This window comes from Genypterus blacodes, unplaced genomic scaffold (genome assembly GCF_046128005.1).
Source record: "Genypterus blacodes isolate CSIRO-AG114 ecotype Tasmania unplaced genomic scaffold, CSIRO-AGI_Gbla_v1 ptg000054l_1, whole genome shotgun sequence".
NCBI classification, from domain to species: domain Eukaryota; kingdom Metazoa; phylum Chordata; class Actinopteri; order Ophidiiformes; family Ophidiidae; genus Genypterus; species Genypterus blacodes.
In genome coordinates, this window is record NW_027466866.1 from 1,583,034 (window position 1) to 1,726,898 (window position 143,865).

Genomic DNA, 143,865 nt, shown 5'->3' on the forward strand with positions numbered 1-143,865 from the left:
ATCAGTGGAGGTGAGGAAGGACCGCTATACACTGTGTACACATAAATAAGAAATATGTTTGATTTCTTATGGATGGAAATCAATGGTATCATTCTTCAGAATTGGTGCTGAGTGGGATCACTTGGCTTGGCACAAAGGGATGAATATCAAAAATAAGTACTTTCTGAAATTGTACAAAGGATGCTTCAGCTGGTTGTATGTTCTACATGTTTACAGGGTCAGGAACACTGAACCTGATCTGCTGCCCAGAAAATTGTGGACAACAACAACAACAACCATACCTGGATAAAAAGAGGGGTGCTGGGGTGGCTGTGGCTTTGAAAAAATAAATTGATAACCTAAAATCAGCAAGAGACTAGACCATGATGGCAGGAAAGCAGCAGCTCTCAGAGAGAAGGTGAACCATGACTGAGCACGGAACACAACCTAGACTGTTTTTAAAAGTGAAAAATCACTTCATTGCAGAAAACATTTTCCAAGAATGTCAGGAGCAACCATAACACAACGTGAATGTACACATATGCCTGATGGATATTTGATTAGGAGGCCTGGAGAACACAAACTGTATTTTAAGTTTTCTGTGACATGATACCTTCAGTAAGGTGCCATGGGACATTTACGCATGTGATTAGCTGAGGAGAGCACATAGAGGAAAATTACTGAACCAGTGGCCAAGGCCATGTAATGAATATGGGCTGACAGATGGAAGCACGATGAATTTTTCATTTTTTCTCAACTTTTCCCTGAGATGCACTGCACAGAAAAACTGAATTAAAGGAGCAGTTGGTGAGGTTTTCATAAACACACAACACAAGTTCTATTCAGGACAAATGTTCTGTTCTGTGCTCAGGATAAGTACCCTTTAACAATGGCAGTAGTAATAGATGTCATGTTTGTAGGCATAATGAAGCACAAATATGAACGAGTGAAGGAATTATTCCGTTAGCACTGGTTCAGGCAGTGTGTTAGCCCTGATGTAGATGTCTTATGAATATTCCGGTGACATGCAGCAGAATATTTTGTACAGGATTCACAGACTGAGCTGGTAAAATAATATGCAAATAAAGTCAACAGCATACTGACACCATATGTGAGTGTTAAACATATCTGATGGTATGAGTTGCAAAGTCATGTTGAGTGGCATACACAGTGACGTTATGTTGTTGTATTTTATGTTATGACGTTATTTTTCTGTTGTGACGTGTGTGCCTGCGCGCACTATTTATACTGCGTGCATGCGCAAATAAACGTTCTTGAGTTCCCAGATGGTGTCGGTCTGTATTTGTTCTCCCGTGAATATTCACCACAAGAGGGTGTGAGCTAACTGCTTTGTTGACTGCTATAACGATAGACTGCTGCGAAGATGTCTAACGCTACAGTGAGAAATTTCACAAGTTACCTCAACAGAAAGTTTGTGATGAATAAAGCAAGTTACATAGGGGGGTGTCTATAGTCCTTGAATATATATGAATATATAATTATTAGAAGAAACTATATTGGGTCAAATCACATGCGAACACGTCACCATGGAGACAGGTCAATCTCAAATTTGTCTTGCATGCCCCTCTCACACAAAGACAGGCATTACAGAGGGGTCAGCGCGGGGCAGCCATGATACAATGCCCCTGGAGCAGTTTTGGGGGTTTGGTGCCTTGCTCAAGGGCACCACAGCAGTGCCCTGGAGGCAAACTGGCAACGCACCAGCCAGTTCACTATCTTGGTCCAAACGGGACTCAAACAGGCGACCCAAACCGGTTCCCTATGAAGTGAGCTACTGCCGCACCCTTGTATACAACCAACCACAAATGCAAACACCCTCAGGCACTTGTCTTTCAATGGGAATATGACATGAGCTCTTCATTTGCTATGAGACCTTTAGTACATTTTCTCTCCTGTACATCTCGTAGTTAACAAGATGACTCATTACACAGAAGAGATGATGTGACACTGTGATAATCCAAATATAAGATGATGTTAAAAAGCCTTTATGAATCCCTGTGTTCTCTGAATTCCATATTCCATACAAGACAGAGATCTGAAGTGAACTGCAGTCAGGTCAGTCAGTCGGCATGTCTCAGTCGAATCATGTGTCGAGCTCTTGCTGAATACGATTCAATATATATGATGGGTTATTATTAAAATGAGAAATGTGGCATTGGGCAACACTGAGATTACTAAAGTATGGTCAATTTTTTGTCATATTGTGTGCTAATAGTTGTGTTCTTCCAGTTGTGTGGCTTATATGTATGTTTGTCTAAAGGGGTACCTCAAAGATCTGTGTATGGACTGCTCTGCTGTGGCGCTATATCAAGACCTGCAGGTGCGTTAGGTACTGGTTAGGACTCCAGGTGGACCAAAAATCTCAGTGGTAGGGATCATACCAAGTGTTGCTAACTATTCACACTGCAGTGACTGTTGAAGGAAAAGCGATAGAGGAGGTGTGGTTTCAGAATGCTCCTCAGAACTGGACAGACTGGAAGTGAGCGATGTGTTATGAGTCACCTGGATTTATAGAACATTTCAAGACAGCCAGAACAACACCCACCAATCAGCCTACTGGACTGAAGAAATCATTTTATTACGTAGCACATCAGCAGGTAGGCCAGTGATTCATATTGGCAATTACCCACAAAGTTAACCAAGAGAACAGGAGTGGATTCAAACATTTTAATTCAGTATCTGTTTCTCGACTTGTTGCCAGCTGAGAAAGAGAGAGAGAGAGAGAGAGAGAGAGAGAGAGAGGGTTTGTCTGATGTCTCCTGCCTCAGCATAAACGGTTTGTATTCTAATAAGGAGTCCATGTTGATTGTAACTAAAATTCGCCCAGACTTGTGAAACGGGACAATGATTTAACTGTTAGGATCATGAAGGATGCTGTAATATTTTCATTTTCTCTTTTAACCTAAATACCTCATGCAGTATTGTTTCATTGTTTTCTGATGCTATGTTCTTTTCCTGCAGCACAGATGAATAAGACAAGTGCCAAACTCATTCTCAGCCACTCTCAGGTGTCTGAGATGGTCATGAAGCTCTACAAACTGACGCCGTCAGTAATTCGCGATCTACCCAGCTATGATGACCAGAACTTCCACTTATCAGTCACTGAGGGTGGTGACTACATCCTGAAGATCATAAATATAGAAGACAGTAAGAATCCTGCTCTGATTCAGGTGCAGACACACGCAATGACCATCCTTCACCAGAATGGACTTCCTGTCCAAACAGTCCTGCCCACCACCACAGGACAACTCATGAGCCTTGAAGACATTGGTAGGAGCCTGATTAAACAATTATGTTAAGGTTTGAGGGGTGAAAAGACTTGATTCAGTTAAATGGCGAAATTTTATAAAGTTGAAAGAAACTGATCAAATAGGCCAGTGCAGCAGTGCTTTATTGATTGAGTTTTTCCCGCAAACATACAGAGTGAGAACAGCCTCCATGGTCAAGAAACGTACTATATGAGTGTAGGCTACACTACACACACACACACACACACACACACACACAGACACACACACACACACACATGCACACGCACACACGCACACGCGCACACGTGAGAACAGACACACACACACGCACACAGACAGACACACACACACACACACACACACACACACACACACACACACACACTAACTTGACAGGCAAAGACATGTCTCTAATAGAGAACTAAAAAAAAAATCATCAATAAAAAATATACAAGTTAAATGAACTACATGACTAAGTCACTAACTAGTTAATCTACATAGGAATATATAAAGAGTTATTTAGTGACGATGAACTGCAAGGGAACAGAAACACCTGGGGGGAGAGGATGAATACATTGGAATTATACAATAACAAATTCAGATTTTTTTAAAAGTGCATTTAGGAGATTTTCTTAATAGAATTTTAATACAAAGATACATTTCTAGAAAAAAATATATGGATCAAAATGATCACAACAGTTTGTTTTTGCATTTAATTGCCTGTTTTCTTCATTGTAGAATCTTTTCCTATGGTCGTTCAAATGGTGTTGACTTAAATCATCTTTCTTTTTCCTTTTTTCCTCCATTTTCTGCTTCTGCCTACCTTCCTAACAACATTGTTTGGACCAGATGGAACACCCTGAACTCAGCGTGCTGCAGAGAGATGAATTCAAGTGGAGTATGTCGAATGTTCCCATGCTAGAAGAGTACATCTACTTAATGGATGGAGACCCTATCCAGGAGGTTATGAAGTCTGTCATTCAAGGGTACAAAACCTCTGTGGTCCCTGCACGCGCTAGTTTTCACTACAAGTTCTCCTACATTCTGTTACTTGAAGGCACAAAAGCATTCAGTTCGGTTGTCCACCAGCAAAAGGCAGCAAAGGCTAAGCTAAGCATGTTTGTTATTATTCCACAATGGTCTGGTTTCTATCCATATTTGTGAATCCCTTTTTTCTTAGGCATTAATCATGGGGACCTCAACGACCTCAATGTGCTTGTACAACCTGATGAGAATGATGGCTACAAAATTTCTGGCATCCTTGACTTTGGGGGCATGAGCAGTGGACACTGTGTCTATGATTTAGCCATCACTATCATGTACCTGATGATTGAACACCCTAAGCCCATAGAGGTGGGTGGACCTGTCCTAGCAGGCTGGGAGAGTGTCCTTCCGCTGAACAAGGCAGAGAGACACACCCTTTATCTGCTGGTGCTCTCACGCTTCTGCCAGTCATTGGTTTATGCACGGTACAGTGTCTTACTGCAGCCAGAAAATGAAGAGTATCTGATGATAACATCCAAGAGAGGCTTCTACATACTCCGTCACCTGTGGGAGCTGGGACAGACGCAGGTAGAGAGGGTGTGGTTTCAGAGTGCTGATCAATACTGTGACAGAAAGTGAGCGGTGTGTAATGATTTACCTAGAATCACAACACATTCTAGCCAGAACCACACCCACCATTAGCCAATCCACCAGGTGGCCAATCAGAAGTTGTCCAGTCTTTATGTCTTTGAGTACTGCTCAATACCGTGACAGGAGGTGAGCATTGTGTTATAAGTTACCTCGAACTATGCAATTAAATAAATGAATTGCAAAAATGAAAACCCTATGACATCATTGCAATTCCAATCTACTTGTTCTCTACCTCAGGGTCTATGTATAAAGTTTCACAACAATAGTAGTGATAATACAACCTTCCTTCCTTCTCTCTTTCTCTCTCCCTCCTCTTTCACCGCTTTCTATATAAAAAATGATCTCTGAAATACCCTACAACTGTATGTGCAATGTCATGTACAATGTTTGCTTCAATAAAAACAAATTGCAAAATAAATAAATAAATGAATTGAGTTGATGTTTTAATATTATAAATAATCTTTATGAGAAAATGAGGAGTATCTGACGATAACATCCAAGAGAGGCATTCACATACTCCGTCACCTGTGGGAGCTGGGACGGACGCAGGTAGAGAGGGTGTGGTTTCACAGTGCTTCTCAATACTGTGACAGGAAGTGAGCAATGTGTTATGATTTTCATTGCCTGGAGACATTCAATTAAGTATTCTAAAATGAATTCAGAGGATGTTCTAAATATAACAAATCAAGTCAGTAAATTTATATGAGACACAAACAGGAAAAAAAAAGATTTGTATCATGGTATTAGTTTACTAATTTGAGGGATTAATGAATTTACATCAACACGCAATAAATAATGAGAGCAAAAAACACAAAAAGAAAAGAATCAACAAAATATCGTGCAATATTAAATCTGTCCTGCAATCCAAAATACCTGGTGAAGAATAAAGAAGGTTGAGGACCTGTTTTTAATTTTGTTATTAAGAGTGTGGATTTAAAAAGAATAATCTACAATCGATGGGTCTAACAGTGACCGCTCACACTTGTCCCATATGTATTCATCTTAAATTACGTAATGTATTTGATCATACATTTTAATATAAGTCTTACACAAAATACTGAAAGATAAACCCACAACCATATAAGCCACGCTATTTATTTATGCCGTGGCAAGGAGTAATGTTTCTCGTTCCCACGCACTATTAACTCGTAATTGCACGTTATTTCTTTCAACACAAGATGTGACCTCTCAAAAATTATGAAAAAGAGCTGAAGGGAATTCCATATTTATTTTGGATAACTGAAAACATCGAACACCGGAAGTTGCATTGTGGCAACTTGAGCGTTGATGTGAACTTTCTGCCGGACTTCCGCAGTGATTTTACTACTTTGTCCGTCTGCAGGTCCGTCTGACGGAGCTTATTACTGTGTACCGCTTGTCCAAATGTAACCAAACAAACAGAGAGGAGCGTAATATCATTCCTGTGTGAGAAAAAGTATGCGTAGATCAGGGTTTCCTGTGTTACTCAGTGATGCTTGCAGCTTGTTATGTCGTAGCAGCTGCTCACAATGTCACTGCGGCTGATTTAACTGTAAAGATCATGCTTGGATGCTATGATATATATTTTTCTCTTTAACCCTAAATACCTCATGCAGTATTGTTTCCTGATGCTATGTTCTTGTCCTGCAGCACAGATGAATAAGACAAGTGCCAAACCCAATCTCAGCCACTCGCAGGTGTCTGAGATGGTCATGAAGCTCTACAAGCTAACGCCGTCAGTGATTCGCCATCTGCCCAGCTATGATGACCAGAACTTCCACTTATCAGTCACTGAGGGTGGTGACTACATCCTGAAGATCATAAATATAGAAGACAGTAAGAATCCTGCTCTGATTCAGGTGCAGACACAGCACATGGCCATCCTTCACCAGCATGGGTTTCCTGTCCAAACAGTCCTGCCCACCACCACAGGACAACTCATGAGCCTTGAAGACATTGGTAGGAGGCTAATTGAACAGTCATGTTCAGGTTTGAGGGGTGAAAAGACTGATTCAGTTGAAATGGCTAATTTAATGGTGGAAAGAAACTGATCAAATAGGCCAGTGCAGCATTGCTTTATTGATGCAGAATTACTTTAAAGGAATTTTTTCCCGCAAATATACAGAGTGAGAACAGCCTACATGGTCAAGAAACGTACCACATGAGTGTAGACTAAACTATATATACACACGCACGCACACACACACACACACACACACACACACACACACACACACACACCGGTACAGTGAAACTGCGAATGGCTCATTAAATCAGTTCGAACACACACACACACACACACACACACACACACACACACACACACACACACACACACAGACAGACACAGACACAGACAGACACACACACACACACACACACACACACACGCACGCACACACACACACACACACACACACAGACATAAGCTTTACAGAAACAGGTATATAAGAGGAGGATGTGCAGGCAAAGACAGGCAAAGACAGGCAAAGACATGTCTCTAATGTGAATTATGCCTCTACTGTTTGCAGACTGTGGGTTTGGCTGTCAGAAGTACCTGGTGCGGCTGTTGACTTATTTACCTGGAATCACCATTTCCAAGGTCCCCTGCTCACCACAGTTACTTTATGAAACTGGCAAGACAGCAGCCAAGATGGTCAAAGTCCTTCAAGAGGTAAAAGAGTCAAATCACAGAACTAAATGACTAAGTCACTTACTAGTTAATCTACAGAGTAATATATAAAGAGTTGTTTAGTGACGATGAACTGCAAGAAAACAGAAACCAAAGCAAACAGCGGGACACCTGGGGGGAGAGGATGAATACATTGGAATTATACAATAACATATTCAGATTTTTTTAAAGTGCATTTAAGAGATTTTCTTATTTTTTTTTATATATACTTTTAATACAAAGATACATTTCTAGAAAAAAATATATGGATCAAAATGATCACAACAGTTTGTTTTCGCCTTTAATTGCCTGTTTTCTTCATTGTAGAATCTTTTCCTATGGTCGTTCAAATGGTGTTGACTGTAATAATCTTTCTTTTTCCTTTTTTCCTCCATTTTCTGTTACTGCCTTCTCTTCCTAACAACATTGTCTTGACCAGATGGAACACCCTGAACTCAGCGTGCTGCAGAGAGATGAATTCAAGTGGAGTATGTCGAATGTTCCCATGCTAGAAGAGTACATCTACTTAATGGATGGAGACCCTATCCAGGAGGTTGTGAAGTCTGTCATTCAAGGGTACAAAACCTCTGTGGTCCCTGCACGCACCAGTTTCCGCAAGAGTGAGTGTGATGTTTCCACATTACAAGTTCTCCTACATACTGTTACTTGAAGGCACAAAAGCATTCAGTTCGGTTGTTCACCAGAAAAAGGCAGCAAAGGCTAAGTTGAGCATGTATGCTCTTATTCCACAATGGTCTGGTTTCTATTAATACATGTGAATCCTTTTTGTCTTAGGCATTAATCATGGGGACCTCAACGACCTCAATGTGCTTGTACAACCTGATGAGAATGATGGCTACACCATTTCTGGCATCCTTGACTTTGCGGAAATGAGCAGTGGGCACTGTATCTATGATTTAGCCATCATTATCATGTACCTGATGATTGAACACCCTAAACCCATAGAGGTGGGTGGACCTGTCCTAGCAGGCTGGGAGAGTGTCCTTCCGCTGAACAAGGCAGAGAGACACGCCCTTTATCTGCTGGTGCTCTCACGCTTCTGCCAGTCATTGGTTTATGCACGGTACAGTGTCTTACTGCAGCCAGAAAATGAAGAGTATCTGATGATAACATCCAAGAGAGGCTTCTACATACTCCGTCACCTGTGGGAGCTGGGACAGACGCAGGTAGAGAGGGTGTGGTTTCAGAGTGCTGATCAATACTGTGACAGAAAGTGAGCGGTGTGTAATGATTTACCTAGAATCACAACACATTCTAGCCAGAACCACACCCACCATTAGCCAATCCACCAGGTGGCCAATCAGAAGTTGTCCAGTCTTTATGTCTTTGAGTACTGCTCAATACCGTGACAGGAGGTGAGCATTGTGTTATAAGTTACCTCGAACTATGCAATTAAATAAATGAATTGCAAAAATGAAAACCCTATGACATCATTGCAATTCCAATCTACTTGTTCTCTACCTCAGGGTCTATGTATAAAGTTTCACAACAATAGTAGTGATAATACAACCTTCCTTCCTTCTCTCTTTCTCTCTCCCTCCTCTTTCACCGCTTTCTATATAAAAAATGATCTCTGAAATACCCTACAACTGTATGTGCAATGTCATGTACAATGTTTGCTTCAATAAAAACAAATTGCAAAATAAATAAATAAATGAATTGAGTTGATGTTTTAATATTATAAATAATCTTTATGAGAAAATGAGGAGTATCTGACGATAACATCCAAGAGAGGCATTCACATACTCCGTCACCTGTGGGAGCTGGGACGGACGCAGGTAGAGAGGGTGTGGTGTCACAGTGCTTCTCAATACTGTGACAGGAAGTGAGCAATGTGTTATGATTTTCATTGCCTGGAGACATTCAATTAAGTATTCTAAAATGAATTCAGAGGATGTTCTAAATATAACAAATCAAGTCAGTAAATTTATATGAGACATAAACAGGAAAAAAAAAGATTTGTATCATGGTATTAGTTTACTAATTTGAGGGATTAATGAATTTACATCAACACGCAATAAATAATGAGAGCAAAAAACACAAAAAGAAAAGAATCAACAAAATATCGTGCAATATTAAATCTGTCCTGCAATCCAAAATACCTGGTGAAGAATAAAGAAGGTTGAGGACCTGTTTTTAATTTTGTTATTAAGAGTGTGGATTTAAAAAGAATAATCTACAATCGATGGGTCTAACAGTGACCGCTCACACTTGTCCCATATGTATTCATCTTAAATTACGTAATGTATTTGATCATACATTTTAATATAAGTCTTACACAAAATACTGAAAGATAAACCCACAACCATATAAGCCACGCTATTTATTTATGCCGTGGCAAGGAGTAATGTTTCTCGTTCCCACGCACTATTAACTCGTAATTGCACGTTATTTCTTTCAACACAAGATGTGACCTCTCAAAAATTATGAAAAAGAGCTGAAGGGAATTCTATATTTATTTTGGATAACTGAAAACATCGAACACCGGAAGTTGCATTGTGGCAACTTGAGCGTTGATGTGAACTTTCTGCCGGACTTCCGCAGTGATTTTACTACTTTGTCCGTCTGCAGGTAAGACATCGATTCAAATTTCAATGCCGTTTATTACAGCCAAACATTTTCCCAAGAGCGATGCGTGGACATTCACAGATTCGGGCCACTCATGTATCAACTGACGGAGCTTATTACTGTGTACCGCTTGTCCAAATGTAACCAAACAAACAGAGAGGAGCGTAATATCATTCCTGTGTGAGAAAAAGTATGCGTAGATCAGGGTTTCCTGTGTTACTCAGTGATGCTTGCAGCTTGTTGTGTCGTAGCAGCTGCTCACAATGTCACTGCGGCTGATTTAACTGTAAAGATCATGCTTGGATGCTATGATATATATTTTTCTCTTTAACCCTAAATACCTCATGCAGTATTGTTTCCTGATGCTATGTTCTTGTCCTGCAGCACAGATGAATAAGACAAGTGCCAAACCCAATCTCAGCCACTCGCAGGTGTCTGAGATGGTCATGAAGCTCTACAAGCTAACGCCGTCAGTGATTCGCCATCTGCCCAGCTATGATGACCAGAACTTCCACTTATCAGTCACTGAGGGTGGTGACTACATCCTGAAGATCATAAATATAGAAGACAGTAAGAATCCTGCTCTGATTCAGGTGCAGACACAGCACATGGCCATCCTTCACCAGCATGGGTTTCCTGTCCAAACAGTCCTGCCCACCACCACAGGACAACTCATGAGCCTTGAAGACATTGGTAGGAGGCTAATTGAACAGTCATGTTCAGGTTTGAGGGGTGAAAAGACTGATTCAGTTGAAATGGCTAATTTAATGGTGGAAAGAAACTGATCAAATAGGCCAGTGCAGCATTGCTTTATTGATGCAGAATTACTTTAAAGGAATTTTTTCCCGCAAATATACAGAGTGAGAACAGCCTACATGGTCAAGAAACGTACCACATGAGTGTAGACTAAACTATATATACACACGCACGCACACACACACACACACACACCGGTACAGTGAAACTGCGAATGGCTCATTAAATCAGTTCGAACACACACACACACACACACACACACACACACACAGACACAGACACAGACACAGACACAGACAGACACACACACACACACACACACACACACACACACACACACACACACACACAGACATAAGCTTTACAGAAACAGGTATATAAGAGGAGGATGTGCAGGCAAAGACAGGCAAAGACAGGCAAAGACATGTCTCTAATGTGAATTATGCCTCTACTGTTTGCAGACTGTGGGTTTGGCTGTCAGAAGTACCTGGTGCGGCTGTTGACTTATTTACCTGGAATCACCATTTCCAAGGTCCCCTGCTCACCACAGTTACTTTATGAAACTGGCAAGACAGCAGCCAAGATGGTCAAAGTCCTTCAAGAGGTAAAAGAGTCAAATCACAGAACTAAATGACTAAGTCACTTACTAGTTAATCTACAGAGGAATATATAAAGAGTTGTTTAGTGACGATGAACTGCAAGAAAACAGAAACCAAAGCAAACAGCGGGACACCTGGGGGGAGAGGATGAATACATTGGAATTATACAATAACATATTCAGATTTTTTTAAAGTGCATTTAAGAGATTTTCTTATTTTTTTTTATATATACTTTTAATACAAAGATACATTTCTAGAAAAAAATATATGGATCAAAATGATCACAACAGTTTGTTTTCGCCTTTAATTGCCTGTTTTCTTCATTGTAGAATCTTTTCCTATGGTCGTTCAAATGGTGTTGACTGTAATAATCTTTCTTTTTCCTTTTTTCCTCCATTTTCTGTTACTGCCTTCTCTTCCTAACAACATTGTCTTGACCAGATGGAACACCCTGAACTCAGCGTGCTGCAGAGAGATGAATTCAAGTGGAGTATGTCGAATGTTCCCATGCTAGAAGAGTACATCTACTTAATGGATGGAGACCCTATCCAGGAGGTTGTGAAGTCTGTCATTCAAGGGTACAAAACCTCTGTGGTCCCTGCACGCACCAGTTTCCGCAAGAGTGAGTGTGATGTTTCCACATTACAAGTTCTCCTACATACTGTTACTTGAAGGCACAAAAGCATTCAGTTCGGTTGTTCACCAGAAAAAGGCAGCAAAGGCTAAGTTGAGCATGTATGCTCTTATTCCACAATGGTCTGGTTTCTATTAATACATGTGAATCCTTTTTGTCTTAGGCATTAATCATGGGGACCTCAACGACCTCAATGTGCTTGTACAACCTGATGAGAATGATGGCTACACCATTTCTGGCATCCTTGACTTTGCGGAAATGAGCAGTGGGCACTGTATCTATGATTTAGCCATCATTATCATGTACCTGATGATTGAACACCCTAAACCCATAGAGGTGGGTGGACCTGTCCTAGCAGGCTGGGAGAGTGTCCTTCCGCTGAACAAGGCAGAGAGACACGCCCTTTATCTGCTGGTGCTCTCACGCTTCTGCCAGTCATTGGTTTATGCACGGTACAGTGTCTTACTGCAGCCAGAAAATGAAGAGTATCTGATGATAACATCCAAGAGAGGCTTCTACATACTCCGTCACCTGTGGGAGCTGGGACAGACGCAGGTAGAGAGGGTGTGGTTTCAGAGTGCTGATCAATACTGTGACAGAAAGTGAGCGGTGTGTAATGATTTACCTAGAATCACAACACATTCTAGCCAGAACCACACCCACCATTAGCCAATCCACCAGGTGGCCAATCAGAAGTTGTCCAGTCTTTATGTCTTTGAGTACTGCTCAATACCGTGACAGGAGGTGAGCATTGTGTTATAAGTTACCTCGAACTATGCAATTAAATAAATGAATTGCAAAAATGAAAACCCTATGACATCATTGCAATTCCAATCTACTTGTTCTCTACCTCAGGGTCTATGTATAAAGTTTCACAACAATAGTAGTGATAATACAACCTTCCTTCCTTCTCTCTTTCTCTCTCCCTCCTCTTTCACCGCTTTCTATATAAAAAATGATCTCTGAAATACCCTACAACTGTATGTGCAATGTCATGTACAATGTTTGCTTCAATAAAAACAAATTGCAAAATAAATAAATAAATGAATTGAGTTGATGTTTTAATATTATAAATAATCTTTATGAGAAAATGAGGAGTATCTGACGATAACATCCAAGAGAGGCATTCACATACTCCGTCACCTGTGGGAGCTGGGACGGACGCAGGTAGAGAGGGTGTGGTTTCACAGTGCTTCTCAATACTGTGACAGGAAGTGAGCAATGTGTTATGATTTTCATTGCCTGGAGACATTCAATTAAGTATTCTAAAATGAATTCAGAGGATGTTCTAAATATAACAAATCAAGTCAGTAAATTTATATGAGACACAAACAGGAAAAAAAAAGATTTGTATCATGGTATTAGTTTACTAATTTGAGGGATTAATGAATTTACATCAACACGCAATAAATAATGAGAGCAAAAAACACAAAAAGAAAAGAATCAACAAAATATCGTGCAATATTAAATCTGTCCTGCAATCCAAAATACCTGGTGAAGAATAAAGAAGGTTGAGGACCTGTTTTTAATTTTGTTATTAAGAGTGTGGATTTAAAAAGAATAATCTACAATCGATGGGTCTAACAGTGACCGCTCACACTTGTCCCATATGTATTCATCTTAAATTACGTAATGTATTTGATCATACATTTTAATATAAGTCTTACACAAAATACTGAAAGATAAACCCACAACCATATAAGCCACGCTATTTATTTATGCCGTGGCAAGGAGTAATGTTTCTCGTTCCCACGCACTATTAACTCGTAATTGCACGTTATTTCTTTCAACACAAGATGTGACCTCTCAAAAATTATGAAAAAGAGCTGAAGGGAATTCCATATTTATTTTGGATAACTGAAAACATCGAACACCGGAAGTTGCATTGTGGCAACTTGAGCGTTGATGTGAACTTTCTGCCGGACTTCCGCAGTGATTTTACTACTTTGTCCGTCTGCAGGTAAGACATCGATTCAAATTTCAATGCCGTTTATTACAGCCAAACATTTTCCCAAGAGCGATGCGTGGACATTCACAGATTCGGGCCACTCATGTATCAACTGACGGAGCTTATTACTGTGTACCGCTTGTCCAAATGTAACCAAACAAACAGAGAGGAGCGTAATATCATTCCTGTGTGAGAAAAAGTATGCGTAGATCAGGGTTTCCTGTGTTACTCAGTGATGCTTGCAGCTTGTTGTGTCGTAGCAGCTGCTCACAATGTCACTGCGGCTGATTTAACTGTAAAGATCATGCTTGGATGCTATGATATATATTTTTCTCTTTAACCCTAAATACCTCATGCAGTATTGTTTCCTGATGCTATGTTCTTGTCCTGCAGCACAGATGAATAAGACAAGTGCCAAACCCAATCTCAGCCACTCTCAGGTGTCTGAGATGGTCATGAAGCTCTACAAGCTAACGCCGTCAGTGATTCGCCATCTGCCCAGCTATGATGACCAGAACTTCCACTTATCAGTCACTGAGGGTGGTGACTACATCCTGAAGATCATAAATATAGAAGACAGTAAGAATCCTGCTCTGATTCAGGTGCAGACACACGCCATGGCCATCCTTCACCAGCATGGGTTTCCTGTCCAAACAGTCCTGCCCACCACCACAGGACAACTCATGAGCCTTGAAGACATTGGTAGGAGGCTAATTGAACAGTCATGTTCAGGTTTGAGGGGTGAAAAGACTGATTCAGTTGAAATGGCTAATTTTATGGTGGAAAGAAACTGATCAAATAGGCCAGTGCAGCATTGCTTTATTGATGCAGAATTACTTTAAAGGAATTTTTTCCCGCAAATATACAGAGTGAGAACAGCCTACATGGTCAAGAAACGTACCACATGAGTGTAGACTAAACTATATATATACACACACACACACACACACACACACACACACACACACACCGGTACAGTGAAACTGCGAATGGCTCATTAAATCAGTTCGACACACACACACACACACACACACACACACACACACACACACACACACACACACAGACAGACACAGACACAGACACAGACACAGACACAGACAGACACACACACACACACACACACACACACACACACACACACACACACACACACACACACAGACATAAGCTTTACAGAAACAGGTATATAAGAGGAGGATGTGCAGGCAAAGACAGGCAAAGACAGGCAAAGACATGTCTCTAATGTGAATTATGCCTCTACTGTTTGCAGACTGTGGGTTTGGCTGTCAGAAGTACCTGGTGCGGCTGTTGACTTATTTACCTGGAATCACCATTTCCAAGGTCCCCTGCTCACCACAGTTACTTTATGAAACTGGCAAGACAGCAGCCAAGATGGTCAAAGTCCTTCAAGAGGTAAAAGAGTCAAATCACAGAACTAAATGACTAAGTCACTAACTAGTTAATCTACAGAGGAATATATAAAGAGTTGTTTAGTGACGATGAACTGCAAGAAAACAGAAACCAAAGCAAACAGCGGGACACCTGGGGGGAGAGGATGAATACATTGGAATTATACAATAACATATTCATATTTTTTTAAAGTGCATTTAAGAGATTTTCTTAATTTTTTTAATATATACTTTTAATACAAAGATACATTTCTAGAAAAAAATATATGGATCAAAATGATCACAACAGTTTGTTTTTGCATTTAATTGCCTGTTTTCTTCATTGTAGAATCTTTTCCTATGGTCGTTCAGATGGTGTTGACTTTAATAATCTTTCTTTTTCCTTTTTTCCTCCATTTTCTGTTACTGCCTTCCCTTCCTAACAACATTGTCTTGACCAGATGGAACACCCTGAACTCAGCGTGCTGCAGAGAGATGAATTCAAGTGGAGTATGTCCAATGTTCCCATGCTAGAAGAGTACATCTACTTAATGGATGGAGACCCTATCCAGGAGGTTGTGAAGTCTGTCATTCAAGGGTACAAAACCTCTGTGGTCCCTGCACGCGCTAGTTTCCGCAAGAGTGAGTGTGATGTTTCCACATTACAAGTTCTCCTACATACTGTTACTTGAAGGCACAAAAGCATTCAGTTCGGTTGTTCACCAGAAAAAGGCAGCAAAGGCTAAGTTGAGCATGTATGCTCTTATTCCACAATGGTCTGGTTTCTATTAATACATGTGAATCCTTTTTGTCTTAGGCATTAATCATGGGGACCTCAACGACCTCAATGTGCTTGTACAACCTGATGAGAATGATGGCTACACCATTTCTGGCATCCTTGACTTTGGGGACATGAGCAGTGGGCACTGTATCTATGATTTAGCCATCATTACCATGTACCTGATGATTGAACACCCTAAACCCATAGAGGTGGGTGGACCTGTCCTAGCAGGCTGGGAGAGTGTCCTTCCGCTGAACAAGGCAGAGAGACACGCCCTTTATCTGCTTGTGCTCTCACGCTTCTGCCAGTCATCGGTTTATGCACGGTACAGTGTCTTACTTCAGCCAGAAAATGAGGAGTATCTGACGATAACATCCAAGAGAGGCATTCACATACTCCGTCACCTGTGGGAGCTGGGACAGACGCAGGTAGAGAGGGTGTGGTTTCACAGTGCTGCTGAATACTATGACAGGAAGTGATGATTGGTGTGTTATGATTTTCATTACCTGGAGACATTCAATAAAGTATTCTAAAATGAATTCAGAGGATGTTCTAAATATAACAAATTAAGTCAGTAAATTTAAATGAGACATAAACAGAAAAAAACACATTTGTATCATGGTATTAATTTACTAATATGAGGGATTAATGAAAGAATTTACATCAACACGCAAGAATTAATGACAGCAGAAACAAAAAAGAAAAGGATCAGCAACATTTTGTGCAATATTGAATTTGTCCTGCAATTCAAAATACCTGGTGAAGAATAAAGAAGGTTGAGAATGGAGAACTAAGGCATTTTTAGTTCATCAGCTCTCAAAAATGGACCTGTTTTTAATTTTTTAATCAAGAATGTGGATTTAAAAAGAAACATCTAGAACCGATGGGTCTAACAGTGACTGCTCACACTTGTCCTAAATGTTTTCATCCTAAATTATGTAATGTATTTGATCATAAATTTTAGTATTAGGCTTACACAAAATACTGAAAGATAAACCCACAACCATATAAGCCATGCTATTTATTTATGCCATGGCCAGGTTGTTCCCAAGCACTATTAACTCGTAGTTGCACATCATTTCTTTAAACACAAGATGTGACCTCTCAATAATGATGAAAAAGAGCTGAAGTGAATTCTACATTTATTTTGAAAAACTATAAACATTGGACACCGGAAGTTGCGTTTTGGCAACTTGAGCCTGGATGTAAACTTTCTGCTGGACTTAAGCAGTGATTTTATTAAGTTGAGCAAGACTCATGTCAGTTACAATGTGTGGTCATTGCGGTTGAATGATTTTCAATAGCGCAAATCATCATCTTATACATGGTTGCCAGAGGACTTTGTCCCTGTCACTCACAGTCTTGATCTGTTAAACAATATCAACAGGACACACTAACTGAGTAAATCACAAGTTATCAATATCAGCAGGAAACATCTTGGTGCACACTGTCTGAGTCAATCATAAGATTGTCTCTAGTCAGACTACTTGTTTCCTCCTGTACTGGATTTCACATTATCCCATAGTATAACTTTTTTCTAGCATTTCCCTCCTGTTTATACTACATGGGATATTGTCACAAAATATAATCTTACTTCCAGAAAGGTAAATCATTTCATATATATACATAGTTTTTTGACAACAGTTTTTGTACACAGAGGCGGACAGAGTACACAGCTTCATTATTTAAGTAAAAGTACAGATACGGCTTGTTAAATTTGACTCCAATACAAGTAAAAGTACTACAGTCAGATGTTTACTTAAGTAAAAGTACTGAAGTACTTGTTTTTAAAAGTACTTAAGTATCAAGAGTACATTTTCTAAATATTGTATTATTACTGCCACAGTGCTTACCTTTACCTATAGAAACCTTCTGGATGGAGTTTTTATGGAATCTTTAATGTTAATACCTTGAAGAATGTTCAAATTTTGAAAATAAAATTGTGCTTGAATGAATGGGTTTATGTGCAAGAAGAAAAAAGAAAATGCAGCTAATTTGTGTGTATGTGTGACAACACGCGTGCACGCACATACACACACACAGTATTCCTAAGCCTATGTGTGACAAGTTGATAATAACTAATGAAGACAAATATAACCCATCAACAGTGGTGGTAGTCTCAGCCTCTGATAAGTTTGACAATCTTTTTTTTATCGGTGTTCGTATGTCCAGAACACTTCGGTTTTGCCCCAGGCTATTATATTTCGACTGCCAACGATACCGAGGGCTTCATGCCTCCATGCACGAGAAACAGTGAAAAACTACGTTTGGACATACATAAATTTTTACAGGGTCGTATTCGCACGGGACTAGTATTATCTGAGGTAGTTTTTCCGAGCCGTTTTTTCCGAAGCTAAAAGTCCCCGACATTCTCCGGATTGCTGATAGGCTGTCCTTGCCAGTGGCACCTGTACAATCCAATCACGTTCGAGAAGGGAACAACAAAATACTGAATCCACAGGGTTTCCCCGCTTTTTTATTTTTTTTAGAAAAAGTAACGAGTACTTATGGTTATGGATAGAAATGTAGCAGAGTAAAAAGTACGATATTTGCCTTTCAAATGTAGTGGAGTAAAAGTCATAAGTACTCCCCCAACATGATACTCGAGTAAAGTACAGATCCCTAAAAAGTGTACTTAAGTACAGTACTCAAGTCAATATACTCCGTTACTGTCCGCCTCTGTTTGTACATCATCTGTTTCACCAATCAGGTCATTGTTGTTTAACTCTTCTTAAGATTTTCTTCAAACAAGTCATTGTCCGATTTCACTCAATGGTGTTGTCTCAACACCCACTCTAGGCATCATTCACGATGACCTCGTCTAGATCAGTGATTCTTAACCATGGGGCCGCCAAAAAAAATCTGTTTTGCACCTGTGGGCCGTGAGAGCCACGAGACTCAGTTGTTGCAGCGTCAAACAGGCTTTTAGAAATTATTTGGGGATTTTAGAAAAGAAAGTGCACTTGAAGGGAAAAATCAACAAAAAAGAGGTGTGGAGATTCACAGACAAACGACAAGATCAGGGCCGATCAGCTGTTCATTCATTCATTCATTCAACCCTGTGACGTCATACACGCGAGGTAGCGGGACCGCGGCAGGTGTCTCACCAGGCGAAAAGAAATGGACACACTTTAAAAAAAACACCGCGCTCGACGCCGCGAGGAACACTGGGATGATGTGCGAAATTGTCACGTCTATGAACACTGGAGAGGCAGCCGGTAAGAAGCCAGACTTTGGATCCGTGTTCTAAAGAAATGTGACGCTGCGCCTGGACTGTTGTGCCGTGGCACAACAGTTTAATTAATTAAATTAATTAATTAATTAGGCTGGCCACAACTAAGACCAAAGCCCGAAACAGACTCAGATCAACACTGGAGGCAACTGGAGTTTGCCTTTTCTCCATTCCACCTAGACTAGATCTAATCATGTCTGAGTTGTGTAAGAAGTAAAAAAATTGAGTTGTAACTGTTATTTTTCATTTGTCACTGTTATGAAGAGCAAGTTCTGGCTCTGCCATGCACCTTTTAAATTAATTTTCAGATTAGAAGGCTGAATTTTCATTTGCACTTTACTTTTACTTATACAGTTTATTTATTTAAGAAAAAAACATTATTTTCAATGTATTTATTTTATCAACCCCATAATTTGATCACATGTCCAGTTTTTTTCATCAGTTTTTATGAGTCCCTCCTTTTTGTTGTTCGGCATGTTGTTGTATGTGCTGGTTTATGTTTGAAAAATAGATAAATATCTTTGTGATAAGCACATGGTTCATGTCATTTGACAAGGTTTAGGCCTGTTAAACTATTAGTAGATTACATAAAGTTATTGAATACAAATCAAATCAAGAGTAAGATAATCAATTCAGTGTTAATATTTGAATGGGCCCCGGGCCCCTCTGTACTGGAAAGGTTGGGCCCCGAGGTAAAAAAGGTCTAGATCATCTTCATCCTGGATCTGCTGATACATGGTTTTCGTCATGGCAGTGTCTATGCGTTTCTGTAGAAGGCCCCGTATGCACGGAATGCAGCAACATCCACAGGTTGCCAGAACAGCGATGCCAACAAAGATGGAGATTAGAATGGAAGTGATGAGTCCGCTCAATTTCCCAAACCATCGTTCCATCATCTGGCTGAAGGGGTTGCTGATTCCTGAATTCTCTGCGAGCTCCCCCAAGTGTGATGTCAATCCCTGCAGGGCCTCGGTGATACTGCCATCTATGATTTGTGAGGGATTAAGGTGCAACAGAAAGTTCCAAACATTTTGCACCTGCCTCCTTCTTTGGCTAATAACATATCCAGTGCCATTCCATTTTGCCAGGCCATTAGTGATGTCGGGGCAAACTGCTCGGAGATGCCCTTGACGGTATAATTGTCGAACCTCTATTGGTTAAAGCCAAATAGTTCCCCTGATCGTTGATGATGTTTAAAGTTGTTACACAACAACCATCTGGGAAATTGTGTAGGTTTTGGTCTCTTGTCTTGCAGGTGTAATTTCCTTTGTAGGCTGTCACTGACGACGGGATGCCTCTTCTCTTTGCTGAGGGAAACAATACTGAAAGGGATTTACATTGTTCTGTCAATTTCTTGGGCTTTGATTAGGAATTGGGTTCCTTGTAAAGTCTCTTATGGCCCTATGTAGGAGTCCAATCATTGGTGTTATGGTCGTTATATTATTATTGTCCGTCCTTTCTTCTAACAGCTGGGTTTCATACCAAATTAAAGGTCCCACTATTAGAAGGATTATTATCGTGAGAAGACACATACTGCCTCTGATCCCGCACAACCCTGGCAGTCTGATGGGATGCCAAGGTCTGTGTCTTTCCATTTCCTTTCCCTAGGTTGTTTTCACACCCTAATTTCCTGTCCAGCCGTTGGTTTCTTCACTGGGTTTGAGACAAGTTCCCACTATGAGGGAGACCCCCCTTTGTTGCCAGCCTCTACCTCCAGGAAAAGCGGTGTGTCTAATCTTTCCCTAGTTCTGGTACTATTTTACAGTGAAATAGGTGTATACCAGGAAATCCTTTCCGCCATTTTGACTGCTGTCGGTGTGGTGAGCAGTTCCTGATAGTGGCCTTCCCACAAGAATTGACCAATTCTTCTTTTTAATAGTCACCAGGTCTCACTGTATCTGCTTGCTCCAATACTGGTCCATCTGGAGAATTAGCACAAGACTCCTCTCCGGTTGTTAGCATGTTTCTCATATATTCCGCTAATGTTTAGTACATATTGTGCAGGCTAAACCACTTTTTTTTTTTTGAGTAATTAGTAAAGCCATATGCTGTAAACACCTTTGATATTGTTGATACCATCCCTCCTGTTGGGACATGACTTAGTCCATGGCTCAATACTGCATCATATCTGAAAAGGTCGTAGGGCAATATTGGCTTTCCCTCTGGTCACCTGTAGATGTCATCTTTTTGTTGTTGTGCCCCTTTGTTCATCCATTTTTGTTTCTCTAAGGTAGGTAACACCTTTTGCATGTCCCTAACGATATCCTGATCTATGTGAGTTGAGGCCTTCTCTTGTGCCATCACCTCATGTTTGGTAGCCACCCCCTTAGCCGCTACATCTGCTCTCGCATTTCCCTGTGAGACTGGCTCATCCTTGCCTGTATGTGCGGCACACTTACATATTGCTACTTTCTTAGGTAATTGCACTGCCTGTAACAAAATAAAAATTAAGTCTTTATGGTTAATGTCTTTCCCTGTTGATGTCACCATGCCCCTATCTTTCCACTGTTGCGCAAAAAGATGGATGACAGTCTTTCCTTTAGCTAGCTTACATGCTTCTGTTAAAGCCACTAATTCAGCTGCTTGCATTGAGTAATGTTTTGGTAATGGTCTAGATAGCAGAGTTTCAGTTTGAGTAACAACTGCAAAACCATTGCATTTGTTCCAACAAGATTTTTTCTGCTAGACCCATCCACAAACATTGTGATGTCAGCTCTAGCCTATGGAGTATCTGTTAGATCTGACCTCGGTAGCACTTTTTCAGAAATGTCCTTCAGACCATCATGTGGTTGCCCATCCATAGCAACTGGAACTGCACGATTAAGTGTGCTGCATCTTTCAAGTGTTGGATGCGGTTGTGAAAGTAACACTGTCATGCAGGAGAGATGTCTGGAGGGTGAAAGATAAGATCTTTTGTTTTGTAGCAAAATAACTGAGGCTGCATGCGGCACCTTTAGTGTCAGAGAATGAAAGAGCACTATCGTTGCTGATGCCTGTACTGCCATTGAAGCTGCCACCAGAGATCGCAAGCTACAGAATCTAACCTGGTAGAATAATATGCTAACGGTTTGTCTTTCAGGCCATGTTTTTGGGTTAACATTGACGCCATAAAGCCTTCTTTGCAGTCCACAGTTTGTGTGGTCCTATGCCTTGGACCACACAAATTTGTGACATTCAGTGCGCCCGCATACCTCTGTCAGACAAGACCGTTCCAATGTTCAACAATTATACATATCTCGACCCAATAAGTTGCAGGGACACACTTTTGATAATACAAGTTGGCATTTGCCAGAGACATCCGTCTTTGGAGTCATTTGAAGACTTCTCTGTGTATCCGCCCATTTGCTGTATTTACATAGATATGTGCCGTGGATGCCCTGACATGCCCTTATCATGCTGTAACAGAGCACTGCTAGCATTATTGGGAGTTCCCCCCTTATCACACAAACCAATCTGGCTCTTTCAATTTCTGCTCCACTCCACTTGCAGCCAGCACACAATCCCTGCACTCCTGCTCTCAGCTGGGTGAGTCCATTTTTATAATTTTTCCTCGTTCTGGGAAAAACGTACAGCACACTTTCTCATCTGCTTTAAACTTCACTGTTTCATTTCCCAGGACTCAGTTTTAAGTCAGGAAGGATGTTTGCATCCGCCTCGTAGGACCAAGTTGTCAGGGGAATGCTTTTCTTCAGGCACAGAGACTTCAGAACACTTGGGTTGAGAATTTATTGCTGCAGCAAGAGTCAAGTCAGTTACAATGTGTGGTCATTGCAGTGTGGGTTGACTGATTTTCAATAGCTCAAATCATCATCTTATACATGTTTGCCAGAGGACTTTGTCCCTGTCACTCACAGTCTTGATCAATTTAACAATATTAACAGGACACACTACCTGAGTGAATCAAAAATGATCAATATCAGCAGGAAACATCTTGGTGCACACTGTCTGAGTCAATCATAAGATTGTCTCTAGTCAGACTGCTTGTTTCCTCCTGTACTGGACTTCAGCATGCTCTTATCCCATATTATAACCCAATGAACATTTTTCTAACGGACAGCGATTCAAATTTCAATGCCGTTTATTACAGCCACACATTTTCCCAACAGCGATGTGTGGACATACACAGATTCAGGCGACTTATTTATTAACTAACGGAGCTTATTACTGTGTACCGCTTGTCCAAATGTAAACAAATCAACAAACAGAGAAGAGCGTAATGAAATTTCTGTGTGAAGGATTGGCAATGACCCGTCAAGCTAAACATGAAAACAGGAGCGTAGACAGAAACCGATCTATGCATTTTAATTCAGTAACTGTTTCACGACTGGTTGCGAGATGTGCAGGAAAATCTCCACCCAACTGCGGAAGAAAAGAGATAAAGAGAGAGAGAGAGTGAGAGAGAGAGAGAGAGAGAGAGAGAGAGAGAGAGAGAGAGAGAGAGAGAGAGAATGAGAGAAATAGAGAAATGTCTGAATTGTTCACTGGATATACAGTTTATATTCTTGTTAGGAATGCATTATTGTTGAGTGTAACATTTGCTGAATACTGAAATTCAGCATTGGCCCAGACTTGTGTAATGTGAAATTTGTGTGGCAGGGTTTCCTGTGTTACACAGAGAGGCTTGCAGCTTGTTGTGTCAGAGCAGCGGCTCACAATGTCACTGTGGCTGATTTAACTGAAAGGATCATGCAGGATGTTGTGATATTTTCTTTTCTTTTTTACCCTAAATGCCTTCTTTTCCTGCAGCAAAGATGAGTAAGTCAAGTGCCAAACCCAATCTCAGCCACTCTCAGGTGTCTGAGATGGTCATGAGGCTCTACAAACTGACGGCGTCAGTAATTCGCGATCTGCCCAGCTATGATGACCAGAACTTCCACTTAACAGTCACTGAGGGTGGTGACTACATCCTGAAGATCATGAATACAGAAGTCAGTAAGAATCTTGCTCTGATTCAGGTGCAGACACACACCATGACCATCCTTCACCAGCATGGGTTTCCTGTCCAAACAGTCCTGCCCACCACCACAGGACAACTCATGAGCCTTGAAGACATTGGTAGGAGCCTGATTAAACAGTCATGCTAAGGTTTGAGGGGTGAACAGACTGATTCAGTTAAAATGGCTAATTTGAATAAAGTTGAAAGAAACTGATCAAATAGGCCAGTGCATTGCTTTATCAATTACTTTAAAGGCAGTTTTCCCTCCAACACACAGAGCGAGAACAGCCTCCATGGTCAAGAAAATTGCCACATGACGTGTCACTCACTCACACACACGCACGCACCCACGCACGCACTTCACATAAACAGGTATATCAGAGGAGGATGTGCAGGCAAAGACATGTCTCTAATGTAATAATGTCTCTACTGTTTGCAGACTGTGGGTTTGGCTGTCAGAAGTACCTGGTGCGGCTGTTGACTTATTTACCTGGAATCACCATTTCCAAGGTCCCTTACTCACCACAGTTACTTTATGAAACTGGCAAGACAGCAGCCAAGATGGTCAAAGTCCTTCAAGAGGTAAAAGAGTCAAATCACAGAGGAACATTCGCAGTTTTATGAATATATTATAAATTCAGCAAATTAATGTTGCTGCCCTTAGAATAGTCTACAGAATATCAATAATATGCAAGTTGAATGAACTCAATGACTAAGTCACTAACTAGTGTATCTACATAGGAATATACAAAGAGTTATTGAGTGACGATGAACTGCAAGAGAACAGAAACCAAAGCAAACAGCAGGACACCTGGGGGGAGAGGATGAATACATTGGAATTAAACAATAACATTTTCAGATTTTTTTTAAAGTGCATTTAGGAGATTTTCTTAATAGAATTCTAATACAAAGATACATTTCTAGACAAAAATATATGGATGAAAATGATCACAGCAGTTTGTTTTTGCATTTAATAGCCTGTTTTCTTCATTGTAGAATCTGTTCTTATGGTTGTAAAACCCGGAAGTCCCGCCCTTTGGTCCAACGACAGAGCCAATGGGAACGGGCAAAGGCCGGTAGAATGTTTCCATTTTTGGCAACTTGAAAATATTGTTATTGTTTTGTAGTTGAAATGATCTCGTTTATCTGACTCCATAAGATAAAATATTAGTTTGCTATTGATAATTTAGTCTCAAATCGGTTGATTCTGTACATAGATACGCCAATTGTCTGTTACGAATAAGAAGTTTTGGTTTCGGATCATTCTATCAGTGCGGGAATTCGGGATGCATTTAGTATTGATTCTACGCTCTTATTTACTTTAGGATGATGTTATTTGTTCGAACCGAGAATACTTCCATCTCTAAAGATTTGCTTACTGGCCAGGTTACTAATTCCCTAATGCGTTCCGGTGAAGTTTTGGGTTGCGAGGAGCTGAATAGCAGAATATCCTTCTAAATTTGTCGACGGGCTTCGTCCCCGTTACGTCGGACACAAGTGTGTCTAGTAAGTGATATTCGTCATACCCTTGAACTAGCTCAGAGGCTTCAACTAAACGTGGTCAATAAGCCTTATGTTGTACTTGCCACGGACGCGTGTTTTCTAAGGTATTCTTTTCCTTTGAACTCAGAGACGTAATTCCACAGTTGTCTTCAAAACGTGTTTTAAAAACATATTCTTATTAATCCAGAGGCTGTTCATGCGTATTTTGGTGAGTTCTATTTCTCAGATCCCTTTCTCACCAAGTCGGAGGCGTGGTGCGCGTAAAGTTCTCCAAACATAATTTAGCTGAATGTTTCCTACTCAGTAACCTCTTTTCGCCCTATTGAGTAAAGCAAGCCGAAAAGTCTCTACCAGTTGAAATAACGCGGACACGCAAGTATCTCTGAAAAGCCGAAGTCATAACACAAACGGTAAAACCGAGATAAATCAAAGTTGAACAATCATCAATTTATTTAACATTGAAACGTTTTGAAAGTCTCCGAATGAAAGAAATATCACTAGTCATTAACAGTTGAATTCCCAGCACAAAGTATATCAGAATCTAAATATACCTTTTGTCTATGTTAAAAAGCAATGAGCAGTTAACGCAATATTACTACACTGGACAACCTTTAACGGACGAACCCAGAATTATCTAACGAACGGCTGTACATGGGACGCACAGCACATGCGGGTCTCCGGCTAACGGATCAACCTTAAAATGTTCAACGCGCGGCTGTACGTGGGACGCACAGCACATGCGGGAACCCCCTCTACGGGAAAGAACCTTGAATGTTTAACGCACGGCTGTACGTGGGACGCACAGCACATGCGGGTCTCCGGCTAATGGATCAACCTTAGAATGTCTAACGCATGGCCGTACGTAGGATGCACAGCACATGCGGGTCTCCGGCTAACGGATCAACCTTAAAATGTTTAACGCACGGCTGTACGTGGGACGCACAGCACATGCGGGTCTCCGGCTAACGGATCAACCTTAGAATGTCTAACGCATGGCCGTACGTAGGACGCACAGCACATGCGGGTCTTCCTCTACAGCAGGGGTATTCAACTAAAATTTGAAGAGGTCCAGTTAGAGAAAATCTTCTCAGGCAAAGGTCCGGAACATGATAATGTCTAACTTGCGTTATGATTTTGATATATACAGAAGTAGCCTAGTAGTTGTATCAACGTCTGTAATCAACAATGGACTGTCAAATCAAGGAAAGTACAAGTTGAAAACATTTCAACAAAATTTATTGTTAACATTGAACTGACTTTAAATGTAAATATAAGAAGGGCTGCATTTAAAAATTAAATAGAGAAAATAAATAAAATAGCTAAAATAAAGTGCTTAATTTCAGAAAAAAATTAAAAGTAGCAGCAGCTTGACTTGCATCTCAACGTAACAGTCTCAACCAATTTTACAACGGATAGAAACACGAATCTCAAAACATCTTAAAAATTTTACAGTTCATCTTTCTTCCTTCCACTTCCCCATTTTCTGTTGTTCAGTGGGAGAATTGGACTCTAGCTTGTCCTGCCAAGATTTTAAATCTGGGCTTGATTGGTGTCAGGGCCATTCTCATGCACATGTGCAGGTGCTCATTGGTGAGCCTGGAACGATATTTAGTTTTAATAATGTTCATTGTTGAGAAAGCTGCCTCACAGCTGTATGTGGAGCCAAACATGGTCAAGATGAACAGTGCTACTTTCCTCAGCCCTGGGAAAGCTGTATCAGAGACCATTTGGAGCCAGAAAGTGGCAGGGTCAGTTTTTCCAAACTGCTCTTTCAGGGTCACATCTGCTTGGAGATCAATCAGTACCTTCCGGAAAAGCCAACATTTGCCCACTTGAAGTGCTGTGTGACTTCTTTTGAGAACCCTCTGACATCGGTGATGAGATATGGGTTCTGAATGAACATGGTGAGCTGCTGTCCAAAGCTGAAGCTGTCAAAACGTTTGCTGAAGTTTTCAATCAGCTTATCAACAAAGTCAACAAAAGAAGACACATCTCTCTGTCCCTGGACCTGTTCCTGCACTGCTGGGAAGTGTGCACAGTCTCCCTGTAGGTCTTCTTTGAACACCTCAAGTTTCATCTGAAAGGAGCGGACAGCTGTCATCAGTTCACAAATTGAATTGTCCTTGCCTTGTAGCTTCAAATTCAGTTCATTCAGGTGTGAAGTGATATCTACCAAAAAGGCCACATTATCCATCTTTTTTTCACAATTTAAAAAGAGAGAAAGGTGTGTTGCTTTCTGACTTCTCAGCTTTGCCAAGAAAGCCGCTAATTCCCTTCTAATGGACCAAAATCGCTCCAAAACCCTGCCTTTGCTGAGCCATCTCACATTGTTGTGAAGCAAAAGATCATCAGCGTTTGCATCAACTTCTCTGAGGAATTCCCTGAGCATGCGATGCTGACAAGAAGAGGATGCCCTGAGAAAATTTATCATTTTCATCATTGTGTTTATCACCTCAGCATGCTCATCTGGCAGGGTGGAGCATAGGACAGATTGATGAATTATGCAATGGTAAGAGATTAGCTCAGGATTGTCCTCTTTCATTTTGCCACAGCTCCTTTCTCCCTCCCCATCATGGCAAGGGCTCCATCTGTGGTTATTGAAGCCACTTGGTTTGGCTCTATTCCTCGCTTTGTTAACATCTCCTTAATGGCCAGGTCTTCTCCTCTTGTACTGGTCTGAAGGGAACTTACACCTAACAGGTCTTCACAGAACTCTTTCTTGTCTTTGTTGAAGAATCTTGCATAAACTAACAGCTGAGCATTGTCAGACACATCAGTGGACTCATCTACAGCCAAGCCTACACAAGGCGTCTTATGAATGGCTTCATCCAGCTGGGCTAGCACATCCTGGGCTAATATTTCACTTTTCTTTGTGGCTGATGATGCTGACATAGGTATTTGCTTAATTTTGTCACAAAGCTCTTCTTTTTGTTTACCCTCAAGTAATGTTTCTGCTACTGCACTCATTGACAACACCTCCATCTGTAAAGGGCTTTTTTTGTTGACCTAAAATCCAAGAAAGTCTGAAGGAACATTCATGAGCACGTTGTTGGGCAGTGAATGAATGGGTTAAGATCCTGGTGGACTGATCTTATTGGGCTCTGAGACTGCTAATTTTCTGGGACCTCAGTTCAGACTTGGTTGGGTATGATTGTTCAAAAGCTTTGTGCTTTGTCTCATAATGGCGTTTCACATTGCCACTTTTAATAAGTGCCACGGTCTCTGAGCATATGAAACACATTGGTTTTGTGCTCGCGACGGGAAGAATAAACATGTATACTTCGGTCCATTCCATGTTGAAAGCTCTGTTTTCGCCGTCAACTTTTCTCTTCTTAGAAAGCGCCATTGTTATTGTACCTCTTCTGACTCCCACTCACTTGCCTGTCTGTCTTTTCTCGCTGTAACGTTACTTTTCTCGCCTGTCACTCGCCTTTCACCTCTTTCCTCTGTCTGCACTGAGAGTCGCAATGTTTATCTTTTTGAATGTACAGATCTGATCGGTTGAGTAGCATCACGTGGGTGGCTTAACTCGTACGCGATTGGTTTGTAAATTTCCTGGTCCACGATTGGCCGAGTGCATCAGGTGGGTGGCTTAACTTGCACGCGATTGGTTAGTAAATTTCCTGGTCCGTCTATTCCAGTGCCGTTAACTAAAGTCTAGAAAAGCTGTGCCGCTTAAAATAGAAGCGCCCCGTCAAAATTAAAAATAATTTAATAATTTGTTGACTATAGGTCCGGGTCCGTATGGGATAGCGTCTGGGTCCGGATCCGGACCGCGGTCCGCCTGTAAGTGACCCAGGCTCTACAGGGAAGAACCTAGATTTGTCTGCTTCTCTGCCTTAAGGAGCTATGTGTCCTGTCCTGAGTGCTGCTGTCTGCAAATATGTTACAAAACAACTATACAATACAATCTGCATTTCTATAGTAGTCACACATGTAAAATGAAGAGACCTCAGACAGGTCGTCACCAATTGATGGGGGTGTGTGTGGTGTGTGAGTGACGCAGTCTATGTGTAGTGAGTGAGTGAGTGAGTGAGTGCGTGTGTGTGTGTGTGTGTGTGCGTGAGACAGACAGAGCCCTTGATGGGCGAAGTGTTAACCGTCTTTGTCTCGAAGTTCAGGTAGTTATTCTCCACTTCTAGTCATATGTATGTTTCTTGGGCCTTCCCTGGTGAGTCTACTGAGTGTTGTTTATTTGGCTCAGACGATTTGGAGCCAGTATCTTGAGTGTGAATGTAACCTTATGTTGACCATACAATTCTTATATTTACAATAAATAGATTATATTTTATATCTTACATGGTGGTTCATATAGTGTTGACTTTAGTCATCTTCTTTTTCCTATTTTCCTCCATTTTCTGTTATTGCCTTCCCTTCTTAACAACATTGTCTTGACCAGATGGAACACCCTGAACTCAGCGTGCTGCAGAGAGATGAATACAAGTGGGGGTTGTCGAATGTTCCCATGCTAGAAGAGTTCATCTACTTAATGGATGGAGACCCTATCCAGGAGGTTGTGAAGTCTGTCATTCAAGGGTACAAAACCTCTGTGGTCCCTGCACGCACCAGTTTCCGCAATAGTGAGTGGGACGTTTCCACACTACAAGTTCTCCTACACACTGTAAGTTGAAGGCACAAAAACATTCAGAACTGTTGTCCACCAGCAAAAGGCAGCAAAGGCTGAGTTGAGCATGTTTGTTATTATTCCACAATGGTCTGGTTTCTATTAATACATGTGAATCCCTTTTTTCCTAGGCATTAATCATGGGGACCTCAATGACCTCAATGTGCTTGTACAACCTGATGAGAATGATGGCTACACCATTTCTGGCATTCTTGACTTTGGGGACATGAGCAGTGGACACTGCATCTATGATTTAGCTATCACTATCATGCACCTCATGATTGAACACCCTAAACCCATAGAGGTGGGTGGACCTGTCCTAGCAGGCTGGGAGAGTGTCCTCCCTCTCAAAGAGGCAGAGAGACACGCCCTTTATCTGCTGGTGCTCTCACGCTTCTGCCAGGCATTGGTTTATACACGGTACAGTGTCTTACTGCATCCAGAAAATGAAGAGTATCTGATGATAACATCCAAGAGAGGCTTCCACATACTCCGTCACCTGTGGGAGCTGGGACAGACGCAGGTAGAGAGGGTGTGGTTTCACAGTGCTGCTCAATACTGTGACAGGAAGTGATGATTGGTGTGTTATGATTTTCATTACCTGGAGACCTTCAATAAAGTATTCTAAAATGAATTCAGAGGATGTTCTAAATATAACAAATCAAGTCAGTAAATTCATATGAGACATAAACAGGAAAAAAACATTTGTATCATGGTATTAGTTTACTAATTTGAGGGATTAATGATAGAATTTACATCAACAAGCAAGAATTAATGACAGTAGAAAACAAAAAAAGAAAAGGATCAGCAACATTTTGTGCAATATTGAATTTGTCCTGCAATTCAAAATACCTGGTGAAGAATAAAGAAGGTTGAGAATGGAGAACTAAGGCATTTTTAGTTCATCAGCTCTCAAAATTGGACCTGTTTTTAATTTTTAATTAAGAATGTGGATTTAAAAAGAATAATCTACAACCGATGGGTCTAACAGTGACCGCTCACACTTGTCCCATATGTATTCATCTTAAATTACGTAATGTATTTGATCTTACATATTAATTTTAGATTTACACAAAATACTGAACGATAAACCCACAACCATATAAGCCACGCTATTTATTTATGCCGTGGCCAGGACTTGTGTTTCCCGTTCCCACGCACTATTAACTCTTAGTTGCACGTCATTTCTTTAAACACAAGATTTGACCTCTCAATAATGATGAAACAGAGAAGCGAAATCTACATTTATTTTGAAAAACTAAAAACATCGGACACCGGAAGTTGCGTTCTGGCAACTTGAGCCTGGACGTGAACTTTCTGCTGGACTTCAGCAGTGATTTTACTACGTTGTTCGTCTGCAGGTAGGACAGCGATTCAAATGTCAGTGCCGTTTATTACAGCCAAACATTTTCCCAACAGCGATGCGTGGACATTCACGGATTCGGGACACTTATTTATCAACTAACGGAGCTTATTACTGTGTTCCGCTTGTCCAAATGTAAACAAAGAAACAGAGAGGAGCGCAATATTTATTTCCTACTGCAGGATTGGCAATTAGACACCAAGCTAACCATGAAAACAGGAGTGTAGACAGAAACGGATCTATGCATTTTAATTCAGTAACTGTTTCCCGACTGGTTGCCAGATGTGCAGGAAAATCTCCACCCAGCTGCCGAAGAACAGAGAGAGAGAGAAATGTCTGAGTTGTTCCCTGCCTCAGGATAAACAGTTTGTATTCTTGTTAGGAATGCATGATTGCTGAGTGTAAAATTTGCTGAATGCTAAAATTCAACATTCGCCCAGACTAGTGTCATGTGACAATTTTGGGCTAAAGAAAGAGAGAGAGAGAGTATGTGTAAGGCAGGATTTCCTGTGTTACTGGAAAGAGGTTTGCAGCTTGTTGTGTCGTAGCAGCCGCTCACAAAGAAAGGAGCATGCAAGATGCTGTGATATATATATTTTTTTCTTTTACCCTAAATGCCTTTTCCTGCAGCACAGATGAGTAAGTCAAGTGCCAAACCCGATCTCAGCCACTCTCAGGTGTCTGAGATGGTCATGAGGCTCTACAAGCTGACACTGTCAGTAATTCGCGATTTGCCCAGCTACGATGACCAGAACTTCCACTTATCAGTCACTGAGGGTGGTGACTACATCCTGAAGATCATGAATACAGAAGACAGTAAGAATCCTGCTCTGATTCAGGTGCAGACACACACCATGACCATCCTTCACCAGCATGGACTTCCTGCCCAAACAGTCCTGCCCACCACCACAGGACAACTCATGAGCCTTGAAGACATTGGTAGGAACCTGATCAAACATTGCTTATTTGCATAAAGTTAAAGGAAACTGATCAAGTAGGCCAGCACATACTTTACTGATGCACGATGACTTTGAAGGCAGTTTTCCCTCCAACACAAAGAGTGACAACAGCCTCTTGGGTCAAGGCCAGAAGGTGTGGAAAACTTACCACATGACATGTGATGTGGGTTAATTATCCTTTGATTTATTGCTGCTTATCAGTTCCAGGTTGTGTTGGAATGCAGATAACACGAAAGCAAGAAGTAGCCTCACGCACGCACGCACGCACGCACGCACGCACGCACGCACGCACGCACGCACGCACGCACGCACGCACGCACGCACGCACGCACGCACGCACGCACGCACGCACGCACGCACGCACGCACGCACGCACGCACGCACGCACACAGGCTTTACATATACAGGTATATAAGAGGAGGATGTGCAGGCAAAGACATGTCTCTAATGTAATAATGTCTCTACTGTTTGCAGACTGTGGGTTTGGCTGTCAGAAGTACGTGGTGCGGCTGTTGACTTATTTACCTGGAATCACCATTTCCAAGGTCCCTTACTCACCACAGTTACTTTATGAAACTGGCAAGACAGCAGCCAAGATGGTCAAAGTCCTTCAAGAGGTAAAAGAGTCAAATCACAGAGCGACATTTTACAATACTTAAAATTAAGATACATTTGTAGACGAATTGAATTGAATGTTTTTTACTTTTAATTGCCTGTTTTCATCATTTTAAAGGATATGTTCTTTGTTTATATGTTGTTGACTTATCATCTTCTTTTCGTTTGTTGAATGTTCCCATGCTAGAAGAGTACATCTACGTAATGGATGGAGACCCTATCCATGAGGTTGTGAAGTCTGTCATTCAAGGGTACAAAACCTCTGTGGTCCCTGCACGCACCAGTTTCCGCAAGAGTGAGTGTGATGTTTCTACACTACTATTCTTCCTCCATACCTTCATGTTGAGTTTTGATACTTCCAGGCACAAAAGCATTCAGAACTGTTGTCCACCAGGAATGGGCAGCAAAGGCTAGACTGAGCATGTATGCTCTTATTCCACAATGGTCTGGTTTCTATTAATACATGTGAATCCCTTTTTTTCTTAGGTATTAATCATGGGGACCTCAACAACCTCAATGTGCTTGTACAACCTGATGAGAATGATGGCTACAAAATTTCTGGCATCCTTGACTTTGGGGACATGAGCAGTGGGCACTGTGTCTATGATTTAGCCATCACTATCATGTACCTGATGATTGAACACCCTAAACCCATAGAAGTGGGTGGACCTGTCCTAGCAGGCTGGGAGAGTGTCCTTCCGCTGAACAAGGCAGAGAGACACGCCCTTTATCTGCTGGTGCTCTCACGCTTCTGCCAATCATTGGTTTATGCACGGTACAGTGTCTTACTGCATCCAGAAAATGAAGAGTATCTGATGATAACATCCAAGAGAGGCTTCCACATACTCCGTCACCTGTGGGAGCTGGGACAGACGCAGGTAGAGAGGGTGTGGTTTCAGAGTGCGGATCAATACTGTGTCAGGAAGTGAGCAATATGTTATGAGTTACGTCGAATCATAAAACAATGGACGGCCAATCAGAAGCCGTCCAAGTCTTAATGGACATTTGGCGCTTCCTGTTGTGGCTCTCTCTCATTGCTTTGCTGTGGCTACTCTGTTGTGAGTTTGATGAGTGTTGCTCAGTTTGATGTACATTATTCAGTCAGTCTGCCACCTTTCTGTTTGTGTGGGTCGGGAATTGCAGCAGTTAAGAGGCCCTATTCATTTCCTACATGTGGCAAATGATTGTTGTCTAGACTCTAGAGTCTAGACAGACCAATCCAGGAGTGATTCTAGCATATGTATTTCTTCTGCACCTTACACCTTTTGCAGACATTTTCCTAATCAAGAATAAAGAAAATCAGGATTCCAAAATATTTTTGGGAAGAGCTGATGATATGGGCCAAATTATTTCAAGAAGACTAAGAACAGTCATGTCATTTGTTCTCCCTTCTATTTTGGGCTACACACACACATCTTCCAAACCTCTCTACCAATATGCAAATCTTCAATGGCTCTTTTCCTCTCTAACATCTTAAGTTTGAAAATGAATCCAACTCTGAAGTTTCTAGCAAATGTGGGTTAACGTGGAATATATCATTACTTTAGAGATATAAAAGTCAAAGTAATTGTTTATAGTAAAACTGCTTTTATTTATTGTGTCTGCATTCATGTCAATTTATTTCCTTCATTTGATTGTTTTAATATTTAAATAGGTGAATGGTGATACGAGATATGCAAGTTTTGATCATACAGCGTTTCCTAACTGTCAAAATTTAAATAACAAACATTTACAAAGGACTTAAATAGTCAGGCACCAAAAAACAGTTTCTCTCACTTACCCTGGGGTGAAAGCAAAAGAAACAGCCAAGACTTTCCTCTGAGCTAAGGATCTGTTCTCGGTTCATGTTCTTTCTCAGTTTTAGTTTTCAAGAGAGAGAGAGAGCGAGAGAGAGACCACCAGCTGTTCCGTGATCCGGCTTTAAGGACCACATCGCTTCAGCAATACAGGTTTTGAGATTAACTAATGAGTTGGTGTCACTCAGCTCTGATTAATAAGAAATTCTGACGGTTTGATTATGTCAGAACCGCATTCAGGTATTTTTAATTCTTTTCCATCATTCACGCTTACTAATATAACATTTTTACCTGCCTTAAATTCCATGTCACTTCATACGTTGATGTAACGACACCATTTCATTTTGCATTCATTCAGTTGCTAGTCTACTTGCCTTGTCATAAACATTCATTTATTAGTAATGGTTTGTATGTGTACATTTAAGGGTCAATGTGACACTACTGATATGAGATAATTCTTAAATTTTAATTAATTTAAATTTGAAATATTTGACCCTAAATGCCTTGTGCAGTGTTGTTTCTTTGTTTTCTGATGTTATGTGCTTTTCCTGCAGCACAGATGAATAAGACAAGTGCCAAACCTGATCTCAGCCACTCTCAGGTGTCTGAGATGGTCATGAGGCTCTACAAGCTGACACTGTCAGTAATTCGCGATTTGCCCAGCTACGATGACCAGAACTTCCACTTAACAGTCACTGAGGGTGGTGACTACATCCTGAAGATCATGAATACAGAAGACAGTAAGAATCCTGCTCTGATTCAGGTGCAGACTCACGCCATGACCATCCTTCACCAGCATGGGTTTCCTGTCCAAACAGTCCTGCCCACCACCACAGGACAACTCATGAGCCTTGAAGACATTGGTAGGAGCCTGATTAAACAGTCATGTTAAGGTTTGAGGGGTGAAAAGACTTGATTCAGTTAAATGGCTAATTTTAACATTAATAAAGTTGAAAGAAACCAGTGGCTTTTCTTTTTTTTAAGCCAGTGGATTGCTTTATTGATGCAGAATTATTACCCCTCATACACACACAGCGAGAACAGCCTACTTGGCCAAGAAACTAACCACATAATGTGTCCCACGCACGCACGCACGCACGCACGCACGTACGCACGCACGTACGCACGCACGCACGCACGCACGCACGCACGCACGCACGCACAGGCTTTACATAAATAGGTAAATAAGAGGAGGATGTGCAGGCAAAGAACATGTCTCTCATGTGAATAATGTCTCTACTGTTTGCAGAATGTGGGTTTGGCTGTCAGAAGTACCTGGTGCGGCTGTTGACTTATTTACCTGGAATCACCATTTCCAAGGTCCCTTACTCACCACAGTTACTCTATGAAACTGGCAAGACAGCAGCCAAGATAGTCAAAGTCCTTCAAGAGGTAAAAGAGTCAAATCACAGAGGAACATCTGCAGTTTTATGAATATATCATAAATTCAGCAAATTCATTTTGCTGCCCTTAGAATAGTCTACAGAATATCAATCATATGCAAGTCAAATGAACTAAATAACTAGTGTATCTACATAGGAATATACAAAGAATTATTTAGTGATGATGAACTGCAAGAGAACAGAAACCAAAGCAAACAGCAGGACACCTGGGAGGAGAGGATGAATACATTGGAATTATACAATAACATTTTTAAAAGGGCATTTAGGAGATTTTCTAAATAGAAAATTAATACAAAGATACATTTCTAGACATTGAAATGTATGGATGAAAATGATCACAGCAGTTACCTTTGTTTTTGCATTTAATTGCCTGTTTCATCATTGAAGAATCTGTTCTTATGGTGGTTCATATGGTGTTGACTTAAATCATCTTCTTTTTCTTTTTTCCTAACAACATTGTTTAGTCCAGTTGGAACACCCTGAACTCAGCCTGCTGCAGAGAGATGAATTCAAGTGGAGTTTGTTGAATGTTCCCATGCTAGAAGAGTACATCTATGTAATGAATGGAGACCCTATCCAGGAGGTTGTGAAGTCTGTCATTCAAGGGTACAAAACCTCTGTGGTCCCTGCACGCGCTAGTTTTCGCAAGAGTGAGTGTGATGTTTCCACACTACAAGTTCTCCTACATACTGTTACTTGAGGGCAAAAAAGCATTCAGAACTGTTGTCCACCAGCAAAGGGCAGCAAAGGCTAAGTTGAGCATGTTTGTTATTATTCCACAATGGTCTGGTTTATATTAATACATGTAAATCCCTTTTTCTTAGGCATTAATCATGGGGACCTCAATGACCTCAATGTGCTTGTCCAACCTGATGAGAACGATGGCTACAAAATTTCTGGCATCCTTGACTTTGGGGACATGAGCAGTGGACACTGTGTCTATGATTTAGCTATCACTATCATGTACCTGATGATTGAACACCCTAAGCCCATAGAAGTGGGTGGACCTGTCCTAGCAGGCTGGGAGAGTGTCCTTCCGCTGAACAAGGCAGAGAGACACGCCCTTTATCTGCTGGTGCTCTCACGCTTCTGCCAGTCATCGGTTTATGCAAGGTACAGTGTCTTACTGCAGTCAGAAAATGAAGAGTATCTGATGATAACATCTAAGAGAGGCATTCAAATTCTCCGTCACCTGTGGGAGCTGGGACATACGCAGGTAGAGAGGGTGTGGTTTCAGAGGGCTGATCAATACTGTGACAGGAAGTGAGCGATGTGTAATGATTTACCTAGAATCACAACATGTTCTAGCCCGAACCACACCCACCATCACCCAATCCAACTGGTGGCCATCAGAAGTTGTCCAGTCTTAATGTCTTTGAGTGCTGCTCAATACAGGAAGTGAGCAATGTGTTATAAGTGACCTGGAACTATGCAATTAAATAAAGGAATTAAGTTGATGGTTTTAACATTACAAATAATCTTTATATAAAAGACATCAAAAGGGAAAAATATAATCCTTCATTTCAAGAATAAAACCACCTCCATATTACACACATGATTGGTCTCGACCTCAAAGGGTGATCTGCAGATCAACCCGCACTAGTCTTAGATGTCTTAGATGTCTTGTTGTTGTTGTCTTGTCTTATTTCTGAGAGCAAATCTTTTGCTGGCTGTGCTGATGAAAAGAGAGGGATTTGAACACCTGATGGAGACATCCTCTCACATATAAGAGTTTGAAACGTATTAGGCTGAAAGCCTCAATATGGTGGAGAGGTATAGAAATGGATCTGCAGAAATCTGAATCTCATCATATTAAGAAGAGGAGCAACTTCAAACTTTAATCAACTAATTAATGCGACCTGACAATAAAAATAAAAATAAAAAACACAATTCTCCCCATATCTTTTCTTCTAATATCATACACACCTGCACACACACGCGCGAGAAGGCACCATCTGCCCTCTGCTGCTCATAATGTGTACATTCAGCGATGCAGAAAAGGTCACAGTGTGCATTTTGGATGTGTGACTTGTGTTCCTGTTTGTAAGTCACAGCACTGCCCCCCTTGGGATGTTTCATGGCATACCATGTTTTCTCCATTGCAATCTTCACTGATCAACTCTTTCTACATTTCTATGTAGATACACCAGTTTGTGTTACAAGGACTTGCTTCTAGAAAATGATCCAATAGTCAATTATTACAATTCTGTAACACCAAGACTACTCCAGTTAGCAAATGTAGGTTAACATGGAATATATCATTACTTTAGACATATAAAAGTCAAAGTCATTGTTTATAGTAATACTGCTTTTGTTAAACGTGTCTGCATTCATGTTCATTTATTTCCTTCATCTGATTGTTTAAATATTTAAATAGGTGAATGGTGATATGTAGATATGCAAGTTTTGATCATACAGCGTTTCCTAACTGTCATCATTTAAATAACAAACATTTACAAAGGAATTGAATAGTCAGGCACCAAAGAGCAGTTTCTCACTTACCCTGGGGTGAAAGCAAATAAAACAGCCAAGACTTTCCTCTGAGCTAAGGATTTCTGTTCTCTTAGTTTCTCAGTTTTAGTCTTCAAGAGAGAGAGAGAGTGAGAGAGAGACCACCAGCTGTGCTGTGATCTGGCTTTAAGGACCACATCGCTTCAAAAATGCAGGTTTTGAGATTAACTGATGAGTTGGTGTCACTTAGCTCTGATTGATAAGAAATTCTGACGGTTTGATGTCAGAACCGCATTCAGGTATTTTTATTTTTATTAATTCCTTTCCATCATTCACGGTTACTAATATAACATTTTTACCTGCCTTAAATTCCATGTCACTTCATGCGTTGATGTTACTATACCATTTCATTTTGCTTCATTCAGTTGCTAGTCTACTTACCTAGTCATAAACATTGTTTTATTAGTAATGGTCTGTATGTGTACATTTAAGGGTCAATGTGACAGTTTGAAATTTTAATTCATTCAAATTTGAAATATTTGACCCTAAATGCCTTGTGCAGTGTTGTTTGTTTTCTGATGCTATGTGATTTTCCTGCAGCACAGATGAATAAGACAAGTGCCAAACCCAATCTCAGCCACTCTCAGGTGTCTGAGATGGTCATGAGGCTCTACAAGCTGACACTGTCAGTAATTCGCGATTTGCCCAGCTATGATGACCAGAACTTCCACTTAACAGTCACTGAGGGTGGTGACTACATCTTGAAGATCATGAATACAGAAGACAGTAAGAATCCTGCTCTGATTCAGGTGCAGACTCACGCCATGACCATCCTTCACCAGCATGGGTTTCCTGTCCAAACAGTCCTGCCCACCACCACAGGACAACTCATGAGCCTTGAAGACATTGGTAGGAGCCTGATTAAACAGTCATGCTAAGGTTTGAGGGGTGAACAGACTGGTTCGGTTAAAATGGCTAATTTTAACTTTAATAAAGTTGAAAGAAACTGATCAAATAGGCCAGTGGATTGCTTTATTGATGCAGAATTACTTTAAAGGCAGTTTTCCCTCCAACACACAGACTGAGAACAGCCTACTTGGCCAACAAACCACATGAACATGTGTCACTCACGCACGCATGCACGCTTTACATAAACAGGTATATCAGAGGAGGATGTGCAGGCAAAGACATGTCTCTAATGTAATAATGTCTCTACTGTTTGCAGACTGTGGGTTTGGCTGCTTTATGAGAAAATGAATGAACAGTGTCTTACTGCATCCAGAAAATGAAGAGTATCTGACGATAACATCCAAGAGAGGCATTCACATACTCCGTCACCTGTGGGAGCTGGGACGGACGCAGGTAGAGAGGGTGTGGTTTCACAGTGCTTCTCAATACTGTGACAGGAAGTGAGCAATGTGTTATGATTTTCATTACCTGGAGACATTCAATTAAGTATTCTAAAATGAATTCAGAGGATGTTCTAAATATAACAAATCAAGTCAGTAAATTTATATGAGACATAAACAGGAAAAAAACATTTGTATCATGGTATTAGTTTACTAATTTGAGGGATTAATGAATTTACATCAACACGCAATAAATAATGAGAGCAGAAAACACAAAAAGAAAAGAATCAACAAAATATCGTGCAATATTAAATCTGTCCTGCAATCCAAAATACCTGGTGAAGAATAAAGAAGGTTGAGGACCTGTTTTTATTTTGTTATTAAGAGTGTGGATTTAAAAAGAATAATCTACAACCGATTGGTCTAACAGTGACCGCTCACACTTGTCCCATATGTATTCATCTTAAATTACGTAATGTATTTGATCATACATTTTAATATTAGGCTTACACAAAATACTGAAAGATAAACCCACAACCATATAAGCCACGCTATTTATTTATGCCGTGGCAAGGAGTAATGTTTCTCGTTCCAACGCACTATTAACTCGTAAAAGCACGTTATTTCTTTCAACACAAGATGTGACCTCTCAAAAATTATGAAAAAGAGCTGAAGGGAATTCTATATTTATTTTGAATAACTAAAAACATCGAACACAGGAAGTTGCATTCTGGCAACTTGAGCGTTGATGTGAACTTTCTGCCGGACTTCAGCAGTGATTTTACTACTTTGTCCGTCTGCAGGTAGGACATCGATTCAAATTTCAATGCCGTTTATTACAGCCACACATTTTCCCAACAGCGATGCGTGGACATACACAGATTCAGGCGACTTATTTATTAACTAACGGAGCTTATTACTGTGTACCGCTTGTCCAAATGTAAACAAACAAACAAACAGAGAAGAGCGTAATGACATTTCTGTGTGAAGGATTGGCAATGACCCGTCAAGCTAAACATGAAAACAGGAGCGTAGACAGAAACGGATCCATGCATTTTACTTCAGTAACTGTTTCACGACTGGTTGCGAGATGTGCAGGAAAATCTCCACCCAACTGCTGAAGAAAAGAGAGAGAGAGAGAGAGAGAGAGAGAGAGAGAGAAAGAGAGAAAAAGAGAGAAAGAGAGAAAAAGAGAAATGTCTGAATTGTTCACTGGATATACAGTTTATATTCTTGTTAGGAATGCATTATTGTTGAGTGTAACATTTGCTGAATACTGAAATTCAGCATTGGCCCAGACTTGTGTAATGTGAAATTTGTGTGGCAGGGTTTCCTGTGTTACACAGAGAGGCTTGCAGCTTGTTGTGTCAGAGCAGCGGCTCACAATGTCACTGTGGCTGATTTAACTGAAAGGATCATGCAGGATGTTGTGATATTTTCTTTTCTTTTTTACCCTAAATGCCTTCTTTTCCTGCAGCAAAGATGAGTAAGTCAAGTGCCAAACCCAATCTCAGCCACTCTCAGGTGTCTGAGATGGTCATGAGGCTCTACAAACTGACGGCGTCAGTAATTCGCGATCTGCCCAGCTATGATGACCAGAACTTCCACTTAACAGTCACTGAGGGTGGTGACTACATCCTGAAGATCATGAATACAGAAGTCAGTAAGAATCTTGCTCTGATTCAGGTGCAGACACACACCATGACCATCCTTCACCAGCATGGGTTTCCTGTCCAAACAGTCCTGCCCACCACCACAGGACAACTCATGAGCCTTGAAGACATTGGTAGGAGCCTGATTAAACAGTCATGCTAAGGTTTGAGGGGTGAACAGACTGATTCAGTTAAAATGGCTAATTTGAATAAAGTTGAAAGAAACTGATCAAATAGGCCAGTGCATTGCTTTATCAATTACTTTAAAGGCAGTTTTCCCTCCAACACACAGAGCGAGAACAGCCTCCATGGTCAAGAAAATTGCCACATGACGTGTCACTCACTCACACACGCACGCACGCACGCACGCACGCACTTCACATAAACAGGTATATCAGAGGAGGATGTGCAGGCAAAGACATGTCTCTAATGTAATAATGTCTCTACTGTTTGCAGACTGTGGGTTTGGCTGTCAGAAGTACCTGGTGCGGCTGTTGACTTATTTACCTGGAATCACCATTTCCAAGGTCCCTTACTCACCACAGTTACTTTATGAAACTGGCAAGACAGCAGCCAAGATGGTCAAAGTCCTTCAAGAGGTAAAAGAGTCAAATCACAGAGGAACATTCGCAGTTTTATGAATATATTATAAATTCAGCAAATTAATGTTGCTGCCCTTAGAATAGTCTACAGAATATCAATAATATGCAAGTTGAATGAACTCAATGACTAAGTCACTAACTAGTGTATCTACATAGGAATATACAAAGAGTTATTGAGTGACGATGAACTGCAAGAGAACAGAAACCAAAGCAAACAGCAGGACACCTGGGGGGAGAGGATGAATACATTGGAATTATACAATAACATTTTCAGATTTTTTTTAAAGTGCATTTAGGAGATTTTCTTAATAGAATTCTAATACAAAGATACATTTCTAGACAAAAATATATGGATGAAAATGATCACAGCAGTTTGTTTTTGCATTTAATAGCCTGTTTTCTTCATTGTAGAATCTGTTCTTATGGTTGTAAAACCCGGAAGTCCCGCCCTTTGGTCCAACGACAGAGCCAATGGGAACGGGCAAAGGCCGGTAGAATGTTTCCATTTTTGGCAACTTGAAAATATTGTTATTGTTTTGTAGTTGAAATGATCTCGTTTATCTGACTCCATAAGATAAAATATTAGTTTGCTATTGATAATTTAGTCTCAAATCGGTTGATTCTGTACATAGATACGCCAATTGTCTGTTACGAATAAGAAGTTTTGGTTTCGGATCATTCTATCAGTGCGGGAATTCGGGATGCATTTAGTATTGATTCTACGCTCTTATTTACTTTAGGATGATGTTATTTGTTCGAACCGAGAATACTTCCATCTCTAAAGATTTGCTTACTGGCCAGGTTACTAATTCCCTAATGCGTTCCGGTGAAGTTTTGGGTTGCGAGGAGCTGAATAGCAGAATATCCTTCTAAATTTGTCGACGGGCTTCGTCCCCGTTACGTCGGACACAAGTGTGTCTAGTAAGTGATATTCGTCATACCCTTGAACTAGCTCAGAGGCTTCAACTAAACGTGGTCAATAAGCCTTATGTTGTACTTGCCACGGACGCGTGTTTTCTAAGGTATTCTTTTCCTTTGAACTCAGAGACGTAATTCCACAGTTGTCTTCAAAACGTGTTTTAAAAACATATTCTTATTAATCCAGAGGCTGTTCATGCGTATTTTGGTGAGTTCTATTTCTCAGATCCCTTTCTCACCAAGTCGGAGGCGTGGTGCGCGTAAAGTTCTCCAAACATAATTTAGCTGAATGTTTCCTACTCAGTAACCTCTTTTCGCCCTATTGAGTAAAGCAAGCCGAAAAGTCTCTACCAGTTGAAATAACGCGGACACGCAAGTATCTCTGAAAAGCCGAAGTCATAACACAAACGGTAAAACCGAGATAAATCAAAGTTGAACAATCATCAATTTATTTAACATTGAAACGTTTTGAAAGTCTCCGAATGAAAGAAATATCACTAGTCATTAACAGTTGAATTCCCAGCACAAAGTATATCAGAATCTAAATATACCTTTTGTCTATGTTAAAAAGCAATGAGCAGTTAACGCAATATTACTACACTGGACAACCTTTAACGGACGAACCCAGAATTATCTAACGAACGGCTGTACATGGGACGCACAGCACATGCGGGTCTCCGGCTAACGGATCAACCTTAAAATGTTCAACGCGCGGCTGTACGTGGGACGCACAGCACATGCGGGAACCCCCTCTACGGGAAAGAACCTTGAATGTTTAACGCACGGCTGTACGTGGGACGCACAGCACATGCGGGTCTCCGGCTAATGGATCAACCTTAGAATGTCTAACGCATGGCCGTACGTAGGATGCACAGCACATGCGGGTCTCCGGCTAACGGATCAACCTTAAAATGTTTAACGCACGGCTGTACGTGGGACGCACAGCACATGCGGGTCTCCGGCTAACGGATCAACCTTAGAATGTCTAACGCATGGCCGTACGTAGGACGCACAGCACATGCGGGTCTTCCTCTACAGCAGGGGTATTCAACTAAAATTTGAAGAGGTCCAGTTAGAGAAAATCTTCTCAGGCAAAGGTCCGGAACATGATAATGTCTAACTTGCGTTATGATTTTGATATATACAGAAGTAGCCTAGTAGTTGTATCAACGTCTGTAATCAACAATGGACTGTCAAATCAAGGAAAGTACAAGTTGAAAACATTTCAACAAAATTTATTGTTAACATTGAACTGACTTTAAATGTAAATATAAGAAGGGCTGCATTTAAAAATTAAATAGAGAAAATAAATAAAATAGCTAAAATAAAGTGCTTAATTTCAGAAAAAAATTAAAAGTAGCAGCAGCTTGACTTGCATCTCAACGTAACAGTCTCAACCAATTTTACAACGGATAGAAACACGAATCTCAAAACATCTTAAAAATTTTACAGTTCATCTTTCTTCCTTCCACTTCCCCATTTTCTGTTGTTCAGTGGGAGAATTGGACTCTAGCTTGTCCTGCCAAGATTTTAAATCTGGGCTTGATTGGTGTCAGGGCCATTCTCATGCACATGTGCAGGTGCTCATTGGTGAGCCTGGAACGATATTTAGTTTTAATAATGTTCATTGTTGAGAAAGCTGCCTCACAGCTGTATGTGGAGCCAAACATGGTCAAGATGAACAGTGCTACTTTCCTCAGCCCTGGGAAAGCTGTATCAGAGACCATTTGGAGCCAGAAAGTGGCAGGGTCAGTTTTTCCAAACTGCTCTTTCAGGGTCACATCTGCTTGGAGATCAATCAGTACCTTCCGGAAAAGCCAACATTTGCCCACTTGAAGTGCTGTGTGACTTCTTTTGAGAACCCTCTGACATCGGTGATGAGATATGGGTTCTGAATGAACATGGTGAGCTGCTGTCCAAAGCTGAAGCTGTCAAAACGTTTGCTGAAGTTTTCAATCAGCTTATCAACAAAGTCAACAAAAGAAGACACATCTCTCTGTCCCTGGACCTGTTCCTGCACTGCTGGGAAGTGTGCACAGTCTCCCTGTAGGTCTTCTTTGAACACCTCAAGTTTCATCTGAAAGGAGCGGACAGCTGTCATCAGTTCACAAATTGAATTGTCCTTGCCTTGTAGCTTCAAATTCAGTTCATTCAGGTGTGAAGTGATATCTACCAAAAAGGCCACATTATCCATCTTTTTTTCACAATTTAAAAAGAGAGAAAGGTGTGTTGCTTTCTGACTTCTCAGCTTTGCCAAGAAAGCCGCTAATTCCCTTCTAATGGACCAAAATCGCTCCAAAACCCTGCCTTTGCTGAGCCATCTCACATTGTTGTGAAGCAAAAGATCATCAGCGTTTGCATCAACTTCTCTGAGGAATTCCCTGAGCATGCGATGCTGACAAGAAGAGGATGCCCTGAGAAAATTTATCATTTTCATCATTGTGTTCATCACCTCAGCATGCTCATCTGGCAGGGTGGAGCATAGGACAGATTGATGAATTATGCAATGGTAAGAGATTAGCTCAGGATTGTCCTCTTTCATTTTGCCACAGCTCCTTTCTCCCTCCCCATCATGGCAAGGGCTCCATCTGTGGTTATTGAAGCCACTTGGTTTGGCTCTATTCCTCGCTTTGTTAACATCTCCTTAATGGCCAGGTCTTCTCCTCTTGTACTGGTCTGAAGGGAACTTACACCTAACAGGTCTTCACAGAACTCTTTCTTGTCTTTGTTGAAGAATCTTGCATAAACTAACAGCTGAGCATTGTCAGACACATCAGTGGACTCATCTACAGCCAAGCCTACACAAGGCGTCTTATGAATGGCTTCATCCAGCTGGGCTAGCACATCCTGGGCTAATATTTCACTTTTCTTTGTGGCTGATGATGCTGACATAGGTATTTGCTTAATTTTGTCACAAAGCTCTTCTTTTTGTTTACCCTCAAGTAATGTTTCTGCTACTGCACTCATTGACAACACCTCCATCTGTAAAGGGCTTTTTGTGTTGACCTAAAATCCAAGAAAGTCTGAAGGAACATTCATGAGCACGTTGTTGGGCAGTGAATGAATGGGTTAAGATCCTGGTGGACTGATCTTATTGGGCTCTGAGACTGCTAATTTTCTGGGACCTCAGTTCAGACTTGGTTGGGTATGATTGTTCAAAAGCTTTGTGCTTTGTCTCATAATGGCGTTTCACATTGCCACTTTTAATAAGTGCCACGGTCTCTGAGCATATGAAACACATTGGTTTTGTGCTCGCGACGGGAAGAATAAACATGTATACTTCGGTCCATTCCATGTTGAAAGCTCTGTTTTCGCCGTCAACTTTTCTCTTCTTAGAAAGCGCCATTGTTATTGTACCTCTTCTGACTCCCACTCACTTGCCTGTCTGTCTTCTCTCGCTGTAACGTTACTTTTCTCGCCTGTCACTCGCCTTTCACCTCTTTCCTCTGTCTGCACTGAGAGTCGCAATGTTTATCTTTTTGAATGTACAGATCTGATCGGTTGAGTAGCATCACGTGGGTGGCTTAACTCGTACGCGATTGGTTTGTAAATTTCCTGGTCCACGATTGGCCGAGTGCATCAGGTGGGTGGCTTAACTTGCACGCGATTGGTTAGTAAATGTCCTGGTCCGTCTATTCCAGTGCCGTTAACTAAAGTCTAGAAAAGCTGTGCCGCTTAAAATAGAAGCGCCCCGTCAAAATTAAAAATAATTTAATAATTTGTTGACTATAGGTCCGGGTCCGTATGGGATAGCGTCTGGGTCCGGATCCGGACCGCGGTCCGCCTGTAAGTGACCCAGGCTCTACAGGGAAGAACCTAGATTTGTCTGCTTCTCTGCCTTAAGGAGCTATGTGTCCTGTCCTGAGTGCTGCTGTCTGCAAATATGTTACAAAACAACTATACAATACAATCTGCATTTCTATAGTAGTCACACATGTAAAATGAAGAGACCTCAGACAGGTCGTCACCAATTGATGGGGGTGTGTGTGGTGTGTGAGTGACGCAGTCTATGTGTAGTGAGTGAGTGAGTGAGTGAGTGCGTGTGTGTGTGTGTGTGTGCGTGAGACAGACAGAGCCCTTGATGGGCGAAGTGTTTACCGTCTTTGTCTCGAAGTTCAGGTAGTTATTCTCCACTTCTAGTCATATGTATGTTCCTTGGGCCTTCCCTGGTGAGTCTACTGAGTGTTGTTTATTTGGCTCAGACGATTTGGAGCCAGTATCTTGAGTGTGAATGTAACCTTATGTTGACCATACAATTCTTATATTTACAATAAATAGATTATATTTTATATCTTACATGGTGGTTCTTATAGTGTTGACTTTAGTCATCTTCTTTTTCCTATTTTCCTCCATTTTCTGTTATTGCCTTCCCTTCTTAACAACATTGTCTTGACCAGATGGAACACCCTGAACTCAGCGTGCTGCAGAGAGATGAATACAAGTGGGGGTTGTCGAATGTTCCCATGCTAGAAGAGTTCATCTACTTAATGGATGGAGACCCTATCCAGGAGGTTGTGAAGTCATTCAAGGGTACAAAACCTCTGTGGTCCCTGCACGCACCAGTTTCCGCAATAGTGAGTGGGACGTTTCCACACTACAAGTTCTCCTACACACTGTAAGTTGAAGGCACAAAAACATTCAGAACTGTTGTCCACCAGCAAAAGGCAGCAAAGGCTGAGTTGAGCATGTTTGTTATTATTCCACAATGGTCTGGTTTCTATCCATACATGTGAATCCCTTTTTTCCTAGGCATTAATCATGGGGACCTCAATGACCTCAATGTGCTTGTACAACCTGATGAGAATGATGGCTACACCATTTCTGGCATTCTTGACTTTGGGGGCATGAGCAGTGGACACTGCATCTATGATTTAGCTATCACTATCATGCACCTCATGATTGAACACCCTAAACCCATAGAGGTGGGTGGACCTGTCCTAGCAGGCTGGGAGAGTGTCCTCCCTCTCAAAGAGGCAGAGAGACACGCCCTTTATCTGCTGGTGCTCTCACGCTTCTGCCAGGCATTGGTTTATACACGGTACAGTGTCTTACTGCATCCAGAAAATGAAGAGTATCTGATGATAACATCCAAGAGAGGCTTCCACATACTCCGTCACCTGTGGGAGCTGGGACAGACGCAGGTAGAGAGGGTGTGGTTTCACAGTGCTGCTCAATACTGTGACAGGAAGTGATGATTGGTGTGTTATGATTTTCATTACCTGGAGACCTTCAATAAAGTATTCTAAAATGAATTCAGAGGATGTTCTAAATATAACAAATCAAGTCAGTAAATTCATATGAGACATAAACAGGAAAAAAACATTTGTATCATGGTATTAGTTTACTAATTTGAGGGATTAATGATAGAATTTACATCAACAAGCAAGAATTAATGACAGTAGAAAACAAAAAAAGAAAAGGATCAGCAACATTTTGTGCAATATTGAATTTGTCCTGCAATTCAAAATACCTGGTGAAGAATAAAGAAGGTTGAGAATGGAGAACTAAGGCATTTTTAGTTCATCAGCTCTCAAAAATTGACCTGTTTTTAATCTTTAATTAAGAATGTGGATTTAAAAAGAATAATCTACAACCGATGGGTCTAACAGTGACCGCTCACACTTGTCCCATATGTATTCATCTTAAATTACGTAATGTATTTGATCTTACATATTAATTTTAGATTTACACAAAATACTGAAAGATAAACCCACAACCATATAAGCCACGCTATTTATTTATGCCGTGGCCAGGACTTGTGTTTCCCGTTCCCACGCACTATTAACTCTTAGTTGCACGTCATTTCTTTAAACACAAGATTTGACCTCTCAATAATGATGAAACAGAGAAGCGAAATCTACATTTATTTTGAAAAAATAAAAACATCGGACACCGGAAGTTGCGTTCTGGCAACTTGAGCCTGGACGTGAACTTTCTGCTGGACTTCAGCAGTGATTTTACTACGTTGTTCGTCTGCAGGTAGGACAGCGATTCAAATGTCAGTGCCGTTTATTACAGCCAAACATTTTCCCAACAGCGATGCGTGGACATTCACGGATTCGGGACACTTATTTATCAACTAACGGAGCTTATTACTGTGTTCCGCTTGTCCAAATGTAAACAAAGAAACAGAGAGGAGCGCAATATTTATTTCCTACTGCAGGATTGGCAATTAGACACCAAGCTAACCATGAAAACAGGAGTGTAGACAGAAACGGATCTATGCATTTTAATTCTGTAACTGTTTCTCGACTGGTTGCCAGATGTGCAGGAAAATCTCCACCCAGCTGCTGAAGAACAGAGAGAGAGAGAAATGTCTGAGTTGTTCCCTGCCTCAGGATATACAGTTTGTATTCTTGTTAGGAATGCATGATTGCTGAGTGTAAAATTTGCTGAATGCTAAAATTCAACATTCGCCCAGACTAGTGTCATGTGACAATTTTGGGCTAAAGAAAGAGAGAGAGAGAGTATGTGTAAGGCAGGATTTCCTGTGTTACTCAGAGAGGTTTGTAATTGTAAGGATCATGCAAGATGCTGTGATATATATATTTTTTCTTTTACCCTAAATGCCTTTTCCTGCAGCACAGATGAATAAGTCAAGTGCCAAACCCGATCTCAGCCACTCTCAGGTGTCTGAGATGGTCATGAGGCTCTACAAGCTGACTCCGTCAGTAATTCGCAATTTGCCCAGCTATGATGACCAGAACTTCCACTTAACAGTCACTGAGGGTGGTGACTACATCCTGAAGATCATGAATACAGAAGACAGTAAGAATCCTGCTCTGATTCAGGTGCAGACACACACCATGACCATCCTTCACCAGCATGGACTTCCTGCCCAAACAGTCCTGCCCACCACCACAGGACAACTCATGAGCCTTGAAGACATTGGTAGGAACCTGATCAAACATTGCTTATTTGCATAAAGTTAAAGGAAACTGATCAAGTAGGCCAGCACATACTTGACTGATGCACGATGACTTTGAAGGCAGTTTTCCCTCCAACACAAAGAGTGACAACAGCCTCTTGGGTCAAGGCCAGAAGGTGTGGAAAACTTACCACATGACATGTGATGTGGGGTAATTATCCTTTGATTTATTGCTGCTTATCAGTTCCAGGTTGTGTTGGAATGCAGATAACACGAAAGCAAGAAGTAGCCTCACGCACGCACGCACGCACGCACGCACGCACGCACGCACGCACGCACGCACGCACGCACGCACGCACGCACGCACGCACACAGGCTTTACATATACAGGTATATAAGAGGAGGATGTGCAGGCAAAGACATGTCTCTAATGTAATAATGTCTCTACTGTTTGCAGACTGTGGGTTTGGCTGTCAGAAGTACCTGGTGCGGCTGTTGACTTATTTACCTGGAATCACCATTTCCAAGGTCCCTTACTCACCACAGTTACTTTATGAAACTGGCAAGACAGCAGCCAAGATGGTCAAAGTCCTTCAAGAGGTAAAAGAGTCAAATCACAGAGCGACATTTTACAATACTTAAAATTAAGATACATTTGTAGACGAATTGAATTGAATGCTTTTTACTTTTAATGGCCTGTTTTCATCATTTAAGAATATGTTCTTTGTTTATATGTTGTTGACTTATCATCTTCTTTTCCCTTCTTTTCTCCATTTTCTGTTTCCTTCCTTCCTTCTCCTTCCTAACAACATTGTTTGGACCAGATGGAACACCCTGAACTCAGCCTGCTGCAGAGAGATGAATTCAAGTGGAGTTTGTTGAATGTTCCCATGCTAGAAGAGTACATCTACGTAATGGATGGAGACCCTATCCAGGAGGTTGTGAAGTCTGTCATTCAAGGGTACAAAACCTCTGTGGTCCCTGCACGCACCAGTTTCCGCAAGAGTGAGTGTGATGTTTCTACACTACTATTCTTCCTCCATACCTTCATGTTGAGTTTTGATACTTCCAGGCACAAAAGCATTCAGTACTGTTGTCCACCAGGAATGGGCAGCAAAGGCTAGACTGAGCATGTATGCTCTTATTCCACAATGGTCTGGTTTCTATTAATACATGTGAATCCCTTTTTTTCTTAGGTATTAATCATGGGGACCTCAACGACCTCAATGTGCTTGTCCAACCTGATGAGAATGATGGCTTCAAAATTTCTGGCATCCTTGACTTTGGGGACATGAGCAGTGGGCACTGTGTCTATGATTTAGCTATCACTATCATGTACCTGATGATTGAACACCCTAAACCCATAGAAGTGGGTGGACCTGTCCTAGCAGGCTGGGAGAGTGTCCTTCCGCTGAACGAGGCAGAGAGACACGCCCTTTATCTGCTGGTGCTCTCACGCTTCTGCCAATCATTGGTTTATGCACGGTACAGTGTCTTACTGCATCCAGAAAATGAAGAGTATCTGATGATAACATCCAAGAGAGGCTTCCACATACTCCGTCACCTGTGGGAGCTGGGACAGACGCAGGTAGAGAGGGTGTGGTTTCAGAGTGCGGATCAATACTGTGTCAGGAAGTGAGCAATATGTTATGAGTTACGTCGAATCATAAAACAATGGACGGCCAATCAGAAGCCGTCCAAGTCTTAATGGACATTTGGCGCTTCCTGTTGTGGCTCTCTCTCATTGCTTTGCTGTGGCTACTCTGTTGTGAGTTTGATGAGTGTTGCTCAGTTTGATGTACATTATTCAGTCAGTCTGCCACCTTTCTGTTTGTGTGGGTCGGGAATTGCAGCAGTTAAGAGGCCCTATTCATTTCCTACATGTGGCAAATGATTGTTGTCTAGACTCTAGAGTCTAGACAGACCAATCCAGGAGTGATTCTAGCATATGTATTTCTTCTGCACCTTACACCTTTTGCAGACATTTTCCTAATCAAGAATAAAGAAAATCAGGATTCCAAAATATTTTTGGGAAGAGCTGATGATATGGGCCAAATTATTTCAAGAAGACTAAGAACAGTCATGTCATTTGTTCTCCCTTCTATTTTGGGCTACACACACACATCTTCCAAACCTCTCTACCAATATGCAAATCTTCAATGGCTCTTTTCCTCTCTAACATCTTAAGTTTGAAAATGAATCCAACTCTGAAGTTTCTAGCAAATGTGGGTTAACGTGGAATATATCATTACTTTAGAGATATAAAAGTCAAAGTAATTGTTTATAGTAAAACTGCTTTTATTTATTGTGTCTGCATTCATGTCAATTTATTTCCTTCATTTGATTGTTTTAATATTTAAATAGGTGAATGGTGATATGTAGATATGCAAGTTTTGATCATGCAGCGTTTCCTAACTGTCAAAATTTAAATAACAAACATTTACAAAGGACTTAAATAGTCAGGCACCAAAAACCAGTTTCTCTCACTTACCCTGGGGTGAAAGCAAAAGAAACAGCCAAGACATTCCTCTGAGCTAAGGATTTCTGTTCTCGGTTCATGTTCTTTCTCAGTTTTAGTTTTCAAGAGAGAGAGAGAGCGAGAGAGAGACCACCAGCTGTTCCGTGATCCGGCTTTAAGGACCACATCGCTTCAACAATACAGGTTTTGAGATTAACTAATGAGTTGGTGTCACTCAGCTCTGATTAATAAGAAATTCTGACGGTTTGATTATGTCAGAACCGCATTCAGGTATTTTTAATTCTTTTCCATCATTCACGCTTACTAATATAACATTTTTACCTGCCTTAAATTCCATGTCACTTCATACGTTGATGTAACGACACCATTTCATTTTGCATTCATTCAGTTGCTAGTCTACTTGCCTTGTCATAAACATTCATTTATTAGTAATGGTTTGTATGTGTACATTTAAGGGTCAATGTGACACTACTGATATGAGATAATTCTTAAATTTTAATTAATTTAAATTTGAAATATTTGACCCTAAATGCCTTGTGCAGTGTTGTTTCTTTGTTTTCTGATGTTATGTGCTTTTCCTGCAGCACAGATGAATAAGACAAGTGCCAAACCCGATCTCAGCCACTCTCAGGTGTCTGAGATGGTCATGAGGCTCTACAAGCTGACTCCGTCAGTAATTCGCGATTTGCCCAGCTACTATGACCAGAACTTCCACTTAACAGTCACTGAGGGTGGTGACTACATCCTGAAGATCATGAATACAGAAGACAGTAAGAATCCTGCTCTGATTCAGGTGCAGACTCACGCCATCACCATCCTTCACCAGCATGGGTTTCCTGTCCAAACAGTCCTGCCCACCACCACAGGACAACTCCTGAGCCTTGAAGACATTGGTAGGAGCCTGATTAAACAGTCATGTTAAGGTTTGAGGGGTGAAAAGACTTGATTCAGTTAAATGGCTAATTTTAACATTAATAAAGTTGAAAGAAACCAGTGGCTTTTCTTTTTTTTAAGCCAGTGGATTGCTTTATTGATGCAGAATTATTACCCCTCATACACACACAGCGAGAACAGCCTACTTGGCCAAGAAACTAACCACATAATGTGTCCCACGCACGCACGCACGCACGCACGCACGCACGCACGCACGCACGCACGCACGCACGCACGCACGCACGCACGCACGCACGCACGCACAGGCTTTACATAAATAGGTAAATAAGAGGAGGATGTGCAGGCAAAGAACATGTCTCTCATGTGAATAATGTCTCTACTGTTTGCAGAATGTGGGTTTGGCTGTCAGAAGTACCTGGTGCGGCTGTTGACTTATTTACCTGGAATCACCATTTCCAAGGTCCCTTACTCCCCACAGTTACTCTATGAAACTGGCAAGACAGCAGCCAAGATGATCAAAGTCCTTCAAGAGGTAAAAGAGTCAAATCACAGAGGAACATTTGCAGTTTTTTGAATATATCATAAATTCAGCAAATTAATTTTGCTGCCCTTAGAATAGTCTACAGAATATCAATAATATGCAAGTCAAATGAACTAAATAACTAGTGTATCTACATAGGAATATACAAAGAGTTATTTAGTGATGATGAACTGCAAGAGAACAGAATCCAAAGCAAACAGCAGGACACCTGGGAGGAGAGGATGAATACATTGGAATTATACAATAACATTTTTAAAAGGACATTTAGGAGATTTTCTATATAGAAAATTAATACAAAGATACATTTCTAGACATTGAAATGTATGGATGAAAATGATCACAGCAGTTACCTTTGTTTTTGCATTTAATTGCCTGTTTCATCATTGAAGAATCTGTTCTTATGGTGGTTCATATGGTGTTGACTTAAATCATCTTCTTTTTCTTTTTTCCTAACAACATTGTTTAGTCCAGTTGGAACACCCTGAACTCAGCGTGCTGCAGAGAGATGAATTCAAGTGGAGTTTGTTGAATGTTCCCATGCTAGAAGAGTACATCTATGTAATGAATGGAGACCCTATCCAGGAGGTTGTGAAGTCTGTCATTCAAGGGTACAAAACCTCTGTGGTCCCTGCACGCGCTAGTTTTCGCAAGAGTGAGTGTGATGTTTCCACACTACAAGTTCTCCTACATACTGTTACTTGAGGGCACAAAAGCATTCAGAACTGTTGTCCACCAGCAAAGGGCAGCAAAGGCTAAGTTGAGCATGTTTGTTATTATTCCACAATGGTCTGGTTTCTATTAATACATGTAAATCCCTTTTTCTTAGGCATTAATCATGGGGACCTCAATGACCTCAATGTGCTTGTCCAACCTGATGAGAATGATGGCTACAAAATTTCTGGCATCCTTGACTTTGGGGACATGAGCAGTGGACACTGCATCTATGATTTAGCTATCACTGTCATGCACCTGATGATTGAACACCCTAAACCCATAGAGGTGGGTGGACCTGTCCTAGCAGGCTGGGAGAGTGTCCTCCCTCTCAAAGAGGCAGAGAGACACGCCCTTTATCTGCTGGTGCTCTCACGCTTCTGCCAGGCATTGGTTTATACACGGTACAGTGTCTTACTGCATCCAGAAAATGAAGAGTATCTGATGATAACATCCAAGAGAGGCTTCCACATACTCCGTCACCTGTGGGAGCTGGGACAGACGCAGGTAGAGAGGGTGTGGTTTCACAGTGCTGCTCAATACTGTGACAGGAAGTGATGATTGGTGTGTTATGATTTTCATTACCTGGAGACCTTCAATAAAGTATTCTAAAATGAATTCAGAGGATGTTCTAAATATAACAAATCAAGTCAGTAAATTCATATGAGACATAAACAGGAAAAAAACATTTGTATCATGGTATTAGTTTACTAATTTGAGGGATTAATGATAGAATTTACATCAACAAGCAAGAATTAATGACAGTAGAAAACAAAAAAAGAAAAGGATCAGCAACATTTTGTGCAATATTGAATTTGTCCTGCAATTCAAAATACCTGGTGAAGAATAAAGAAGGTTGAGAATGGAGAACTAAGGCATTTTTAGTTCATCAGCTCTCAAAAATTGACCTGTTTTTAATCTTTAATTAAGAATGTGGATTTAAAAAGAATAATCTACAACCGATGGGTCTAACAGTGACCGCTCACACTTGTCCCATATGTATTCATCTTAAATTACGTAATGTATTTGATCTTACATATTAATTTTAGATTTACACAAAATACTGAAAGATAAACCCACAACCATATAAGCCACGCTATTTATTTATGCCGTGGCCAGGACTTGTGTTTCCCGTTCCCACGCACTATTAACTCTTAGTTGCACGTCATTTCTTTAAACACAAGATTTGACCTCTCAATAATGATGAAACAGAGAAGCGAAATCTACATTTATTTTGAAAAAATAAAAACATCGGACACCGGAAGTTGCGTTCTGGCAACTTGAGCCTGGACGTGAACTTTCTGCTGGACTTCAGCAGTGATTTTACTACGTTGTTCGTCTGCAGGTAGGACAGCGATTCAAATGTCAGTGCCGTTTATTACAGCCAAACATTTTCCCAACAGCGATGCGTGGACATTCACGGATTCGGGACACTTATTTATCAACTAACGGAGCTTATTACTGTGTTCCGCTTGTCCAAATGTAAACAAAGAAACAGAGAGGAGCGCAATATTTATTTCCTACTGCAGGATTGGCAATTAGACACCAAGCTAACCATGAAAACAGGAGTGTAGACGGAAACGGATCTATGCATTTTAATTCAGTAACTGTTTCCCGACTGGTTGCCAGATGTGCAGGAAAATCCCCACCCAGCTGCTGAAGAACAGAGAGAGAGAGAAATGTCTGAGTTGTTCCCTGCCTCAGGATATACAGTTTGTATTCTTGTTAGGAATGCATGATTGCTGAGTGTAAAATTTGCGGAATGCTAAAATTCAACATTCGCCCAGACTAGTGTCATGTGACAATTTTGGGCTAAAGAAAGAGAGAGAGAGAGTATGTGTAAGGCAGGATTTCCTGTGTTACTGGAAAGAGGTTTGCAGCTTGTTGTGTCGTAGCAGCTGCTCACAATGTCACTGTGGCTGATCTAACTGAAAGGATCATGCAAGATGCTGTGATATATATATATTTATACGCACGCAAGCACGCACGCACGCAGGCAGGCAGGCAGGCAGGCAGGCAGGCACGCACGCACGCACGCACGCAGGCTTTACATAAATAGGTAAATAAGAGGAGGATGTGCAGGCAAAGAACATGTCTCTCATGTGAATAATGTCTACTGTTTGCAGACTGTGGGTTTGGCTGTCAGAAGTACCTGGTGCGGCTGTTGACTTATTTACCTGGAATCACCATTTCCAAGGTCCCTTACTCCCCACAGTTACTCTATGAAACTGGCAAGACAGCAGCCAAGATAGTCAAAGTCCTTCAAGAGGTAAAAGAGTCAAATCACAGAGGAACATTTGCAGTTTTATGAATATATCATAAATTCAGCAAATTAATTTTGCTGCCCTTAGAATAGTCTACAGAATATCAATAATATGCAAGTCAAATGAACTAAATAACTAGTGTATCTACATAGGAATATACAAAGAGTTATTTAGTGATGATGAACTGCAAGAGAACAGAAACCAAAGCAAACAGCAGGACACCTGGGAGGAGAGGATGAATACATTGGAATTATACAATAACATTTTCAAAAGGGCATTTAGGAGATTTTCTAAATAGAAAATTAATACAAAGATACATTTCTAGACATTGAAATGTATGGATGAAAATGATCACAGCAGTTACCTTTGTTTTTGCATTTAATTGCCTGTTTCATCATTGAAGAATCTGTTCTTATGGTGGTTCATATGGTGTTGACTTAAATCATCTTCTTTTTCTTTTTTCCTAACAACATTGTTTAGTCCAGTTGGAACACCCTGAACTCAGCGTGCTGCAGAGAGATGAATTCAAGTGGAGTTTGTTGAATGTTCCCATGCTAGAAGAGTACATCTATGTAATGAATGGAGACCCTATCCAGGAGGTTGTGAAGTCTGTCATTCAAGGGTACAAAACCTCTGTGGTCCCTGCACGCGCTAGTTTTCGCAAGAGTGAGTGTGATGTTTCCACACTACAAGTTCTCCTACATACTGTTACTTGAGGGCAAAAAAGCATTCAGAACTGTTGTCCACCAGCAAAGGGCAGCAAAGGCTAAGTTGAGCATGTTTGTTATTATTCCACAATGGTCTGGTTTCTATTAATACATGTAAATCCCTTTTTCTTAGGCATTAATCATGGGGACCTCAACGACCTCAATGTGCTTGTCCAACCTGATGAGAATGATGGCTAAAAAATTTCTGGCATCCTTGACTTTGGGGGCATGAGCAGTGGGCACTGTATCTATGATTTAGCTATCACTATCATGTACCTGATGATTGAACACCCTAAGCCCATAGAGGTGGGTGGACCTGTCCTAGCAGGCAGGGAGAGTGTCCTTCCGCTGAACAAGGCAGAGAGACACGCCCTTTATCTGCTGGTGCTCTCACGCTTCTGCCAGTCATTTGTTTATGCACGGTACAGTGTCTTACTGCAGCCAGAAAATGAAGAGTATCTGATGATAACATCCAAGAGAGGCTTCTACATACTCCGTCACCTGTGGGAGCTGGGACACACGCAGGTAGAGAGGGTGTGGTTTCAGAGTTCTGATCAATACTGTGACAGAAAGTGAGCGGTGTGTAATGATTTACCTAGAATCATAACACATTCTAGCCAGAACCACACCCACCATCAGCCAATCCACCAGGTGGCCAATCAGAAGTTGTCCAGTCTTTATGTTTTTGAGTACTGCTCAATACCGTGGTGAGCATTGTGTTACAAGTTACCTGGAACTATGCAATTAAATAAATGAATTGCAAAAATGAAAACCCTATGACATCATTGCACTTTCAGTCTACTTGTACTCTACCTCAGGGTCTATGTATAAAGTTTAACAACAATAGTAGTGATAATACAACCTTCCTTCCTTCTCTCTTTCTCTCTCCCTCCTCTTTCACCGCTTTCTATATAAAAAATTATCTCCAAAATATCCTACAACTGTACTTGCAATGTCATGTCATGACAAAGTTTGCTTCAATAAAAACAAATTGCAAAAACAAATAAAAAAATGAATGGAGTTGATGTTTGATGATTATAAATAATCTTTATATAAAAGACATCAACAGGGAAAAATATAATCATTCAATTCAAGAATAAAACCACAACCATATTACACACATGATTGGTCTCGACCTCAAAGGGTGATCTGCAGATCAACCCGCACTAGTCTTAGATGTCTTGTTGACGCACACATACATTACATAACAGATTGTTACAAGTTAATACAATAACTGCGATATCTTTAGGAAGCGTTTTACCTTAGCACAACATATCTTTCCTTTACCCCAATCAGGTTTACTTAACTAATGACTGAGTTTTGCCTCATGAGTACCATTGATTGCACTTTGTCTGAAGTGAACACTGTCAGTGAACACAGTAATATGGTGTGTGTGAATAAACCATTACTGTCAAACAGGTTTTGTGTTTTGTTGCTCAAGGTAAATGCTTCAATGCGTCAGATTCCACTGATGAAATCTTACTCATCATGGGAATTCTAGTTTAAAAACCTGTTAAGTTTCATTGCATACATACATTGCTTAGTAAAACTTGACAAACTAGAAACGAACAAACCAAGCAAACGTCTTTTAGACAAGTATCACATAATCACAGTACCTCCTACAATTTTTCTTTATGCCATTTTCTGTCTTTTACTTACCTGGAACGTTTTTCTATAAGTTTTGTGTCTTCTGGCTATTGCTGCTCTCTGTATTTCTTTCTCTTCCTTCATCAGAAGTCTCATCTCTGCCTCTGCAGAAAAATACTTGACAAAACTAAAAACTAAAGGTCTTGTTAAGGGTGTTTGTCAATCAAAACGTCTTATTGTTTTTGTCACCAGCTTGAATAGACTTTTCAGTTAATTCAGGCAGGCTAAATCTCTACCTCAGTGAATACATCCCAAACTGGAACTATATTTACTGAGGGCAAATCTTTTGCTGGCTGTGGTGATGAAAAGAGAAGGATTTGAACACCAGATGGAGACATCATCTCACATATAAGAGTTAAGAGAGAACGTATTAGGCTGAAAGCCTCAATAGGGTGGAGAGGTATAGACTTAGATCTGCTGAAATCTGAGCAGATCTAAGTCGGCGAGATCTAAGTCTCGTCATCATAGTAAGAAGACGAGCAACTTCAGACTTTAATTAATTTTAATTCACACACACACACACACACACACACACACACACACACACACACACACACACACACACACACACACACACACAAACCAAGAAGGCACCATCTGCCCTCTACTGCTCACAATGTGTACATTCAGCCATGCAGAAAAAGTCACAATGTGCATTTTGGATGTGTGACTTGTTGTGTTCCTGTTTGTACATCACAGCATTTAGGATTATATGCATTAGCATTGACCCTCTGCCGGCTTAGTTTAGTGTCACAGATCTAATGTTACAGATGGAGGATCACCACAAACCAGAATTCCAGCCTTTTCTCCTCAAACAGGACCAGGAAGCAACCATGGTCCAACTTTTTGGGGTTCTAGCAGACCTGCCTGCAAAATGTTTGCTGTTCATTTGTAATGAAAAGTCTGTGCTTGCAAACAAATGCTGTATGCCAACATCTCATCATGAAAACAAGCAATAACAATGATTTCAGACTTCCCCAACATTACAAATACAACCTAACTTGACAGGAAAAATGTATTAATAACAGAGATCTTTTTGGTGATGTACAATCCTGTCCATGCATAAAATGCTCATTATTCCTCTCATGCATAACAAATAAACGTGCTGTGATTCAATCGGTTGTTGTTTGGTTTCAGGCTTTTGTTTGTTCAAAACAACCCCTGGACTCCATCTTTAGTATGGGTTCAGACGACACACTGCTCCTGCCCAGCTTGCCAGGCCTTTGCTGCTGCCAAACGGACCTGTTCGGTCTAATTCACTTCATGGATCCTCGACAGACTCTCATGTAATGCTTGTTAGCTTTACACACTGGCAAGTCTATAGTGGCCAAGACTTCAACGTTTGATGCCAGCTTAATGGATCTCTTTCAGATAACAAAGATGTTTCTCATCTATTATGTTAACAGACAAATGACAGTTTGGCAAAGATCTATACTTCCAGGTTTTACACCGAAAATGTGTGACCATTACGTAATTATCTGATGTCCCATACAGCTACTAAAGAGCTATTTAACCCAGAACACTGAATAGTATTAATTATTTTATCCTCTCAGGACAGAAAAAACTCTTTAGCTCAGTTCACTTGTATTTAGGAAAACTACTTTGAGACTAAAGTCCCCATTAAGGAATCACACATTTTTAATTGAGGCATATTTGCAAAAGCATTCAGTCACTTAAATCACCCAGAAACAATGGGGACGATCTTCACAACTGGGAGCAAAGCAAAGGAGCGCACAGAGACCTCAATTAGTAAGCTGTTGTAGTAGTTACAGGCTTCCCAGCTCTTATCACTTGGTTTCAAGCAGGCTGCTGAAACATCTGTGGGCAGAAGCTGGCTTATGAACTTTTTCCTCATCAGACACAAAACCAATGGGGAAAAACAGTCAAGGTTTTCAGCACAAGTCTATTAAAACTCTCCTACATTATCACATGTAGCTTTTTAGTGGATGGCTTGACATTTGCCATGACGGCTGAGCTGTTCTGAGCAGGAGGGACGCACAGCTGCCTCTCAAAGCCATCGATTGGACAGACGCAATAAACACAAGTTTGAGGCAAAGGACGAGCTCACTCTTTGTCTTTCTCTCTCTTTGTGTGTATGTGTGTGTGTGTGTGTGTGTATGGGTTGATTTCCAGAGAAAGCGGCTACATGTTATCAATTACCTCAACAGGACAGCTTTTAAACACAACACAAACATACTCATTAACAGGGAGGTGCCTTGAATTAACAAATGAATGCTGAATGTAATGGACATGTTTCTCAGGGACTTGATTTTGAGATGCACAAGCAGCCATTGGATGAAAACAGCAAATACTTTATGATGAGAACAAAGTGATGAGTTGCTCCTGTGCAATAAACTTTGATGGATTGGAAATGTTCAGTATTCAAAGAGTGAAACATCCCTTCAGTACATAAATGCATCCGGGGATTTATGGACATGCAGGAATGAATTAGTTTAAATTTGTTAATCTTGTATGCGCTGGTGAGTCACAAACTGGGAATGAATGTGTGTGCATGTGCCTGTGTGTGCCTGTGTGTGTGTGTGTGTGTGTGTGTGTGTGTTTCTAATGCCTCATGCAAACTGTATGATAACAATGGTCGTATAAATTCATTGCATGCCACACTGAGGCATCATAAAGTTTCAGTTAGATTTAGTAGTTTTTGATTTAGATTTTGTAAGTATAATACAGATCAGATGCTACAACAGAAAGAAAAAAACATCAACTTGTCAATCATCTGTGCTACAAATATTCCGATCAAAAGAGCACGAAATTGGCCATCGTGAACGAATCTCATATTGCCATCTAGGTCCACCATTTGGGATTGAGGACCAGGGATTTCATCACCTCTCCCACAACTGTTCTTCTTCTGGCGGCACTAAATTGCGATGAATAAAGAAAGTTTAACAACAGAAATGACTCAGTGGTTTCTGATGAAGCTCCTTGATTGTTCTAAAACAAAAAAAAGCACCGTTTGAGTTATCGTCTTCCTTAAGTCAGAGCCCTGGAGTTTAAAACCGTGGTGGATGCTTCTGCCCGTAAAAATAAAAGAAGCAGTTAATGTGTTGATGTACCTATCACAGGTTTAATAAGAACTCCTAAATGAGCTGGAACTCCTAAATGAGTCCCTTTTAACTCTTTAAGTGTTGAGTTCACACAAAATCTAAGTCCAACCCTGAACTAATGAAATATGGGGATTGTGGACTTGCACAAGTAGGAGAGATGAACTTTTGTGCTGCACATCTGGAGATTTGTAATTTGGCAACTTCGTCTCCAGTCAGCGTTGGACTTGAATGATGGCAGTGGGGAAAAACTGTCCCACTTCTGTTTACTGCTGCTCCTTCCATCATTTACTTTCTCCCTTTCCTCACCTCACCTTCTCCAGGAGAAAACAAGTGATAGAGGTCACTGAGAGGAAACAAGCGATGCTAAAGACAGATTCACCCTGTAAGATGCTGTTCGTGTTTAACTCTCAAAGCACAACTTTGTCTTTCCCCCCCTTTGTCTGGCTTTGACATCCTGCACAGCACAGCTCAGGCTGAGACACATGTCCATCTCTATGTGCCAAGGACAGTGACGTAAGATCCAACATGTGAGGGAAATCCTCAACTAGAACACACACAGGCTTACCATGAATAAAACCAGGGAGAGAAAAAGAGGGCAAAAGAGAAAAGTTGAAACTGAAATTGGGATGAATTGGCCAAATTGAGAAGACTTTAAGAGCCCATATCTTGGACAAGGAAGGAAGCTTTAAAATTTCAGACACCTCCAAGCTGCACGAGGATCAATTGGTGCGAATATGGCTCCAAATTCGCACGGATTGATCCTTGTGCAACCTGGAGGCAGGAAAAGTTGGCCAAAAAGTTTAGATGACATCATTGTGTTTGTTAGGTGATGTCATTGCTGTAATGAGTCAAGATTTTTCGAATTGAAATAGTTTTTAAATAGTCTGCTAGCTATGTAAGCACTCTTTAGAGAAAGTAAAGGTTATTATATTATTATCTGATCAGGGTATTTTTTCGCCCTCCCTCCATTCTGAGAATCATTTGCTGAAATAAATGAGATTTAAATGTGATCATTTAATGAAACCTTTCACCCTAGATATGGCTCCCACAACTCCTGGGTTCATATTTATTCTTTATTCATATTCTTTACTTCACGAGTAATCTATATGCCTTGAATAATGATATATTGCATTGGGCCAATTAGGATTGTGACAAGTTGCAAAGTTGTCTTAAGAGTTCTCTTAACCTTGTCTGGACTCCCTGGCACGTTGTGTATTCATGAAGTCCTGGCCCAGCAGCACCTCGGAAAAGTCCGGAAATTGTTTTGCATACACTATTTAACGCTGCTCCGCTGTAGCCACACAGACTAGGAGACAGATTCTCTGCAGTCTGCATCCACAGTGAGCGAGGGAACCGGAGGAAGACAGAGGAGGAGAGAATTGTGGGAAAGGAGGTCGGAGGCGTTGTTTTGGCTGCATGCTGCTGCCTCATAAATCAGAGACTGTTTAAACTGGCTTTGCTGAAAGGACACAGAGGCGTCTGTTAGATCAAGAGCAGGCAAACAGAACGGAGAACAGCCTGTGTGTGTCTGCCTGTGTGTTTATATACGTGCATGTTTAATTGTGTACCTGATTTCACCACAGGAATCATTAAAGTCTCCGATTAAATGGGTGAAGGCTACAGTGTACATATGCAGTGCATGCGAGTGTGTGTGTATGCTTTAGTGTAAACTGTCAGTCTGTTTACACGCCGTGTCTGGATGAAGTAAGAGATGCGGCTAGTGTAATTAATAGCTCCAGGAGACATTAAACCAATCAATTACAGCAGTACTGGTGTGTGTTTGGAAGTATGTTTCAGGTTGTGCAGCAGTTTGTGTTGACTAAAGTCTAAACTGAGCTTCACTTTTCAAAAATATTGAACAAATGCAATGATTCAATCAAATTTCTCAGTTGCAATGGACAAGAACAAGCGTGTGAATAATCCGCTGCCTCAGAGTGGATTTATGATTCTGTGTTCCAGTCTGGAAGCGATTAGTTCTGGGTCTGATTTACACACACACACACACACACGCACGCACGCACAAGCACACGCACTCACACACACTGGACTACTTGGTTGCTAAGCCAAACAGGAAAATGAGAAAGTCAGTTTGACTACTTGATCTAAACAGGATGACTCACCTGTCAAGCTAATTCTGGCCAAATTGTATCTCGGTATGGATTGTGAAAATGGAAAATGTCAATTTGTTTTCCAGGACTTTTACTGTCTTTTAACAAACAAGCTGACTTTCACGGAGTCGAACTACCCTCAACATAATCATATCAAACCCTACAGGGGATAATGTAATGTCACCATTAGCATGAAGCTGTCCTGCCTTTCATACAGACGTGTCTACAAAGTGGAGTGACCCTTGAGATTGTCTTTGTTGTGCTAATGACCCTTTTCCTCTATTAAAGCACTTTGGGGATGACCCCTAACCACAGGTTTGCTCCTTCAGAATCATTCTCATGTGGTTCAAATTACCAAGGCAAAAACAACCCCAGAGAACGCGATACCACCTGGAGCATTCACCTCCGCGTCCTGGCTTCACCTCTGACAGCTTGTGTGGGGTCAGATCCTCAGGTGACGGTTTGACAAAGAGGTGTTTGAGACCCTGGTTTCATGTTGGGTCGTGACCTCTCACCGTTATTGTTTGTGGTTTAGTGCTTACAGGTTGTCCATCCTAGTCCAGTGAATGGACAACCTGTAACCACTAAACCACTGCAGGTTAAATCTTTGATCTCGTTCTTACTCTCTCTCTTTTTCCTCTTTCTTTTCATTTTCATGGACTCGCACTTTCTTTCTCTATTTTTCTCATACGAAACAAAAGAGTATCTACCTTTGACATCACTTCTTTAATATTACATCTGTGTGTGTGTGTGTGTTGTGCGAGTGTGCATGTTCCAAATCTTGTAATAAAAAGGGAATCCCTGTTTTGAAAATGTTACTTATGTCACAATTCTTCAATTCCAGTTCTACATCTCTTTCATTGTCGCAGTTTCCTACAGCAACGACTGTGGCGATTGAATTAAATCTTATTGAATCCATCCCAGGGATTTGACTGGCCCCAAATGTTTACGGATTTGAAAAGTATTAAAAAAAAGCAGTTTAAAATAACTCCTTTGCCAGTTTGGATGGGGACTCATTCAACATAAGATAATGCAAAAGGAAATAATATGAGGTGGAGTGTCGCAATCTTGCAATGTCGCTTCAATTTAACAGTTCAAACGTTGTTCCTTCTCTCCTCGAATAGCCAGATGACTTCTTCACTTCTTCATGTTCAGGCTGTGATGTTCAAGTTCACTTTTAGAGAGGTAGTGATGAACCCATTAGATGAGTAATAGAATGGTGTCGTGTCTCATTCCTCCTGTGGGTTCCTTGTTTCTGCCATTAGCAACAAGCACCGGTAGCGGTTTCATGATAGCTAACCAAACCACAGGCACAAAGCCACCCTCAGCTTTTAACATTAAACACATTGTAGCTTAAACTTGATTGCCATTTTCTCTGTAAATTTGAATTCTGCAATGTTTCAAGAAACCACAAATAAATGTCGATTCATTAACCAAAGTCTAGGTACATTCTTGCTTGTGATTATTGCTGGACTGGTCTTGTCTTTTTTGGATGCTTTTGTAAGGATTTATTGTTTTAACTCCAGGTTATACATGTCCACAAGACATTTGCAAATTTGTGATCTTAGAGAAATCTTGCAGTCTTTGGTCACTGCCATTGTCTCTTGTTTCTGTTCCCTCACTCATTGCATCGAGCCAATCAAAGCAAATAAATCACTCTACCCATTAAGATGACTTTGGAGGGAAAGAATTCCCTTGGTTTGGTTTTGTAAAAGCTTGAAGGCATCATTCATCTGCTTAAGGCAAGGTCAGCCACTTCACTGTCCTAATAATGTGGGTGTGAGGTCCAATCACATAGTGATTACCCAGCCGACAGCATGAGCTCGCCGCTCTTTTGTCAAAGAAAACCCTGAGCACCGCAAGCCAAATTTGTCAGATTAGCTTAGACATCTGCAAAACAGTCATCCAACTGGCATCAATAAAAGGCCATTCATCAACAGAGCAGTTAGGATTCAATCATTCGAATACCGTATCCATCTTCATCTCATAGGTCAAAGAATATTGCTGCAAAGGTTCTACTGAATTAAAGCCCTGGGGGAAAAAAGACACATGTGGATGACAACAGGAAGGAGTTCATTTGTCTTCAATGTCTTGGGGTTAACGGCGATGAAACCATTAAACACTTAGAGATGACGTAACCCTGCTGACACTGATGGCATCATGGGTAAGTGGGCGGGAGACACACCAGGGACGCACGGTGCGAAACTCAGCCCACTACCCAAAAGCCCCGCTGCTACCCACACAGCAGGCAGGGAGATGGAGTCCCTGATATTCCACTCTGGCCCTCCGTCCACCTCTCCTCCCCCCTCTTTTGGTCTGTCTATTCCCTCAGTCAATCAGGACGAGGTCCAAGTCTCCCCACAATGGTCGCCACCACCACCACTCACCGTTCAAGCTCCCATTTCCAACCCCATTCTCCTGCAGCTAATTAGTGTTATGGTTAGTTAGCATTTTTGGCAGGCTGCGGGGTTCCCTGTGACATTATGTCTAAAGCACTTGTCAAAACAGCGGTCGGAGGACCCGTGCTGGCCTGCTGGATGGGGCTGATGGGGGGAGAAGGAGCCGGGGAAATCGTGGGTGGGATGAGAAAGGGAGTGCGCCTGGCGTCTCCGGCAAGACCGTGACAGCTCCGGTCTGTAGGCTCCATGCCCACAAGCAGCACAAGGACTCAGGAAGACAGGCAGCATTGGCCTGGCTGCAACACAGAGGCAATATGGCCTCTACTACATTAAAACCTTTGATCCTGTATTGTCTTTTCTCTCAGTCTTTCATGCTTAGTAACATGCTTAGTTGTGACCTGAAGTTCTTTTATCTACCTTTGTTGAACACACTTATTGTAAGTCGCTTTGGATAAAAGCGTCTGCTAAATGACCGTAATGTAATGTAATGTAATGTAATGTAATGTAACACCGTGATGAGTCGCCCTCTTCCCCCTCTCTCTCCTCTACATCAGATCACGTCTTGCCTTGTTGGGTCTTTTATTTCAATGGAGTCCTACCTCCTGCTCACTTCCTATGTACATCTGATCTCTAACGATTCACCCCTCATAAGTCGTCGCTCGTGTCAACAGAGTGCACAGAAAGTGACAGTGTAACTCTCATGTTCCCTCAGCCTGTCATCACACAGACAAAGATACACGTCACACACTACAGTGAGTCTGTTAAGTGAATTAATGGTGGTAGTACGTAAATCGTGTAAACAAGGTTTTTCACAGTACTGCATCTGCCGTCTGGAGTTTTTAAATTAATTTCTTTTTTAAAGCTGATAAGCATTGTGCTACTGAATGTCAATACTACTAACTACTAAAGTGGCTGGTGAAGTTGAGTCAGCTTCTGCTTTAATCGTTTCAGAAGAACTGATTCCCCGATAATGGACTTAGAAACATCTGTTGCTTGTGTGGATGACTTAAAATCAGGACCATTATATCAACACAGCCACAGACCTCCACCAGGGACGGATTGGCCAAAATCCGACCCATTATCCCCACACCCCACTCGCTTCCCCTAAGTCCAGTATTTATTTGAAATGTACAGACTACTCGGCCTGATTTATGGCTTTTAAAAAGGCGGGTTTATAGTATCCCTGCCAGTTAAAGGCTCCCAGGGTTGCAGTCTTTCTTGCCTGGAAGCTAGCCTTCTCTCAGACCATACCATTACTCACCAGCTTTCCACAGCCTACAATACAACTCACACTTTAACATTCTTGGGCCAACCTTTGCTCCTCCACCACCTTTTACTTCTACTCCACCTGCATGCTAAAGCATATACTTTACTCCCCTGTCTGATGCATTAAAACACAAAGCTCCGTTTCCTTCGAAATCACCTCAGAAGCGTGTCCTCCCTCCGCCCTCCCTCCCTCGGTTACGGACGATGGTCAGTTTTTCTCGGCTGCTGCTATAACTGGAGGCATCTGCATATCAGCATTTTCTGTTCTGACCTGCTGCTGTTATTTCACATGAGCCCCAAATCACTCATGTAATCTCTTTCAGACTTGTTTATCCATCCTTACATCCTTTCATCTATCCCGTGTTGTATAACCCATGAATTTCTGTCCAGCCACTGTGAGTAGAGCAGAGTCAGAGTCTGGCAGACAGCTCTGCTGTCCGGAGGAGTTCATCAATAATGCAGCAGCGAGGAGCTGATGGCTGGTATGCTGGAGTGGAACATCTGCCCTCAGGGCTGTGTGTTGCGGTTAGTCCCTGCAGGCGGTTTGATAGGCTGGTGCCCTCTGGGCTGAGGGCCACTCGCCTGAGGAAGCCTGGTGAGCAGCCCTGCTGTTTGGATTAGCCTGCCGGCCTTACTGTTAGTGTGTGTGTGTTTTTCTTTGTGCTTCGGTTAATGTGTGCACAAGGTTGTAACAAACAAACTCTTCAGCAAATATTAGCACATTGATTATCATCACTGTAGTTTATTTGTGTTGTGTGGGCTGAAGCTGTTGGCAAATAAACCATAGTTCATTTAGGCAGGCACTGATAAGAGCAGATGCACAAGTTTGGCCAGTAGAAAGGCTGTTTGTGTGGGTTTCCTACTACCTGCCAATTACAGTCATTAAGTACACTTACACCTGTGGAAATGTTAACAAAAAGTCTTAATAGCGCTTGATAAGAAGACAATAAATAAGGACGTATAAACATTTCGTATCAACAATTCTTACAAAAAATAAAGAACAACAAGAACCAAGTTTAGATGGATAAATAATGAGATAACAAGCTCTCCAATCCTTTTCCTTTGATAATGTTCTGGATGTTCTCTAGTACATTCACTGTTGTGATGCATGCTAACCACCATGTGGTGGCTCATGCCAAACAAATCCAAACTGGCTATAAATCACCTTGAAATATGAGGTCCGATTTCTGTCTAACCCACATTGTTGCTCACTCACAATTCGTCTCCGCAAACAGAAACATGATCTTGCCTGGAAATTCCAAAAGGAAAACCCCAATTCCTCCAATACCAGAACTACGTCGGGTTATCTTACAGAGGTTTCCTCCTCAGCGTGATTGCTGTTGGTTGTAATTACGACCAACACTGTGCAGGACCAAGCTGTCTACAGGTTGGTCGTGCGACACTTTAGTGGTTTGGAGGCCTTGTCTGGGCTATAACCCCCCGACAACCCTCCCTCACCCCGATTCCATTTATCCCCAGATTACAGGCTTGTGTCTGAGTGTGAGAGCATGTTGAGTTCGAGTGCCAGATTCCAGCAGTTCAATTCCTGCCTCTGACACCACCGTTGGGCTAAGGAATGGAGGACGTGATTTAAACCTGCAGGTGGTTACAGTGCAGCGGCTGTGGAACACATTATCACTGGGGTGATCCTGATTTGAGCTCCTCGTCTTGTCCCCTCCTCCCACCAGGGCGGAATGACATTTATATGGTCCTGTGCAGTGGACTGTGACCATGAAAACCATTGTTACTGCTGAACGCACATCCCACCCTTCCTGCTCCACTTCTTGTCAATCAGATTGGAGAATGTGGGGATGGAAAGTCTGCGGGGCAGAGCGCAACGGTTGACTGACTGGTGTGCATGGTCTGACTGAAAATATGGAAATATGGGCTGGGAGTTCAATTCTATGGTAGAAATATGCATGTAAATCTTTCTGTCAGTGTGTTCTTCTCTGCTATGATCTGTTCTGTAAAATAAAATAGGATTGTGTAGCTTTGAACCTAACCATGACTTTATTTTCATTACAGCACATTTTCCAAATCAATATCCTATTTTCTTCATTTGCCACCAAGCTCTATATTGTACTATATAAGAAGATAAAAGTCCTCAGAACTCTGTAATAGCCAAAGCCAAGCCTGAACTTTAATCATTATAAAATGTTGATCAAATTGTTGGAAAATGGGACGAAATGAATTCACGTTTGCAGACTTTCATGAAGATCAACCCATTAGTATTTGGAATGTGTCATCTTACTAAGGAAAATTATTGAAATGAGTAGTTGACCTGCATGGAAAATGAAATTAGGATGCAGTGGAAACATCCCACTTCAAAGACCGTGAAAAATGGTGATGCAGCAAAAGTGTGCAAGTAATATTTCTTCATTAAAGTGTGCAGATAACAAGCTGATTTGGAACGTGTGGCACATCAAAGCTTCAAAGCACGTCGCTATTACTGGTAAAGCAGAAAGAAGAGGAAGTGGGTTGGGGGGGGGGGGTTTGGGGGGCAGTTGTGGAATGTCTGGCACCGTGTGTAACTGGTTGGCTGGCTAGTTAGCTGCCTGGCTGGCTCTCTTAATGCGGCTTTCATGGATATTTATACATACAAGCACTATAAAGACGCCCAAGAAACCACCGTCACTTACCTCCACGCCCCCTGCACCGCTAGCAGACACACACACAATGACACACTATTGCTCGACAAACACGTGTGTGTAGTTCTGTTAAGTTTTCTACCTAAATTCCCATTAGGACATGCATACACACACAGAGATTAAGATACACGCCCAAGTCTTTGCTCACTCACACACACGGGACGGATAAACCCCTAAGCAACCCTTTATCATTTGCAGATATTTATTTTACACTGTTTATAGTTCTGTATGTCAAAATCATAGAGGGAAGTGTGCTCCAACATGTTGATTTAAGAGAACATTTACATCAGCCGTTCTCTTTACTTGTGCGTCTTTGTCTCCCGGCTTCTCTTCCTAACCAGAACCACATTGACCCTGGCTTTGAACGCTGAATACCAAGAGCAGACCTACGTGTGGAAATGAGCTGAGTGGGTGCAAGCAGTTCTGGGCTGCAGCCAGACTAATAACTGTACCATATTAACAGGTCAGGGAAAAGCCATGTTTCTACATGTAGTGGGCTGAAGTCAAATAAACCAATGGTTGGCCATGAGCTTCGCCTTGTGTTCTAAATGATTACCTTGTCAAAATGACTTGGGAAGTAAATTCATTGGGCTGCTGATGAGTCTTTAAAAGAGGCTGTGTTGAGGTTTGGGCCCACATGTTCTGTAAGGTTGTAAGTTTATACCAATTACCTGAATGGTTCAGATTCATTTCATAGGCAAGATCTGTTTGCAATGCTTGAACGTGCGGTTCCCTCAGCTACCCTCCACCGCCACGCACCTCTGTGGGAAAAGTGAGTCTGAAACAAGATGCTGCAATAAGGAAAGCTTAAAGGAGGTAATAAGTAAGATTGATGCTGCCCTCCTGGACCAAATGACCATAATATATCTGTGAGGGTTTGACTGCGCTGCTGATCGATACCAATGATTCAACCTTTAATTCAACCAATAACTTCTGGTTGGAATTCACTTTCAAGCATTTCAAGGGAAAAAAATAGAACAGTACAACTTAGAAGTGATTTAGTTGGAAATATAAATCAGGTCATTCAATTATGTATACATGTTTGAATATAAATTAGGAAAATAAGGACAGACAATATATGTATTTGTAAATTGGAGTCTTTGTAAGTGATGATTAACAGAGTGGAACATCCACTCAGTCATTCCTTGTACATTTTCTTCACAGATTTAGCCCCACTCCATCACCACTACTGGCCTAATGAAATCACGTTTCCTGTTGGTTTGACTGTTTTTATAAGTACGTGAACCAATTCAGAGTTCAAGAAATGTTTCAGAGGAAAGTTTCAGAAACATTAATATTTTTTAGGAAGAAATAGCTGTGCTGTGTGAGTGACTGTGACTTCTAATTCAATTCAGAAACACCCACAAAAATCATTTAAGCAACACAATGACCTCTAATTGCATTTGATTGGATCATAGCTCAGGTTAGCTGCCTTATTTCTTCTTCCGATAAAAAAAAAGTGGTGGGAATTATACATTTGGTTGTAATACTAACAAACTACCACCAGAGGGCATTACAGAACACACATTAGCTCAAGAATCCAAACCACATGCATGCGACACATAAAAGGTATTTTCACTGAAGAATGATTCAGTAAAAGACAACATTGTGTGGGACAAGCCAGTTGGAAAGTTCTACTGTATAAACATTATTAGATTTGTTTGAAAATGTGGAACGATTAGCAGCAAATGATTTTTCTGCTGCGTTCTCCATTACAATCCAAATTAATGCAGTACTGACTTCTGTCCACTGGAATGAAATGTTCAGTGTGCGTCGCTTTACTTCTACATGCAGGTCTGCTTCCATGTTTGAGAGCTCTCTCTCTCTCTCTCTCTCTCTCTCTCTCTCTCTCTCTCTCTCTCTCTCTCTCTCTCTCTCGCTCTCTCTCTCTCTCTCACACACACACACACACACACACACACACACACACACACACAGATGCTTATTTGGAATCTATGGATGTTTATTCTAGGTTGTTCCACTCTATGCTGGTTGTCAAGAAACAATAAAACTTTAAATAGAAACAGAGCCTGAGCTTGGAGGAAGGCAATGGCATCCATTAGACGACATCATTGTTCAATATTCATGTTTGTACTATGTGTTTGTTCATAAGTCCGACTGTGTCTATGCGCCTGCTGAATCTGTGAGCGTATATATTAGCTGATGTCTGTGTGTGTGGGCCTTTAACTACACACTGTGTTGTCCCACGCAAACACAAGCGTGCGTCCACCGTTTGAACACTTTTGTACACTCACAGCGTTTGCAGTCTTTGGGAAAGAGACCAGCGTCCTGCAGACCCGGCACATTACTCATACATTCAGCCTGTTTAATAGGAAACCGAGCGAGACTTGGCTAGCGGAGCCTCATGCACGGACAATAGGTCATTGATGGTAACGCCGTGTCACCCCTGCAGTCTCACTCCCTCTGCGCCTTTAGGTGCTGACAGAGTGATAGGCAGCTATTGTTCCACAGCTGAATCGAAGGAAGGTGAGCCGTGGCCTCTCCCCTGCTCTTTTGCTTTCCTGATCTCCCTCACTTGTCTTAATTTCAAGCACGCTCTCCCTCTCTCTTTCCCTCTCTGCACTCTTTTATTTTGATTTCACAGATCTTCCCTTTTGTCTGCCCGCTCATCTCTTGCTCGTTTCCCTTTTGTGCTACAGTCTCACTTCCTGCCTCTCATATAGTCGTCTCTTCCTCTCCCTTCCTGGAACTTCCCTGCTGCGCATCTGTCATTTTCACTCTCCCTCCCTTTTCATCTCCCTCCGACTGTAAGTATCCGACGTCTAACTTGGCCTGGAGTGCCACCAGAAACTTTGGTCACATTCTTTGCCCCTCCATCTGTTGGCCTTGATCTCAAGTTTCACTTTATCATCATCTCCTTTATTACATTGTTCGCTGTCTATCGCTGTTCCTCTGTCTCTCACATTTGTTCCGTCCATCTGTGTCATCGCTGTCATCACTCCACAAATCCATCTGCTCTCATAACCGTCTCCAAACAAATACTGAGGCGTTCAACATGAAATCTGTCTTAGAATCACAACAGCAATCACTGCAGCACTAATACAACGACACTGATACGACAGCTCCATTGTGCATATGTCTGAGGCTAAATCAACGGTTATCCCAGTGTCAGTTAAAGGGACGACCTGTAGAGGGTGGAAGGGATGATTCACTGCCTGCTGCATTCCAAACCTCACTATTCAGCCCACCCTCTGAGAGGAAAATCAATAAGAGAAAAATCGGTTTCATTTTCCTCCTCATTTTCTATTACGGGGTGCAGAGCCGAGCCGAGCAGAGAAACTCAACTTTGGTCTGCAAAAAAATGCATCTGGCTTCAGCACATTATTCCTTTGATAGCTATGGGATCTTATCAGTGAAAATCAGAACAAAATCAAGGAGGAGAAGTTGTTTCAGTCAGCTGTTGTGCTCTTGTGGTTCTCTGCCTTCCATTGCTGGATCCAGTATTGATCTTATCATACAAACTAACAGCTGATTGACTGTTGTTATGATATGCAGCCTTACTGCCGTGCTCTTGTATCCATAATGTTGCATTCTGGCCTCAGTCCACTGAGGGGCAGTGTCATGTCACAGCTAGCACTCATCTGCAGACAGATCCCCTCCTCTGCAGGCATGCAAACACACTCATACACACAGGCATGGACTTATACACTCCAGTTGGGCAGATAAATGGACAGGATGGGAACCGGGGCGATGAACAAACGTACACACACGCTGCAGCAGCAGAACAATCTCCTCCATATTTCTGACAGCAGCGAGTGACACTTTACAAAAACATGCTGGTCTGAGGGGAGAGAGGAAGTTGACTTAACGAAGTGTCTGGGAATGAAAGGTGGCCTGTCTCTCTCTCTCTCTCTCACACACACATACACACAGACACAGACACAGACACAGACAAAAGGTCAAAGTGTAGAAACCAGAAGTAGTCGCTCTGTGTCACTTTTACTCGTCTTTCTCTGGAACAGTACATTAATATTTAAACGCCGTCATTTCAGCGTGAAGCACATCAGCTGACAGACATATGTATTAAAACTGTGTAACAAGCAAGCAGTTTGTGTCTTTTGTGACAACTCTGCTCTACCTTTCGACTATAAAACATTGGAATGTTTGTCTAGGTAACATTTTGCAATTTGTGTTTAATTGAAAAAAGAAGGAAACAAAAGAAAATGGACAAAATAAACTGTCAACTACTTTTCTTTGCGCTTGAAATCTGTTCAACTCTCCATATAGACGGAGATACACAGAGTATACATCTATACGATGAGTTGTTAGATGTAGGGAAGCATATGTGTATTTCTATGACATATATGAGAAGCTCGATGCTCACACACACAGTATCTGGCGTTTAATCTGAACTCCAGCGACTAATTCAACACACACTCATCTTCCCTTGGCTTTGGCTTTATGACGAACCTTTGAGTAAGTCCGTTCCTAGCACGCGCGCACACACACACACACACACACTGTATGCATTCATTACAGACAGAATCACATTAACTCCTTAAAGGTCCAATCCATAAATACACTGCAGTGCTGAGACTGTGTAGCAGGACTGCTGGCTGTGTTTACACGGTGATTTATCGCACAGAGATCCCGGCTCTCAATGGAAGTTATTGTCTGAGCTTTTGGACACAAGGATGCACAGGATTTGGCGGCTAAAACATGACTTTGACATGTGTTTAGAGTTTAGACAAGATTTGTAGAGCATAGCAGCAGACAACAGCGGAAGCACCCAAAGCTTTTCCGGATTTTAGTTGCAGAATACTTAGTTAGATAGTTAGGATCAGTCTGTGATGTCAGATGCGTCTCATGAACTTTTTGGCAAATACAAATGTGATTTTTACAGATATGTTGGTAAATTGTTGGTCATGGGGTTCTGTTTTGATTACACAAGATTGACTTATAAATCAGTTTGGATAATATCTGCATGTGTCTGCTGTGTTTAGACCCAAAACACAATGGTATCCTGATTTAGATTATTATGCTAGCAGGGGTTTGATTAGTCATTGTCATGTGATGAGTGAAGTCACAAGTCAATATGAGCCCCTCCTGTGTTTCTTTTGTCTTTTACATGTTGCCCGCTGGTGTGACAATGTTATTGGTCACAGACTTTTGTTGTTTTTGATGTTTGCAGAATTAAAGTCAGTGCTCCAACTGTGTCTCTCTATCTCTATATCTATAATATACAGATACAGACCGCAAGCTATGGTTGGTGCAAGTAGCAGCTTCAAAAGTAAATGAATGAATGAATACATAAAACGTCTTGTGAGGCACCTACAACAAAATCTGGTTATGTACTGTTGATGATTTATAGATCTCATCAATCCGGAACTATCTGAGCAGCTGACGTACGATCACAGACAGCTGTGTTATCAAAGGTGCCTAGGGTGGATTTGATGAGGGAGTTTCTTTATTCTGTTTGATTCATACATCAAGGCATAATCTGATTAGATAGACTGTCAATACAAAAAAGGAAATATATCATATGTATCATAAAAGCACACAACTAAATAGAGACCTAAAGCAACAACTATAGAAAGCAGGGATCCCATGAATAGTGATTAAACAATCAAAGTAAGTCAAATAGTAAAGGAAAAGGAAAGTCTAAGATAGTAAAAGTAGGGAAAGTATGAGGTGCGAGAGAGCCTTTGGTCGATACGTGCGTTGGCGGTAGCAGCCTTTGTGTGAGTGTGTGTGTGTGTGTCTGTGTGGAGATGGCAGGACAAGAGCTTCCAGATGTGGAGTGGGCAACCTGCCTGTTGGGACCCAAACACAGGAACTTCCCCCTGACGGTGGAGATTAATCAAAGCCAGGGGAATCTCTACAGAAAGCAGACAGAGAGAGATGAGGAGGGAGGATGTGTGTCTGTGTGTGTGTGTGTGTCCGTGTGAGCGTGTACGTTTTACACATGCTTTTGTGTGTATTACCACCAAATATTCTTGTGCAAGGGAGGGCTGCTTGTACGTGCCAAGTCTGCTGATTTGTCGTCCACTGCCTCGAAAAGGAATTCAACCCTCAGCTTTATTGACGGTGCCCTTTGGGAAGAGTCTAATACTAACGTTATTATGGGAAACATGTAGTCATGCTGGCATCCTCGCAGTATTTACAATACAACCCTCCAAAGAAAAGTATGATTTTTTCCCCCTAAAATTTCAATCTGATTATAAATCAGAGCGTGTGTATATACAATAATCACTCGGTCAAAACACATTTACCGCATCCCTAATGACGGTTTTCAGATTCAAAGTCTCGCTGATGGAACTTCATGAGTCCGTGTCAGAAGCAATCAAAAGGGGTTTGCAGCATTTCATGGAAGACTCGCAGACTTTGCCATAATCTCATGGGCTTGCTGCAATTTAAAACTCACTCTGCTGCCCTCCGCTATCAGTTGAGGGGCTTTGGTAGGTTAATGGCATTTCAACTAACTTTCTCTTAATGCATTTTTCCGTCTTTGATTCACGCCCCAGCGCGCTCTTTAGCAGCACGTCCACACTATCTGACGGGACATCACGTCCTGGCGTTTATCAATTAATTGCACGCCGCTCCTGAGTGCCATTGTGAGCCATTGACAGGTTTTTTTTTTTCTTCTTTTCAGTAAATGAGTGATGCATGTCTCCTCGGAGGTTCCCTAGATACAGCCGAGTAATTACTCACAGACAGACGGAGCTCAGGCCAGATCTTTGGTTCCTGCGGCAGTCTGCTGTTTCTTTAGTGCACCTCGGTGTGCTGGGGGTCACAAACACATGGCGGCGGCGGCGAGGATTCACAGTGCTAGTTCATATTTTGAGTAGAGGGAATGGTGAAGGGTTGACTGTTTCATAACCAAAGTTTCAACGTTATTATGAGTCTCGTAAAATTCCTGAACATGTAAGCTGTGAAATACAAGGTAGTATAAGTTGTAAGTATGAAGATTATTTTCCTCTGCCAAGAACTATGAAAACAACATGAATCCAGTGCATATTTATCATTTGTTTTCATGTGAGTTTGAGGTTAAAGTGATTCTCTGCAGACCTGGTAATTGAACAGCCGATGTCGCCAGAAACGCTCCGACTCACAAAACAAAATCGAAAGGACGGAATTTCCCCCAAAATCATCAAGTCTTGTTAACAGAGTGTCACAGTTAGTTTTGAGTAAAGTTTGGCAACTCTGTTTGATTTTAAGTGACCCACCCAAAACACTGACTCCTTACAGGCTCGGAGGGTGGATCTTAAAAACGAGACGTTATCAGCTTCATCACTACGAAGCCATTACTTAGAATAGCCGGTGACACGTTTCTCCTTAAGACGTGTATAGTGTTGCACAAATCGGAGGAGAAACTAATATAAAGTGTCGCAGTAATTTGTTGGGACGCCATGACCTGGCACAGCGGCTTTAGTGTGACTTTCTACAAATCTCTACAACTTTGCAGGAGGGATGGATCACCATTCTTCTTAAAGATAATCCCTCTCTTGGTGATGTGATGATGGTGGTGGCGGAGAGCAATCTAATAAGTTGAATGCATGTCAGTGCCTGCCAGATGAGTATCTGCGCCAGACTGTATGGTATCGAGTGAGATGAATGCCCGGTGAGACGAAGCGCTGCAGGAGAAAAAGCATGCAGGCAGCCACCTACAGAAAAGTGCTCTCTCTCTCTCTTTATGTCTCTCTCTCTCTCTCTCTCCATCTCTCTTTATGTCTCGCAAGTCTCGGTCTCACAGTCACACAAGTCTAACTCCAGATGGTAAAAATTGTGAAACACAACCTTTGTTAGATATTAAAATCAATCAAAGCAGAAAGAACATCACATAAAGACTTGAGAATTGAATTTTAAGTTGTTACAGGTCGGGGAAAGTACATAAGCACATCAGCTCCTAGGCAACAACACACCCACTGTGCTATTTCAAGTAATGTCTCACTACTCTTTGTTCCTAGTATCCTCCATGTAATACTTTCATGTGAGCAAACACCTATCTCACACACTTTCTCTGTCCTCAGAGCACATTTGCATTTTAGGATCTGTGCTGATTTTCACTAAAGTTTGTCAGATCAGACTGCTTGCTGTAGTGCCCTTGAGTTAGACTGTGAACTCCTGCCTGCTCCCGACCGCTAATAGCCGCTTTGGAAACGAGTGTCAGCTAAATGCTTCAAATGATGCAAATGAGATTCACAGCGGCCCAGTGTGCAGAGTGCAGCTCAGGTTCTGTTTTTGTGTTTGGTTGGAGGAGTGCGAGAACATGCCAGCGTCGTAAAGCTGAGCAGAATATGTTTGAGAGAGAGAAGAAGGAGTCTCTGTAGGTCGCTGGAATGTATTGTCTGGCAATCTGCTTGATGAGGCCTGCAACTGCTGCTTGTGCTTTCTTTTTTTTTGCCGTTCTGTAAATACTCGGTGCTGAAAGTTAAATGATGCACATATGGTCGAACATAGATGATAATGTGCAGCTGATAACAATTACAATGCTTAGGTTAACTGAATGGTACGCTTATGCAACACCAACACACTCGTGCAACACTTCTATATCACTATGTAGCCTACCATGATTTCGATGTCTTACATTCTTGAATAGGAGAAAATCCCCCATCTGTCTCCACTATAAACATAATTCCACTCTGTGCTGCTCGTCTGCACCGACAGGTCCATGACGCAACATCTCCAATCAGCTGTGGGAAGTATGAGATTATTATAATTACCTAGACTCACTCTCCCACCCAAATTAGGAGCATTACATTTGTGACCCTTAAAATGAGGGGACGCTCCCATCTCCTAGCAACCCTGTATCAACAATCTAAACTTCCTAGACCAAGGGGCTCCTACTGGCATATTTATTGGAAATGTGCTTTTACTTTAATCCGCCTGCACAATTTGCATTTCGATAGGCTGTTGGAAAAGGAGGTGAGGGCACCAGGCAGATTGTTTGAATTGATTCTCTCTGTTCATATAGTTGGAGGTCTGAATAAGGTAATCCTGAAATGCAGCGTCTGTGCCAAAGCTTGTCTGCTTCTGGCTTTACAGGGAAAACTACACACAAAGAGGAAGCGCTGCGTAATCACAGTGTTGATTTTTGAATTAATGTACAGCATAAATGTGGACAGATACTGAAGAGCTACAGCAGAATACCAATGCAGTGTTGTATTTGGAGCCCTCTAGTGTTGTGTTACTGTCATTTGTTTACTGTCAGCTTACTGTCACAACACTCAACACCCTACTAGTTATACCAATTATAGGCTGGGCCTGCTGGCAGTGTAGAACAAGCGCCAACTGACCAGCTTAGTGTCTTTTAACACCACCGAGTGAATGTTTCTCTCAGCTTCACCCTTATTTTAGGCCCAAGCACATAAAAAGACCATGGCACAGTTGGTTTACATCTTAGAGCAATTAGTACAGCGTAAACAAGCCACAGACCTGAACAGACGAGGCACCAATTTGACCTAATTATTTATCGATGAAACAACACAATTACCATATTTTTCAGTTATTTTAAGAAATGTAAGACCTCAGCTCAATGAATCGTAAACTTCCGTCTTCACCCTCACCTCTCAGGTCTGCGAACACCTTTGGGAGTTAACCTTTCAGCCTTGTATGCTAACATTTTGGGGAACTCCAAAAGCTGGGGCCAGGGAGTTCAACCGGGCCCCAGACTCCGAGTTAGATCCCTCAAGGAAACCGCCGGACTCTTTTTGGTTCTGCATTTCCTCAGACGTCCTCCTTGATGGTGTTGGACCCCCATCACAAGCAGCACGTCACGTTGATGCAGCCGATATGGGAGCAGAGCGAGCACAACCAGGAGCATGGCTGTCACAGGGGAACGGCGGTCCCTGGCGTAAAGTCGGAGGGGTCAGAGGTGATGTGTCTGGGATTAGTTTAGTCTTACTTCTGTGGACTGGAGGTGTTTATATTTCTATTACGCTTCGAGGAAGAAAGTCGAGCAAGAGGCCGGCTATCACACCAACATTTACATTTCAGTCAGTCAACTCCTGCTTTAAGAGCCGTGGTAACACAATGAGTCCTATCGTGACAAAAGTACGATCTATACAAGAAAATCCGAGAACTATAAATTGACGTTTGTCCTTGAGCGCATGTTATTATAAGTTTTATCCATCACTAAACTTAACTTTTCAAATGCTATGAGGAGGTTAAAAGGGGTCACTTCATTAGAAAGATAAAATGGCTAGGGGTTCAGGTGAGGAGCGGCCTGCTTTGCTGGGTTGTTTGTGCTCTGCAGGCTTAGTCAATCACCATTACCCAGCGCCGGCCTCTCCGCTGCACTTTGCCGCTCCCTCTGGTGTTTGTCCTCCCTCCTCATTTTCCGTCTATTAACAAACGTGGCGAGATAATGTAACAGAATACAAGTTGCGGTAATGAAAGGGATTTATGCCGCTCTTGGAGAGAATGAGGAAGATGCTTGCTCTTACTCTTGGCTCGCAAGTTGATTAGCGGGGGAAGGACATTTTATCTACTTGTTATTAACTTCTCTCTGGGTTGCTGGATGTGTTTAGCTCCCTCTCTGTCTTTTGTCGTGCACATTCCCAGCGTCTTACCTCACATAATGAACATGCGATGGTGCTTCAAATCTCTATCAAAGACCTCATTTGTCTCCTCTCCCCAAATATAGCTCTCTGCCTGCCCTGTGTTTGGATCTCAAAGATATTCCTACATTATTGTTTTCTACTTTTCAACATTTGCAATCATATTGTGGAAACATTTTTTATTTTTTATCTCAGTAAAGCAAATTGAGAAGAATCATTTCATATGAACCCTGCCTTACAAGAATATCGACATTATTTATCAATACATACACTTGAGCTGCTGAGATTTGCTGATATCTTCATTTTTTTTTCTTCAGTTTTTTCTCTAATTACTAAGTACAATAATAACTGGAATGGTGAATATGTAAAATACTGACATTGCTCTCAATCATATGTATTGCCAAAGGAGATCAATAATAAAATAATATTACCAATCAATATTACCCCTAAAACATTTTATAGTGTGATCATGACTTCATGTTATACTATTTGAGAGATTTGTCAGGTAATAGTAAATCCCATCCATCTGGCGAAACTCTCTCTCTCTCTCTCTGTGCATGTGTGTTTGTGTGTGTGTGAGTGTGTGAGTCTCTCTGTCTCTGCACTGTTAGGTCTTGGGTTACAGGGTAACCAGAGCTGTGTTAGTGTGTGGCGTTCCTCAATCCCCCAGAGGACTTCAGCTCTGTGTTATGGTTTCCATCAGTCTTGTGCATAGCTGGCAAGAAGGGAAGAAGGTGTGTGTGTCTGTGCCTGTGTCTATGCGTGTGTGTGTCCATGTCCGACACAAAGTTGAAGTTCGCTCAAGCAGAGGGATGCCCTTTCTACTCACTTGGTTTACTGTGATACTGTGGGACGCTGGACGTTCAGGACAAATGCGGCTCTGATTTCAGCGCTACGGCTCCATCGGTACTATTTCACATCAACATATGACCTCATACATTTTAAATCTCACTACATTACTTTTTCTGACCCCTAACATTTTCCCTCGGTCCTAAAACCCTGCACACACAGCAGTAATGGCTCTGGGTTTTGTTAAATGGTGTGCCTTGCGTTTCATTGTGTTGATGGTAGAAGCGGTGACTGATGTGCCTTTGATAACACACCATCGACTCACCATCGACTCACCATCAATGTCACACAATGGATGTTGAGCTTTTAAGTCACCACCAATAAAACGCAAGTCGGTGATGAAACAACAAACAACACTGCACTTTGGCCTAAAGCTTTCAACATGCAGGGGAGTGAAGGTGTGGGCCTCACATGTGGGAAAGTCACAACTTCTCCCATTGTTTATTGAAGAGTTTTAGAAGTGCACAGGGACTGAAGGAGGTGTTTCTAGTTTCACATTCTGGCAAAGCCTCAATATTTCGCTGTATCAAAGAGTGAGAGAGTCATTTTTTCCACTTTCATCAGTATTTAACATTTCTGATCACTTTTTCCTTTGTGTGAGTGTGTTTGTTGTTATTCCCGTGTGGCATCAAATGTCTCAGAACAGATTTAGCCATTTTGCCAATCAGTAGATCGTCTGCAAACATCGGCAAGGAAATAAGAACGCAGACGGTGATGTAAGGTTACTAACTGGTAGTAGATCCAAGTTTTGGTGCAGCGAGAGAGCAGATTAGTTAACCTAGCAACCTTTTCTAGCCTCATCATTATAATTGCTGCTCCAGATGGGATGAAGGTATTATCAGAATCCTATTATTATTATTATGACCATAACACTTGTAGGACATAGAGGACATCTGAGAACCCCATCACATGACGGTGTGCGTAAGAAGAGGCGACCTTGGCCCTAACAGCCAGCGTGGCAGCTTTGTTGTGGTCATCGTTGACAAATCAAAGTGCGACGTTAAGCCTGTGGTGTACAAGGTCAAGGGCTCCACTGAGGTTTTTTTCCAAGTAGGATTAAGATCGCAGAACGCACTTGTTATTTATCTTATAACTTTTTTTGAAATGGGCGCTGTGCTAATCTGAGAACACCCTCTCCTCTGTGATCTGCCGACCACGAATTTGGGGTTGAGGTAGCGGGCCACTGAATTGCTACTGGTCCGATGTAAGTTTAACCCTGCGACCCCTTGTGCAAACCCAGTACTTACCTAGATTTGTGCACAAAGAACACATCTCTCATCTCTCCCTCCCTCTCTCTCTCTCATCTCTACCTCCCTTTCCCTCCCTCTCTCTCACATCTTTCCCCCCTGCTCCATGCACCGCTAATACCGCACGCATTACTTAATCGGTGCCTGCATGGTGTGTGAAAGGCAACAAGCGGCGAGTTACCTGTACACACTGCAGCCCTGTGAGGTGCAAATGTGTGAAATCAAACCTTCTACTACTTTCTCATCTTTCCTTTACATACACAAAGAAACAGATGTGGTATGGGGTCGCTGAATACACGTGGGTGTCCGTGGAGGTCCAGGACGATGCATCATCCAATGTCATGTTGCCATAATTTATGAGTGACAGCAGAGATATGATAAGAGATGTGGCAGAGTAAATCGGATTTCCAGAGGTCAGTGGCAAGGTCTGGGGGAGGGGTTCATTATAGCAGATTTTATCGATGTCCTTCAATCATGTTTGTGTGTGTGTGTGTGTCTGTCTGGTTGGTGACTGCTTGGTCGGGACAGAGATTGAGGAAAAGAGGGACAAAGGAAAACAATGGCGAGATGACGGCGAACAGTTTGAGCTGTTGAGTTGTTGGCTGTGTTGTTTCCTAGGCAGTTCAAAATGTGCAAGCAGTTTGGCTGGTTTGTGTGTGTGTGTGTGTGTGTGTGTGTGCCTTGGTGTTTTGGCGCGTAGGTACATTACATCTGCTTTTTTGTCAGTAGGCACGCCCGCACGCCTGGTAAAAGCATGTGTAGGTTGTACATAGCCGTGTGTGTGTGTGTGTGTGTGTTTTGTGTTGTCTGTTTTACTGGATGGGAGATGGAAAGAGGAAAGGATTTGGGCCATTGGCAGAGGCCGGCCTAATTCCTTCTCCCTCCCCTGGCCTTGATTCCCTTCGCTTGCAAGTGTGACTGCAATTTGCACGCTGTCTTCAGGTTCAAATTTACGACCTCTCCTGGCTTTGCTGAACAAAAGAGGGGATTGAAGGCAGAAGGATCCATTGGGCCCCATCAAGCATGGTTCTTCTGAGCGCCACTTAATTGATGCCAGATCTTCTCAGGGGCCAATCCTAAATGTATCGGGAGGAGGAGCTGGATCGCTGCAGAGTAACATACTCCATACGGTCCTGTTGTGGAATTAAGCACTGGCATGGAAATCCTGGAACCCATCCTCTGTGTTAGGCTCTGAGGCTACACAGTCGGGTCCTGCTGAATGGAGACTGAGTGAGTGTGTGGGTGTGTGTGTTTGGTGTTTGTATTTATATGACAATGTCTGTGCGTGTGTTTGTGTGACTGTGTCCATGCAAGGGTTTTCTCACAAGTGTCAGTGCATCAGTGTGGCGTGAGTAAGTAGGGTGTTGACCCCATCTATCCCTGGAGAGCATATGGATGCAATCACACCAAGATAGAGGGAGTGGGCGAGAGAGAGAGAGAACGTGAGAGAAAGAGAGAGAATAAGAGAAGAGGGATATGTTGGCGTCTGGCTCGTATATTTGGAAGAACACAGCAAATCTCTCTAATTCCTTGTTCTTCGTTCCCTTTATGGATTTGCCAGTGGAGGGTTATGGTTAAGTCAATCCGTGATGGTTTCCTCACCCACACTCGTTAAGAAGGCGAGGGATGATTGCGGTTACTTTGATTCGGCTGTTTGGACACGGCCAGTAGCTAATTAGCACAAAAATAGCACAATCCCATCCTTGTTTTTTGCATTCTATGAAACAATTATCTGTTATTTTGCATTCTGTGTTGATCTGACCGCCCCCCCTTCCCCCGCCGCACACATTGCTCTCACATGGCCGACTGACAGACATTTGGTGGGTAATAAAAAGGACTCTAAGACTCAAACGATCAGCCATAGTTTCACTCCAGCATTTAATACATAAATTCATGGCAGCCATCACTCCTAATCCAGACACATTCTGGCATGTTGTCACACACGCGGGGCCCCCTTGTCCCTCCAGTGTGATTCTGATCATTAAGTCGGATAAACATCTCAGCGCTCTCAGAGTCCATTACTTGCAATTTATATCTCCCGTCGGGCATGTGGACACTGGCAATTCTTCTTGATGTTACCTCGCCACGTTTGCTCATTTTAGGCTGCGTGCAGGCCAATTTACCCGCAAGACAAGATGCTAAACTGACAGGCTAAGTAATCACAAGAGAGATACCTTAATGAGACCATGAGTGTAGAGATACTTTAAGACAGTTATGCTTTGAGATGACTTTTTTCCCCCTGCAAAAGCCAACACACTCCGCCGCCGCCGCGCCCCAACACTCCCCCGCCACAACACACAGCAAATAATGGCTTTTTCCAAAATGCCACATGTTCAAAACGCCTTCAGTGTTTTTTTTCTGACATCTGTGCACTTCAGGGATTTTGTGATTGTCAATGTGCACCACATGCAAATCTGAACTCAGACGAACTCTAATCATATCTTCTTACAGTCAAACATTCACTTCCTACTTATATCCGTCACTCTCTCCTTCAATTTCTTTCTCAGCCCACATTGTTAGGCTGCCTCCGCCAGAACTTGTGCAAACTACAGTCATTTCTGTCGACGAGAAGGGTCTGTTTGAAAATGGGACTTATTTTTGGGCTATTTGCATGTCACAGTCTGAGCATAACATCAGTGATGCTAATTAGTGTTCCAAAGGCAGATTTTGCTGTACGCTGATTACTCCGAAAGTAAGCGCCAAGGGATTAGGGTGGACTTGCCTCACAGACTCGGGAGGCAGAAAGGCTATTAATTAGAGCTGTGTGTGTGTGTGTGTGTGTGTGCCTGCCTGCATGTGTGAATCCATGAAAATGTACTCGGTGCCATTATGTTGTCTGAGCTTTTCTTTGTTTGAAAGCCTGGGCCTGATATAAATAAAAAGCACTGTGCGCCTCTGCCCACGTCTACCCCTGCTGTATATGTTGATGCATTGCAAACATTTACCTGCTGGAAACAGCCGGGTCAAGCAGAAGGTCTTGCAGGGGAGGAGAGATGTGTTTACACATGTGATTATCGCTTTGACCTCTCACCCCAAGCAGGGCCATTTGTAATACAAACAAAGGGAGGAACACCCGCATATTTTGCGGCGCTTCGCAACGCACCTCTCAGAAGTAAAGAGGGGAGCCCGCGACGCCTCTCAAAAGCACCTTGCCACTTTCGGAGGTCACGTTTCCCATTGAGAACAGTTTACTTCCATCGAGACATATTTCCGTAAGCCTTTGATTCAAACCAGAAACAAAGGAGGGTCTCTCTCCCTCTCGTTTTCTCTCGCTTTCTCCTTCCCTCCATCCCGAAAATGATCTGTGCCTCCAGGAATTTGTGGTCTGTTTTAGCCGGATACCCCTGTAGTCTTCCAAAAGGTGTATTTGAAGGTTATTTTACAGTTCGTTACAACTAATAGACCCCGAAAGCATGACATGTGGGACGACGAAAGACTTGGAATGAGAGGAGGCATGTTCGATGTACAGCAGGTTGGGTTTACATATTTATTGCCATGTGCTCCAGACCGGCCTGCTTTTAAACAGGGTTTGGATTTCACAGGCTGCCTCACCAACCATCTGTCCGTCCCCTTGGATTAGACGAGCCCTAATCACCTGAAGGTTTGACAAATTTGATAATGTTCCCTGTGCTCAGATGCGCTGTCATGTGACCTGCACTTCAAAGGCTTCCGCTTCCTTTTCACTGGTCACTCCATTTTGTTTTCGCTACATGCACACCGATGACCTGGGAAGAATCGAATGTTTCCTCTAAAAACAAACAAATTTTGTTGTAGAAGGGATTAGAATGTGGAGAATTGGATGAAGCTGTGTTGTTGTGTGTGTGTTTTCTGTTTTTCATTCCCTCTTTGTCAATAGCTCTAGGGTTTGAAAATTAGTGCAACAACCCAGAACCTCTCTTGTGCTCGTTACTGTCCAGAGAAGCTTTTTAAATTCAAATACTTTGATCTCCTCACTTTGTTCCAACAATTCATGCATTTAAATGCCCATATTTGGCTCCTGTGATAATATTTTAATCTCTCAATAGTAGAGATAGAAATAAGTGTGTGAAATGTTTACGCTTGCAACATAAAAATCAATGAAATAAAATCCAGAAGGTATTTATTCATTTTCTTGCTTCTCCACATTGACTGGTTATTGAGAGAATTAATCTGAGCTCTTATGCTGACAGATCTGTCTCTGACCCAGCATTCACACTGTATATGAATACAAGCTAAAACATGCAGAACGGTCACCCGTCTGTGTGTATTTATCAAACATTATGATTTGACCTGCGTATTTGGTGAGGTCAGCATTAATTTATCATCATTTTTGCTATTTTGAAAATATTGACAAAGTAACTCCAAATCACTTGCAGTAGAACAAATAGAAAGCATATTGCTCTCAAAATGTGTCTTACAAATCAGTCAGTATGTTCACATTCACACGGTACTTTTGTATAGTATGCTGTTGTGTATGTAGCAGGGTGGTGTTGAATGAAGTTGCGACTGCATTGCGTCCCGTGGTGGTGTTACTTTGAGCAGTTCTTTGGCTGCGAGTCTGTGGAGGGAGATGCTTTTTGATGTCTCCGTGCTGCTGCACCCCATGGTGAGGTGGTGAAGCTACAGAATCAGATTAATGACACCCACCGAGAGGGAATGTACAGTATCTGTGCCACTCAAAGGCGGGAGAGGAAAAGAGAACAATAAACAAAGTTTACTTGTTATTGAAACAGAAAACTTTGGAATGTATTGGAGATTACAACATTGGACAGATTTAAAGAGTTATTCTTTATGCTGGTGCTGTTTCGTATTTGCAGTAAATTCAGAAAAGTTCTCGAGTGATTTTGAAATTAAGTGTGAATAATTAACAGCATAACAGCAGTGTGTCCTTCATCAAGCTAAATTAGTGTTCCAGTTTGGTTTGACAATAACACCACTTCAAATCAAATGGAAACCTTATGACAGACATCATTTCTGTTATAATATAAGTTAAGTTTATCAGTTGATGGGCTTTTAAACACAACAATTGCTGTAATTCAATTTACTTAGCTTCAACACATCTTCAGGCACTTTCACACAAAAAGTTCAGAACTATATTATGAAGTACTACAGTACTGTTAGACCACAGAGTAGGAACTACGTAACTTCTCTGAAGAGTTACCTCAGTCTGGCTGTGCATGACTACAGACAGGCGGTTATGCTATCCTGGAGAGGTCTGACTCCCGCAGATGAGAAGAGGTGGGCAGCAACATCACCTGTCACAAGGGCAGCGGGGGACAAGCGGTGAAAGGAACAGCAAGAGCAACAGAGTGCTCATTGCAAATTGGGGAGATCATGACAGCGGGACAGGACTGCTGATCAGTGTCCCAAAACAGGAGTTTCAATAAAATCTTGTGAAATGTTTAATTGAAAGTTCCCAAGGGCAGGAAGTTCCGGTTTGAGAATGGAATGAAGGACAAATGCAGGAAATAGTTTCCGTGGTGCAAACAGGGCTTTTGTCTTATTCTTTTCTTTCGTATCAGAGTTCCTTAAAGCCTTTATTCTCTGGATTTAAGCTCAAATCCTTCAAGTGAAAGTAAAACAAGTCCATTCCATTTATCAACTTATCTACAGTGTAACCGCTTTCCGGTCAATGGTCAAGCAAGATATTTTATCATGATATAAGCCTTTGGACACATTGTGGACCCATTTGGCTGCCAGTTGTACAGCTTGGGGAGGGTCCTCAGGAACCTTCGCTATTCTCCCTATCAGCAAAAAGGAATTAGACAGTAATTTTGGAGGAGGTTTGGTGCATATTACCTCTAATCAAATTACTTTCCTTTATACCCTCAGGCACCCCCCATTTAAACATTAGGCAATACTACTTGTGTCACATTCAGGGGTCCTCCCTTAGCGGATGGGAGGATGCTTATTCAATAAAAGCCTATATTAAAGACACAGAACTTACACACCCATAATTGTTTTCACCCTGCTTTAATAAAAGATGTTATTAAAGGAGAAAATAAACTTCTCTGAGGTGGCGGCTTCTCTGGAGAGCCATGACTGTGTTTGCATTTCACCAAGATGGTGGAGATTACCTTGGAGGGCGCTTTTTCACTGAGAGCCCAGAGACAATATTCCAATTATGGAGGATGCACAGAAGGAAAGAGAGCTGGGAGAAAAATGCATCCTTTTACAAAGGCCTGCATTATTAAGGCCACCTTGTGACTAAATGTGTTTCTTACACACACGTGTGAGTGGTAGAGGCAGTAATACAACATTCACAGGGTTTTCCAAAAGGCCTGTAGTGAGGCACATCTTGTGTTGGTGTTGGACACACAGCATGATGTCGCCTTGTGATTGAAACCATGTTGACGTGTTACTACAGCTCTCAGTGCGGACGGTCATTTGATAGAGCTGTTTGCTGCTTTTGGAAAATTGCTTTTATTCTAACTGAACGGGAAATAAGCCCAGGAAAGCAAACCCAAAGAGCCTTCAGATGACTGTCGCCTGGAAGGAGATCATGAATATACATCAGCAGAGTCACACCCCAATGATCACAAAGTCAACGCAGACCATAACCCCGCCGCTGAAGCTGAAACACGATGATGTGTATGAGTCTGTGTGGTGTGGCCGGGTTGGGATGGTTTGGCATAGGTCACGGTGTGCCTCCCATCAGGTCATGGCGTGTCTCCCATCAGAGGATGAATAAAGGGAAAACAAACAGGGAGAGGAAAACGAGGAGGGAACCCAGAGAACATTAGAGGACAGGAGGAGGAATAATAGTTTTTTCTGGGTGTTTATTTGAACGGGGCACAAAAGAGAAGGGGGTCACTGTGGGATTTAAAGGTAGGGAGTAATCAAGTCAAGATGTAGCCAAAGCCCCCCTGCTGAATGGGGTCACTTTGCTTAAATAAGCCGACTCAGGAGTGAAATAGGAGGACGATGTTTGTTCACACGCACAAGGAAAGCTCGCATGCCGCAATGCCACAGTCTATCACATGGGCTATTGTGTGTTTCATAGTTTTAATTGACGGGGTACATTGTTGGAGTACATGATAGGTTCAGATTATTTTTTCTGTTCACTGCCCATAAGAAGGGTGGAAGAAACATTGGTCACTCTTTTCCTCCACACTCGCTATGAAGTTTTTCCCTCTGGAAGGTACTCGGGCCAAAATCCACAGTCCTCTTTTTTCTGCGCACATTTTCCAACAACCCACTCAAAATGTACGGCTGTGTGGTGATGTCTGTCGTCAGGTGCTGTTCCTGTGTAATGCCCATGTATGACGGCGTTGGCAACAAAATCCCTGCACAAGACTTACGTGGATGTATGCCGTCTGCCGTGGCTCAGCAATTAAAACGGTCCCAAAAGCCATAAAATGGGACTTAAAATACTGCGACTTGATTTGTTCAGATCTGTCAGCTAAAGCCTTCGTTCACTCTGCTATGACCTTTGGAATTGGATTTTTGTCCATATTTCTTGAAGTGGACTCACACCACAGAGCACTATCCTTTACAGCCAGTACTGAGAGCAGGAGTGATGATCGGTCAGTATTTCTTCCAGCATACATTGGCAGAATTACATCACTTTAGACTTACAAAAGCTATTATTTAAGGGAACATATTACTCTTTGTGTGATTTTCCCTCACTGTTGTAGTATAATATTCAGTACGACACATAAGGGAGCATGTGATGAACAGTTCAAGTTGCAAAACCTGAGAAATGGATCCACAGAGACAAACCCATCGGCCCCGACAGCTTTGTTTTTGATTGGTCGTTTACTTCTGTGATGTGATTGTGTCCACCCGTAGCCAATTCACCACCTACACACCTTGTTAGACGCAGGGAGCACAAGGCTAGCAAGGCTTTTTGCCAGCATCTATGTTTCACAATCTGTAGGTGTTGCCAGCTCAGACCCGATGGAGTTGGCAAAGGCGATACAGAGGGAGTGGTACATAGACGGTACCTAGAATGGGCTTTGGTGTGTGTGTTCACATATTCCAAACTCAAGCATTGCAAAGCTTTAAAATAAGTACCCGAAGGAGTACTACTACAAGTACTACTGTGTAGGATTCTTTGTATGGAAACTGCAGCTTGGAAACTACATCATAGATACTCTTTCATTTGTGTACCACCATGTTTCCTCTTTCATTCTGCATACATTTAACATATCCACCCATTGCCTAGTGCTCACCCAGTGTTTTGATCCTTGGCTGGATGCATTATTTATTAGACTTTATGGACTCTGTTGCGATCTTTCAGTGTCTGTGTGTTGTATTTGTTAATGAATTGGGTTCAAGAAGATCAAAGCTGGAAATATGACAGATGACTGGAGGGGAGTAGACGGAGATGCTTGACTTGTCTCGTTGAATTAATTGCTGGCTTGCAAAAAGAAATCTCATCAAGTCAGATGTGGAAGAGTTCATGCCTGGTCTCCAACATGATCTGGAAGGTTTTTGTTATTTTTTTAATTTGTGAAGGCGGATTAATGATTCTGAATATATTTAGCTTTGATTAACGAGTGTTTTTCCCCAGACTTATTCATTGGGGGGCTACTTAAAACAGGCATGTTTCTGACATGTATTACTTCAGAATAAAAAGGTTCATTAAATTATTTATTATTCTACCAGTCTCTCTCATTAGCTACAAACACTGCAGGAATTTGAGGGTAGGAAGGCTTGACCAAAAATCCGAATCATGGAAATTCAACATTTAGATTTTTGAATTTCCAAACACTTCACAGCTCCAAAAACACGCAAAAACAATTATGTTCAAAATCAAAATCAAAACAAATTGTTCTCTCAGTAACCCCAACCTGCCCTTGATGCTCTACTTGAAGTGATTGGATTAGGATTGGTCACTTTGGTGCTGAGGTACTGAAATAACCTTATTTAATACACACACATTTAATGTTGTTCATCTTCAAAGTCAACAAGATGTGATATGGCCTTAAGCACTTCAAACAGTTGCAGAAACCATTACCTCATCATAGGAAAGATTCGGTAGCAGGAAAGTTTTCCGTGTACTTTGTGTTGGGTGTCCTTGTCTGGCGCCTCTAAAGCTAGCAGCTAGTGAACCGCCGCTCTTTCTTCTCTCCACAGATCATTAGCAGTCATGCTCCTGCCCTTTGATGTCTGTGAGGTCTGTGGTGTCTGTCACAGCCATGCAAATCCAGAGGACAACCCCAGCCACCTGTTCCCAGAAACATCTGTCCACGGGGCCGAGGCTTTACTCCGGCTCCGTTCGGCTCAGCTCCACTCTGATCCTCAAGGCCTTGCGGCATGAGAGAGCGGCTATTTTTAGAGGCTTGCTTGATGTAGAGTTCCAGAGCAGCGACCTTATGCTCTCTAATGAACATACCTTTCTGTTGGAGCACAGGCTTCGAACAGGTATTTGGCAATTGCCTGAAAACGTGATAACTAACCCTCTATTCTGTCATTTCTTCAAAACAAATGTTGATTGCCTTTTTACTCACGCACACAAGCACATAACGACTGCCACATGAGTCCTCACTTCAAATCCAGCTCTGAGTTCTTTCGAAATAAATAATGGGGAGCTCCTCTTTTGGAGAGAATAGTTGAGTTTAAGTTCAGTCAGACTCTCCCGCCTGTATAAATATGCTGTATTACCTTTAATAATGAAGTCCTCAATCGGTAAGCTACCACACTTTCTCCAGTGTCTCTCTTGCCCCCAGGACTGCAACACTGCTGAACACTGGTGTCATGCTCAATTGGTGAGGAACCAGATCAGAGCACCACACGCCTGTGGGGAGGGTTCAGATCCAGTGTGATGACCATATTCATTAAACGTCTTCCTGATGGGTTATTTTCAACCTCGTGAGTGTGAGACCCAGGATGAAACTTGGTAATTTACCCAGTTGGTCTACAAGTCCCACATTACCACAGATCCTCATCATTCATGCCCTCTAATGGGGCTCTCTGAGGGAGTATTTGGTATCTCCCAGCCAATGCGTTCACCCTTCCACAAACCATGACACCTGGCATACATGATGAACTCACCACCCAGCATGGCAGGAAGCATGGCAGAGTGACATACGAGCTGGCCAGTGCCGACCCACCCTGGGTTTGCCAGTTTCTAACCAAGGGACAGATTGTTTTGCACATGTCTCGTTTTCATGGCAGCCGTTAACACTGCGGTCGAAGCCAGTGAAGGAGACCGCTGAAAACTGACCCAAAGGGCATGAGGGCGGAAAGCTCCCTTTTGATTGGCTGCCAACTGAATTGCATGTTTCAGTAAAGCATTGTAATAGGCCACCGGGGAGGTTGCAGCAGGGGATCATAGGGGTCCTGGTGATTGTCCGTCATGATTCTTGGTTTAGGTTGAACTAAACTAAACTTGCTATGAAAAAGTAAAAATAGTGCAATGTTATGATTATTTATGGCTGGCTGTCCAAGTGGGGAACCGCAGGCTGAACTGAGAATGCACACCTTGCCGGATAATGTGGCCACACTTGGAATGAAGTATGCGGCGTAGCAAAGTTTATTGTAATGACAACATCAGGAATACATTATTGAACAAAGACGTGTAGGGTGGAATACAAATACCTTGATGATAATTCCCCCATGTTCCCTGCAGAGAATTTTAAACAGATTACTGGCACAATTAACAAAGCCAGCCCTGGGGGTGTTGTGTTACTACTGCCCCAGTGACTGCAGGACACCAAGCATCTGTCAACAACCTCTGCACGGATATCTAATCCTCGGGAATAAAGTCCACGCTGTCACAATACATTATACAACATGAAAAGTAAAGTAAAACAATACTGAGCGGATATAACGCAACTCTAGACTCTCAAGCACAGAATCAGTGGATTGTTGGATGTGGTGAAACATGGCCGTGTCTCGGTTACAGTAGCTGAGAACTATATGGGGCTTATGTGAAGTCTTGGGAAATTTAGCAGCTGTATAGCCGTTACCTCTGCAAAAGGGATGGAGATCAGTGGAGTGTGTAAGAGTAGATGAGCATGAGGGGGGAGACCTGCTGATCTAGGTGTTGAATGCGGTCTGGCTCGCGGACAGCTGGAAGGAAAGAGTGAGCACATGCTTTGATGCACACAGAGATGTAGCACGGACACATGCACATGCGTAGCCTACAGGAGAACACGACGCAAACAGACCCGCGCTCACAGACACGGACAAGGCTGCACCATATTGTTTCCACCGGATGCACGCTGCATTTTCCTGCCAGCCATTCATTTGGAAATCCGTGAGATCGAAATTCCTGTTGGGTCTTGAGCCAAGGATTATAGCTCCGAGCTGTACAACTGTCCTGGTGTGACTATGAGCGGAGCCATGATGATGGACCAAATCAAAGGGCAGGCAACACCTATTTGAAGTTAGCCTCACATTTCGCTAGCCAATTATAACAACATGTCTCAGGCCATTGTGAATTCTATCAGAGCTACAATACATAACCCAGAGAAAGCTGTGTCCTGGGTTTCTCCTTTGAACAATCGACTGATGGCAAATCCAGCCAGTTTGAGACCCTATTGTTGTTTGAACTATTGTTGTTGTTGATGTTAAGCAGAAGCTGTCCTCTTGGGACTCGTATCAAGGCAAGATTTGTTCATGGCGTTGCATAATGAACAGAAAAGTTTTTTTTAACCATTTATATTCACACGATACTTACTGATTTTTGATTGTTCTGCAATTAAGGTAAAAATGGTGGTAAGTCATACGCATGGACAGAATCAATAGAATTCCATTAACCATTAAATACAAATGAGGGAGTCTAACACTGTGCACCGCTGTCAGATAATCATGGTATTTCACTCTGACTAAGCCGATTTGGGTTAAATCCGATTTTGATTTAATTATTTAAAATGGAGTTATTCCCTAATTGGACTATCATCAAAGTTCAAACATACATAATTCAGTATTGCAGGCGTCACACTTGTGACTTTCCGGTGAGAGAACAATGTCTATAACGAGGCTGCTCTTGGACCCAAAGTGACCGACTGTAATTTATTTCTCTGACCTCCACAGACGGAATTCCAAAGATTGACGGTAAATTATTCAGTTGGCACTCATTATGTGACGTTCCATTAGGTCCTGGTTAGCAGACTGTGATTTAATGCAGTCCTTTCTCCGCACATGCATGGCCACAGATGCATCGTTCTGTTTACCATCCCATTTCATTTCCAATTAAACAGCATGTCACAGAACAGTGCCTTTCACTTTACATTATTTTCTGACTTCATTTTCAATTTCATAATGACTTCATGCACTGACCGTAAGCTCATTACAATTTGCCTTACTGTACTTTAAAAATTCACTTTGATTTTCCACATCCTCCATGTATCCCACATTACGCTATCCAGATCCTTTGACGTGATTGAAACACAGGCTGTGATGTTCTCCTGAAGTACAGAGGTATTTTCCGATTGGGAGGCCTGTAGCTCCCAGGCAACCAATGTGATGAAATCCATCTCAGCCGAGGTCATCTACTCGCTCCGACGTGTAATTGTAGACAAACAAAAGGTTTTTGATTTGAATCCTTACGCCATCCAGCTGGTATGTCTTTTGAAAAAGCAGTCAGCAAATGGATAATGCTGCTGGTAACAGTTAGGGAAACATCAGCATTCTTCCAATCAATCCCTCAAGAAAGGGCAACAGTGATTTGTCTGCAGCCATTTTGCCTGTCAGAGATGTTTAACTTCCTCGCACATAATGGCTCTTGTACTCTGGGTAAACAGACATTACTAGCCTGTTTATTTGGAAGGAGGGGCTCACCATGGATCTGACCCGATTTCCAAATGACAACCGTCTAGAGATGAGGGGATTAGGGGCATAGAGAGGAAGAACAAAGCAGGGAATAGAGAGGAAGCCCTAATTTATTTGGAGTAATTGGCTCCACTTGAGCAAACACCCCTCGTCTGCCCAGTGGTCTTCGAACCCCAACCAGTGCCAAGAGCAAAAACTGAAAAAAATATCCTTTCCTGTTTTCAGCTAAGATTAATATTGCTTCTACTTTTTTTTATGAGTCAGTGAGCCTAACCTACAATCCATTTTTATAACACAGGCAAAGCACCGAGGGCCTTCCTGACACAGTTTGGATCAGTATTTCTCTACAGCCTGTGCAAAGTTTACTGTACCACAAGTGAATCTGGCAGGATTAAAAGGTCTTATCCTCGTTACAGTTGCTCATTTTCCCTTCACGCCTAAATACTACAGCTATAATCTTCAGTCAGGATAAGTTGCTAATTAGTTCAGACCTGACACCGTTACATCGTCAAGCAGTTTTAATTAGCGAAACACTATACTGTAGTTTTAAAGCTTGAAGTAAAAACAAACATATAGGTGGCCATGGCTTCACCTTTATTTCCACTGTGCTTAAAGAACAAAATATGTCAGCTCTAACCATTCACAGCTTCTTCTTGACAAAAGTAAACAAATGCATCGACCTCTGATAGAGCCGATAAAGCCATTACAGGGCTTTTAGCAGCAAAGTGGAAAAACACCCCTGATGCTGTCACACAACACGCCAACCGGCAGGGAAAGTCCGTCTCTTTCATTCAACCCGATACACCTTTCATGATCCGAGTGGCCCCAGGCGGGTTAATGGCCCTGTGGTGCTCCCCCCCCAGCAGGACTGTCCTGTACAGGAAAGAGGAAGCCCCCTGAAACAATAGGCCTCGACTATTGATAACTGAGACATCTCTGGGCCTCCTGACAGATTACACAAGGTCAAGCCACGACTGGTAGACGCCTACGGGCCTGTGGGGTGATACGAAGGTAAAAGGGGGTTAAGCTGAGGCTACGCTGGGTCCCCTGATGGGCTGTCAGTCCTGGGTCACTCTGCCAGGTTGGGAGAAGAGGGTCAGCATAAACACGTAGAGATGACTAACTCCTGCTATTTTTGTCTGTACAGATGTGTACGCCTATGTTTTATGTCTATTTACACATGTCTGTGTGTGTGTGTTGTGTTTATGAAACACCACACCACAGTGGGTGGCTGGAGAGAGTGCAGACCTGATATTGGACAGTCTTGTGGTTTCTCCTGCCTGAGGCCACCTCAGATACTGCATCTCCCACACAGTTCCTCCTCCGCACAGAGAACACACACAGCCCAGAGCTTGTTAACCCGTGTGTTAACCTATTGTAATGTATCAGCAAGACACACACACATATTCACACACACATCAACTTGTTTTAGGAATTTCATTTGACGATCTGCCTTGTTCTGTCTTTTTTCAAGATACTAACACTAATGTAACCCTAAGTCAGTTGTTACTGGACAAGGAAGCCTTTTTTTTTTTTACTGAACTGGCACTAAACATTTCACACACGGTCTATAACGACTTCAATTTAAAATTACAAAATTGCAATGCAGGGTGGGGACCAACTGACTAATATAGCCACATTAATACATCCATGATTTACACAACCTTTCACTTGTACACTCATATCCTCTGCATTACTCACACATACATGCACAGAGCAACATACACTCACAGTGTAGTCCACAACCATGCACAAGGGCACACATAAAGCTGAACACACACACACACACATACACCCCACTCATACGTCCATCTGTCCCTCTGGACCTGTTGGCCCCCTCTTGTGGCGACCAATCTGTTGACCTGGTCACCTTCATTGCCTCGATTAGTGTTGCTCTAAATGAGAAGAGGAAGAGTGGTTTTCTACGGCTGAATAAAATAGTTCCTGGGGTCAAGTGGCCGTCCCTAAGGCGTATTTAACAACCCAAAAATTCTAATGAAGACAAATGCTTAGCCTGAATTGTTGCCTGGAGACACTGGAGACGCATTTCACTGTAGATCACGGAATCAGATTGAACATTGCCATTTTTGGGTATTATCTGATCTGGGGAGTGTTTATTGTGGGATCAAATATGAACATTAATCATTTCCGCTTTCAGCTTATTTTGACACATATCTTTCTTTGTATGTTTCGCTCACTGTTTCTGGGCAGGCAATGCACAGTCCAGACTCAAATCTGACAGTGAGATGAAGAATACATAATAAATATACTGTATAAGAGGGAGAATTTGTTGAATAAAACAGATGCTGGAGTCCCGCTGTTAAGTCGTCGTTATTTGTTGTTCTCCAGTTTAATCTTTCACAGTACATTTTCAGGATTGCTAATCTTCTCATTCTGGACTTCCTGTCAGTCTGAAGAAAACGTGGAGCTACATCAGCAAAATCTTTACTGCAGCTAACAACCAACACAGACATGATGAAGTCAAGGCATAACTTTTATGTCCCTCTGTTGCCTGCCTCACAGAATGTTCCTCACTGCTCTGCAATTTCACATAAACATCGGTTAAACCAGATGTCTGCTTCAGTGTAGAAACAAAGCTGTGTAACTGTAAATCTGGACCCTCTCTGTTTTTTCTCCCCCTTGTCAATCACAGCCACATCCTAAATGGGGACCCATAACAGCTTGAATCCCTGCATGCTTTATACACTCTTTCACAGGTTCTACCCTTCTCACGTGGTTGTTACAGTAAAGTTAATAGGCCCGCTGCAACGCTGGCTACGGCTCTCTGAAAACACACTGCTCCTCTCTTGGACAGAAAGCGTGTGACCGGGCAGAACAGCGTTGTTTTTCTTGGACACGCAGCCAAATGTCAAATTTAAAATGAGGCTTTGTAAACAGACAGAGAAACGTTTGACAGTTTCTACAGGGAGCAAAGCTCATCAGAGCAGATCTCTTTAAAACAGATAGAAACAGCAGCGTGCCGCTCATTGGCCCACGAGTCCACAAGCCAAAGAGGAAGAGAAATGTGGGGATGGAGATGGACACACATGTTCGGTGTGGTCGAAGCAATTTATAGCTTTTGGATTCTTTCCACCAAAGTCATTTCCACAGTTCAGCCTTGTCTGTGAACTGTCACCTTTGAGCAGTTACATTATCCACGGTGGTCAATCACATTTGACCTTAACAATGAGCTGAATTTAAAATGTCCCACCGAAGCAGATGATACAGTGACAGGCCACGGGATTAAATGGACTGTGCTTATAAAACGCTTCTTCCAAAGCAGCGACCTCACATTCACCCATTCATAGACTGATGGCAGGGGCAAAACAAGCAAGGAGCCAATCTGCACATCAGGAGCAGTTAGGGGTTCAGTATCTGCTCTCCCATGCCACCTCATGCTCGAATAATAGAGCTGTTGGATATTTCTTTGATCAATTCTTGATCTGAAAATGCTGGTGAGATTTTAGATGGATGTGGAGAAATAGCAGCTCCCAAGGAATCAAACTTTTTCTCAGCCTTTTCTGAATTGGTGCTTCAACCCATCGGTCATAAAGCTCATATGCATCTGTACAGTTCATATGATTGATGGTGTTCAGGCCTGCCCGGGCTGTAAAACCTCTCGTCCAGTGATATCACGACATTCCTGGTCAAAGGCTCTCAGCGTGAATGTTGACACGGGCACAGTGCCAAAGCGACGCCGGCTCCTCAGGGCACCCGTGTCTCTGCCTTGATCAGGGCCTGGTGGCGAGGCGTTGCCTTTTAGGATGATGTCACTGTGCAAGCTCGGCTGGGTGACACCTCGCTGGGTCCCGCAGGTTCAGTGTGACAGGTGCTGGCAGAAACGGTCTGGACCGCCAGACGTCCTTGGATACATTTAAAAAAAAAAGTTTTATATTGCAAGAAGGAAAACTGTCAATGCCACAACGGAATCTCATTAGTTTTGCTTTTCAGAGATCCATGTGTATTTTTAGTTGTAAGAGTGTGTTATCAGTAGGGCAGCAACTAATGACTGTTTTCACTACACATTCAGACTCACACTGTATCATTATTTAGAGGAGGAACTGTTATTTTGTAAACCTCATTATTGTTCATAACACAGGTCCATTTTTGTGTTTTGTCCAATAAACATTCTTCCCCAACGGGTTTGTAACCGGCATTAAGGTTGTTTAGCTATTTTTGTTTATGTTTAGCTATTTAATAAACAGGATTTATGATTATGACGGAAAGCTAAATACTCATGTATGTTTTGACTATTAGAATGTTGTGTTGTGATTAGCAGTGAATGCTGCCATGTTGCTATGTGACCAGAGACACGTCTCACATGAAAGAAATGTGTTTTCATTGTGTAGTCATTTTCTCAACATTCATGCATCTTCAACAGTGGAACACAGCAAAGTAAAGTGGCTGGATTTTTATTCTTTTCAGGTTGAAGTTTATGTGATGAAGAGGATTACAGGTGGTCTGACCCGTACACAATAAATACTGCACATAACAGAGTCAAGATACAATCAAACTGTATGTTAGAGACGAGCGCTGCCCTTTGAAAAGTGGATTATTCCAGGATAAACATACTAATCGTCTGGAGTGGATGCAGCAGTCCAGACTTGTCCACATGTAATAATGGCTCTGCTGATTGTATCTTAGCAGTCATGTGGCCATTTTGAGAACGCACTGACAGACGCACTTCGTAAGCTTATAAACTCAGACTTTAATATTCCCAGGTTGAAGAAGCATATAAAACTCTCATTGCTTTCCAGTCAGCTTTGTCATTCAAGCTAACTGGAAAGCTTACATTAGCGCTAGCCTGGAAAGCTAGCAAACGTTAGCTTCTTCCACTGATTTTGTCTGATAATATATAACATTGTGTAGCCTGAATCAAGGACTTCAGCTATTTGACGCCAGGTAGCAGGAAGTGAGCTTGGTTTAGCTGACCAATGGCAGCACTTTGGGAGTGAACACACACAGCAAGCGTCATTGAAACAGACACATGGAAAGCAATGTTTGGTAAGAGAGCAACTTTGCGCCGTGGGTGTGGTTCAGCTTTCCTTTTTTAGGTTTTAGGATGTGGAACCGTTGTTTATTATAACTGACAATTTTAACTTTTTATTCGAGTGTGGCGCTTATCAGTGTTAAATACTTTTCAGTCCGATTCTTCTGAAAGCCAATTGTAGGACTTACGGTAAACCACCATTATCTCTTCCCTGAAAAATGTCCCTTGCAGAAGAATTTGAACATTCTGTATACAAAGCTGCATTTACATGAACGTCAAAGACAACAATCAGACATGTGGTCCTCAGTGCGTCCTCCGCTATCACACATACCATCGCAGCCTTGTACCGAAAGGCATAAATTTAAACTGCATTTGCTTTTAACTTTAATGCAGTCTGAGACTTAAAGGCTTGCAGCATTCCTAGATTGGTATCAGCAGAACCTCCCTCTCTGCTGTAAACCCTGATCTCTACCCAACTTCCCATCCATACACACTGAAATCTTATCCTGAAGATGAATTCTATACTTCTGACTTAACCGGTTGTACTTGCTCATTCATATTATGAATGTGAGAATAGCGGTGGGCAGCAAGGCCCCTCTGTGGCCCCTGGGGCCTGATGCTGGACAGGTTTCCGTTCCTCCCATCGCTCTTTCCCTGTCTTCAAGCTTCCTTCAGGAGCTGCTCCTCAATACATCCTGACAACTGATCAAAGTGTGATACACCAAGCGTTCTCCTTCATCCAAATCCTGGGTATGGTTGTTTTTGGAGGCCCACCGCCGCCCTCCTATCCTGGCAGTGATCTAATCAGGCCAGTGCTGACTCTGGGGTGTATCGGTAGGGTTCAGTGCCAGCTCGTGCACAGTACAGTTCCCTGTTGAAATCTGCAACTCAACACTGGCTGTGACACACTCGTGAGAAGACATGGGATTTTTGCACCCTGCAGGGATTTCTTTGAGAGAAAAGAAAAGGGTGTTTGTCTGAGCACATGTTTGTGTGTAAGTGTGTGTGTGCGGCGGTGGCAGTGAGAGACAGACTGACAGAAATATACATAACTAAACATCCTCAGGTACACAGAGAAATAAGCAAGATTCAAATACAGGCAGGGACCATCAAAGAGTGTTTCCAGGATGTCAAAGGGGGTAAAAGGAAAGGGGGGGCTGCACACAGCCAGTTTGACCTAAAACCAGGAATCTTGCCTTTCAAGGATGAAAGGGCATCAACGGCAACAGTCAGCCACGTTCCCAGGTACGCGCTGCCTCGAGTCTGAGAGAAATGAGTCAGCATGTTGTTTGCAGCGAGATTCAAAGGAGGCGGGACGTCTGCCTCCAGTCATGTGCTTTAATTAAGAAAGCTGGGAGAGCGTGGCTCGGGTCTGGCCGCGGATCGTCAGATATTCCTTTCTACGTGCCATCCTGAAGCTTCAATCTCAGCATGCCTCACCCTCGTCTTTGCTCTACTCTGCTTCCCTCAACACTTCAGCGAGTTACCCATAATGCTCTGCATGCACGCCCGCAGAGCAAAGACAAACAACAGACAAACAGAATAAAGTTTAATTTCTCTAAGTCACAGGATCATTTAAAAGTGGCAATCTATGGGAGAGTGAAGGGTTCTTGGAATGTGCCTTCTCTGTTTTGATATCTCCCAATAAAACTGTAATGATATGCTCCCTCCATCTGGATCCAGTTGCCAGACTGCGCCAGAGGTAGACGTGTCAGTTGTTATTATTATTTTCCCTCTGTGATGTTTTGGTCTGCCTGGAGAAGAGGGAAGGTCACTTGGCATACCTCGCGTGCTCTCCTATAATTATGGAGCCACTTGTTGAAGGTCACCTAATATGGCTTCACAGGGCAACGCTTCCAAATGGGCGGCACAAACTAACAGAAGTGTAAGGAATGTTGGTGACATTTTATACTGGAATGATGTCACACAACACCCTTTAAAAGCTACCATAAGATGTTTCTGTGCACAATACTAAAGGTGACTTTTTTTAAACTATTTCAAACTACTACTACTATTGATATTTCAATTTAGTCAACACCATTCAATGTGGGAGGTCATTTTAGTATCCTGAGTTAAAACACAACTTTACAATGTGGTACAATTTTGAGAAAACTGATAAAGGATGTCATTTCACAACTTTTTTTTTACTGTGTGATGTTTCCTTAGCGATCATTTCACATTGATGAGGCCCACTCAATTATATTTTTGGATGCCAGCCATTTGCTTTTTCTCCCGAGATCATCACTGTCAGAGAAGACACGCTCAGCAGGAGAGGCATATTCCAGTGACAAGGCTGTCTGCCAGCCTGCTAACTCCATGATTGTTTCCAGACAAGTGTAGTTGCCCTCTGGACAGCATGTCTCTCAGTTCTAGAGTAATGGCCAATTACCAGGAGGCAGTTTGTTGAAAGGATGCAGCCAGGAACTACATCTGCCTTCAAACAGCCCTCAGATCCAAACATATGCTCTGGAACAAACTACCTTCAGAGATGAAATGCATTCAAAGGGACCAAAACTGCATTCAGAGCATCACGTGGATATTGAGAAATGCCTGAGCCATGACTGACATGAGAAGTGGGAAGTGAGAAGTTTTTGGCAGTTATTGTTTACTGGCCTGGAATGGAGGACTGCCTGATGAAAACTTACGGACGGATATGGCATGTGGCATGTATATAATTCTATGCACTCAGTTTTTATCTTCGTCTTACTTCAGTCCCCAGGTCTGAAATCAAATGTGGCGTTTGACTCGGAGACAACTTTTTTCTAACCAGACTGACAGCTAAAGTCACATTCATGAAAGACACTTTGAGGTCGTCTCAACCGAGGGGGAAAGCAGTGGAAGTTGATGTGACATTTCTAACTGCAGTCTTCACCCACACCTGCAGTTCTTCTGACAGATGTCTGCAAAGCCAGCAAGATTATTTCAGGGAACCAACAGGGGTTCCAACCAGCCTGTTTTGTCAACGTGTCAGAACCAACAGCTCAACACATCCGACACACACCTGCTGCTTTTACAACCGCCCATGACACTGACAGAACAAAACCGGGTAAAACAAAAAAAGCAGCAGAATATCTTTGAAAATGCACCAACAACCCTTTGGTGAATTCGGTTGTTGCAGTAGAGGAATGGAACGGATAAATACGAATGAGAAAAACACTAAAAGATGGGAAAACTTTGCTCAATTAGGGTCAATTTCATAACTCAATCAAATACTTCATCCACTGAGATTATCGGAAAAACTGCGTGCGAAACTTCTCTCGGTGGCCAACTAGGGAGGTTTCAAAGGGAAAAACTTGTTTAAAGCAAGTGCTGATTTGTACTTATAAGCAAGGTTACAAACTCTTACAGTTTAGTGACAAAAGATGTTAACACAAACCACGGAATAATTTCACCTTAAACTTACAGGAAATGTTTATTCACAGACAGTAGACACTCAACTACTAATCTAACTAACATAAACACAGGGAGCAACAGCACAGGATGAAACAGAAACACGCACGCACACATAGACTCACACACAGTGGTTACAGTAAATGGGTGGGAATAAGTGAAGAAAGTGACCAGAAAGACACTTTTTACTTCACCATTGGCTCCTTTTCCCAGCAAGATGGAGGCAGGCTCAGATGTTTCTGGCCCTCTGCCCTGCGTTTAGCTTTATTTTTACAGTCTGAAACCGTCTGTGTGTTCCACAAGCCTTGACCATCGTTTCAGGGGTATGCCCAAGTTTTGCTGATTTGCAAAACATCTCTTATGCAAATATGCCCTTGGCTGAGAGCAGGGAGTTGAAATCCCGAAATATTTTATCCACGTTGTTTTTCTTGATCAAAAGCATTTTATGGACGTATGCAAATGAAACTTCCTTAAACACAACACATAAAATCTGTCTTTACAGCTGAGGCAGAAATGTACTTGTGTTTTTAAAACGGTTCGATCTTTTTACATATACAGAAACACTTTTCAACAGTTCTTTGCTGACACTGAAGAATGTATTTAAGCACTGCTACACAACAAGTTCTCACATGACCTCCAAAGGTAGTATATTACCGAAAAATAACTTTTGTTTTATTTTTCACCTTTTTCAAGTGTGATGATCACCTTTTGTTTAATCTTAGTTCAAGTTAAGTTAAAATATCATTAAGGCAATATTAGTTTGTACCTAAAGAATGTAACCATAATCTGATTTTAGTCCATCAGGGAATGGATGGATGATTACAGATGCTAGAACCTAAATAATGTACATAATCTAAATCTGTGTAGTCTTCTTAACACACATTCAGAATGAGAATCAGACAATGTATAAAAAAAATGTTGACAAAGTTTTCATCTGTGATTTAACCAAATAATCATGTGCTGCTTCAGTTTGATATTGCCAAGCAATCACAGTGTGAGACTAAACAAGCCTTCTGACCTTTGACCTGATCATTATATCGACCTGTGTGTTATGAAGATGGCTTGAAATGTGTATCACGTGTCAGTTCGCCCCATGCCGTCACCACAGCTGCTTCCTCTTACGGCTGATACAGCGCAGGTGGAGCCACGTGATTGGCTGGTGGCCAGATGTTGACCTATCAATCATTATAGTGTAGCAACTTTTCATCTCACTCACTTAGATATATGGCATGTATACTGCCCAGCGTGCATATGAAAATAGAAAAGTTATAGGGTTCGACATCCTGTAGTACTCTGTCATTTCTGAGCATTTTATGAGAACATAAATATGGGCGAGAAATAGAAGCGACTAGAGGCATTACTAATTATTGCATATGCATATTCTCTGCCAGATTTCTCTGACTGAATTAGTTCTACTGTCGATTCCAATACGTTTAGTTCTAGGCTTGACTACACTGAGAACAGACATCGTTATTTTTTCTGTTTTTCATCTGAAATAAAACAGACCCTGCCTCATATCCAGTCACTGTAGCTGTGGTAAGAGCTTGATCTCTTGCTACCATTACTGTAAATCTGTGACATGTGAAACCATTACATCCAACTAGACTTCGCGGTGAACCTCAACATATCTTCCCATATTTTACATGGAAGTTTTCCACATTTTTATTATTTGCAATTTCCTTCTTAAAGCCGAAACCTACTTGCCCCTTTTTACCGAAAATTTGAACAAATTAGTAGTCCCCTTTAATCTTTTGATTAGGTGCTGTTGTGATAGCGGATATCCGTGGAGGATGAGGATTGATTGACTCCTCTGAAGCAATTGTGAGAATCCAAACAGTCCCGTTTCCACCGGTGATGTCACGACGATGAACCCAGCTGCAGAGGCCAGCCAGTACATCAGAGAGGCCCACTGTAATTCATCGCACACTTTACAGCTAGTCAACACGGCTCAGTATATCCGCCGAGTCTACCTATGATCTCTCTTAACAGCATTAAGTCCAATGCTTTGCGATCATATGTTTCAAATTCCGGCAGCTCCCATTTCAATCATCTAATTGTATCTGCACCTTTCGTTGAGGACTGCGGTTCCTCTATTTTTGAAAAATAATGGGGACATCAAGTGCTCAAAACTGAAATGGAGCGGTGAGGCCCGGGGGTAAAGTTAAACCTCCACCTTCTCATGCACGTGTTTGCTGTGGTCCTTTGATGATTCTCCACAGTTACTCCTGAAACGCTACAGGAACTCAGAAAACAAAAACACAGTCGGCTAATATGAGGAGTATCCTGTTTTTATCCCTGAAATATACATTCCACAATGCTGAGATCCTGTTTTGTTTTTACCTTTAAACCCAATTTGACCCAGTACACATCAGGGTCCAGTTAACATTTAAAACTTGAAAGATTTTGGATCAATTCCTTGATTGGGAACTTGTTAATCTTCTTCAACTAGAGCCTTGCGAAATAATGTAGTCATGAATAGAAATAGCAACAGGCTAAACGTTGTTTTTATGATAATATGTTCCATGGAAAAGTATCCTTAAGTATAATTGATAAGGAACTGTTTGCATGCACAATATCTTTGACATCCTCATTGCTATTCCAAATTAAAGGCTCAATCTGTGAACCAACTGCTATTCTTTCATTGATTGACAGGTCTTTTTGACTAGTAGTAGTACTCAACAGTAGATTCAAAGTAATTTAAATTCACATTTCCAGATGCTGTTAAAGATTTGTTTACATCACTTTTGACATTTTGACATTTGTGTGAGTTTTGTAGAATCACATGGCTCACTTATTAGAAGTACTATGTTTTGGAAAATTATGTACAAATAAAGATAATACATGTGTACCATATGTTTTGGTACTGACTGAGAACTGGCAGGATTGAAAGTTGTTGTACAAGAGACTGAAAAATCCACACATCTGCATTCAAATCCACTCTACAATCTGGGCTTTAACTGGCACAGAAGCTTCTATTCCTGTTGCTGTTGCAGTTCATTGTCGACAAGGGAATTGTTTAGCTATGCCCTCAGCGTTGCAACGTCTTTATTGCTATTCAGTGCTGAGTTACAGATGCAGGATTGCTGACCTGCAAGGTAGCTGCGTGTAACTATATACCCCCCCACCCACTGTTCGCGCTCCATCAATCAAACTGTAGGCTTGCTGGACCTCTGATGGGATAAATGATTCCAAAAGTGACTGAAGCCATCGCTTTGGTACCGGGGGTATAAATCTTGGCTTTTAATTTAATAATGTGAGCAGGGAGGGGTGAGGCGTCTGGGCTGTGATTGGTCAGGAGGAGAGACTCACAGAGGGGAATTCTTGGCTTGTGTTTCCTTTTTAACAGTCGCTGGTACAAATCCCGCCGTGTCTCTAACTCATCACTACGACTCTTGGTGATAGTCATTATAAGCAGGGTTTCGGTTTTCAAATTGCTCACCTCCTGCCCTTGCTCGCGTTCTCTCTTTTATTGCACCGCAGCCAAAGGTTCAAAGGGTTATTCCTCTCTTTTTACAGACCGCCGATTCATCTCCTTTTTAATGTAGTAGTAGAGGAGGCTGGGCCAAAAACAGGTACGACGGGGTGAGCTGAGGCCTTTATTCACTTTAACTACCATAATGCTTCTCATGGGCTCAGATCTAGTTTCTCCGTGGATGGTTTCAATTCAGTGGCCAGTAATCACCATTCCTGAGGAGTTTCCATTTTATGTCCCTCTTCCTCTTCTCTTCAGCCATGCAACAGCAGGTAATCTCGTGAAAAGAACTACCAAAAATCTCTGGGTAGATTGATTATAGCGGAAACATGCTGATAGAGAAGGAAGAGAGGAAGTTTGTGTCATCTCGTACACTTTTTTGGAAGTTGGGAGGTGTGATCTTGTCCATATTTAGTTCCGACACAAGGCTGTCCTTAGAAGGCCTAAAGGTTTACAGGGAAAGGGGGTCATTTTTGTCTATTGATACACAGACAGTAGTAATCAGCGCTTTTAGGGACGGAGCTAACTGCTCCCATATGAAGAGGGTTTGTATTGGAGTGAGGCACACGTGGCTTTACAAATGACAGTCTTGGGGAGCATTTCAGTAATGGAAACACATGTACTTTCCCTCTGATGGTCAGGTGTGGGGCAGGGAGCCTTTATTTAGAGATGTTTTACATGGAAAGGAGCCTCACTTTCAAGGGACAGCTCATCTTTGCGGTGTCCCTGAGATTTGTTCTGCGCTTGCCGTATGCTATTACAAATTTCAAACTGTGACAAAATGCAGACCTCTGGCTAAGTCATTTCTTCATCAGTGATATTTGTTCTGGTGCGGAGCGTCTGAGATTGGGCCCAGCCGTATATCTGTATGGTTTGTCGGCTAAATTTTCCTGGCTTTTGCACGCTGCAGTTGAACTTCTCAATAATATGCTGGGTCTTGGCGATGAGAGTGTGAGTGATGAAATTCTCTGCTGATCAATAGTCACTTGTTCGTCACTTAACAAGACTCTCAATCTTAGAGCCTTTCATCACATTTCAGGAAGTTAACCAAGCGTCACAGCCCACACCTTCCATATGAGCGTTTGTGTCCTCGTGTGGATTAGATACACTAGTGGGTGGTTAAGTGAGACCGAACGGATCATTGCTCTCTCAGCTGTTGTCCTGTTTTATTTGGAAGCCGGGCAACTATGACCTCATCTCTGACTTCATACAGGTCACCAGGCTGTGCGCAGCCCTTCTATGGCCCCATTTGTTTCCTATACACAGAGATCCCAAAGTGTACGAGCATTCAGATGCCTGCAGAGAGACCCAGGCCCGGGGGCCAATTAACACACTACACAACACTGCTACTCTCAGTGAGGGGACTGATCACTGTGGACTCCAGAGTGACTCCCCACAGAGCAAGCCCCTCTGAAAAGCTCCAAAGGAATGAAAACAGGGGAAAAAAAAGAGGAATTCACAATGTACATTTTTTATTGCACACGTAGGGGAGGAAGAATCATTCGGCCGTATAGGTAAAACTGTAGTTTCCTGTGGGCTGTGGAGTATAATATAGTCCGTAGAGTAAAATCTAGAGGTAGAGCAAACACTGCACTGCTGTATTTGCTTAGTGCTTACAGGGCAACCACAGAACCCAGCTGAGGCAATGAGAAAAAGCTAAATGAGACAGAAAAATATGCACTTTCACTCAGTTACTTCACAAAAGGCATAACTCACTTGTTTGGTCAGAGTCATGCATCATATGCACAGCATGCATCACACCCATTCATTAAAAAAAAAGGTTTTCATTGCTGAGGAAAGGTGAAGAATTGCACACAAACAGTTCCACAGTAGAGACATGACGAGGAAGTTTCACCATAGGCCTCGAATATGGATTTACAATTCAGATTTCACATCTGTAGTCCATCCAATGCTATTCATGATTAGTTTAGATGGAAACATCTTAACAAAATTACTCAAATCTGCACCGTGCAATCCGCCATAACATCAAATGAATTAAAATGCAATTACTCTTTTTGCACTTTTGAGGTTTTCATGCATAATTTGAGGAAAATGCATCCTGAATAGCTATTAACATGTCCTGCAGGCACAAACAAAGCATTCACCTCACCTAAAAAAAACAACCTTTCTTCAAAGTGGGTCAAAGAGTAGAAGTTGAACTTGGATTCACGGTATGAGCTTTAGCCTTACCCATAAATTCTAAATGCGATCCTCCAGGAGTTTGCCCCCGCAAGGGCTTGGCAAATTCTACAAGGCTTTAAATATGACAGCACTGTTACTTACCAGAGCAACGGTTGAAAATCTAAATGTGGGCTGTAAAAATAATGAAACGCTGGGTGTCATCCTTTAGAGCTGGAGTACATATGTCACAATTACTGTTAGGGAATCACAGGATATAAACCAGTTAAAAAACAGAGGGCCAGAATACACTAGGAGGCCCATTACTGGCTTAGCCAAGGTATATGGTGTCTGTTGCATTCGGGAAGATCTGTGTGTGCTTATTTATGCAAGCTTTCTTTCATAAGACACAAGCAAAGCATACATTTCAAAGGCTTTCTCCCTGGTGGACTCGTGTCTTTCAGTTTCTTGGAGAGAATATGCAGGTTCTACGGGAAGGGGATATTAGAATCCTGTAGATACTTGAAACAGACTAGAGAACAACTAACCTCTTTGATGACCACAGAGGAAAAGCCAGTGGCTAGAGGCGAGAGTCAAGATCCAGAAGGAACATGGAGCACATACGTCAAACCTTCGCAGCAGTTTTGAAGACCAGGACAAATATCGAAAACTCGCAGGCTAATTTTCACTTGACTGATTAGTGATCCTAGCTGTTTTTGTTCTGCAGAATTCAAGCTGTAGTTTCAGTGTACTTTAAAGTCAGAGGAATAACTGTAAGTTGCGCCAAAGATATGAGGCACTGAATAGAACATAAAACGTCAACACAGCCATTTTTACGAGGTTAAATGCATGTCATAGTGAAAATGTCAAAATGGTAGAAAAAATGAAAACATTAAGCATCAAGTTCTATAATTGTGTGTTTTTAACAATATATTACATGCAGGATGAAACCCTTGAGATGCATCATTTCACTTTTAAGAGGCTACTAACAAGACACTACAAAAAAACATATACTATACTTCTGTTACGCTACATAATAAATGACTTGTACATGACTACTTAATGACTAACATGTGTTCTAACGGTATGATCATATATTTCGGAATTGTTATGGAGACGGTCCTGTAACAAGAAGCGCCCGGGTTTGATAAATACACCAGCCACCAGCAACTATTTGTCCTGTCAAAGCTTCTGCCTTCAGCCAGACTCCTACTTCTTCACTCTCTGGCTGCTGTTCCTAAAGCAGTAGGACCTAAAGACCAGAAGCTGTGACATTAAACTAATGTTGAAGTCTTTATTTGGTTTGGGCCTTGTTCAGTCTCCTACAGAGACATAGGGGCCCGTCTCCTCCATGGGACTCCTTCTGTCTGACACACTCATTCGCTCCAGTTTCCCACCTGACCACCTCCCTGTCCTCCTAACGGGACATTCAGACTTTCTCTGCTCTACGTTTACACATTCCACTGAAGCACAGAAGGCTTTAACCACCTTCTATTTCCGCGTCATATCCTACCAAGACACGCTCGGAATTATTTCGCCGGTTTGCAGAGTAAGCGCTTAATGTATACGTGTCCATATATTTCCTTCACATCACCTCAGGGCTTTCTATCCTCGTCTGCCCTCCAGATTGTGAAAGAGACAGATGTCGGCCCACGTTTGTCTCTGGAAAGGCTCAGATTTGATTGAGAGCAGGGCCCTGTTGCTCGGGGTAAAATTTAGCAGGTTAGTCATCAGGGAACCACATTTGTGCACACGTCTGAGACACTGCACCCCAGGGAGAGGAACTTAACCTGGCTTTCCGTGACAGAACAGAATATCTGCTGTGGGAACACAGGTAACTGCCTCAGGACCACATTTGGAGTTTTTACTGTGGAGCCATGGAGGGTTTCAGATGGAGGGAGAGTGGAATCTTAAGCACACATGTTAAGTGGAATAACAAGACCAGCCATAGATGTGTGTTACCTTCACTGAACGATACACACTACGAATAAATAAAACATCAGGCTGGTCTGGAATCTGCCGGATTCTAAAGGCAAAATTGGAACAAACTAGACCAGAATCCGTCATATGTTCCATTCATAACTTACTGAATGGTTGGGTGGTTCCATTATGTTCCCACAATCCTGCAATTTCATTATATTTAGAAAAGATCATTAGGATTTAATTGGGAAGCTGACATGTGAACTGGACATGAAAATATTACAGCCTGAGACTCAAACAACATGAGAGCCGTGTCTGAAAAAGAGACGTCTACACTTGTCAGAAAACGTCTGTTTTCCTGATACCAATCAACTCTACAGTCCTACATACAAGAAAAATATTTTGAAATCAAACGTATTATTCAGGAAATGGCTAACAGGCATCTCTCAGCTGGTCCTGCTGGGAGTTTGGATTTATAGAAGTCATTTATCGGAGCTCTGATCTCACCTCAGAAACCTCAGTGTGTAAGAAAGCTTTGCAAAGGAACACACATCAAGAGCTGGAGCACAGATAGACATTCTGTGGCTTTGCGCCTGCCGTCTGCAGATAAACACTCGCCGGTTTAGCGCTGTTAAACACTCGCTGGGATGAGACCATGTTCTGTGTGTCTTTGTCCTCCAGTGTCAGTGTTTTGAAGAAAACAGACAGGATGGTTTTAAGGATAAAGGAGCTTCTATGTTCTAGGTTTCTCCTGCAGTGTCACAGTGGTAAAGATCAGTTTTAACAAGCTTCAGAAGTACATTAAGTTACCAAAAACTAGTTACCGCTTTAGTCAATTTATCAAGTAGAGATTCTATTATAAAACTGGTTTCAGTCTGTTGAGCAGGACAATTTAGCATTGAGACGATTTTCTAATTTGCTGCAATTGTGAGAAAGTTTTTACCAGTTTATGGTGATATAACCTTTTCAAGACATAAATATAACTAAAATAATAAAAGTTCAACATAGATTCACTTTCTCGACATGGATCCTTGAAACCTGCAGTAATACCACACTTTCTGTAAGTAAAGTAACTCATAGATGTACTGAATATTATATTATGAATACACAGAAAACCTGCAAATCAAAACATGCTGGAGGCCGACATGCATATTTAACATTACACGCCTTTCTCCCTTACCTTTGATTTCATCTATTTTTGTTTCGATTGAAATCTGTGTGTGTGTAATAATTCAAATGCCTGCCATGCCGTGTGCCAAACAGTAGGTTTCATGGTGGAGGGTGGGTGGGTGTAGTGCCGTCTGTGTGTCTGTGTGTGTGCGTGTGTGCGTGTGTGTGCGTGGAGGTGGTGGTGGTGTCCTGTCTCTGCACGTGGTCTGATAATAGAATCTGACTTAAAAGGTTAAAGGCGCGCTCTTAACTATTTTTTAAGTTTAATCATGCAGACTCACCATTTGATGGAGTCCTCGCTCCGCCGGCACAGCTTTCCTCTTCATTACCGAAAATGGAACAGCTCACAAATCAAGTGTGGCAGATCATTTTTCCCTCCTATGAAGAGAAAGGTGCACATTAATTAGCTTGTATTTATTTAGCTGGAAGCTCTTATAATTCCACAGAAGGGGGAAGTCGGGTACACCACACGAGATAACTGCCCCCGTCTGTTTCCAACCTGTATTTTCTTAGACTCGCGCCTGAAGAGGACATTCGGCTGAAACGGAGAAATGCCCATATGCAGACCTTGGCAGACATGTGCGCAAGTGTGTGTGTGTGTGTGTGTGATGACCGCGAGCACAGGTCAGGAGTTATGACTAAGGACTTTTCCCCCACTGAATTCAATTTCCCTGCAGCTTGACTCTTTCACTATTGTTTACTGCCGTTTGTGATGCATCCGTGTATCACTTTCACTCCCAAAGCAGACTCTGGACTTGAACCATGCTCCATAGGGTCAAAGTCTCTTCGCTTGGTGACCCCGCTGACTGCCCGGTCCTCATTCTTGTGACTTATGCCGCACCACAACAATTTCACACTGCTTCCCGCTTCGAGGCAAATGTTGGCAAGGGAGCATAAATCATTCGATATGCATGTTTTCACCAGAGACACTGGGCTAGAAAGGCAGATAGAGAGAAACAGAGCTGAAGGGATGAAAGGAGGACATGAACTGGCAGGTATAGGACACCTCATTACAGCAGCTCTCTGCTACCAGCATGGATATTATGACAGATGAGCGGATAGGTGCCTCCTTCTCCCTCCGTCTCTCTCCATTATCCAGTGCTGGTAACCCAGACCGCGTCTAAACAATGCAATTACTATGCCTCGTTTTATCAACTCACACTGAGCCAATGATTTCCCACCCGTTGATCCCAGTTTGTCATAAGAAAGCTGGTATTAATGGTGTCAGCAAATCAACAGGGATCTGATCTGAGCTTTCTGCTTGCTTGCTTCTCCCTGACAGACTTTTCATTTTTTAACTTCCATAGCTGTCTGTTGTCGGTTGGAGCTGCCAGGCTTTACCTGTCCAAATGTTCATTTTGGGACAGAAGCTTGGCCCATCTATGTCTTCTGTATTGGATTGCATTTTACAGACCACAGCCCTCAATGTGAGCGGCAGCTTGGCTTGTAAGCTCAATTGGGAAAGCCAACACGTTTTGAGAAAACTAGAGAGGGCGCGCAAGGTACAGACTCGCATAACAGGTATGAAAGGCAAAGGGACCTGATAGACGACACTGTCACGAGTGTACACTTGTTTCTGTCTGACTCTTCCTCAACGTCTCTACAGTAAATCTAGCCAGAGAGGATGAGAGCTGAGCTATGAGGAAGCACCTGGTATCCATTTAGATTTCATACTATTGTGTTTGTGCAAAGCAGCACAAAGGACATGGTGGGAGGTTGTGGAGTAATTTGGCCAAAAACTGGTGTCATGAGCGCAAAGGGACAATTAGGTCATTTGGAACAGACGAGTCAAGAGTGATGAGGCAAGAGGATTCATTTTTTTAATGGCAACCTGTCTGGCTGGCCATGATCAAAACATTTCCAAAAAGATGCTGTCATCTAGGAAAAACTGCTGAACTTGAGGCAGCACACATATATACACACACACACACACACACACACACACACATGTACATTCGTTACCCATGAACTCTCAACTCACATCCTTCCCCAGGTAATATCACTTAGGCCGTATCCTTCACGGAGCAGTCTAACTGGAAATGTATCTGCTCGTCTTGTGTATCCAAAGAATTCTCTTATCTGATGTTGACTTCCTGCGATCTTGCCTGTAAACAGGCCTAAAGTCAGCTGCTCCGCCTGAAAAAAAACCCCACCGGGTCTCATGGGTGAGTGAAAAAGGAAACGGAGCAAGAGGAAGGAGGAAAGATGCAGGGAAAGAAAGGAAGGACAGGAATGAGAGGTAACGGGAGGGGAGGGGATGAAATGAAGCCAGTGGACAGTAAAAAAAAAGAAAAAATGCAGGATGGAAGTTTGGGTTGTTGTCCGGGTTGGAATGTTTCCTGAAGGCGATCGGAGAGATTAAACAGTAAACTAAAAATAACTAGTGAAAAATTATAATTTTTGGAAAAACTGGGTTCTTCTCTTCCTCTCCAGCATCATATCATCCCCTTCTTCTCTTTTTTCACTTTTCCCCCCATTTCTCCTCCAACTTCCACCCTGTAATCATGCACCGCCACAACTGTGGTTAATGTTATTAAAGCTCCAGCCATGGCCGCTGCTCCAACTAAAATAAAACAACAATGCCTCCCGGGCCTACAGAACCCTCACAGCTGAACCTAGAGTAACTTAAGACTTTAGCACTCCGACGCTGCTTTCCGGTACAGTGTGCTGCTTTCACCTCTCTGATCTCTCCCAGAGCCTTTGTTGAGAAAAATAAAGCGGAGATATGCGAGTGTTGAATGAGATAAAACTTTGTGTGAATGACAGCTTTCACTACTGCAGTTTGAGGTATTTTTAGAATGGGAGTTCATGATTGCAATGATTCTTACTTCCCCTCAGCAGCTATTAGAGCTCTTGAACCTGTGGTGGAGTAAGTCAGTGGTATTACCCGGCAGTTCCCCCCCCGGCGTAACTACACACAACTGCTTGAATGTAAAGCAGAGCGATGCTGAGGAGAAACGTGCCCACTCAAACCCTTTTCCTGGTCCAGATCTGATTAAACGTCAAGAGCAGCTCGATGCTTTCAGTCGAACTTGGAAACGGCTTCGTATCGCTTTACATTCTGCTGTTTGTCTTGCGTCGGTCGGGGCATGACAGTTTATTTTAGGCGGGTTTGGCACCAACCAACTCGCAATGATGGACACTGAAAACCAACTAGTCCTTTCTTTCTAAATCTCACTCACACACATATAGAGGTCGCGCGTGACCGAATGAATAGAAATATGAGCATGTGTTCATTTTGTCTCTCACAAAGCTGTTGTCAAGCAAAGGTCACTGGGTATTTTTAGCTGCTCCTATGATCCTAAACGACATCATTAATTATCCTGACCTGTACAAGGTGAACCCTGCCTCTCACCCACTGACTGCTGGAATGGATCCCAGCCTCCCGCGACCCAAAAGAGGATCAGCGGGTCTAGAGAATGAACAGACAAATGACAAATGAATGGATGGTGGATCATTAATTTGAAAGAAAATTTAAATGGCACCCAAATATTTCACTTTGTACTTTTTCCTCCATCCATGACATCTTAGCAGTGATAGATGAGTGTGACAGTGGGTTAACTACCTGACCTGTCCAACTGATCCATGGTTTGATAGCGTTTATATACAGTTGGCAATTTTGACATCTACAGACGTAGGTTTACTTGTACACGTCACCCACGTATGTACACAAATACAAAAAGTACACAAAGGGAGTTGGAGGAAAGTTTAGGCCTCATCTGGGCTGCAGCCGTCTGTGTCACTAGATTCACGATCACAACTCTTCATCCCCTCCGTGCAAACCTAATCACTGGATGTCCAGCCGACACAAGAGGCCATTATTGCTCAAGGGCACCACTCTGGCGTACAGAGAGAGGGGCTCTCCGGCATGCAGCGGGTAAAGCAGTGCATGCGCCGTGTAGATGACACACACACACACACACACACACACACACACACACACACACACACACACACACACACACACACACACACACACACACACACACACACACACACACACACACACACACACACACACACACACACACACACACACACACACACGTTGTGCGTACATACAGTCTGCAGTAGCTCAACATACACAGGCAGACAGTCCTCAGCACTTGTCCGGCGCCGGTCCAGAGAGAGAAACTGAATAGCTTTAATCGTGGGATAGCGGTGAATGGCCGGTTGATTTCAGCATGTGTGTTCATTTCCTGGCCATCAATCCCACAGTCCATTTGGCTCAGTGCACGCCGGTGATGCTAACCATGCAATTGGAGGAAACCCAGTATCCCGCTCTTTTTTTGCTTCTTCTAACACAATTACCATATAGAGCAGGGAATTACAAAGAAAAGCCGATGATTAGCTGTCATGCTGTTTCTAATGCTACAAACACACTGGGCATTGTTCCCGCCAGCAAGTGTATCAAAGTCGTCTTTAGCAAGGTTTTATTTTAAAAAACAGGACTAGAAGGAAATTTTAATTAATGCTTTTGTGTCTGTTTCATGTCATGTTCAACTTTCCTTCTCCTCCTACATGGCAACACCATACACATAATCTGTTCTAAACAATGTCCTTTTGAAGTGTGTTTTCCGCTGCAACACTGTGATTTTTATGCTAATTCATTTCATTATTAAGACTTCTCACTCCGTCTGTTTTCTAAAAACTGTTCAAAAACAAGAAAGAAAGCACACGATGACAACAAACAGGCCATTTAATGCCACGTCGGCAGAAGAAATTCATTCTCTCAGGTCTGCACTGTTCTGAGTTATTTTCTGGAGAGAACAAGACAGAAGCGGCACATCAATGAATTGTTATTTTCTCCTTTTTACACATTCATTCCCCATCTTTGAAAATGCAAATTAATGGGAAAACAGAGAAGAAAGTGGGTCAGAGGAAAGGTTCTTCCACTGGCGAAGAAGAAGAGTAAGCGTTTCGCTGACTGACGCATCATCATCAGAAGGAAAATTGAACTTCGGCTTGCGTCAGTAAGTAGTTAGCAGTAGAGGTATCGGGGTAGTAGAAGTTGTAGTATTAGTGGTATTTGCAGTGGTAGCAGCTGTGTTTTACGGGGAATAAACAAGGTCAGAAGGAGGGAAAACGTGTACATCATAAATAACGAGGGGGCGCCGTCTGTTCCTGTGCATTTGATAGTCAGCTGTGTCTCTCAGAATGATCATGTCTCTGTCCCCAAGGCACAGGTGATGACCCGGTGATTTCCTGAGGAGGAAACCGATGTCAGCCATATGCCAAAATCTCCTCCATTAGCCAGATGCTACAACCCCATCTAAGCACCACCATCACGTATTTACAGGATCCGGCTTATCAGTCCAAAAACGTAACGACCTTGATGTGAAGGAGATGGCGGCCGTGCTGCTCAGTATTGAGGTCTGACGTGCATGATACTGGTCTGACCACTGGCTAAGTTGGCTAACTCTAACCTTCTCTTTTCATCTCTCTTGAGGGACGTTCTTCCAAATTCTGCGCACGTCTTCGACTCACAATGCCCCATCCAGAGGCCCCTTCCACTGGCATAGAGTCTGCAACATTTCTGATGCAGTCGGGTTTTCTAAGGCGAAACAAAAAAGGGGTGTGGGTAATTTGACATGGCTGCATTTTTTTTTTCCAACGCCACACTCCGTTAGTGAGCAAATACTGGCAAGTTGTTGTGCGTGGGAGATCAACTCGCTCACGGTTGTAGCATATTAAGCTCGGCTCCCTTAAGCGTCGCCCTTTTTCATCTCATCACTTTGATCGAGGTTGAATGTTCCTCTAGAATTCTGTTGCAGACTTTAAAGGGGTCGTACTAAAACTTCAATGTTGAGGCTTTGTAACTCCCAGCCTCATTACGTTACATGTTTTCTCAGTTGCTCCTGTTCAGGAATTAATGACTGTTCAGTTTACTGAAGCAAAGCCGAGCAAAGAAACAGCTAGAACATTACAACATCATTTAGTTGGCCACATATTAAACTCCAGGGTTATATGGAAATCAGTCCTCTCCAGCCCTTCACTCATCTTTACCTACTCAACTGCTGTTGGAGCTGTGTGGAGATCCAAGGAAACTCTCCATCCGTGTGTGTTTATTTCTTCTATCTCTAACCATCTTAAACACCTGGTATTAACTACGAGCCACTCCAGCCTTATCTGTAATTAGCATAACTCATGGCGCAGATTTCGTGGTGTGTTTACACTGTGGCTTTGAGATATCGGTTAGGGAAAGTATGTGTAAGACAAGTATTTATCTCTTTCCTTTCATACGCTGGCAACTCTCCAGACCAATGTAAGCCAGGACAGAGGAGGACCACAGAAAGCGGAACGAGAACTCCCTTTCTCTCAGATGAGCCACCTTTATATGCTGATTTTCAAACTCTATTTAATCAGGCCAGTTGCCAAAGAAAGGAGAGGCAGTGCCAGCTGAGGAGCCCTGAAGGGGAAGCCAACTTGAACAAATTTCCACATTCACACGTTTGCCTGACAGCCGGCCAGGTCTGTCTTCCTCTGCTGGTCGCTCAGATTTGTGTCTCCAAACGATTGATCTGTTTCTCCAGAGGAATCTTTTAAAGAAACGTTGAGGAGGAATCCAAACCCACTCATCAATTGGTGAAGTTCCAAGCCCAAAATATCGTTTTGATCAACAGAAACATCAGTGAGCCTCCAGTAAGAATAGCTGATGTCATCATGATTGGCCCGTGTGAATTAGACTTATGTCTGTACAACTGGTTGGGTGATTTTAATATATATATGTTTATATTGCAATCATGTCTGGAGAACATGTGTGTGTGATTTCCTCCCTCCATCTTAATGAAAATTACAGTTCAAATCATTGTTTCTCCATAATTTAAGGTTACATTTAGACAGGTATGCTTGTATTTTACCTCATGTGTGAACTTGTATGCCAAGAGCAGCAAATCCTGTCCCTGGAAAAAGAACCATGAAAGAGGCGAACGGCTAATTGCGACACCAATAGTTGCCAACGCCTTTAGCACATTTGTGAAGCCGGTCCAACGGGCTGTTGTTTGCTGTAATCTGTTTTTATTGCTTGCCTAGATGTTTTCACCTGGTTTCTCTGTGTTTTTCGCACAATATCTCCTAACAAAGTAACAGGCTGGGAAATGTTGTGGGCCTGTGGATCTTGGGTCAAGGAAGAGTTGCTAAAACACTGTAGCACATCCAAATAAAGGAACTAGTTTCCAGACACCAATCTTAATGAACAAGTGCTTAGACAGAGGTCACATTTATGGAGCACATTAACAAATGGTAAAACTAAAATGATGCTGAACTAGCAGAATGAGTTTTGAGATGTTTTTTAATTAATTTGCATGATAAATCCTTTATAGATATACGATTTCAAGGGATTGACAGTGAAAGTTTGGCTTTATATCGGCATAGAAGTGAATCAGAAGACTGTTAGGCCTTGATATTTGAATACACTCTCTCCCTTCTTCTTTTAAAGGCATAGCCACGTTTGAATGCCTATTTCAATCATCTTCTGTAATCTGACACTGTCTTAAATGTCATCAATAAGTGTGGTTAGGGCGGAGGATGGTGAATACCATACCACCCACCTCTGCTTGGGAATATTAATCCCACATGAATGGGATCTTTGCAAGGTAGGCATATATAAATTTCAAGCATGCACATTTTCTAAACTCTGGCAAAATGGCTGCTGTCAAAAGTCATTTTTAAAGTAAGACGTAGTTCTCAGGTTTGCCCACAGTGGAAGCTTCCTGTACCAGTAGCCACATAAATGCCCGTGCAGCACCCTGGCAAGGTTTGAAAGCTCTTTGGTAGCTACAGCTATGGCTTCCAGATGCTGTCTCCAGTGTGTTTTTAGGACAAAGAAGGGAACTAATCTAATAATAAGATTGGGCAGCGAAGGAGAAGCCTGGTAGGTGGAGAATAATATTAGCATATCTTCTTAAATCTGAGCCCTTGCAGAAGCCCAGCAGTCATTTTGTTACGGCGCACAGACCCCCTCTGTCAAAAGGAATTAGATGCCGTTAAAACATAGGATGGGGTTTGCCAACAACACAGCAGTGCGCTCACCTCTTCTATATATCAAACGTTAAAATAAAAGAGTATATCATACAAACGAAAACAAAAGTCCAGATTATGGTGATCAGTATTTATCGGTTATTAAATTATGAATGAAGAAAATATGTTTTGCGTTTTCATACAAAGACCTTATTTAGTGATTTTCCTCCAACTCTTTTCCCCAAGATATCTTTACAGACTTCCATATGGAGCTTTTATCTATGGACAGGCACAGCAAGCTGTATGTATTTATTCATTTATTTTGTGGAATGGAGTGGAAAATAGTGTTTCCGTGCTAATTTAACAAGTTCAAAGGGATCAATCTGAAGGGAGAAATTCCCAAGAAATAGCATAAAATTGTCTCAGTGAACACGATCCTTATCATCTGGGCTCTGGCCCATGATGCAGTGCAGACAATCAGGAAAAATGCTGCATCAGAAGCCATGTTGGAATCCGTGAGCGTGGCTTTGAAACCAAACAATGCCGCACTGATAAAAGGGGGTAATTCCGCTGGCATTCCAGGCCGACTTTGAGGACTTCAAATGGTTTTTAATTGTGCCAAATGCAGGACTGGATGAGATACCCAGAACTGCATCAATCCTGCTACTCTGCATTCTTTTGCAGCAAAGTCTGATGGGCAGCGTGAGTCTGCAGGGCTCACTGCTGTCAGAAAGACATGTTTGATAGAGACAAAGAGAATCATTGAAATTCAACAGCCCCACTGAGTTTGTTGCTTAATTTTTTTTCCCGCCTTCTCAAAAAACAACCACACTGTCTTTCTTCTGTGCAAAAGACAGCGACGACAACCTTTCTTTTCCGTATGCCGTTGAAGAGGAAAGACGCTTAAGATTCATTCATGGCAGACAGAGCCCAAAGTTATTCTGTGCCATCAAAAAAGGCACAGCTGTCCTCGCCCGCTCTGGCTGTCATTCTCTGCCTCTAATCTTCAAGGACTCCTGGCTCTGCCAAATTCCTCTTCCTGTCCTCCCTCTCCATGTTTCACACTCAGCCAAGCCCTCATGCAAAACTCGCTACTTTCTCTGTTAGTGCCTTCACTTCTTTTTTCCCATTTCCTGTCCACTTCCTCTCTTTCATGGCCCATGTTTCTCTTGTGCTAAGCCCCTCTTTCTCCCTCCAGTGCTCCCGGTGGAATTGAGTTGTGCTGTAATATACTGGAGGGATGCTAATTAACAGGTGGTGTACAGAAACACATAGGCATCCGTTCACATAAACATGGGAAACACGCTGACACAGAGACCTCATGAACTATCAATACTGTTTATAGCAATGACCTGTAGGTCTGATTAATGTTTGAGTTAATCAGTGGGACAGGAAGGAATGTGAGATGTTCCCTGTGTGTTTGTGTGTGAGAGAGAGAGAGAGAAGAGTGGAAAGAGGAAGATCAGTAACATTGTTTATTTAGACAGTGTGGGCGTATAATTCATCTCTTTCTGCACTAAAATTCCCTCTTTAACTTTTGTACATTTCCGACAGGTCTTTTGTGTATAATTTGGAGAATTTTATTTTACTTTATGCATCATCAGTAAATCAGCTCTGATCGTTTTTGTGTGTGTGATTCTTGTTCACTCTCCTCAGTCTCTGCAGAGAACATCTGAGTCAGGCTTGCAGTCAATCTACTGTGAGAATGTTACAGAATAAAACAGTAAAAGATGTTGGAATTCAACATCACCCACCCCTAATGGCAAAAACTGAAAGCAAATGCCTTTGTTATGTTGTATCGGATGCTAATGACACAATAAAATGCACCATGATAGTTTAACAATTATTATCCGGTTTAATCTGCGGGGTGGTGGTGGTTTCTCCTCACGTTTTGCTGTCCACAGGATGGTAATGTTGGGGACAGACTGGATTTTAAGAGAAGCTGGAGTTTATTTAAACGCTGTCACACCATGATGGTTTGGCACTCGCAATGGTTACAAAGCTCGCCCTCCTGGGATTTACGTAAAAAGCCTCAATGTATTGTGTGATTGCAGCACAAACAGAAGTTGAGACATGATGCAGGTCACTGCTGACAGCACCTACGTAACCACACACCCCCCATGTACTGTATATGATCGTTTCACTGAGTGCACATGATTTAGCTCTTTTTTGTCTCAAAGGGCTTTTAAGGTTCAGCACAACAAACGGTTCCAGATCCGGCCCCAAAGCTCTCTAAGAAGCCAGGGAATGACTCCTGAAAAACCCTTCAAATCTAAGGAAAAAGGCAGAGGAAGCAACAGGAGCTACAGGTGGGAGAGAATAAATGACAGACATGTTATAATACAGCAGAAGATACACAGCATATGTCAATTGAGAAAGGGGGAGAGAGAGATAGAGAGAGGGGGAGAGGGAGTGAGAAAGAGAGAAGGGGGGGGGGCGAGAGTGCACCTTCATCCTTTTAAAAAGGTGGAAACTTTTCATAAAGAACTCATCAAAGAAATCATCTAGAGAAGAAGTCAGAAACTGCCTGAACTCTAAAGAGAGGAAGAGGAAGGTTTCATTACAGGCTTGTCACTGGTGCAACCACACTCATTCCAAGGCACGATGGATGAAACTTGAATATACTTGCAAACAAACAAAGCATCAATCACAAGACGTGTTGGCATTGGAAACAAAGGTTGCGGACTCGAGGAAAATTCATTTCCTCGGTCAGTTTTAAACCTACAGAGATAATGGCTGTTGTCTTTCTTTAATGCTCTTTAGCTCAATCCTTGATGTATTACCTTGTCCTGGCCACAGCATGGCACTCTCCAAATTGAAACGTGACCCCTTTTTCCAACAGGTTTGATCTTTGCCGTGCCATTCCTCCATCTCACTGAAGCCCCTTGCTCGTATTTAGATTTCAGGACGAACCCCCATCCGTGACGAACCGATCCCACACGGCCATCAGTGAGCGGTCAGTGGTACAATCGGGCACAGTGGGGGTTGGTAAGAGCTTTCTATGAAATCAAACATGACCAGACCAAAATTAATCCCTTTCCCTTCTCTTCTCTTTGCCAGGCCCCCTCTCTCTGTCTCTCTCTCTGAAAGATCCCCGCTGGGCGGTTGGTCTTCCCAGTCAACCTTGAGACTGACATCAGCGTAGCCATCTCATTACTCTCCAAGGGATCCGAGAGGTCAGCCCTATCAAGTGGAGTGGTGCTATAAAATAAATTGAATGCTCCACTGAGGCAAATGTTGAAGGTGATGGACAGAGAAGGCCCCTGCTCAGAACCACAACTCTCTCCAGTTCCCCTGGGTTCTGCTGACTGGGACCCGGGATGAGCAGCTGGATGACTGCCTGGTTGACTGGGAAAAGGTTGCAATCAGAATTAAACATGAGCAACCCGACCGGTGCGGTATGTTGGCCATCCGTCACTCCGTGCGGGCTCAGATAGCTACCTGTGCACATCCAAAGGGCCTGTCAGGTATTGGAGTAGACACACTTGGCTGCACAGAGGTGGAATCAGAATTGCAGATTGGGGAAGGCGAGGGAAAATGAGAGGGAGGCCGATCGATGTAGAGCGAACATCGGCAGTTTAAAGCCGCAGAGAGTCGGGTCTGTATTCCTCTGGTTTTGGCCAAAGATAATTTTAGGCTACAGTTACACTTGTCATGTCAATTAGATTTTTGAGACCTTATTGTACAAATCTGATTTTATGACATTAATTCACTCTAATTCACCAGTTGGCTTGAAAAGTGCTTTTATGTATTTATTCAAAGCAGAAGTCAGTTATTTCTGACCTGGATCGGTTGAGGGAGGTCTAGAAGTTGAAGTAATTTTCAATGGTTTGTCTGAAGAACTTAGTCTCAAGAGATGTCTATATTTACACCGCATTAGGCTTTTGTCTGCACTTTCTTGGCTATTCAAATAACAAAACTGCGTGTTTCCAAGATGCAGCTATTTGGTGCCAGTGTTGCTGAGCCAAAAGTATGTGGTTGCCTTCGTGTAAGAGGTTAAAACAAACAATGTCAGCTGTCGTACAAAAATGACTGGAACAAAAAATCGGGCCTATTTTACCATCAATGTCACAATGTTGAAAGAGACGTGCTTCGGTTGCTTTTGAAGCGGATCTATTGTGGATTATCTGCGGCCGATTTAGACTTAACTGGAAAATCGTGCAACCATGCAAGCCAGACTTTAATGTGAGCGGCTCCATTGGAAAGTAATTGACAGAATTGATTGATAATGATCTTAACTAAATGATAAACGTCACATAAAAATAGTGAAGCTGCGTCTTTAATGTGTACAGTCAGTTTCTTTCAATGCAAAATCTCAATACGGTGAAACTGGAACATCTCGATGGAATATAATTTTGGCATGGCAGGATGTTTTGCGGTGTGTGTATGTGTATGTGTGTGTGTGATGCGTTTTTCTCCCTCCCTGAGGTTGTAAACGATCCAGTTGCACTTCCAGCTTTTGAAATAAGCCACATATAGATGTAGGTTTGCTCCGTGAAGTCCCACAAAGTGCTGCACTGCATTGAGAATCCATTTAGAGTGCTGTTTGTGAAGTCATGGTTTTGTAGCGCCTGTAACGCAGCAGTGAAGCAGCGGCCTGCAGGCTTGGCACTGAGATATTTTGAAATGTGAGCTCAATTATATGTATTCATGCCCTCATAAATGACAGATGTTGTTAGTTAAAGGGAGTAACTAGTTCAGTGGCAGATGTACCTTGACAAACAGTTTGGGAATTATTTGGTCGTAACGGTTAAAAGGCGTGTTGAGTCCGGACAAATTGTTATAAATATCTCTCCGGAATTTGGCTGTTTCAGCTGTTTCTCACGGGACATTGTTGCAGAAAGTGGATATCACACCCACATTTATTTAGCGTCCAAAACAAAATGTGTCTGGATTTCTTCTTCTTAGTAGAAACACCAGAGAAGGAGTCGGCCTACAGCAATTCACACTGAATTGTCCTCCAGTGCACTGCCGGGGAAGCAATTTGTTGGAAGAAGTAAATCCATTTAGCCTGAACAGAAAGGTGGCAAGCAGACTTAATTGAGGTCTCTGAGTATATTTAAAAAGGAGTAAATAATTTTGGGAGGCTGCAGGTTATTTTGTGCAGGGGTCAAAGGTCTGAATGTACATTCCAGTAATGGAAAGACTGTTTGAGTTAAAGTTTGTTGTGTAATTCCCAGTCAGAGACATGAGTTACATTTTGCTTTTCATCTCCTGGAAGATGTTGCATGATGTCCCTCTGCTCTGCTTGATATCAGGAGACTAATAGCTCGTTCCTTTTTCAGTCTGATGTTTTGAAGTCATCTTTTCATCCTAAGAAGTCTGTTCTGCTAAAGTAAACAGTGTGTCCACATGCAGTAGGTCCATCGCTAAAAGCTACATTAAGTTGAGCATAAAAGGGACAGAACATGTTTGGGGCGGAAATTTGCTCAAAAGGTGATTTATGAATAAGAAATCTTTCAATTTTTGCGTGGAAAAAAAGTCCATACAAACTCTCAAACACACTGTTGAATAGTCACACACACACACATATAAAACACCTGTCTGCAGGCTCGCATTGACAGAGTCCAGAGCCGCACAAACCTTTGGCTCACTTCCTCCAAACACCACATCGCAATATTCACAATAGCTCAGTCCCGACCTGTGATAACGCTGAGGTAACCCAGGGTCCCTCTCACTCTGGAAGTGCTACATAATTCTACCGGCTGGCCTCAATTATTGCATCCCTCCAAAATGTGACAATTATTTGTCTGCAAACGACCCCGCTGGCCTCCCTCTCCTCCTTATCTGTCCTTTTCATGATTCCTGTGTCACCCCACTGGCATGCAGACTGAGCCAGCCTCATGTTTTTGATTATGTTTTCATCTGTGCTTTTCTAATGCGTCGACTTGTAAACCAATTTAGCCGCTGGCGCCCTAAAAGTGCTCTGGCATGAAACAGCTATTGCAGCATTTAGCCCCCCCAATCCAACCCAACCCTCTCCACTGCCAGTAAATGTTTAAATATGTTGCAGTTTGTTTAGAGGACCATGTCACCGCACATGACTGGTCAGCAGATGCCTTCAAGATAAGAGCACACCTTTCTACTTACCATTCACCATTATTATGGCTCACTGCTAAACACTATTCCAACACTGGCACTGGAGGCACACTTACTTAAAGGCTATTTTGTATAAACGGTTTCCATGGAAGCCAGTTTTACCATCTACAACTTTTGGAGCTAATGATTAATTTGCTGCTGCTCTGGCAACAGTGTAATGCTACAATTATTTGTCTGTACTGCAATTAAGGCAAAATAATCTGACTAGATGGGCAGTAATAAAAGGATTCCAGCATTATCCGGATATATACAATACTTGTGCAATGGAAACATGATAAGAGTCCATCTGTCCTAGGAAATGCATCCAGAAACAGTTTACCATCATGTTTGCTTGCCTGAATAAAATCGATTAAGTATTACAAAGTAAGCATGACAATTTAAATCAAATTATGACGTATACATGATGTGAGGAAAACAATGTATTGCTTTAATCTATTTCAGTATTATCTAGTTTTTACATGCAGGTAAGGCAACCACAGATCACATTTGCTCATTTAGTCAGAAAATGAAACTACAGTAACAAACAATAGGAAAATACTCAATTCCCCCACCCCTCCATCTTCTGCTTCTTATCTGGGTCTGGACCGCAGAGGTAACAGACTAGGCAAAGTAGCCCAGATGTCCCCCTCTCTCTATATGTCCTCCAGCACTTCCTGGGGGATCCCAAGGCATTTTGGGTCGACACCATGATCTCCTCCAAGTCAGATGTGTCTGGAACACCTCCCCGGGGAGACGCCCAGGACACATCCAAACCTCCTATACTACATACTTAGCATGTTAAGGCAGCGCAGCCACCAGTTGGGCCAGTACAGTCTCAAACCAGACAATCGGATCAATACAGCAATTGAACCACTCTTGCATAGAAAGCTTTTCGAAAGGAGCAGAACAATGCTACAAACACACCGCAGAGGTTTCAAGCTTATACGATTCGTATACACCTCTTTCTACCCTCTGACAACACACACGTTATGCTGCAAAGTCAAAGCATAAGAGAATATCAGACTATTAGTATTGACTTCAGTACTTCAGTACTGGTGGAAATTTTGACTTTCTCCCCCACCCAACAAATACCTGTTATCATGGTCGCCTTTATAGAGAAGGACTTGCGTATTATTTGACTTGCGTTCCCTTCTGTATATCCATATGACACTTATTATCCCTGAACCAGGAAATGACAAGTGGCATCTTCAGTTAAAAGGCCAGTGGTAATTGAAGTCAGTCAATACAGTGAGATGGATGGCGGCAATGATCCAGGCAGCAATGCTGTCCTTTGTTTGGATCTGTTGCAAACTTGAGACTTCCACCTGCAGGCTTCGTCTTTACAAGTCCCCAAATGTCAGCCACTTCATCACTGCCACACTTTGATTAGTTCCTCCTTTATCTGGACGGCCATAACTCTTCGGCTCAGTGTCATTATTCGGAGTGCGACATTAATGGAATCAATATTTTGACAGCAAGCCTTCCTTATACAGGTAATTGAAGTCAGGTGTGGTGGGTAATCAGGTTGACGGGGACACATGATTGACAGGTAATAGGATAAGGACTCTCCAAGGCTCTGACATTGTCTCAGACTGAATCTGGGCATCATGAAAAATGGATTTTGGTGAGAACAGAGTTAAGAAAGTTTCATCTTATGTTATTATCTACCTCCCTCATACCTGAGATTTCATTCTTACATCACCTTGACAATTAATGGCCTCATACCAGCAATGCTATAGTGCATTTTATTGCCCCATTACTCTATTAAAAAATAAAGGATATGTACCGGGGCCACCATTGAAATAAGACTTACACTTTTTAGTTTATCCTTGATAAACAAGCTGAGATGTAAATTGGGCTTTTATTGTTTGATAAACTAAACTAATATGTATTTTAATAACTTTATCTGTTTATCCATCTCATTTATTCATGATAAACATTCAAACCTCCCCCTATGAATAAAACATCCAATGCTTAAAGACAATATTCTTTAATCTAGTGAAATGTGCTCGTGTCAAACAATTAATCAAGTGAAAATCATTTAAAGTGTTTTTAAACTGGAATTAAATAGTCGTTATTAGTTTGATTCTGAAAGCCATGTGGATTTTTAATGGTGCTTGGAATATTAATACACCAATAGTCCTGTCCCCTTTTCAGACTGCATAACTTGACAAATAAAGATTTTAGATGTAATTTAGCTCAAAAGAAACATGATGGATCGATGAAAATAGAATCAAAGAATACAAACAACAAAAATAGAGTGTTTGCACTGTCAGCTAACCTAACCTGCTCTTAACGGGTGAACATCCGCCATATTGAAATGCATTGCACATCCTTCTGTAGCGTTCTGTTCTCGGCTAAGCTGATATTTCACTGTTATCCATGGCGAGCCCTGTGCTCCAGGCAAACCTCCAGCCAACAGACTGCTGCCTGAGTAATTACTGGACTTAGTGAGGGGGCGAGAGGGAGAGGAGAGAGGAGGGAGGAGAGAGAGAGAGAGAGAGCGCACGCACACACATCACTGCATCATCGTTGTACACACAATACATCGCTTCTGTTGTTTTTTACCCAGAAGCACCTGCGTCTCTGGCGGCAACTTCCAGCGGGCACTGTGCCAAATCGGTGGACATCAAATAAACAAGCCATGAGTGGACACTGGTCAGCGTATGGTTCAGCACAAAATGTCTGCCTCTCAATAAAGCTTCCAATTATGCTGAAGGTGTTATTACTTCCCTTTATCTTTCCACTTTCTCCCATAAACATAAAGCCACAAATGAAAAACTTTCGCACAGCAAAACATTCATCATCAAGTCACAGCATCATTAAGACTCAAATGGCTTCACTTCTCGCCGCACTGAATTATGATACTTCATTCATCAAGAACAATAAATTACAGAATCTATCAAGACAGCAGGGCCATGCAGTAAATATATGTATGCTTCTATACAGTAGAGTAACATAAATTGATTGGGGTTTTCCTAAATGACTTAACATTTTGCTACCTTCAATACTTTTGTCATCGTTTTGCCTTTTCAACAGCTTCAGCAAAGTGTTTGGGTTCGTTTCTTTACGCACTTCTCTGACTTTAAAACTTTCTTAATCTTTTTCAGCCGTTCGACTCTGGCCTGCTCTTATCTTTCTCTTTCCAGTCTTGAGCTTTGTGTTATCTCACCTCATGGTTAAACACGGACAGTGCTTATAGTAAAGGGCTAAAGGGGGTTACGTGGCAGGCTGTGTCTGATACCTACAGTATACACACACACACACACACACACACATATATATATATACTGTATATGCACTCTCTCATTACGTTTACCTCATTTCTCAACTTCGCTTTTACTGGAAAAACCCAGATCTGCGTTTCAAACACATGTCTCCCACAACCGTGCTGTAAATTAATCAACCTCGCCAAACACTGCGATTTTCTCCCCTTTGTTATTTTCTTTCCTTTTCTTAACTAATTTAACAACTGGCAGGGATAAACTGGCCGTTTAGGTGTAAGTGTTGCACTGGATCACTCATGGAGTCGTTAAAGATTGCATTCTTCTGAAGGTTTGGAATGGGTAACTCATCAGAGGCAAAGATCTCCTGATTCTGCTTGGCAGCCGAGCACTTAAGAAGAACACATTTCATCACGGCAATGTTAAGTTAGACTTGAGACGGCCTTGACGAGGCTTATTCCCACGAGCACAAGAAATCTTTCATGTGGAGGGCATATTGCTACAACGCTTTCACAAACTCACTCTCTCTCTCTCGCTCGTGCACACGTCCGCACACAGAACGCATAAAGTGTTTACGACCTCCTGTTCCCGAGGTCACACGCAGACTTTTATTCATTCCTCTGTCATGTCAAATGCCCCTATCGGCTTTCCCCATCCTGTGCATTTATGAGACTGAGGTGGTTAAACAAAAATGTGGCGAGAGGTGCCGACCGTGACCTCTGACCCCTGCGCATAACACACATACAAAATGTCAACTCAATAACTAGTTTCCTTCTCAGAAACAACCCATCGACTAAACGGGAGCAGTTGCAGAGGAGCGATTTGTTGGCCACCTCCGCCAAGAAATAAGGGAGGCGGGGAGAAATGAATGGGGCTGTTCAAGTGGGTCACAATGTAAATACAGTTAATGGACCCACTGATTGGGATCCTCCATTATTTGGAACAAGGGATTGTGGGACAGAAGGGGGTCTGTCTGATTGGCCTGTTGAGACACAGACTACGAAACGTCCTTACATCATTTACTAAATTGCTTTTTTCCACTGATAAAGGAGGGAAACTTCATGCATGACTTCACGCTGATATCTGGGCGTATTGTGGATCCATACAACTGAGCAATTACTGGTTTCATCTGAGCACTTAAGGACCTTTTAGATGGATGGCGGTGGCAGCAACACATTCCCTGTATCTGCTGCGTGGCCAGTTTCCATTATCAAGATTGATTAACAAATTGTGCACATAACATAACATCAAATGCTAATGTCATTAACAGACTGCAGATATGGACGCAGGGAGGAAATATAGATTTTCATAAATTGCTCCTTCCCACCCCTCAGTTTTATGAACGCTCATATTTCATGTTTCTTGATCCGTGTCCTTTGAGGAAACGAGCTTCATAGGAGGGAAACTGTCAGACCCTCCTGCTTATTATCCATTCAGGTCTGGCTTTAGATTTCAGTGTGAGTATAGGTTCAGTGGGGCTGAAGCAAGGGGATAGGGGGGGCACTCATTTTTGTAGCTGAGGAGAGTGAACTATAGACTCACAGGGCTTCAAATTGGTTAAATCCACAATTTCAAATGAAGAGTGGAACACACCGGGGTCACCTGTTGGGCTGAGGGCCTATTTCATCAAAACTCAAGACATGACAGGAGAGATTATGCCGCAACATCAAAGGGATTAGACGAAAAGCAACGCGGGAGCAGAAGGAGACGACACCCGGGACGGCACCCAAATCACCCACGTTAAGCAGAGAAGTGAATACAATACAAGGGAGGTTTAGTTAGGATGATTGTGTTTGAATAAATTATGCATCCCCTGTTTTGGTTCTTCAAGTGAAGACAGTGAGGGCTGTTCAATATTTTATACAGACTCGGGAATAAAAAGCTCAACTGTAAAGCCCAGATGTTGAACTAATCAGCAATTCTTCCTTGGTAAACAAACTCTTGAAGCTCAGAAGAATAGCAGCATTAATACTTTGTGCCGAGTGGTTTAAGTTCATACAGCGTAAGCCAGGGACTGCTTTTTTTGTTTGTCAATTTCTATCACAGGCAAGTTATTGTGGCATATCTGCCATCTGGCGTAGTCTTTGAACTCTGTTTTGTCAGGGAATGCACACTTCTTTTGAGCAGCAGCCTATTTTTTTTTTTAAAGCATAAAGAGACTCCATTCTTTGTCTGCCAGCGACTGGAGAGCACTTAAACAAAATTTGTTAAAGCTGTGGAGATAATTCACTTTCCTTGACAAGATTCTCCTCAGCGGATCCTGTGATTGTTTTAGTGATTAAGTCATGAGATGTAGCTACACTCTTAATGTTATATTGTTATGTCGTTCATACAGTCAGCTGTGATCATATTTCCCCCTCTTGTTATGTCTCAAACATCACTGGAGAATCTTACGAGACAATGTGTCTTCACATTTGTTCGATCATGTAAAATTGAACACTCATCGGTCTAATGAGAGATCACTAATTGAGGTGAAGCTGTTTGAAAGGATGGATGATTCAGCTTGCAGTTTTAATGCATCATTCCGCCATATGCACAAACTCATCTAAATGACATTTGACAGCGTCGAACGGAGACATCACAAGCACACTCACATACGACAGATGAAGTGTTTCCTGTATGGAGGACGACATGTGTATTGTTTGCTTTTCATTTTAGTCTATTTTGGTTTGTGTGCCTCCTTTTGTATTGACTGTAACTAATGTCTGTCAAGCATCTTAACCAAATCAAAGCTAAATGAAATCAGTGCAGTGTTGACTTGCTTTTGGAAAGCGGATCTAAAACAGACAACATACAAGTCGGATCCAAACTAAACAGAAATGTGAGCGTCCCCGGTACGACTGTGAGCTCCTCCTGTTGCTGATACACAGATACGTGGTGGGTGGGGCCTTAGGGTCCCCTGGGAACAATAATGTACTCATCACCGTTATATTAAGCACGCTGCAGTGAAACCATGCTCGATGTGTGCTTTCAGCTGTACATACTTGCATAAGTGTGTGTCAGCATGTGTGTGTGTGTGTGTATGCAGCAAGGGTAGTCAATGAGGGAAACTATCTTGCCTTTTGCTAGACGGGAATGTTTCTGTTTAAGCCTAAAGAGGTTAACAATAGATGATGTCACTTTAATAATAACTCAGAACAGTCTGGTACATGTAATGGTTTCCAAATTTTATGGTTTCATTTTTTTTTTACTGAACATGTGACAAGAAACCAGGGCCTGCGAAGAACTCTTCAGAGTAGAGTGGGGGTCATCTAACAGGAAACACACAGTGAAGAGAGAAAAAAATGCAAACAAGTTGTTAATTATGCACCAGAAAGCCTCAAGTAAGAAACAAATGTAATAATAATATAAAATAGGAAGCATTATCTAAGGATTATGGGTTTGTATCTGCATCATTCTTTCTTATCTTTAAAGGCAATGCCTGAAATTCTACTGTTACCCAACTCGGCAACTTCATGCATAAGTGTAATGTGCGCTGCGGTGTCTCGGCTTTGTCCCGTCTCTTCTGAGAGTGGGTGCTGCTGTGCGGCCTCACAGTATTAGGTAACGTCTTGTACTGTCTGCTAAGAACACGACCCCGCCGCAGAGAGCGGTGGGTTACCTCCTGTGGGGAAAATAGAGACACGGCAACCATTCAGGTTCTTTCTCATCCTCTCCTTCAGAGAAGATGCCTCTCGGGAATACAGCTCTGTGAAAGCAACAGTAAAATGCCTCTAGGCCTGTTTACCTGTGGGTAAGTGCACCCATAAAAGAACAGGGATATAGTTGAGGTAATGCAAGTGAATGGAACACCAAGGTCTTAGAGAGAATGTATGCACTCATGTGCCTTGTGAGGCCCTTTGGATAAATCGTCTGGCAAACGGCTAATGCTTGTTCTCCAAAGAAAAATGAGGCGCTATCATGCTACTACATCTACAAGTCTAATTAAGTGTTTCACTTTAAGTAATTTGAGTTGGAAATTGATCAATGCCGTAAGAGCACTTTAACTCGTGGAGTGCTGCAGGAAAGGAAATTCAAGTTTTAGATGACAAATCTCGCCAGAGATAAAGTTGGGAAATGTTTATTATCATCAGATAAAAACACTATTTTCCATTGTGTGAATCTTTCTTAGTAAATCCTTGGGTTCAGCTTAGACTCTCATCTCACAGTCATGGGTCTTAAGGCAGATTAAATGTGGACTGTTTGGAAATGTTTAGCACAGTTTGGCCTTAATAAAGCTTCAAGGCGTTTCCACACATATGTGGTTTAGTCCGGGGGAATCTCTGGTTAGGTCGTCTCCCGTGGTTCAATTGATTTGGCTCGGTCTGAACACACCAATAACACATCACAGAGTAGTTGTGAATCAAATACAATGTGGTATATTGGTATTTAGGTACCAGAGGGGTTGGGTGATGGTCCTCTCTACATCTTTGATTCAATCGTAGAACATCTAATGGATCATGTCAATAGATCAGAACATATCAAGCTTACCTAACGTGTGCATGTTGAAGCTTTGCACGTGCTTAGTATGTGCTGTGTTCTCCACTAAAAGCATCTAAAAGCAGCACATCTTCACATAACGTGATGCAGTTTAGTCTTGACCTGCATTGAAATTCTGCTGCCACAGTTCTGCTAGGAAATTCTGTCATTTCTCCATTTACTGACCCTGGAATAATAAAGTACTTGTGTTGTTTTTCCCGACACAGGTTAGGTTCTAAGTAGTGGGTAATTGTGTTTATATGCAAATAATGTATCCAGATTCAGTTCTATTCCTGTGCAGAATGGAAGCTCAGTAAACCTGCCTGGACTTTCCTGTTAAGACTTTTTTTAATATCCACAGAGAAAGCTTCTAATGAGCAGTGAGAGGAACCTGAAGGGCACAGAGAGTTCAGCACTGCACCTCAATTAATCTCTTTTCAACGTCTGCGTTTTATTTCCTTCTGTCACCGTCTCAGCCTCCATCCAACGCTCGTGTTTGAGATTTGAGCGGCTCTCTTATTCCTCTACAACGCATTTGAAGAAAAGAAATCAGCTGCACAAACCTTTTCCTGGTGTAACTGGCTCCCATTCAAAGATTGCCTCGCGATTAAGCGGAACTACCGACAATGCATTCCCGAAATAACTGGCTATTTACACTGTAAGTCAGATTTGCTCAGTACATAGCTGTAAAGCCTCCTGCTGTGTACCGAGGGATTTCCAGAAACTTCCCTTTGTGCTTAGCCTAAAGACGGAGACGGCTTCTGTGGCTCTGATTCGATAATGTTTCAGGAATAAAAGGGTGAAGAACGATGGTGCCCTGGGTATTAGCGGTGTGGTATGTGGGCCATTTTCAGGCACATCTTGAGCGTCGCATGTGTCCAGATTCTTCCTCCGACACCCACAAGTCCTGGCACTGCCGTCACGGCGCTGTTGCCATGCTTTCATGTGGCCAGACGCTCTCATTGTGCCAGCCTCAAATGCATTTTCTCCAGCTCTAAATGATCTTTGCGGTTTTATATTGGAGTAAATGAAGAGAGGAGAGGCTGTTAAAAGCCACAAAGGCCTCTGCTTGGCCTTCTATCAGTCACTTAAGTCATTATCATATGCTTTTGTTTACAGTGACATGCTTTGGGGAGGGACTTAGCCGCTCTATTGTCCCAGCCTTAGTAAACCCTTGCAGTGTTTACTAATGAACAGTAATCCCCAAACCCCTTCTTACCACCGCCTAATTGCTCATTTATTAGCGGAGTATGATAGCTGAACCTAATTGGGAATTTTAGAAAAACTCGAAGTTAATTCTGGCTTTCATCCTCTCACGCCACACTCCCAAACTTTCACCCTTGTTTATATTTAAACATTTCTTAGCCAAGCTCTGCGTTCAAAGCAGAGCTATTTCATTCCATTTCATGAAAGCACTGAAAGCAATTTCCACTGGCCCAGTTGTCTGGCAGTGAAGATTTATCTGTGCACTGCTCTCCTCTGTTCTCCAGACCAAAGGGAAAGAAGAAAGTCTTTTGGGTTACAAAGTGCAGCTAGCCTTTTAATTGCTCTTATAAAACGACATTAGATTTTTGCACCAGTTTTGCAGGGCTACCGAAACACAACTGGAGATTACTAAAACAAACTGGGCTACTAATATTGCCTAATGAAGGCCCGATTAAGGCAGGAAATAGATTCTGGTTTCCCCTCTGAGCTTTACTCATACTTTGTGCGGTTTCGTGTTCTAACTGTGTTCCCATGCTTCAGCTTCATCTAACAATCCAAATCACGTGCATGTTTGGTGAATTGGATATTCTAAATTCCCCCCAAAATTCCCCCAAAATCCGAAGAGATTTGTGAGAATCTTTGAGACGCAACGTGCGTGTGCAAGTGACTCTCTTACATCCAAATGTATTCATTCATCAGTAAATGCAGGGTTAGGTATGTATATACTTTTTTGCTTACCAAAGTCAAAGTGCTGATGCTGCAAGATCTTAAGCTTAAGATATTAAGCCTGGCTGGATCGAGATACAGATCAAAACTTCTGAGATGATTAGAATAATAATTTGTAGATGATGCAGCCTGGGACCTGGTGTATACTGAGTGCATATACTGAGTGCATACCTGAGTGTGTGTGTGTGTGTGTGTGTGTGTGTGTGTGTGTGTGTGTGTGTGTTGGCAGTAGACAGAAAAACATGTCAGCAACTGCAACGGTATGTCAAATATTTGAAAGTGTGTGTTTATGAGCGTTCTGGCCGCCTCTACACGAGTTTGAGTGTACTTTAATGATCGCTTACGTGTTTGCTGACTCGTAATTGGTGACAGTTTGGCTCTCGAGGGACGCTCCTTCCACTCCAGCGCTGCGAATGTATCGATCTGGCAGCGGTGACATTTTTTTGATCTTTGTCTATCTCTGCAAAAATATCTCTCTTTCCCTCTGTTGCTCCCACGTTCCTTCCCTCCTCCTCCTCCTCCTTTCCGCTGCAGAAGGCCGATAATTAGCTTTCATTGGCATTGGAAGCTCATTAATACTTCGTCACCATACAGGCAAGAGCATGTCATTGATTAGAATCTCACCCACGGTAACCACGGAGACCCCAGACTCTGTCGCTCTGGCTCCGGCTGGACGTTAATGAGACGGTGGATGGACGCAGGTTTTTGCTGACGCCGTCCACGCACAGATGCCAACCAGCTTGTAATTGCTAATTTAGCCTCCTTCCTCCAGCTTAGAAGATGCTGTCAGGACATCCCACCAGGGAGGCTCGTGGCCTTAATATCTCCTCAAAAACATCAGAGAGGAGTAGCGAGGAGGAAGCTGACATGTACTTTATTTAGTTTACAAATTAGATCAAGCTCAGTTAAAATCACTGACATACTGTAGGTTGCCAAGTTACTATGTTATACAGTTCTGTTTTAGGCGGTTGTGTTGTTTGAGGTGGTTACTGGCTTGTTGGTAACTAGTTGTTATGGTTGCCTGCTTACTTCTAGGTTTTGGATCAAAGGGAAAACAGCAGATTGCTCATACAAAAGTTACAAATTGTACATATTCATGTACACATACTTTTAGAGGATGACTCAGCACTATTGTCAGGATGAGTGGAGTAAACCTAGCCTGGTACAGAATGAATAAATGAAGGTAAAAATAGTAACAATAATGAAAGAATGCGGCCATAACTGCATTACAGGTGACGTTGTAGTTTTGTAGGATTCATAATTCTATATTTTGTTGAATCTGGTGAAAGAAGTCAAATAATTTCTTTTTTTCACTCACTCATACTCAGTGAAACCCACACACACACAGACACACACAGTCCCCCAATCACTATTTCCGTTTTGGCCCTTCTTCCTCCATCCTGGCAGGAGACGATCATCATCTTCTCCCTTTTTTCTCCCTCCACATCTTCTTCCTCTCCCCACCATCTGCAATTCCACGCCTATGCCTTATTTATCCCTTCCTCTCCCATAAGGTCTCGGGAGATGAGAGACATCTGCCGCGCGTACTTTGAAGTTGCGTTGCATTGCTCAATTACGTGCAGGGCTCAAGGTCTCGTTTGCATTCTGTGGCGTGGCGAGTGCGGCGCTAACAGGTGGCGGGAGAGAAACGTGCATGGCAGGACGTTTGATAAATAAAATATATTATGGTTATGCTGCCGGGGACACGGAGGGGTGCGACTGTTGCAAAATTGGCTTGAGAAGATCGGATTGGAAGGAGGTGGATGCTGGAAACTGCTGGCAGACACTCGTGCGCAAACACACACACGCTCACATGCACCAAAAGCATAAACACTCTGATCACATGCTGTACATCTATAGACAAATCTGCGTTTATGCTGTTTATGTTTACGCTGCTACACTTGGATATGAGTCTGAATGCGATTATTTATGAATATATATGCAAATGAGCAGAAAATTTAAGGACTGGCAGGAGAATCTGTAATGTTGGCTGGAACGATGCTGGCGTATCCGTTTACGTTTCTCAAACTCTGAGATTTTTGCCGGACAGAAGTTGGATAGCCACTCTACCATCAAAACCAATAAATGTGCAATCAATGTGTGTGTGTGCTTGTGTGTGTGTGTGTGAGGGTGGATTAAACTGCTCCCAAAACTGCTACACAAGCAGGCTTGGACACACACACACACACACACACACACACACACACACACACACACACACACAACACAGCACTGCATTCAAACCTCTCTCCAAAATGCAAACACGTGCAAGCGCCGCTCAATAATAGAGTGGTGACCCGGGGTCGGAGGTCATGAGACTGGAGGGTATCTCCACTGAAAAATGAGAGCCTTGTAATTCATCATTTGTTTGATGTCTCCTCAGACATTATCATCCGCGTGGAGCCAAGCAGATATTGATCTGTTTGTGAAATTGGTGTCAAAACAAAAGTCAGAATCACAGTCAGTTCAAGCAAAATAAAGATTTAGTCTTTGTGGCGCTGACACAGACATAATAATAGAGCTCAAACCAACTCTAATGGTGCAATGACAACATTTCAATGAAAAGAGGACGCAAAACTACAGACTGAATTTTACTTGGCGAAGGGAATCGTGATGTTTAAAATGTGAGCTTTTCCTGTTTATTATATAGAGCCTTTTTTAAAGCGGGGAGAGAAATCAGAGGGAAGAAACGATGGAAAAGTGTCCTCTGAGCAGCACGAGCTCCTGGTAAGTGCTTACCTAAGTTGAGGACCTTGAGTTGAGGTGCATAATTAGCGTTTTTCTCCTCATTTATTCCAGACTCTGTCTCACTGTAGACACTCAGAGTGACCTCATTAAGTGTAAACGGAGGGGGAAGCGTGTCACATTAGGACAGGAAACAGCACAAATTCTGGGTGTGTGGGAAAATAAAATGTAACATTGGTTGAAACCATTGAGCGCTCTCCAAAAAAAAAATCTGTTATTTTTCTGTAGTATTCAGTAAAAGCTGATCATCAAAAGTCATCAGTCAGATGTTATATGACGCAGGATCAAACGGATCATTTTGGTTCCTATTCCTAAAATTGGAAACTCCCTCCGTATAATCTATGGTCCTATCAATGCTACAAGTCTTCTTTAAATCCTTGCACATATTTTCTGTTCGCTGCCTTGACCCGGCTTGGGGTGAGGCTGGATTTCTGAGCTGTCAATCACACATCTAATGAGAGCAGCAGGGTGAGGGTGGGACAGGGTTAATAAATAACAAACAAACAAGGGAGAAGGAGGCCCTCTGTTCTGCCGGGATACGTGCCTGCTCGGGGCGAATCAGGCCCAGATGTGTTATGGGTAACTCCTGGTTGTAGCGGTGACTTTAGGGGTCACACCAGGGTGGCTCCTTGTGCTCTTCATTGCACACAGCTGCGCTCACCATCTAGAAACCCCTCACCTTTGACCTTGCGGCCTCTGGTACACCTTGGTAAGAATTTGGGATGATTGGCTACCTCTGCTCCCCTTTTCATTTCCTGTTGCTTGGGCTTTCACTTACAGCTTCGTGTGTCTCCCGACGCCTCCCTGCTCATGCCTTAAAGGGATTTCCCCGCTATCAAGGAAGAGCCTCCAGCTTAAATATGAATTATGGATGGATTTCAGACTAACAGTAAATCAATAACGCCTGCTCGGGAATGCATTATACTCGTGCAGCTCATTATTCAATACACAATAAAGGATCCTAATCCGCCTATATTTATGTGTTCCAACATTGTAAACCACCGCGACCACGTTTGATTTTGAAATGAAAGGTCACATATGGTTCAATATCGGCCCACAGGGGATAGAACACAATTACTGCTCAAGGATTTCCAATGTGGCAATATTAGACGCAGAGGCTCGGTGGCTGGTGGAACAAGTGTTAGCGCTCATAGGCCAACCAAATTCCAACACACAGAAAAGGTTGGCACAGCTGCCTTCATTAGTCATCTTCATCACAATGCAGGTCGGAACTTCCATGACCTCTGAGTTATAACAAAAGGCTCGCGATGAGTCAATGGAAGAGGCAGACTATTATGGCGTTCAAGGACAAGGAGTAGTTCTAACACAGACGCATGAGAAACTTCATTTCAGTTCATATTTTGATTGTTTACTGAGGCCCATTTTGTTTGTTTTTGGCAATAATAGTGAAATTTGGAGACAGAAAACATGGCGTTGTTAGTTTTGGACAAGGTTGTAACATTATGGCTTTTAAACCCGGTTTGAGTCAAAAGCCTTTATACTTAGCATGCCTGATATTGAGATTTCAAAGAAAATCAGATAAATTATGTCATTCAGATCAAATGTAGCAAATCTCCTCAAAGCTAATCCCCCCGGTTTAGCTTTAAGGAGATTTTTTTAAACATTAAAAAAATAATTCTATCCTTTAACAAGACCCTCTTCGTTACAAACTCCTCTCCTTTAGCGGAATGAAAGTGAGGGGATTTAGTCTGTCCTGGATGATGGATGGGCACTGTGGTGTGGACGAGGTGAGACGTGAGATGCTGCTCGCCCGCTTTTCTTCTCGTCCCTTCCGAGGCTAAATGAAGATGAAGGAGAGAGGTATTTGAACACTTTGGCTTTGTGTTTCATCTCCTCCGAGGCCCGGCTCTGTTGTCTCTCTGATGCCTGGGACAAATCCATTAGCTCGGCCGTATCTTGGCTACTGCAGCAGACGTCACCTTGGTCTCTGCCACTCTGGAGGCAGGCGAGGGAGACAGGAGACAGATAACGCCGAGACACGGAGACAGCAAGGTGGCGGGAGCCGGTAAAGCAAGCTCAAGGGGCTCAGGGGCAGGGATGCTAAAATTAAAAGATGCTTTATTTGCAAGATTTTTTAATAAATAAGAGCGAGGTTAGTGTGGGATAATGTGCCTGGGATTAATTCTATGTTGAGCCATTTCTCAATTTATTATTAATCATGACAAAGTGATTATTGGTTGAACAGAACTTTGTAGGAGAGACACTGATGATTAAAAACTGCATCTTAGACTAGTTAGTGACTTTACCAGGGGACCAGGGGGTTGCGAGTTGAATTCCTTCAGCGTTGCAGAGTTAACTTAGCCTGCCTGTATTTCTCTTGTAAACACACAGCTGCACAAACGTTATAGAGCTGTAAGGCCCCAGTTAGGAAGCAAATGTACCCAGTCAGCAATTACAACTTGTTATTGTACAATATGACACGTATGTGAACTGCTCTCTGCAAGTAAATCAACAAGATCTCCATCAAGTTCAAATAAACTCTAACTTAGTTCTGTTCTGTTCTACGCCGCGCTCCTCGCATGCTCAAACAGGTCACTTCATCCTGGTTGGTCTGCTTCCATTAGCGTAATGGATGAGAAATGACATAAAAGTGAAAACAAAGGGAAATATTGGAGACATCAACAGGAAATTCTCACCAGTGTAATTCATCTTTCCTCCCCTCGCCCCTCCTCCCTCTGACAGAATAAGGAAGCTGGTGATAGTGAAGTGTTGAAAGGTCTGGAAAGTTGTGCAGAGAGACGCAGCGGCTCACAGACCAGAAGCTAAATCAGAGGATGGACCTTTATGTGTCTCTTATGCTACGATGGCGTCGGCTCAGATTTGATACACTGAGAGCAGGAGGGGTCTGGATGAGTTTGGCCTGATTTTAACCCCAATTTGGTCAGTTGGTGACTAATTCTCAGAGCTGGGTCACATTTTTGCCTGAGGAGGTGGAGGGAAGCAGAGCCTGAGTAATAGAACAGAACCGCATAGAAACTGCTCACACTGGCAGAAACTGTGAGTGTGAGTGATTCAAACAAGCGACAAGACCCATAAAAAAATCATGCTGTGTCTGCTTGATTTCAGTCAATAATACATGTTTCACCTCATGGCCTGTCTGGATGTTTCTCAACTTATTAGACATAATAAAAATGGCACTTAACTAATAAAGAGCCACGCTGCAAAGGCTGATGACAACAATATAATGATAATAAAACCAAGTGAGTAGTCACACATGCTCAGATTAAAGACTCACTTTGCTCATCTTCTATGTGGCTCTTTAAGAAGGGAAAGCGGCACACCTGGGAAAAGTCCTGGCATGTTATTCAACCTCCTTACTAGACCAGATGTTTGCTACATCCAGCATGAGAAACTTCATTCACATGGTGCTTTAGAAACGCACACATCTGAGGGCAGAGCTCCTGTTTGAAGGCCACACTGTACGTCACAGAGACCAATAATCGTTAGCACTGACAGGCAGCCGTTTGTGGCACACCGGCTCTATTTTTGCGGCTATATGAATGTTTCATACGAGCGCTAAGATGCTATTTTAATCACATAATCCATTTGTGGGTTGATCTTTGAAAACGAGTTAATATTGCCTCTGTACTCTCTGTTCTGTTCAATAAGGGAATTCCAGAGATAATAATTACAGCGGATCTGCTACTCATTAAAACTGAGAGTGAACAATGCTTGGAGACACCTTCAATTATAACTTTGAAAAAGGAAAACAAGCTGAACAGCTTCCTCAGGGAATCATAGGAACTTACAGTGGGAAAATAACTCTTGATGAACATTTGATTTGTCACATCCCCCTGGCTTGTTTAATTAACTGGCTCGTGAGTTGTGGAATACATGTT

The 143,865-nt window shown here is 42.2% G+C and overlaps 8 protein-coding genes and 3 pseudogenes across 12 annotated transcripts; all 11 read left to right on the forward strand.

Moving 5' to 3' along the window:
• The first annotated feature begins 2,503 nt into the window (after positions 1–2,503).
• Positions 2,504–5,272, forward strand: LOC143001582 (hydroxylysine kinase-like). The gene is made up of 6 exons (XM_076151231.1): positions 2,504–2,597; positions 2,702–2,776; positions 2,962–3,270; positions 3,990–4,003; positions 4,101–4,276; positions 4,427–5,272. The coding sequence occupies exons 3-6, from the start codon at positions 2,967–2,969 to the stop codon at positions 4,872–4,874; spliced, it is 942 nt and encodes a 313-aa protein (XP_076007346.1). The 5' UTR covers positions 2,504–2,597; positions 2,702–2,776; positions 2,962–2,966; the 3' UTR covers positions 4,875–5,272.
• Positions 5,273–6,162: 890 nt separating this feature from the next.
• Positions 6,163–9,172, forward strand: LOC143001626 (hydroxylysine kinase-like). Its single transcript, XM_076151330.1, has 5 exons — positions 6,163–6,228; positions 6,516–6,824; positions 7,397–7,539; positions 7,976–8,156; positions 8,332–9,172. The coding sequence occupies exons 2-5, from the start codon at positions 6,521–6,523 to the stop codon at positions 8,772–8,774; spliced, it is 1,071 nt and encodes a 356-aa protein (XP_076007445.1). The 5' UTR covers positions 6,163–6,228; positions 6,516–6,520; the 3' UTR covers positions 8,775–9,172.
• An 890-nt stretch (positions 9,173–10,062) lies between these two features.
• On the forward strand, positions 10,063–13,118 carry LOC143001625 (hydroxylysine kinase-like). The gene is made up of 5 exons (XM_076151329.1): positions 10,063–10,128; positions 10,510–10,818; positions 11,343–11,485; positions 11,922–12,102; positions 12,278–13,118. Exons 2-5 carry the CDS (start codon positions 10,515–10,517, stop codon positions 12,718–12,720), a joined length of 1,071 nt encoding a protein of 356 aa, XP_076007444.1. The 5' UTR covers positions 10,063–10,128; positions 10,510–10,514; the 3' UTR covers positions 12,721–13,118.
• An 890-nt stretch (positions 13,119–14,008) lies between these two features.
• Positions 14,009–16,963, forward strand: LOC143001630 (hydroxylysine kinase-like). Its single transcript, XM_076151336.1, has 5 exons — positions 14,009–14,074; positions 14,456–14,764; positions 15,336–15,478; positions 15,915–16,095; positions 16,271–16,963. The coding sequence occupies exons 2-5, from the start codon at positions 14,461–14,463 to the stop codon at positions 16,711–16,713; spliced, it is 1,071 nt and encodes a 356-aa protein (XP_076007451.1). The 5' UTR covers positions 14,009–14,074; positions 14,456–14,460; the 3' UTR covers positions 16,714–16,963.
• A 5,939-nt stretch (positions 16,964–22,902) lies between these two features.
• On the forward strand, positions 22,903–31,103 carry LOC143001657 (hydroxylysine kinase-like). Its single transcript, XM_076151382.1, has 5 exons — positions 22,903–22,991; positions 24,213–24,521; positions 24,842–24,984; positions 30,305–30,485; positions 30,661–31,103. Exons 2-5 carry the CDS (start codon positions 24,218–24,220, stop codon positions 31,101–31,103), a joined length of 1,071 nt encoding a protein of 356 aa, XP_076007497.1. The 5' UTR covers positions 22,903–22,991; positions 24,213–24,217.
• A 701-nt stretch (positions 31,104–31,804) lies between these two features.
• Positions 31,805–34,779, forward strand: LOC143001658 (hydroxylysine kinase-like; annotated as a pseudogene).
• Positions 34,780–35,194: 415 nt separating this feature from the next.
• Positions 35,195–38,523, forward strand: LOC143001617 (hydroxylysine kinase-like). The gene is made up of 4 exons (XM_076151316.1): positions 35,195–36,125; positions 36,512–36,654; positions 37,135–37,315; positions 37,490–38,523. The coding sequence occupies exons 1-4, from the start codon at positions 35,762–35,764 to the stop codon at positions 37,930–37,932; spliced, it is 1,131 nt and encodes a 376-aa protein (XP_076007431.1). The 5' UTR covers positions 35,195–35,761; the 3' UTR covers positions 37,933–38,523.
• A 3,289-nt stretch (positions 38,524–41,812) lies between these two features.
• On the forward strand, positions 41,813–49,132 carry LOC143001556 (hydroxylysine kinase-like; annotated as a pseudogene).
• A 407-nt stretch (positions 49,133–49,539) lies between these two features.
• Positions 49,540–52,528, forward strand: LOC143001651 (hydroxylysine kinase-like). 4 transcript variants are annotated; one of them, XM_076151366.1, is made up of 5 exons: positions 49,540–49,616; positions 50,220–50,528; positions 50,963–51,105; positions 51,330–51,510; positions 51,702–52,528. In XM_076151366.1, the coding sequence occupies exons 2-5, from the start codon at positions 50,225–50,227 to the stop codon at positions 52,142–52,144; spliced, it is 1,071 nt and encodes a 356-aa protein (XP_076007481.1). In that variant the 5' UTR covers positions 49,540–49,616; positions 50,220–50,224; the 3' UTR covers positions 52,145–52,528. The 4 variants fall into 4 exon arrangements, with proteins under 4 accessions (XP_076007481.1, XP_076007483.1, XP_076007480.1 ...); XM_076151368.1 differs by having other exon boundaries at positions 49,544–49,616; positions 50,225–50,528; XM_076151365.1 differs by lacking the exon at positions 49,540–49,616 and having other exon boundaries at positions 50,181–50,528.
• A 156-nt stretch (positions 52,529–52,684) lies between these two features.
• On the forward strand, positions 52,685–55,974 carry LOC143001650 (hydroxylysine kinase-like). 2 transcript variants are annotated; one of them, XM_076151364.1, is made up of 5 exons: positions 52,685–53,167; positions 53,569–53,877; positions 54,268–54,410; positions 54,891–55,071; positions 55,246–55,974. In XM_076151364.1, the coding sequence occupies exons 2-5, from the start codon at positions 53,574–53,576 to the stop codon at positions 55,686–55,688; spliced, it is 1,071 nt and encodes a 356-aa protein (XP_076007479.1). In that variant the 5' UTR covers positions 52,685–53,167; positions 53,569–53,573; the 3' UTR covers positions 55,689–55,974. The 2 variants fall into 2 exon arrangements, with proteins under 2 accessions (XP_076007479.1, XP_076007478.1); XM_076151363.1 differs by having other exon boundaries at positions 52,685–53,877.
• Positions 55,975–57,204: 1,230 nt separating this feature from the next.
• LOC143001583 (hydroxylysine kinase-like) lies at positions 57,205–59,030 on the forward strand (annotated as a pseudogene).
• Positions 59,031–143,865: the final 84,835 nt, after the last annotated feature.

Excerpts from the sequence above, each read along its gene's own strand:
- LOC143001582 (XM_076151231.1), top strand. The coding sequence starts at position 2,967 with ATGAATAAGACAAGTGCCAAACTCATTCTCAGCCACTCTCAGGTGTCT. Across the intron at positions 4,277-4,426 it reads CCTGCACGCGCTAGTTTTCA|CTTAGGCATTAATCATGGGG; the intron begins CTACAAGTTCTC and ends AATCCCTTTTTT.
- LOC143001626 (XM_076151330.1), top strand. The coding sequence starts at position 6,521 with ATGAATAAGACAAGTGCCAAACCCAATCTCAGCCACTCGCAGGTGTCT. Across the intron at positions 6,825-7,396 it reads CATGAGCCTTGAAGACATTG|ACTGTGGGTTTGGCTGTCAG; the intron begins GTAGGAGGCTAA and ends TACTGTTTGCAG. Across the intron at positions 7,540-7,975 it reads TGGTCAAAGTCCTTCAAGAG|ATGGAACACCCTGAACTCAG; the intron begins GTAAAAGAGTCA and ends TGTCTTGACCAG.
- LOC143001625 (XM_076151329.1), top strand. The coding sequence starts at position 10,515 with ATGAATAAGACAAGTGCCAAACCCAATCTCAGCCACTCGCAGGTGTCT. Across the intron at positions 10,819-11,342 it reads CATGAGCCTTGAAGACATTG|ACTGTGGGTTTGGCTGTCAG; the intron begins GTAGGAGGCTAA and ends TACTGTTTGCAG. Across the intron at positions 11,486-11,921 it reads TGGTCAAAGTCCTTCAAGAG|ATGGAACACCCTGAACTCAG; the intron begins GTAAAAGAGTCA and ends TGTCTTGACCAG.
- LOC143001630 (XM_076151336.1), top strand. The coding sequence starts at position 14,461 with ATGAATAAGACAAGTGCCAAACCCAATCTCAGCCACTCTCAGGTGTCT. Across the intron at positions 14,765-15,335 it reads CATGAGCCTTGAAGACATTG|ACTGTGGGTTTGGCTGTCAG; the intron begins GTAGGAGGCTAA and ends TACTGTTTGCAG. Across the intron at positions 16,096-16,270 it reads ACGCGCTAGTTTCCGCAAGA|GCATTAATCATGGGGACCTC; the intron begins GTGAGTGTGATG and ends TTTTTGTCTTAG.
- LOC143001657 (XM_076151382.1), top strand. The coding sequence starts at position 24,218 with ATGAGTAAGTCAAGTGCCAAACCCAATCTCAGCCACTCTCAGGTGTCT. Across the intron at positions 24,522-24,841 it reads CATGAGCCTTGAAGACATTG|ACTGTGGGTTTGGCTGTCAG; the intron begins GTAGGAGCCTGA and ends TACTGTTTGCAG. Across the intron at positions 24,985-30,304 it reads TGGTCAAAGTCCTTCAAGAG|ATGGAACACCCTGAACTCAG; the intron begins GTAAAAGAGTCA and ends TGTCTTGACCAG.
- LOC143001617 (XM_076151316.1), top strand. The coding sequence starts at position 35,762 with ATGCCTTGTGCAGTGTTGTTTCTTTGTTTTCTGATGTTATGTGCTTTT. Across the intron at positions 36,126-36,511 it reads CATGAGCCTTGAAGACATTG|AATGTGGGTTTGGCTGTCAG; the intron begins GTAGGAGCCTGA and ends TACTGTTTGCAG. Across the intron at positions 36,655-37,134 it reads TAGTCAAAGTCCTTCAAGAG|TTGGAACACCCTGAACTCAG; the intron begins GTAAAAGAGTCA and ends TGTTTAGTCCAG.
- LOC143001651 (XM_076151365.1), top strand. The coding sequence starts at position 50,204 with ATGCCTTTTCCTGCAGCACAGATGAATAAGTCAAGTGCCAAACCCGAT. Across the intron at positions 51,106-51,329 it reads TGGTCAAAGTCCTTCAAGAG|ATGGAACACCCTGAACTCAG; the intron begins GTAAAAGAGTCA and ends TGTTTGGACCAG. Across the intron at positions 51,511-51,701 it reads ACGCACCAGTTTCCGCAAGA|GTATTAATCATGGGGACCTC; the intron begins GTGAGTGTGATG and ends TTTTTTTCTTAG.
- LOC143001650 (XM_076151363.1), top strand. The coding sequence starts at position 53,514 with ATGCCTTGTGCAGTGTTGTTTCTTTGTTTTCTGATGTTATGTGCTTTT. Across the intron at positions 53,878-54,267 it reads CCTGAGCCTTGAAGACATTG|AATGTGGGTTTGGCTGTCAG; the intron begins GTAGGAGCCTGA and ends TACTGTTTGCAG. Across the intron at positions 55,072-55,245 it reads ACGCGCTAGTTTTCGCAAGA|GCATTAATCATGGGGACCTC; the intron begins GTGAGTGTGATG and ends CCTTTTTCTTAG.